Source organism: Pantherophis guttatus, chromosome 3 (assembly GCF_059756535.1).
Source record: "Pantherophis guttatus breed Tessera chromosome 3, ASM5975653v1, whole genome shotgun sequence".
Lineage (NCBI taxonomy): Eukaryota > Metazoa > Chordata > Lepidosauria > Squamata > Colubridae > Pantherophis > Pantherophis guttatus.
Window position 1 is genome coordinate 52,506,602 of NC_142065.1, and position 144,179 is coordinate 52,650,780.

General features: G+C 39.7%; 3 protein-coding genes and 3 long non-coding RNA genes across 23 annotated transcripts in view; 3 read left to right on the forward strand and 3 right to left on the reverse strand.

Annotated features, from left to right (window-relative positions):
* The first annotated feature begins 13,263 nt into the window (after positions 1–13,263).
* On the forward strand, positions 13,264–45,850 carry LOC117664009 (chemokine-like protein TAFA-5). 2 transcript variants are annotated; one of them, XM_034414702.3, is made up of 4 exons: positions 13,264–19,333; positions 29,455–29,607; positions 32,231–32,358; positions 44,484–45,850. In XM_034414702.3, exons 1-4 carry the CDS (start codon positions 19,237–19,239, stop codon positions 44,490–44,492), a joined length of 387 nt encoding a protein of 128 aa, XP_034270593.1. In that variant the 5' UTR covers positions 13,264–19,236; the 3' UTR covers positions 44,493–45,850. The 2 variants fall into 2 exon arrangements, with proteins under 2 accessions (XP_034270593.1, XP_034270594.1); XM_034414703.3 differs by lacking the exon at positions 32,231–32,358.
* Positions 44,141–48,164, reverse strand: LOC148114579 (uncharacterized). Its single transcript, XR_015733057.1, has 2 exons — positions 46,210–48,164; positions 44,141–45,047 (listed from the first exon to the last, which is right to left on the reverse strand). It is a non-coding gene; the product is annotated as an uncharacterized LOC148114579 (long non-coding RNA).
* A 2,078-nt stretch (positions 48,165–50,242) lies between these two features.
* On the reverse strand, positions 50,243–70,353 carry LOC148114580 (uncharacterized). 2 transcript variants are annotated; one of them, XR_015733058.1, is made up of 3 exons: positions 70,211–70,353; positions 53,537–53,618; positions 50,243–50,339 (listed from the first exon to the last, which is right to left on the reverse strand). It is a non-coding gene; the product is annotated as an uncharacterized LOC148114580 (long non-coding RNA). The 2 variants fall into 2 exon arrangements; XR_015733059.1 differs by lacking the exon at positions 50,243–50,339 and adding an exon at positions 51,898–52,071.
* A 10,956-nt stretch (positions 70,354–81,309) lies between these two features.
* On the forward strand, positions 81,310–101,227 carry LOC148114581 (uncharacterized). The gene is made up of 2 exons (XR_015733060.1): positions 81,310–81,434; positions 100,714–101,227. It is a non-coding gene; the product is annotated as an uncharacterized LOC148114581 (long non-coding RNA).
* Positions 101,228–112,713: 11,486 nt separating this feature from the next.
* On the forward strand, positions 112,714–120,426 carry LOC117664008 (armadillo repeat-containing protein 12-like). Its single transcript, XM_034414701.3, has 6 exons — positions 112,714–112,972; positions 114,660–114,808; positions 115,437–115,571; positions 118,732–118,905; positions 119,548–119,619; positions 120,014–120,426. The coding sequence occupies exons 1-6, from the start codon at positions 112,834–112,836 to the stop codon at positions 120,380–120,382; spliced, it is 1,038 nt and encodes a 345-aa protein (XP_034270592.1). The 5' UTR covers positions 112,714–112,833; the 3' UTR covers positions 120,383–120,426.
* A 5,014-nt stretch (positions 120,427–125,440) lies between these two features.
* BRPF3 (bromodomain and PHD finger containing 3) overlaps positions 125,441–144,179 on the reverse strand; it is a 46,632-nt gene continuing 27,893 nt past the window's right edge. For 3 of the 16 annotated variants that reach the window (XM_034414690.3, XM_034414689.3, XM_087889561.1), the window contains exons 8-13: positions 140,100–140,606; positions 135,488–135,584; positions 133,696–133,793; positions 132,047–132,144; positions 128,295–128,449; positions 125,441–127,884 (exon numbers count right to left, since the gene is read on the reverse strand). In XM_034414690.3, coding sequence (XP_034270581.1) covers positions 127,701–127,884; positions 128,295–128,449; positions 132,047–132,144; positions 133,696–133,793; positions 135,488–135,584; positions 140,100–140,606 — 1,139 coding nt within the window. In that variant the 3' untranslated portion in view covers positions 125,441–127,700. The remainder of the gene's footprint in view (positions 127,885–128,294; positions 128,450–132,046; positions 132,145–133,695; positions 133,794–135,487; positions 135,585–140,099; positions 140,607–144,179) is intronic. The other 13 variants (XM_087889565.1, XM_034414698.3, XM_087889564.1 and 10 more) reach the window with 10 other exon arrangements.

A 144,179-nucleotide genomic window follows, 5' to 3' on the forward strand; every position in this document is an offset into this window, starting at 1 on the left:
GTGAGAAATTATGACTTTAAACTTGCCAGTTCAGGGGAGACAGCACCTCAAGGAGAAAAGTCCAGCTCCCATATTTCTCTATGATAAAAATGTCCTTGGAGGCCATTTAAGGCACAGCTGTTCGGATCAAAGACTATAGAATATGTATGCATTACCTACTTTGCATAGAATGCTCCCATTTTTAAGAAACATCATTTCAATTTTAAATGGATTGGATCCTGATGGAGTCAGGCTTACCACTACCAATCAATTTAACTTAAATGTCTCTAAAGTTCCAATGATTTAAATAGGGCTTCTTTAAGTAGGACTTTATCTGCATCTAATCCTACCTTGTTCAATAAACTGTGATTATCTTATTCACACTGATGACAAAAGTCCTTGTTCATAGCATGATTTGTATAATAGACCTTGGGCAATATAAAAGGAATTAGGCTGTCAATAAGAGTAACACAAAAAGGATCTTTTGCTGCCCTTTAACATTACCACACACACACATTTCATTTTGTAGCAGCTACCACTGATATTGGAAGCTACACCTGCCAACCAAAACAGTTTTGAAAAGTGTATTACCACTCAAAGCTTCTGCTGCTCACCTTTATACGTATATTATCTATCCTCCCTATTGAGTTAAGGCAGACTTTCTAATCTGCTCCTCTTCAGAAGCATTGGTCTACAGTTCCCAACTTCCAGGGTCAACATACCCACCATTTTGAGAGGGATGGTGGAAACTATAGTAAAGCACATTTGGAAGGCAGCAGAGTGAATAAATGAATGAGAACTGGCAGATTCTCAGGTCCCTCAAACTGTTGCTTGTCCTCTTTAGGAAATGAGCAATTACAGAAAAGCAAGCATCTTCCAGCTCAGTATCAGCTCCATTTCAGAAAACAGAATTGTGGTAGCCACTTTGGGATCCCACTATGATCTGTTTCTTCTTCTGGGTATTGCCATGGGATTAAAAAAAAAAAAAAACTCCCCTTAATTTCTTCTGAAGCTTATATCTTACTTCCTTAAGTAGTTGACCCTGCACATGATAAAGATATATTCTTGTTCTTTAGTCAAACATGATATCATGGGTAGCTATAGCTCAATTACATATAAGCAGACCCCCTCAGTCATTCCTCTGAGTCTTACCAACAAGATCCTTCTCAGAGAAAACATATTCATTAAATAGTATGAAATGTATGTCAGCTGAAAGCAAAAGGACCAGTTTGGTCATGGAACAAAAACCATACCATTACAGGATTGCCATCGCTGAGTCAGTCTTTCTCACTTTGCCTTGAAACAATATTGGATCATTGTTGGCTTTTGAACAAAAAAGTGACATAGTTCAGAATGATTGTTTGACACAGACTAAGCTTAAAATACAGTATATATATATACACTGAACTTGGCTAAAGTGGGTGTGAGTAGTTTATTGTTCAGTTGCTAATAGAAACTAAGCATTGTCCTACCAGTCATCAGATAAGGCTATATTATGCTTCCTTGCTTGTGAATTATGTATTATGTAAATATAACTAATGCTTTTGGAATATTTGTTACATCAGTAATTTCCAGATAATGCAGCAATAGAATAGGCTCTACGTTATCTGAAACTCTTGATATCAATATGTGTAACTGTTTAATATGCTGAAGTGGACATAATTTATCTATGGATGCAAGATAGGCATCATAGATGGTGTTGTGTTCTGGTATTCCAGTATTCCTTGTGGACTCCTTCTCAGAGCAAATTACTGAGATCAATTATGACAAGACCAAGAAAATAATTTTTGCAAAGTGCCCTAAAATCCAAAGATGGATACTAAATGGGCATTAACTGCAATTGAACAAATTATTTAAGTATGTGGGAGTAATATTTTGCACCACAGGAAGCCATAATGTATATAGAAGGCAACTTACAAAATGTGAAATGTGAAATCAACTTTGGATGCCCAAGGTTTTTTTTATATATCTTGGGGAGCATTATATATTTCAGCTTGAACTATAACAAGGTATTCATGTATCTTAGAATAAACACTAGTTTTAACATGCGCAGTTAAAAAACCTTTTAGGTTTTGCTATTTAGTCATATTGATTTTATAGACTTATATTTTATATCACTGTACTTAACAGTTGTATAAATATACCTTATTTGAACCCCACTACATTTTATGGTGTTATTTATTGGTCATTAGTTAAATGATGTCATTAAAACATCTAGTTTTATCCAGTGGTGAAATCCAAATTTTTAAACTATTGGTTCTGTGGACATGGCTTCGTGGGTGTGGTGTGGCTTGGTGGGCGTGGCAGGGGAAGGATACTGCAAAATCCCCATTCCCTCCCCGCTCCTGGGGGAAAGTTATTGCAAAATCTCCATTTCCACCCCACTCTGAGGCCTGACAGAGGTGGTGTTTGCTGGTTCTCCAAACTACTCAAAATTTCCGCTACTGGTTCTCCAAAACCTGTCAGAACCTGCTGACAGGTTTCATCCCTGGTTTTATCCTTCTCAGCAGTGAGAACAGTTGGCAAGGCTAAGTGATACAGCTTTCTAGTTGTTTTATGTCTATGTCTAACAGAATAAAATACACCCAGCCATTATATTAGGCAACCTCAACTTCTGCCGTTTCTGAGGGTCCAGTTTTTGAGTGAGAGTGCACAGTTTTTGTTTTGGAAGCATGCTCAAGGGTCAAATGCTATGAGGAATAAATCCAATCTTGCCTAATTCTAAACAAAGGCTACTGGTTGATATAATAGAAAATGGAATATCTATCTAGACGGAAAGACAACTTAAGAACTTCACTCACAATGCTTTCCTGGTGGCAATTGTCAGAGTTCTTAGCCAGTGTGTATTTTAAGTGCGATGACTTGAAATTCTAGAAGCTGCTGTCCCCAAACATCTGGAATGGGGGATACAGGTTGGGGAAGTTTGCAAGAAAGAGTGATGATGCTTGGAGTTAAGGACATTCAGACCCTGCAGGATGGATGAAAACAACCAACACAGGAAAGGACAGAAAAAGGACCCCTCAGTCAAAGCCTTTTTCAAGCCACTAGTAGCAAAACAGCTAAGATATTAGAATTTGATGCAGTTCAGAGCCTTGAGGTTAACTGGGATCAATTTAATCCTTCCCCACAGTGCATGGTTGTAATTGTTGATCTATTAGGATCTTAATTGTACTGGGAGAATGCCAGCCCTAAGAAGCAATTAATGTATTCACCACATTTGAAAGAATGAATATAGCTTTGGGACGTCTACCTTCGTCAGTACATCTGCCTTCGGGAAATGTATACTGAACTACACAGTCCAAAATATTTGGCCTTCCAAGCACACATTTAACATTTTAGATTACCTAGCCAAAAATTAAGTGTTACAAGGTTTCTTAAATCACACCTATCAGAGCTCACCATGGTATGGTGAACTATTTAACCAATAAATAGAAACAAGGGCTATCGGGCACACAAAAATGTCCATTAAGTCCATATTTTGCACATTTCTATGCCAGCCCAGAACATGTATTTTATGTATTTATGCATATAAAAGATGGGACTGGGATATTATGCATGCTATTTTATGCATTTTTTGTACAGGTAACATGGTAAGTGGAGTTCTATGCAGGTTCAAAAACATACTGTGTGCCAATTTTGCCCTGAAACCAAAGCTTCCTAAACCCAGGTCCATTACATTGGGGATATTATAATGATAAGATAAAGCTATTACGAAACAGCTTTCAATGTGACAGAGTTATTCCTTCAGGCTCAGCATGGAAATCAGGCTCTCTAATTGCTACTGCAGCCATTTCATGGTCTTTCCCCTTTGACTTTTTTTTTCAAAAAAAAATTATCCCATTGTATTTTGCACATGCATGACTCTATGTATTTACTCTAGTCTAATTCAAAAAATTATACGGCACAACAAAACCAAAAACAAATATAGCCTTTAAGTTCCCATTTTGTTTCTGCTGTAAGGAAGCTATTATCAACCACTTCCAGGTTGATTCTCTCAGCCTCTTTCCTTTCCCTGGTTGCAGACAAGAGATCCCAAACAAGGTAGCTTTTAGTGGGATGATGGGGAAAAATAATCTTTCTTCTACTGAGATAATGATGATGCCCCTTATTTTCTGCCAGGCTATGTTTTTCAGAGCTTGTAAAATGTAATTCAACATCTCAGGTGGAATCAGTGATGAGTGCTAAAGCATAATTTCCCTGAAATGCGGTGCAAAGTTGTAACATAAGCTTTCTGAATTCTCCTTTTCTCTGGGAAAAAGTACTTATTTTTAAATATATGCTTTGCTTTGCATGCTGTTCAAAATCTCAGAATTAAAACTGTCAGAAATACATGAATAATTCAGTAAGTTAATCAAATTCAAAAACTACAAAAACAATACAGGTACCCCTCGACTTACGACCACAATTGAGTCCAACCTTTCTGTTGTTAAGTGAGATATTTGTTAAATGAGTTTTGCCCCATTTTACAACCTTTCTTGTCACAGTTGTTAAGTGAATCACCACAGTTGTTAAATTAGTAACCAAGTTGTTAAGTGAATCTGGCTTCCCCATCGACTGTGCTTGTCAGAAGGTCAAAAAAGGTGATCACATGACCACGGGATATTGCAACTGTCACAAATATAAACCAGGTGCCAAGGATCTGAATTTTGATTACGTGGACCATGGGGATGCTGTAATGGTTGTAAGTGAGAAAAGTGGTTGTAAGTCACTTTTTTCAGTGCCGTTGTAACTTTGAACGGTCATTAAATGAATTTTTATAAGTCGAGGATTACCTGTACTATCCTCCATGAGGCAATTCGTTGGTCAAGGATAATGGGTAAATGTGCAGTTGATGGTGAAACTCTTCATGCTGAAATCTCATGTCTTACCAAAAAGTTCATTTCATAGAGTAGGTGAAACTACTTAGACCAGGGGTCAGCAACCTTAAACACTCAAAGAACCACAAAGGTCCTATCTGGAAGCCCCCTATTCAATTCTGGAGCTGACTGGAAGTCCCGTTCCTCCACCATAGAGTCTCCTCCTAGCACGGTGTCCATTTTCCTCTACCTGTCCTAACCGAAAGCCCTATCAATTGTGGAGCCGACCAGCAACAGGGAGCCACAGCAGAGGGATGTGGCTCCGGAGCTGTGGGTTGCCGACCCTTGACTTAGACTAACCTTCTCCATGAAGGATATGGAGCATCAGGAAGCCATTGAAAAGTCAGCAAGACATCCTCAGTAGAACACCAGTTGAGCAGACAGCTTCTCAGGTCCTGAACTGGTGCCTGTTATTTCTGTCTTATAAACCTAAAGAAATTTCTGTAACATGGCTTGAAAGATAGGCATGGAAAGCCTTCAACTTTCTCTTAAATATATGCAGTAAGAGTCCCTACCAGACCAGTAACTTTTACACTTGCTATAACTTTTGATTCCTTCTTGAAGGAAACCTTTCATAAATAAAATAAAATCTGCCTCTGGGAACAGCTAGTTAGACACTTCCAAAAGGTTCAGGAAAAGGACATGTCAAACCTAGCAGACAGGATTGTCATAAAGGGTCAAATCACTTTCTTTCTCTCCCAACCCAGTGTTCGGGGTGCTGTTGCTTCTGGTTTATTTTAATAAATCTTAAGACATGGACTCCCATATAGGAGTCCCATGGGACTTGTTGGGACTCCTTCCCAACAAGGAAGTAAAATTTCGTAAAACTGAAATCAAGTGTCCTCTTCTTTGTTCTACCTTCTATGCGTGGGTCCTTCTGTAGGGGAATTAAAGGTAAAGGTTTCCCCTATCCAGTCATCTCTAACTCTAGGGGTGGTGCTCATCACCATTTCTTAGCCAAGGGAATCAGCATTGTCCAAAGATGCTTCCGTTGTCATGTGGCCAGCATGACTACACACCAAGGCATAGGGAACGCTGTTGCCTTCCCACAAAGCGGTACCTATTTATTTACTCTCCTTTGCATACTTTCGAATTGCTACATTGGCAGGGGAACTAGGCACTTGCTAACAGTTGCCACTCTAGGCCAGGGGTTGGCAACCTTAAACATTCAAAGAGCCACAAAGGCCCTAACCGGAAGCCCCCCATTCAATTCTGGAGCCGACCGGAAGTCCAGTTCCCCCACCATAGAATCTCCTCCTAGTGCGGCATCCTTTTCCTCTACCTGTCCTAACTGAAAGCTCTATAAATTGTGGAGCCAACCGGCATCAGGGAGCCGAGGGATGAAAGAGCCACATGCGGCTCCAGAGCCGCGGGTTGCTGACCCCTGCTCTAGGCAAACAGAATGATTGGGAGATTGGTGGTCTTTGTTTTGCTAAACCAAAGGATAAATCATATGCATACTGCATGCCACCTATCTTAACCAGTTTCTTTTTTCAGGTTATGACAAAGCTAAAAAGGCAAGCACCTCTTCCAATGATCAACAAAGCAGTTCTGGTTTTTTCACAGCAGAGGGCAGTGATATACATGATTTGAACTGCAGTTTACTACTCATTTTGACTCAAAATGTAACATTGGTCTTTTTTACAACAATTTTATGAGGCATCTCCTTAATATTGTCATTTTGCAGCTAAGGCAAGTTTCAAATGAGATCACATCAAGGACTTGAACATTATTCACCCAAGTTCAAAATTTCTAATAAATCTTAGAGAAATGTGCAATAGTTTTCAGGGTTTAGGAGAGATCAAGGGAAGCTCCAGTTATATTTAAATCAGTGTTTTTCAAAGTTGGCAACTTTTAGATGTGTGACTGGAAAATTCTGGGAGTTGAAGTCAACACATATTAAAGTTGTTAAATTTGAAAAACACTGATTTAAAGCAAAGTCTCTTTCAGGTTGAATTTAGATTTTCATGATTTCATGGCCATGTTTACAGCTTTTCTGGGCAACAATACAGAAATGCATTCTACTGCCATTTTGTAGGACTCTCCCAGCCAAGACCACCCAAGCTCAATTCTGCTCAGCCACAAAGATCAGCCAGCTGCTTCCATATGCTGAGACATACAGCTACATTTACTGTACCTGCTTTCTAATGTTACTTTTCCAGATGAGCCAAATTGCTAGCTATGCCACATAAAATATGCTTCTTAGTTTAGTCTCTGTTCCATAACAGCAGCAACAACTACCTTCTTCTTTTTCTAACTGAGAAGCCTCTGTATACAAAGCATTCTTTGTAGGCAGATGCTATTGCTAGGGTGCTGCAAATCTGAGGTCTATTAATAGCAGCAATGAGCCAGAATCTTATGCATCCTGCCACCTTAGTACCCATGTAGACATTTGCAGTCCAGATGAAGCATGCCTAACTATGCACTCAACTAAGGCTGAGGAAAGAGTTGTTTGCCAAATTGTTAGATTAGTTTTTACTTTTCCTTCAGGATCTCAAAACAGTGTACATCTAGTATTATTTTTGCATATTCATAAATCTCATGTAGTAGGTTGAATTAAGAGACAAAGTCACCTAGTGAGATTCCCTGGCTGATGGTGGACTTGAATCCATGGTCTGTACCTAATACCAATTTCTGTACCTAATATAGCCCTATGACTGCCACCCCACTATACCCTGCACTATACTCTATCAAGTTTCATATTTAGACTTAGGATCAAGATCTGCTTGTGAAGAATGCCTTCCATTGATTCACATTTGTCTCATTATATGTGCATTACAGCTGTATTCCTTGATCTGTGCCTCTATATATGTTAGAGGTGGACTATGGGTTATTGTTTATAGTAATCTTCAGTTTTTTATTTACTTTCTGAAGTTGGTTGTTGTTTTTTTTGTTTTTCCACTCTGCAGGTAAAGTTTTGTGGAATACATATTTTATCACAATAAACTGCTTTCAGTTATTTTTTTAGAGGGAAAACAGGAATGAACAAATGACTGAATGAAGAACAAAATTAATAGCCGGGGAATTTGTAGCTCAGATAATGATGGAATCAAGGCTCATATTCCTAACTACTATAGAATATCACTTGAAGGATATTGCAGTTCAGGTTTTAATACATACTGACGAAGAGGAGGGAGGCAGCTCGCAACTGTGAATTAAATAAATGGTAGTCTGAAACACCATTCTCCTAGGAACAATATTTTTCAAAGGCAGGAATATGTTTAGGACAGAAGAAGAAGTCTCAGGCCCTGCTCAGCAAAAGCATAATAGATATTTCCATCTAACAAGTTCTCCCTCACCAACACAAAATTAGGAACCAGGTTTTAAATTATATAACTACAAGAGTGTTGAGAGATCATGCTTCTATGTTTGATGGAGATTTGATTGCTCAGCTAGTATTCTGTGCAATAAAATCCTAGTTAAAAACACTCCATAGGTGCTCTTTAATAAGCCATTTCATTGCCCCAAAATTGTCACTCATGTCATTTTAGCATGTTTATTGTCAGCTAGACAACTCAACTCATCCCCAGGTAGAACTTGGTACTTTGTATAATTTATCTCTTCTATTTTTTTACTTCTTCAGATATCAGCACAAGGCTATTCTACATCTTATCAACTGAAGTTGATAATCCCTTTTTTAAGAGGGATTGGAATATCTACAATTGATTGTAAGTCATACACAGACATATATACTAAATACCAAGCTCAAATGTATTAAAATATTTAACACTGAAAACAGCCTAATAAATTTAGCTCGCTTGTTCTGTTAAGTAGATGTTAATACTTCTATTTTGTATTTGCTCGCAGTTCAAATGTGCATAATATGCTTCCATTTCTTAATATTTTTAACTGCAAATTCCTATTCAAATTTATATCTAAATCTCCTTCTTTGTCTTAGTACAAGGAAGGCTTCTATTATGCCTTCCTTGTACTAAGACTGCCTTCTATTATGAGAGAAATCTCCACCTGATTACCCCAGAATTCTGACTGAGCCAGTTCTAAGAGTTATAGGTCTCAATATGTTCAACTGGGAAAGACTGGCAATCAGCCTTTTCTAAATATGGTCCAATACATGATTATAATGAAAGGAAACAGGTATAATTTATATACAAATGTTTGCCAGGATGCTTTTAAGTTCAGGGGGGAAAAGAGGGCGTCTGAAAGTGGATTAGATTTACATGGACTTTGGGTTCTATTTGTTGAATACAATAGCACCAAATCAAAGTTCAGTGTTGTTATGTAGTACTTTCTTTTTTGGTGCCTTCAAGTCAGTCTTGATTACTGATTACTGCCTGGACTACTCCTTGCATTTTTCTTAGCTAGGTTTTCAGAAGTACTTTGGCCTTGCCTTCTTTTTCCCAGGTCTGAAAGATCCAAAATCACCCAGCTGTCTATGTCTCTAAGGTCTATGTCACCTGGCTTCTAGCCTGATACCTTAATTACTACACCCAAAAGTGCTTTTTTCCAAAAGGCAACTGGAGTTCCTTGGTTTTATTTCTTTGAAAACCTTTCACTTCTCATGCAAGAAGTTTCTTCAGTTCAGAACATTTTGTCTTTTGGAAAAAGCACCTTTGGGTGTTTTTGGATGATTGAGCAACTCCATAGAAACTTTACTACACCAAATTTCTTCTCCAGGTAGCATTGCATAAAACGTATTTTGTTATGATAATCGCTTCATCATTTGTGCCAGTTGCAACTAATAATAGAAGGAAAGTAAGGAAACATGCAGAGATACCAAGACATGAATTAAACTGAATTTTATGTTATAGATGGGTAGGAAAGGAGCTTGTGCTGCTCTTTGAGGACTGCACTGACTAACACAGAGATATCTGCCCAGACAATTCTTGCTAATATGGTGCTGAGTGCTTAATTAATTGCTATGTGAAGCAAATTTGGAGACAAGATTCACGAGACAATTCTATCCGATCTTGGAAACAAATTAGGTTCCCTAATTAGATTGACCCAAATCAACCCTTCGATTTGATCATCTGAACTAAATCAACAATTTGAATGGGATCAAAGCTAATCTACCCTCATTTATCAATTGATTATCAAGCCCCCCTCAATTTCTTAGGCTGATTTCTAAGACCTTACAGAAGGATCAAGTTCCCAGAGGGATGCCTATGAATCCTTTGGGCTTTGAATTCAGCAGATGTCTTGATCGTGCCTTAGCCTGGTGATGCTGGGTCAGTAGGAATATAGGAAGAAATCTTCCATTTTGGTCCTTGATTTTTTAGTTTTTTTAAATTACAAAATGGGTTATAAGTCCATTTATGTTGATCTGATTAAAATGAGTAATTTTGATATTATCTTTTGTTCACTAAATTGCACATACTTACACTGTTATTTGAAACAATGATTGCATGTCATATTGATGTCATAATAGCAATAGCACTTAGACTTATATACCGCTTCACAGTGCTTTACGGCCCTCTCTAAGCGGTTTACAGAGTCAGCTTCTTGCCCCCAACAATTTGGGTCCTCATTTTACCCACCTCGGAAGGATGGAAGGCTGAGTCAACCTTGAGCCTGGTGAGATTTGAACTGCTAAATTGCAGGCAGCTGGCAGTGAGCAGAAATAGCCTGCAGTACTGTATTCTAACCACTGTGCCACCATGGTTCATTTATTTATTATATTATTAATATACTTGTGATTTGACTATAAATCACTTGGAGGTATCTGACAAACGTGTGTGTTATTTAATGTCTCCTATTTTTCAGTGAAGCTTCCTTCACTGGGGGTTACCATACTTTATACGTGACATTGCATAAGTTTGGAAAGGAGAACATGAAAAAAACCCCACCAGCAACCATATCTTGGATTCAACACACATCATTAATTTCCAAAGGAATTATGTGGCTTAATTGAAAATCCATGGAAATTGCAAAAATAAAGAAACGGAGAAGCAATGTACAGGCTACAGTATGTTAAGCCATAAAGCTGGTTTATTACTGAATGTACCACAAACTGCAGCAGAGGTGAGCAGGCAAGCCATCATTGACATGCTTTGCTAAACGTAGTTTAACATGTAGATGTGAGAGTCTGGCTTTGTTTCCTGGGAAAGAAAGTTTAGAGGGTGATGCCATGGTAAAATGAATTCATGCTCACATATTATGCTGAGTTTGGCTAACAAAGCCACAAATGGCTCCAGTGACCACTCAATGTTAATACATTGACTATCAAGCCAGTATTATGAGCAGTGGTGGCACAGTGGTTAGAGTGCAGTACTGCAGGCTACTTCTGCAATTTGCCAGTTTGAATCTCACCAGGCTCAAGGTTGACTCAGCCTTCCATCCTTCCGAGGTGGGTAAAACGAGGACCCAAATTTTGGGGGGCCAAGAAGCTGACTCTGTAAACTGCTTAGAGGGCTATAAAGCACTGTGAAATGGTATATAAGTCTAAGTGCTATTGCTATCACGACGTCAATATGACATGCAATCATCTGTTTCAAATAACAGTGCAAGAATGTGCAATTTAGTGTACAAAAGATAACATCAAAATTACTCATTTTAATCAGATCAACATAAATGGACTTATAACCCACAATATTAAAAAACTAAAATATATTAAGTAATATTATTATTATTATATAATTATTATGAGCCACAGTGGCACAGTAGTTAGAGTGCAGTACTGCAGGCTACATCTGCTGCCTCCCATTTGGAAGTTCAAATCCTACCAGGCTCAAGGTTGACTCAGCCTTCCATCCTTCCGAGGTAGGTAAAATGAGGACCCAGATTGTTGGGGGCAATATGCTGACTCTGTAAAACCGCTAAGAGAGGGCTGTAAAGCACTGTAAATCAGTATATAAGTCTAAGTGCTATTGCTATTAAATTAAGTAATATTAATAAAATATTAAAATATATGACCTGTAAAAACTGTTGTAAAAAGATTTATAGAGCACTGTTTGAAGCAGGCTACTTTTAATTACATTTTTCATCTTTTGAGATCTGTCCTTAATCTCCTTTCCTTACTATTTTGTACTGCCTTCCTTTTTATTGTTCTAAGGCTGCAAACAAAAATGGGAGTTTCTCTATACTCCACATACTCTTGCTAGAGATGGGCTATGGTTCAATGGAGCACCAGTTGTCATCTTTATATAAGGATGGGGAAAAAATCTGTCCGAAACTCTGGAAAACTGCTAGTAATTGTAGATCAGTCTTCCGAAATCTGGATAGATCTCCAAATGTTTAGAATAATTCCTATCACTTCTGACTATTGGCAATATTGTCAAGATTCTAATGGGACTTGTAGCAAAAAGAAATGTAAAAATATTGTTTATGGACAACAGGGACAGCTAGAGCCGAATTATCTGGGCCAACTGATTTAGCTGTTTTATTTATGTTCCCTATTCTGGTAGCTTTGTATTCACTTTCTTGTTAAAACAAGATACTAGATACATGAAGGATATAAAGGAAAATGTAGGAAAAATACTTCTACTTTTCATTACAGATTGTCCTCGCTTAATGACCATTCATTTAGTGACTGATTGAAGTTATGATAGTGCTTTAAAAAGTGGCCCTTGCTGGTTTTAGTGTCCAGCATATTCACTTTTCCATTTTGGAAGGCCCAGATTCTGTTTCTTTCAGCAGACATCTCAGAAAGCGACAAAGGGATGGGAAGAAGAGCCTGAGTGGCGCAGCAGACTAATGCTACTGTTAAAAGGTAGTATTTAGCTTTCAGCTGCCTGCAATTACTGTGAGTTCAATTCTCACCAGGCTCAAGGTTGACTCAGCCTTCCATCCTTTCTAAGGTAGGTAAAATGAGGACCCGGTTCTGGGGGCAATAAGCTGACTTTGTATAAAATATACAAAAGTATGAAGGCTTGTAAGCCGCCCTGAGTCTCCGGAGAAGGGCGGCATATAAATAATTTTTTTTTTAAAAAAAGGGTACTGAAAAATCTTGTTTTCTCAAATGCTGCATTTCCCTGGAAAATGCATTGTAACAAAAAAAATGTCAAATGACCACTGCCAACATCTTGGGAATTTAAGAGATATTTATATTATTCCACTGCTGCAAGATTATATCTGTTCTTGTCAATCGCATCTTACGTCTTGCACAAGCCTAGCTAGTATCGCTTAAGAGACTTCATCTCTTAAATTTGGTGTAAAATATGCCAAGTGAAATAAAGACTGCTACAGACTTGTTTTCCCTCTGGTGCAGTTAAGTGGCAACCAGCCATTCACACATGAAAAGGTTCCCAAGGCAGAGCAGTTTAATGTATAAATAAATTTGGCCCTTACCACAAAAATACACCGCAACACTCTACCAACTTGGGAACATTCCCATCTTACAAAGCAAGCATGTTGTTAGATAATATAGTGGGGGGAGAGGGATCAGTATTTTTTTCAACACATTAATCTGAGATAAACCCATGCAATTTACTCAGATTATATAATATTATATGTAGATACTATATGAGGAAACTATGAGACGATTACCCACTCTCATAAATGTCTGCAACGCTCCCATGTCTGCATTTTAAGCCCAGTCCTGTGAAGTTCTGGCATTCTTCTCACTTGATGAAAAAATCAATAGAAATCTAATGGATCTTGGTGCATTGCCCCCTGGAAAAAAAAATGTTGGCCCTGACAGCATTCAGCAATTACTCTTTAAGCAGGACTAATAATGCTGACTTCTGCTCCGGCTTCTTTTCAACTCTGATATGGTTGCCTGCCTTATTAATACAGTATTATCAGGTGCTTTATGAAGACAGAGACTCCCAGCTTTCTGATGCTAATAATAGCCCCAGCACTACTGGACAAGACAGTCAATAATTGTAAACTGGAGAGCTTATCAGAGGTGAACTTCTCTGCATACAAATCTTCTTTAAAGAACGCCTAGTGTCAGTAAACAATTTTATTACTGACTATTTATATTGGTTTCCCTTTATCCCCACAGATCTGATGGTAAATTACCCACCTGAGTGCTATTCATTCAGGGTCTCTCATAGTTAACAAACCAGTCACAGGCACTCCTGTAGTGGAACATGTGTATTGATTTCCCCCAAATCAAAGGAGAGGGTCAGGACTGAAGGTATGGGCTTGTCATTATAGGAGAAGCAGACAATAGGAGAAGGAGAGGCTCTTTTTGCTGCATTTGAATGAAGGAAAGTCAATCTAGTGCAAAAGACCTTGGAGGAATGTCTTCCCGCCTAGGAAGGATGCAAAACCAAAAAGAGTGTGAACTCCAAAGCAAACTTACTTAATATCGGAGCAAGACAGGCTAAGAAGGGGAGGCCAGTGTCCCAAGAGACTATCACCGTCCTGCAGCTGAACCAATATATCCCATTTTGCACCTTCCAATTCTGCCACTGAACTGCACAAAAGTGACTATTGCTGACCACATTCACCAGATGTCCCAGAGGCAACTGGACTTTCTGGTTTTTCTTTGAAGATGTTTTGCTTCTCATCCAAGAAGCTTCTTCCGCTCTGACTGGATGATGGAGAATGGAAGGGTTTATACTTCTTGCAGATAGCTGGTCATTTGTATTCTTTTAGAGAGTCACTGAGACCACCTAGAGATTTATCTGTGACATCAGGGTCACCCGAGTAATGTAAATGGGTGTGGAGCCTTCTTGGAACTGTTGAAAGCTGAAGAAATTTCTTGGATGAGAAGATGAAACGTTTTCAAAGAAAAACCAGAAAGTTCAGTTGCCTCTTGAAAAAGCATCTTTGGGACAACCATGACCTGAATGAATTAGAATCTCCATTCACCAGATACTGATATTTACAAACAGCTCAGGATTCATCAGCATCCTGAATAAAATTAGGAGTATGAATGTCTCATTCGGACTCCAGAAATTTAGATTCAAATACAGCTGAGTTATAAAGTTTACTGGATGATCTGGAACAAGACACCATCTCTCAGCCTAACCTACTTCAGAGGATTGTTGGGATAATATGGCATAGGGCTTTATGGAAATTATTGAAAAAGAATTTTGGAATGGGGGCTCAAGCTAAAAGCCCCTAACTCAATAAAACATTCCCAGGGAAACTAAAACTGTCAGCTCAGCCATAAAACATATAGAAGGCCAAGGAATGCTGATAAGCTAAGAAAAGGTACAGGGAAAGAAGCAAAACTTTGGAAAACCAAGCAAGTGAATCCCTCAAAAGAAACTGTGCTAATGGGAAACTGCCTCTTTGTTCTTTCAAAGCCTCCTTGTCTTTGTAGTCCTGTCTCATTACCACAGCTTTACATCTGATTGCCTCACTAGGCACATGATGCATTATAGCCAATCAAATACTTGCTTTTGTTCACATCCAGCCACACTCCTTGCTGCGGTATCCAATTACATCTATAATCTAATTTGCATAAATCTATAAAAAAAGTAAGTCTTTTCCCCCAGAGCTTTCAATAAATTTGTGCTTCAACATAATGCATCCTAGTATTCAGTTCAAACAGAGTTTGGGAAAATTCTTTTATCACGATCAAAAATCTCTTTAGAAGAAAGGTAAAAAGATAAAGGAGTCCCTACGGATTTTACTTCGCTAGTCATTGCTGACCATAGAGGGGTGGTGCTCATTTTCGTTTCAAGGCCATTGAGACAACACTGTCCAAAGACATTTCCATGGTCATGTGGCCAACATGATGTCAATCATGCTGTAACCTTCCCACCGAAGTGGTACTTATTAATCTACTCGTATTTGCATGCTTTCAAACTGCTAGGTTGGCAGGAGCTGCGAACTTCCAGCCAACAAGCCAAGCATCTTAAACCGCTGAGCCACTATACTGCCCCTTTCTTCTCCTTTCAAAGAAAAGCAGGATATAAATGTAACTGTTACAAATCTGTATGTAAGTTTGAAAATAATGCAGCATCTGACAGATTACAGAAAGGCAGATTTTCCAAAAGACCAGGATCTGAGGAGCATTTCAAAGGATGAGAAAATATTTTGTGTTGTTCTCTTGGTATGAAAAAGATGCAAATGAAACTAGGTCATACACATAATAACCTAGTTGTGTGTTAATCTGTGTAATTTATAGGGCACAAGTGTGTTATATTTATATGTATCTGTATTATGTATGCAGTTGGATAGCGTATTGTCTCTTTATTCAGGAATATATAAACTGCTCTTCATCTAATCAAATGTATAATATTATACACCCTCCAGATACGTTGGGACTTCAAGAATTATCCACCAGCACAGGCATGCTAATTTTCCATCTACTCTGTTTTAAATTCAAAATGTCCTGTTTTGAGTTCCAAATATTTCCTTTGCGTTCAAAATGGGCTGTTTTAAAAATTCTGAAAGCATTTCCAACTCAAAACAAAGTGCTTTAAACTCTGCTTAGAGCTGTGTTGAGTTCAAACATTTCAAAACTCATTTCAAATGCAAATCAAAAATTACAACCTGAAATATCTTGAATTCAAAATATGTTTGCTCTCTGATTACCAGCCAGCAACAGGATGCTGTGATGAAAATGGTTGCATGAGTTTATTCTGCCCATTGAAGATTTGAGTTTCCAAAGGAGCTGGGAGCAAGTCCACATAGAAATACTGCAGCAGTCAAGGCCAGCGCAACAGACATGGCCAAATGTCTGGTCCAAGGCTGGAATAGATGAGGCATCCAAAGCAGGTAAAAGGCACTCTAGACTGTTAATGCCACCTTATCTCCTAGTGACAAACTGAGTTTTAGGATTCAGCTGTGAAACTTCAGGGGAAACACAATTCAATGGGGAGCAGATTCCAATTTCTTATTCTTAAAAAAAGGACCCACTCAATTCACTGAATTGACATACATAATCCAGATCTAAAATTTACCTGTAACTCAAGAACTCCTTCCAGGTCATAAGTAAAAATCCCTTCTCTTTTTCTCTTAGGATATATTGTTTGGCCGCCCCTCCCCCCCTCCAGGGCAAAACCCTCTAAAACTGTCCTTATTCCATTGTTCAATCTACGGAAACAGGACCTTCTTTGGCAAAGCAGACACCTACAATCTGTACTGCAATAAGAGTTGGCCGAAAGATTCTAAGCTAACAAGCAGCGGTGCGTGGAACCGCAGCTCCCCACCGTCCCCAGTCTCTACGGCGCAGAGTCCTTGCTGGCTGGCTGGCTCGATCGACCGGGGTCGCGTCTGGAGGGCACCAGGTTGGGGAAGACTGGAAGGGCGTCCCAGGCGATCTGAGAAATGAACGGAGAGGAGAAGAACCCTTTGGCGTAGGAAAGCACCCTCCTTCGGGGGAGGTCCCTAGATCGGGGCGTACAAGCCATCGATCGCACCCCGGCTTCAGCAGGAAACATCGTTCCCCCCACCCACCCCAGACGGACCCCCTGCCCTACCCGCTCCCCTTGCGCGCCACAGCTTTACTCCTCGCTCCCGGTGGCCTCGGCTTGCAAAGCCGCCCCACCGAGGCCGCCGTCCCTGTCCCACAGAAGGAAGGGGGGGGGAGCCTTGTGCCGTATCCAGCCGAGCATCCCCTCCACGCCCCCCCCCTCTCCCGCTCGCAAACCCCGCAGTTGACGCCGTCCTTCAGCCACCAAGCAGGTCCGGCGTGAAAAACTGAATCCTCAGCCAACCCCCAGCAAGAGGCGTGCTGCTCCTTCCGGGGTTTCCGCTGCCAGGCTGAACCAACAAGCCCGGAATGCTGCATTCCTCGGCCCACCCATGCCCTGCGGCTTTCACCTTTGCTAGGGGAGGAGGACGCGAAGCCCACTCCTAGCAGGACTCTTGCCGCCTGAAGGAAAAGCAGCGGCGGGCAGGGAATGCGGCAGCAGACCAGGAGCTCGGAGCGGATCGGGCAGCAGCCGGCAGTGGCTGCAGCGCGGAAAGAGTTAAGCGGAGGGAGACATTCCGCCAAGGAGAATTCAGAGCGGGGGGGGGTCTCAGTCTGGGGAGGCGACCGACCGGCGGAGAACGGGAGAGGCCGGCGCTGCTGCTTCGGAACGCCGAGTGGGGAGAAAGAGCCGCTCGCGGGCAAAGAGCGAGCAAGCAAGCAAGCAAGCGAGAAACTTTCCCCGGATCTTTCGTCGGCGCGACCTGGAGGAGAAGATACCCTGCACCCGCCGGGTTGGGGGCGGGGAGTGGGGGGAAGGCTGCAGGGCTAGCGCGGGGCCGCTTGGAGCAGGGATGCCGCTGCCCCCCTTGCAGAGGCGCGAAGCTGGCCAGACGTCTCCGAGGGGAGCGCTGAACTAAGGAAGCTGGCGACGCTTCGGCTGGAATTGCTCCCTGCTCCTTCCGTGGCTTTTCTTTACAATCCGGAATCGCCGACGGAGCGGCGGTCACCGCAGCGGCTTTGCTTGGGGCTTCTCGGCCGCGGAGAACGGGCCAAGCTTCTCCCGCTGCGGAGAGCCCGAAAGTATGGGAGGGAGGGGCGAGACTCTGTTTCTGAGGGGAAAGGGGGCCGTGAGCCCCCCGTTTGAGCTCCTGACACTTCCCCGCCTCTCTATTTAGCACGCGCGCAACCCCCCCCCCCCTAATACTTCGCCTTCCTCCCTGATAAAACCAGGATCGAAGAAATCCTCTCGCCGCCCCGGCAGATCGCTGTTTGTTGCTGGGCGCCCGATCGGATCCAAGAGGAGAAGCGCTTGCCACAGGTAGCCAAAGTCAGAGGCGCGACGCGACACGCGCGGCCGGGAGGCGCTGGAGAGATCGTGTGTGGCCCAAAGGGTGCGCGGGGTGGGAGCTTGTTGCTGGCAGGCTCCGCTCCTCTGCCCTCCCCCCTCCTCCCCAGGCTTCCCCCGCAGCCGAGGATGAAAGCTTTCCCCTGCGGCCGAGGAAGGCCGGCCGAGCAGGCAGCAGTGCAGCAGGCGGGGAGTCGAGCTCTCGGGTGGGCTCTGGCGGGGGAGACCGTGGTGTCGAAGATTGCGCCTGGCAAACCGCGTCAGACGGCGAAGGGAAAAAGCAGCAGCGGCACAAACGGCATCTGCGGTTGTTGAAAAGCTATAGATAAGTCAAGAATCGAACTGCGCACGGCCGGGACTTTGGCTGGTCCCAAGGAAAGGGGCGGGGTCCCGCAAAGCTGCAACCCCACGGTTACTTTTCAAGCAATTAACTGGTGCAAATCGGGATTTCAAGAACATCCTTCTCGGCTACAGCGAGGGCGGAGCTTGATGTCCAGGATAAGATGTAAAAGGGAGGGATCCTCTTCCTTGTTAAGAAATAAGACTTCTGGTACCCCTGGACTCTAGATCGAGAAGCGCCCGATCCTAAACAACCCAGCCGGGCTACTCTAGGAAGTTGCAGTTGGACCTGCACATTCTCTCTTGAAAGCCTAATGCTGCTACCTACAGCTTTGCTCTGCCAGAAAGGGAATGCAGCTGTGCTCCAGTCACAGCAGAATCTCCTCTGTGCCAGGCAGACACCCCCTTATAGCTGGATTTAGAAAAAGCCTGAACTTGGTAGTGGGGGGCATCCTCCTTTGGCCCCTGCTGGTGGCCCATCTGGGGAAACCTCTATAAGAATGCTGGCCAGTTGGAGAGAGCTGTCTACCAGGATAAGTGCTATACTTGGCTGTCTCCTTTTCTTCTGGCTCTTGTACTGCCATCTACCCAAGGAAGGTAAGTTCAGAGCTGTTCGGTACAGCAACTGTTGTGATCCTGTCTTGTGCATTTGCAGAAATGAGCTTTCCACCTGTTTTCCCTCCAAGGCCTGCACAGAGAGCTTTACGTGGAACTGCCCAGGATGAGGCCAGGATCTTATCATGGAGCAAACTCTCTCCCTCTCCCCTGAGTCACGGTTTGCCTACCAGAGGACAGGCACTCTTAAAGTATAACTAAAGAATCTATATATTGAGGCCTTTTATATTTAAAAATCAAGAGTGAGACCCAAAAAATCATATGTGGCTATAGATTTTATGGATCTGTTCTCTTTCTTGGGGCAAAATATCATCCCATTCCTCTAGTTTTACAAAGGCACTGTGTATATTTAATATCAATAGTACTTGACTCTGGGAAGACAGAAGTCGTATTTAGCTCCCACCCCAGGCAAAATGTCAGGGATATGATATTTTTACCAAGGCAGCAGAAGTAAAGAAGGATAGAAAATAAAATTCAGCTAATACAAACTAGCTACAATATTAACACTTTGGCACAATGACATTAGGACTATCTTAAGGTAAACAGCTTGGGCAACCATTAAGACCCCATTTCACCAAATCAAAACAAAAATACAGATTCTAAGATGAGCCAAAGCAACCTGCCCAACTTCAGAAAACTGCTTGGGTTGTTTTGGCCAATGACATTCCATTGCATTCAAAGTTTGTTTTAGGGAGTCAAGGAGCAACAGTCTGGTGACATCACCTTCCAGTGATCCCAGACCTTTTACTGGGCCATTTTACCATTTAAATTTCAAAGGAAAATCAATTATTTTATTTCCCACAGGTTTTTCCTATTGGTATTGGGATAAAGAAAATGATGGCAGTAGATATATGGATATTGGGGCTTCCAACTAAATACTCATGGACTCAGTTTATCTGTGGCCTGGCAGAAGATCTAAGGAACATAGATTTTAGATCTAGAAAGGCTTTGAACTTGAAGGAGCAATAAGCAAGGGAGAGGTGAAAATAACTGTTCTAGCTTCGAAAAACCAAAAATAGCTCAATCAGATACACAATCATAAAAAGGGAAACTTTCAAGGGGCACAGAAAGGGAAGCTCCTATGATTGAAGGCCAAAGTTGAGGCATGTCTAATCTAAATTTGTGGATTTGCATTTCCCCTGAATCAGACTAAATTTCCTGCCACCATTTTTGCAGTAAATTCATGGTGCTTTTATTGCTTACAACATTTCAGGCTATCATATTTATGTGTATGATGCTGTAGAAATATAAAAAGTGGGTTTCTCTTTAGGCTCTTTTGAATCCCTTGACATTTAGACAAACTTTACAGTTTGAATCGCTTGATGCTTAGCTCTCACAGAAATAAAGGTTATCCTCAGAGACCTTGCTTGTGCTTGATCAAGGTTTAGTGTCTATGGAAGGGTTTTACTCCCAACAGTGTTGGTTTATGGATGATGTGGCCAGGATTATATATCTAAGGACCATGTGACTAGTTGAGTTTGGGAATCTGCAAATTAGAAATCTTAAAAATTAGACCAGGCTTTACTATCATAGCAGACAGGCAGCCATGAGTAAAAAAAACCCCATCTCTGTCTAGCCAAAATGGTTTTCTCATTGTTTTGGCTTTGAGAGTTGCCAATTTCTCTTCCTGACTCCTTCTACTTTCTTTCTGCTTCAAATTTAGCATGCCCCGAACCATGGTATTTTTTATTTATTCATTTATTTTGCCAGGAAACATCTCTGTGCAGTTGAAAATTGTGATGTAAGGTTCTGTGACCCCCAGGTCCTGCTATGTGTTAAGCCATGAATCCCACCTCCATTGATATTTCAATTGTAGGGTCAAAGTAGGCTTGGCTCAAATGATGGGAAATGGATGGGGAAACATCTCTGCTTGATAAGCTGCTGTTAATTAATATCAGCAATTTTCATGTGATGAATAATGGTCTAAGCTAGTATAAGGTAGTTTCTTACATTCCAAGGTAAGGGTCTAATTCTGTTTACAAGTTTGAGATTGTAAGTTTGAAATTATCATTTTATTAGTATCTCTATTTGTTACTGCAGTGCATATGTAACTCCCTCCAAGTCACTGTATGAGATTTAATATGAGACTCAATGTTATAAATTTGAATTCTGTTTCACAATAGGGTAGTCCGCTCTTTTGTAACCTGGCCCTTGGATGCCTTGAGACTACACTTCCCAGAATACTTAGCCAGCACAATCTGGCTGGAATTCTTGGCCCTTGAAGTCTCAACCCATCCAGAAGAGGCAGATTGGGAAGGGTGCAATAAACAAAGGGTTGACTTTACATTTAAGTTTAAAGTGTCTAGTTTAAAATACCCATATGCACGTATCCCATTAATATGTGGAGAAGGGATTTTTTGTTCTCCGACAAAGTCTTCATCTTTCAGTGTTTACTCTTTTTTCACAAACATACTGACATACTTCACCCTAATGTGGTGTCCTCCATTTGCTCTTGAACAGTAAGATTCATCCACTCCAACTACAAATGGCCAAAATTGGAGGTCATTGAGTTGGAGAAAGCCAGTATAATGCATTCAGTCCTCTGATCTATCCTTTGTCTAGTGACTGGCTGCAGAGAATTTCTAGCATATGACGTTATGGGGAAAGGAGCAGATAATCAGAACAAGTCAGGAATATGATAGTAACCAGCTTTTCTATTTTTTATTTCTTATATGTATGTATGAGGGGCAGAGAGAAGAAGAAAAACCCTATTGGGTAGCAAGCACAAGCCCTGTTAAGCAATTGATTTGTTTCTGGGCTTCCTTCTTTCTTTCTCCCAGCTCTACACTGTGTAACAGTCCTGCCAGCCTCAGCAACTGCAGAAGAAATCTTGAGCTGATGTTTACTTCCCCAGAAACCTATAAAGATTGCAGTCAGCATAAATGTCCCATTGAGAGCCCAGAAACGGGGGGCCTCTTGCAAACAAGGATGTGGGAGATTTGCAAATCTGTGTTGATCCATTAATTATGTCACAGTTTAACAACTGTAGCTAAATATTTATGCAATGATTCAAAAGATGAGAGCTTATCCAATCAAACCATAGTTATGAGTTCAAAGCTAGCCTCGGGCATGCAAGATTCAAGGCAGTGCCAACTTGCTTGCCACTTTGCCAGAACCCCTAAATCACTTATAAGTCACAAGGCTGTTTGCTGTATAGCTTCCTTCACTGGGCAATCTGCAAGGCAGCCAAGGTGCAAATTACTTGCACTTCATTGTTATAGTTTTGTGGCAGGGAAAAGTCAATGCTATATTGTTCAATAACAACATAGCTCCAACACTCTGCAAAGCCAAACATTTTAAATCTGTGACATTTACTGTCTCATGGATATATAGATAATGAATATGTGAGTATACTATGCTGGTTGCTAAGAAAAGCCTAACAATTTGAGCATAGTAGGTCTGATGCTGTGATTTTTAAAAAACTTACTAATAGCCTTTTTAAAAAAAACCAATAGAGATGAAATTTTAACCACAGACAGCCTTGTGGCATTCTAAAGAGCACAACACATTTATTATAATACTGCAGCACCTTAATGAGTAACTTTGTTACGGCTTGGCCTCTACGTTTGCTTAATTAAAAGCTAATTTAGCCATTAAGATTCCACAGAAATTCTCTACCTTGCTTCTAATTGTTTCTCCTCTCCTGCAGGAGTTCTGATCAGCTTTCTCTTAAAACGATAATATTTTGTCCAGTTAAATACAACACCTTTTTGTATTTCACCTGTACTATAATCACCTCACCCCTCATTTTTATCAATTTGAATAAGTTCAGAGTTTGAAATCTGTCAGATTTTTAAATAAAACCTTTAAGTTTGCGTTAATTGCACTACAAAATGTACATTGACTTCAGATTCAGATTTTAGTAATGTGAAATGTACATAAATTTGTACATGCAAAAAAAAGGCTGATACTTTTGTTCTACATAACAACCTACGTAGATATTTCATGTTAATGTAATATAATCATATATAATATAATAATATATATTAAGCCTTCAATATTAAGCAAAAGTAGAAATTATGATAACATGAGGAGAAATATTTGAATTAAATCTGAAATATATATAAGTCCAAAACTGTATTTGACTGTCTGCTTTTGTCAAAATATTTAAAAGGTATTATAATTGTTCCAGAGTTAATAGGATGAGAATTTGCCATGTTAGTACAAAATTCAGCAGGTGAAAGTATTGGAAGCTGTTGATTACCTTGATAATTTGAAAAATGGAGAGAGTGGTATGGTAGAGGAAGAGATAGATCACTTACAAAAAGAAAACTAAATCCTAGCAGAGAACAGAAAAATGATAGAATTCAAAAAATAATATTTGTCAGAAAACATATCCCTCCCTTCTTTAGCCTTTGCAAAGTGGAGCACTGTTGTTACTCCTTTATTAGATTTGTGGGGCGTTCTGAGACCAAAACAGCTAACTACTTTTGGGAACACTTTATGACTCTGCAGGTATGAGACATGAACTGCAGACATGCAAAATTTTAATGTCTGTTCTAAATGAGAAACAAATTATCCTTGGAATTATACAAGTTGGGCTCACTTGAAGTGTCTAGTCTCTTCCAATGCTCTGGCTTGATTAGATCAGATGCAGCAGAGGAAAGGCTTCAGTTTTGTAGGGTATGCTTTATCTTTTTACTAGTATCTTGGGGCATAGACCAACCAGAGCCAGGAGCATAATATTGGCGAGGCCAAGCAAATTGCAAAACGATCGTTCAGCAGGCAGGCGGAGCCTGATATCTTCTGGCTCACATTGGGATGATGTTTATATACAAGTCAGCATCTGAAAGGCTATAATTATAGATGCTTGTAATCTAATTTAGGGGTAACAGGTTTGGGTATACGTGTGTGCCTTTAAGTCAGTGTTGACTCCTGGTGGCTACCTGGAAAAGTTATTGCAGTTTCCTTGCAAAGTTTTTGGAAATTGATTGCTATTGCCTCCTACCTGTGGTTGATAAAAAGTGACTCTCCCAAAGTCACCCAGTTGGCTTTGTGCCTAAAGTGGGAGTAGAACTCCCAATCTCTAGCCCAGTGTCTTAACCATTACTCCAAACTGTCTCTGTTTGGGTTTCTGTTGATTAAATAATTGTAAATCAAAAACATCATTGCAAATTATCCATTAATTTGATTTTACTTAAACTTCAGCCCATCTCATGTTTACAAGAACTGTTAATCTTTTAAGTCTGCCTGCCTGTTCCACTCAGAAGCAGTCCTTGTAACAATATTGAGCAATAGCGCCCATCATTAAAAAAATATTGTATAAGGATGGTAGACTTTGTAGACCAACACTTCTGAAGGATATCAGGTGGTGGAAGATCTTTCTAAATGGGTTTGCTTGGTGTGGTTTGGGACTACTGTATCTTGGTTGCAAATATCCAGTTGATGGCAGGAAAGAGTTACAGCTCAATGCATCTCTTTGCTGCCTTCTAGAGGTCATCCTGATTGTTACAGCCCAAATCAGGTGGTCATCGGTTAAAAATTGCGCATGAATGTAGTTATCCCTTAATATGGTGTACTTTGTTCATTCTTTAGATAGTCAATTAAAGTAATGGAAGCATTTACCTTTTTTAATCAATATTTTTCAAAATTTTCTATTTGTTCTCAGTTCTTCATTCTGTGTTCATTTTGATTTAGCCTCATCCCTCTCTGCTTTCTGAATTGCTTCAAATGGTACAACTCTTCTATAATATCTACTTATAGGCAAGGAGTAGGTAGAAAGGTGTAATCACAAATGCATTTTTCTTCAGGTACTTTACATGGCCTTTAGTGAACTAGAATGAAGTAGTGTTCCTTGAAGTGTCTGCACAAGCATTGTAGAAAATGGTGTTAGGGGAAAAACCACTCAACCGAGTGTTTGTACGCAGCCCAGAAATAAACTGCTGGATACATTTCTTTTTTTAAAAAAAATAAAAACATTGAGAAGAGCAGTTCATACTTTTTCTGTTCAGTATTTTTAAGAATATTGAAAACACGATTTTTGGTGTTGGCTGGCTATGGTTCTTTAAGGCTTTGGGATAGCAATGTTTTCTCAACCTAGCCTGCACATCTCCACCACTGAAATAGAATGTTTGCAGTTTTCTCCCAACTTTGGTTTCAACAGTGTTCTTGTTGAAGAAATTAGCCCATATAGATATGTTTTCTTGCTAAGCTTTTGCAGAGTAGCTCTTTCCAGTCTACTGCGCTATACAAATATATCTCAAGCCCTTAGAACATGGGCAGATCATGAAGAGTTAGGGGCTTATTTTCCATTTGTTGAATGATATTTGATCCATGAATTGGGCATTTTATAGCATTCCTTAAAAAGCTGTCACAGTGAACAACTGCTATGTACGGATACAATATTTTTCAGCATTCCTGTCCGTCTAAAACATCTGGAGGAATTCTTGCTAGTAAGGTTATTGTTGTGAAGGTCATTAAAGATCTGGTAGTCATAAGTTAAATCATAATTTGGAAACTTGAAGTTGGCAAGCTGTACAGAGGTCAAAGTGGCTCTTGAAATGGACTGTAAAGCCCCAGGAAGCAGCCCCACCTGTTTTTGCCCATAATCCAGCTAATCAGTTATCAGCTGGAAGAAGGAGAATATGATGAAGAGCAGAATTAAAACTTCTCCAGTCAGCATTGACAGAGGATGGCTTTTGCCTGTTGCGCACAGCATGGGAAAGAAATTACACAAGAGACAAAATGCATGAGGATGGTTGAAGGAGGAGGGTTGAGGGTGAAGTTGTTAGCCCCACGCGCTGTTATCGTCCTGAACTGAACATTCCTCTCTACCTGTATAGCCCCCAACACATTGCTTTGCCCTTAAAAGATTCCTCTCCCCTGACCTAAGTTAGAACTATTAATCAGTTGAACAACTTGCCTCTAGAAGTTGTAAATGCTTCAACACTGGATGTTTTAAAGAAGAGATTGGATAACCATTTGTCTGAAATGCTATAGGGCAGTGATGGTGAACCTTTTCGGCGCCAAGTGCCGAAAAGGGAGTGCGCACACGCTCGTCAGGGCCGAGACCAGGAATAGGAGTTGCCCAGGGGCATGCATGCACTGGAGAATGTACTTGCGGTTTCTTCAGGTTACTGCCGGCAAGTCTTCAGGTTATTGCTGTGCATGTGCATGCCGATTAGCTGGCGAGCGCACAGTGGAAAATGTACTTCCTGTTTCTGATGCACACATGTGCACCGGCTCGCAAGTCTTCAGGTTACTGCTGCACATGCGCCGATCAGCTGGCCAGCATACATGCTTACACTGGAAAATGGAAGACCAGCTCTTCTGGTTTCCGGCATTGATGCAAGCACAAAGGCCAGGTGATCGTCGCATGTACATGCGCGCCAGAAACCCCAAAGAAGAACGGGCAACACTGCACATGCCAGGCGACATAGCTCCACATGCCACTTCAGGCATGCATGCCATAGGTTCACCATCACAGCTATAGGGTTTCCTACCTAAGCATGGGTGTGGACTAGAAGACCTCCAAGGTCCCTTCCAACTATCCTATCCTATCCTATCCTATCCTACCCTACCCTACCCTACCCTACCCTACCCTACCCTACCCTACTCTATTCTAAATGGCCATGTGTCTGACTTCAGATACAAAACCAGAAAGATATAGAGAAAGCTGTGTGTGCCTGCACCATATTCAAATTGCCTGCAAGTTAGTAGATAGCACCCAAATCTGATTCACCCTTCACATATAGCCCTTTAAAACCAGGTTTTTGAAGGTTTTGCAAGAAGAGCACTAGGGTCTGATGGGCTAAAGTCCCTGAGCACAGGCTCCATTGCACAATTACATGCAACCGAGGTTCACCCCATAGCCATCCCCTCATTCTCTTTACAAGACTGGATTACAGGAATTCCCTCACAAGAACAACCCAGGCAGGCAGTTCAACAGGCTGATGCTGGAGGGTATGGATCCTTGTTGCATGGGAAAGCCCAAGAGATGATGAATATATGCCTTTATGACACCAGTAGCGCAAAACAGTCGGAAAGGATCAGGACCTAAGTCATCACATGTAGCAAAAATAATAAAAGAACGGGTAGCACGGTAAATCACATCCAGCAAATGTAGTTCTAATAGAAATGCCTTAGCCTCTCTGATCTACTTATTCAGATAACAAATAACTCGCTCTAGGAGAGTGAGCAAGCCAGAGATTGAACATGTATATTACAATTCAAAAAAATATGGAAAGGCTGCCGTATATGCCTGTATAAATAGAAGTGATCCCATTGAAGAAGAAGAACTGAAGAAATGAGAAACTGTTGCTACTCACCTAAATAAGGGAAGCAAGGAAACAGATAAGGGGTTGAACCTATTTAAAATGGTAGGATTATAAATACAGTATGCATATACTTCAAATATTTTATATTTAGAGCATGCTAAAGAGAGGTGGTATTCAGCTGGTTCGGACCGATTCAGGCGAACCAGTAGCGCCAACTGCGAGCACACACCCAGGCCCGCCCACCTGCCCGGATGTAATACCGTCCTATTTAGCCACGTTTTTGAGGCCAGGCGCATGCACGTGTGAGCAAAGCACATGCGCGTAAGGCCGGGCGCATGTGTGGATGGCGCGCAAACTGGTAGTAAGAATATTGGAAACCCACCACTTATGCCAAAATATGGCAGGAATTCAGACAGATTACCAAAATAGTCCAGAATAGATTATTAGTCAAATTGGGTAACGTTTGCAGGAAGGAGAACTCCGTGTTTGTGCCTAAACAGCAGTTAATAGCAGGCCATTAGCAAGAATGCCTATAGTTGTTGAACAAATCCATGTGATTTTTTTCTTCTTTTTTTAATCCAGAAGGCGAGTCTAGGGAGTCAATAATTTAAGAAGCAATATCTGGCCAACCTGTTATACAAGGAAGAAATCAATATGGAAAAATATGAATATTAACACAAGGTAGCTTTGTCATTGCCCAGTTCTATCATGGACTTTCTTGGGTGGAGAAAGGAAAGAAAGATAAAAGGTCATTATGCTGAAAGTGGTTTTCTAACTGAAGATCTGGATTCTAGTCTGTTTCTCATATCACACACTTAAGTTGCAAAATGTTTCTTTAGTTTTGGTATAACGAATGGTGTGATCCCACTGTTATGGTGTGCAAAGCATACCGTAACTTATGATTTAATTAGTTGTGTGAATACAACCTTTTTTGGGTTATTTGGCAAGCAAACCATAACTTGGATTTATGAATGCTTAAACAGAATGTGGGCTGTGCAATGATGGTAAACTAATATTTCTTTAAAATTCAGTCTCTGTGGCTCTAAGACAAGAGGTGGAAAATGTTTCAGTATTCTCTGTCATATCCAAAGATGATGATACAGCTAGGGTATTAAACTAAGATTGAAATGCTTCAATTTTTATATGGCAACTATCACCTAGACTTTTTAAAATGAGGATAAAATTGGAAGAGGGAGTATCTATGTTGCCTTGACCTTGCAAAGGAAGACCAAAGACATGATCTTAATATATAAATAAATAAAGCTTGCAGCATGAATCATAACACTGTAGTGTAGATTAATGGCTTTGGAATTTCCTTGTTTGGCTAGGAGAGTTTATTAGGTTAGCCAGCAAGCCAAGCTTGAATGGGCTCACGTTTTCCAGTATGGGAAACCCCCAGCACCTTAGAAATAATCATATCCTCCCAGCCAATAAAAGAAATGCAGCACAGCAGTTCTGTTGGTAATATTGCAAGAGTTATCCGTAGGCATATCTGGATGCCAATGTGTTACAGGAGAAGGGGCTGAATTTGTACGCCCATGTGTGGTCTGTGAATTTGTATGAATGTACACAACATTATCCTTTAGCAGAAGTTACATAGAAGATGTTGATACAGTTTTTCATAGTCAATTAGCGTACTTGCTCATCATGTCTGCAAAACTGATTTTGTTGGACTCCCATCTGTTAGATTCAAAAACTATTTGCTTCTACTCAATTGAATTGATTGCCTGCCATCTTTTTCTGAGGCACCTGTACAAATTAGAGCTGTTGCCACCACAGGGACTCTCTTTAGCTTAGGACCCAGGGTCCAAGCTCCTGATCTCCTTTTCTGATAAATAGGCTGCATTATTTTCCTGCTTTTTTTGTGTGTGTCTTTTATCCCAATAGGAAAGGAGCTGGAGGTGGGGACATGTGAGATCACAGCCCTGGATAGAGATATGAGCCATCCCAAAAGGATGATTGCCCGACAGACAGCACGGTGTGCCTGTCGAAGAGGACAAGTTGCTGGAACAACAAAAGCGAAACCTGCCTGTGTAGATGGTAAGAAAGCAAGGCTGCCTTCACTCTTGTTTGATTGCACCAAAGATCCATCAATCTGGCCCATGACGACCAGCGGTTTCATACAAATGGCTGAGAAACATTGCAGGGACCCATGAGGGTAATGACTTTTCCATTCCAGTGGCTGCATTGTGAGCTAAAGCTAAAGGGGCGTTCTCAGAAATTTAAAGTTTAGAAAATTATTGAGTTTTGTTGGTGTAACTCAAGGGAAAAACAACAACAACAAAAAATCCGGGTGGGGGGTTGTTTTGTCATCACTAATCAACACAAGAGATGAGGCATTTGTCTTCTGTGACCTTTTGAAGGAATTGGTACCCTGCCTTTGGATTTGATCAAGGCACTTACTAAAATGGACCCGTAAAAACTCCTCCTTTGCCAGTGTTTGGACATGTTTGGAACCAAACGATTGCCCTTAATCATTTATAACACTGTTACTATTTGTCCAACAATAGACAAATTGGTGTTGGCAGAGACAGATTTCTGTTTGTGTTATTAGATCATTCTATTAAAAAAAGAAATCAGGCAGTGTTTAACGAGATTTAACAGCAAACTCCCAGACTAAGTGCATGCAAAAAAAAAAAAAAAAAGATTCCCCCCCCCTCCCCTGGAATTACATTACAATTCAAGAAAATCAACTGGCATGTAACACTGTTCATTTATGAGATTTTTGCCTGATTCAGAGTTACTTTACATTCTTGTTGCAATACCTCTCTCTCCCACTGAGGAGATCCATCAGAACTTATTTTTGATCAGTCCATCACTGTAGGCAGTTCACTAATGCCTGTTTAGGGGTTGGTGTTCATCTGAAGGGGGATTCCTGATTTTTGAAACACTACCAATGTGTTCAGAATAGGGACCTCCAGCCTCATGATATCTGGTGTTGGTGGGCACTGGGAAATCTCTGTGTGTCCCATGTGAGCAAGAGTTAGGGCTTCCGGGTGTGGACAGTAGTGTATTTGTAAGCACACCCATATAGGTTTCCCCCTGCAGATCTGTCTGTTTTATCTGTGAAAATCTTCAGCAGGTCAACCTCCTCTGAGTGAGGTCAAAGGGGGCAGCTCTTATTGGTAGTTCTCACACAGTTCTCTCTATTTTTGGATGCACAAACAAGACTGGAATATGTGTGGGTGTAAATGTGGATATGTGAGAGAGTATAGATTCTGTGCTATGACTATGACCATAACAGCTGAACGGAGCAGCTGGATTGTGATTTCCAGTAGCTTTTCCATGAGTGGAAGGGGTCCTGTTTCTGATAGGAAGGCAACCTCGGTTTGGTCCCCTTTCCCCTGAGGTCCCCTCCATTTCCCCTCTTACTAATCTGGAGAATTCCCAGGGAATATTTTTCAGATGGCTGTAGAGCACTTTCTCCCTCCTTCCTTCCTGAACAAGCAGAACTCTGCTTCTTCTGAATCAACGTGTTGTGGAGCATTAAAGAAATACATGTGATTGCAGAAGACCCAGCCACTGCCTAAATCAAAAGTCAACAACCTGAGCTGCTAAAGCCACATGTGGCTCTTGACTTACTATCGAGTCCCTTGCAGCTTAATTTCCAAAGCCTTTGGCCCACCCTGACTTTGGACCAAAAACATCTACTCTGCCTTCTTCCACTCATCAGAGATAAAAGAAGCAGTGAAAGAATTAGCCAATCTAACTCGTAAATCTGCTTGCTTTGGCTTCCTCGGCCATTGGCACACAGCCCCTCTCCCCAATTTTTTATTCCTGGAAGATGTAGCCCTGGAGAGATCAAAAGTTGCTCACTGCTGGTGGGTAGCCAGCATTACTGACTTGAATGTGTGATGGCAAAAAGCTCTTTTCCAGGCCTTGCTTTCCTGAGGTTTTGGAATACAGGCATCTGTTATCTTGTGTTGCTACGTGCTGTGGTTGTGCAACAGTAACATGCTCCCTAGTGTTGCTATGTGGGGAGGGGGGGAGAAATATACGGGGCCTGTGAGTGGGTGAATATGTATGGTGAACGTGAGGCTATTCTGAGCCTACAGGTGGTGGTTATTTCATTTTTGAAGGAGTTGCAGCAGAAAGCACCATAGATGTAATCCCTGTTCTGCAGCTCTGCATTTAACCCCTTACAGTGCTCCTCCACACTGCTTTTTTCTCATTTCACAGCTTCTGTTTTTTCTCAGTACAGTTGGCCTCTCTTTTGAAACATTTTTCTCAATGGCAAAAAAATAAATAAATCCACAGCAGAATTCCAAGTGATTTAACACAAATCCATTCTGTTCTGGAGAGTTGGTGCTCAGAGCCCTGCAGTCTTAACTCTCTGTTCATTCTAGCTCCATCCTAGGAGATCCCTTCTCAGAAGTGGAGGGGGGGAGGGCAGCTTACTGCAGGGACCAGAGAGTCTCATTTGGAAGGATGAGAGCTTCCCCAAATTTGAGGTCATCCAAATGTTTTCAGACTACAATTCCTAGACATCTCAGTTTGGCTTAACTGGAAGTTTGCACTGTAAAATGAATGACAAGGCTTTAAGTCTCATGCTTTTATTGATAATTCTGTTAAATGTGTGCCTAATTTTCTTTCCTCTCTTTTCTTTCCCTTCCTCACCTTCAATGTTTCCTTCTTCTTTGACTTCTCTGCTGGTGTCCGGCAGCCCAGATCATTGTTAATAAACAGTGGTGTGGGATGGAGCCCTGTGCTGAAGGGGAGCAATGCACTTTATTAATCAATCGTTCTGGCTGGAGTTGTACTAGGCAACTGGGACGAATAAAAACAGTCACGGTAAGTAACCTGCCCTGACTTCCTTCATCCCAGCCAGCAAATAGCCAAAGAAGGGCAGAAAATTATGTGCTGCAGGTAGATGGAAATATGTTGTGTGTGCCTTATAGAGTGAAGAAACAAATTTGTTTAGGGATTGTTTTAGGCTAAGGCTCCCAGATACGTGCTACAAAATTTTGGGCAGCTACTAGATGACAAAGAGTAAGAGGTTATCCAGGCCCATGACAGTGTAAGTGTAATACTAGCACTGGACAAATATCAGAAGAATACATTCCCTGACATGCATTGGCACAGAAGTCTAAATCGCACCTAAGGCACCAGGCTAGAAACCAGGAGATGGTGAGTTCTAGTACCACCTTAGACCTGAGAGCTGCCTGGGTGACTTTGGGACAATCACTCTCTCTCAACCCACCTTACAGGATTGCTATTGTGGGGAAAATAGGGGGAGGAGGGGATACAGTATGTTTGACACCTTAAGTTACTTATCAATTAAAAAGGTGGGATAAAAAATCTAATAAATAAATAAATTCATGCAAGAATCTGCATTTGTACTATTAGGAACTGAATCTGCATTATGTGCAGATCTTAGAAACCCCTAAGGCAAATCTCAGAAAGTCTGGGGGGAAGACAGAGATGACTCTTTAGCCCTTTCTATGTTGAGTGAGGGAGAGGGGAGGTCAAGCTTTCACAGATGTTCCCTGGCCTAGAAATGAATGATCCACTTCTCTGGGAGGGGGGTACCTATCTCGACTTGGAGTTATTCCTCAGCATAGTTTGAGGTACATTGTGAATAAGAAGAGATTCCATTTTCTCAGTTGCTTAACAATTAAATACATTCCTTCTCCCGCTGAAGCCATTGAAAAAGAGTGCTTGGTGGGAATCCAGAAATGGATTATTGTGTAAATAGTTGCCCAATTGGCTGTTAGTGATCACAAAATGCTATCCTCAGAGGTCCCCTTTTTCTTAATTCTCTATGCAGATTTTTTTAAAAATTTGTGCCACTATTTGCTCCTATTCCTGATTAGTGAATCTAGAAATAAATACTTGTTGCTGGCTTTTGTTGATCTTCCAAAAGCTAAGCAAAGTAGGAAATAGGGAATCCTAGGCTAGTAATATTGTCAAGAAAACAACTTGGACATGCCCAAATAGATACCAAGGAGGAAGGGTTTTTTGATTTGAAAGAGTTTTTTCTTCTATAAGTAGTCTTCAGTTAAGAAGGGCAAAGAGGATCAGAATTGCTTTCACTGAGCAACATGATTGTAAATGTAATGCCACATGACTGAACCACTTAGCACTGGAAATTCCAGAAGTCCTAGTTGCCATCATTAAGTGAATCACTGAGGGTCACTAAGTGAGGGTGTCACATGGTCGCCATTTGTAGCCTCCTGCCAGCTTCTCCATTGATTTTGCTTGTTGGAAGCTGGCAAAGAAGGTCACAAATGGCAACTACATAACTACGAGACACTGCAACATCGTAATTATGAGTCGGGTGCCAAGCCCCCAGGCCATAATCGCATGGCCACAGGAATACTGTAACAGCCGGAACTCCAAAGACTACTCATAAGTACCATTTGTTTAGCATACTGGCAAGTCTGAACCTTGCCAGTGGCTAAATTGGATGAGTGGTCATTAAGCAAGGGCCACCTGTATTTTAGATGCCCTAGGGCAGATATCGGCATGCCTTGGTATTGAACAGTGCAAGTTCAGATTCCACAGTCCAAAAGCAAAATATCAGCAACGGATTCTGTTTGGCCATGTGTCTCTGTCTCTGTCTCTCTCTCTTTTTCTTTCCAGTTCAGTTTTTAAGATTCATATAATTCACAGGAGAATGCCGGAAAGAATGCAAATGGAGATAGACTTGGATGGAAATGTGACTGAATATTATCAGCATGCATTCAGCATGCAGAACATTTGGGAGGGGTTGCTTCCTGTCCCCTCAGAGTTGGGGAGGGGAAGAGGCATGCCACAAAGCAAAGCAAGCCTGACACGAAATTTCAGCAGGTATTTTCTCCAGTTTATCTGGGCATGCAGGGAGGCATTGGCCTACCCCTGCTGCCTGAGGGGAATTAGTCTTGTTAATAGAGTTTGCACATGAACCATCCAGGACTTTGCCAGCTATTAATCTCACACCCATGCAGGGACCTACATTTTTGTGGTGTTCGCTGCAAGCACATCAGGGACTGCATCCTCTAAGGGCCCTCCTAAAAGGGGCTGGTGCTGAGACAGGTAGAACGGGATTTGGATGAATCTTAAGCAGAGCTCTGTGGTGCAGAGGGAATGAGAAAGCTTGCCCACCCTGGCACTGGGCCTGTCTTTGCAACATGAGAGGAAAATAGTGCAATTGAATGTCCTGGATTATTGCCTTGGGTCTCTGCTAAGCAGCACTGAGAATGCTGCAGCCCAGTGTTGGCATAAATAAGGATGCCTCATTATTGACTCCAGTCACCTTCAGTGCAAGTAGTGATGGCTTTATCTGGAGCAAATAACAGCACTTTTTTTGAAGTCCTAAGGAAAATGTCTTCCTCACAGTCTGGCACTGTTGTATCCATGTTTGCAAATGTTTTAAAGCACTTCCCTCTACACTGTGCTGTTACTCTTTCCTGCCAAGCTCTTCTCAAGGCATTTTACAATCCCAACCACCTCAGGACATTCGTTTGGCCTGAAATAGAGTGACTCATCAGGAAGCTGACCATCAGCCCCAGGATAAAAAGCCAAATGGTTGCTTGAGTTGCTGGGGAAAGGGAGGGAGGGGACACAGATGGGGGCAAACAAAGTGTAGGAACAGGAGGGAGGAAAAGAAGAAGCAACTGAAAGAGAAAGGAAGGAAGGAAGCCATAGGTGGAGAGAAGGGAAGGGAATGGATGGATAGTCCAATAAAAAAAAGTCACATTTAGACTGTTCCATAGAAATGAATCAATTATCTGTGGGAAGCCCACTGAAGGAGGACTACAGCAATCGCCCACCCCCATACAGTGGTTCCCTAACAACCGAGTTTGTGGATATGTCTTTATCTCCATGCACTTTTAGATTCAGCTACCCTGTCTGATCTTACAGATGGTGGGGACTGGGGAGGCTTTCCATTCCTAAAATGAAAATTGTCTATCTGCCTCAAATTCACAGCTTTTAAAAATAGGCTGACTCTACCTGGGAAATTTCTTAAGAGGTGCGGCTTGTATTTTCTCAGCAGGTGTAAACATCTGGTCAACCTTTTGTAGGATTAGAAGTGAAGCAGGGTCAAGCTTGGTTAATAAATGGATGGGGTATTCCCAAGAAATACAAGGACCATGCAATAGCCTGGGAATATGAAGAGCACTCCAGAAGAAGGCAAGAGATTGCTTTCTCTGTCACTGCCAAGAAAATTACCGGTACATGGATGATGTGTCCATGAAATCACCCAGTGTTGAGCTTGGCTTGAAGGCAACTTACCTTTGTATCCTATTTAAGTAGCTAGAAGCCCTGTTGAAATTTAGAGTTGAATGGGAAGTATAATACAGAAAGGCTGCAGAAAATCAAATCCTTAGAAATCTGGGGAATTATGGTAGTGGCACTATTACCGTTTTAATACAAACTAAGATTATTATCACTATTCATATCCTGCCTACCCTCCAAGGAGATGAAGCTTATATAAGCAGTTTCTACCTCCTTCTATGAAATATTAAACTGAATGACAGTGAGTAGCCCAAAATCCCCTAGCAAGCTTAACGTCTGAATGAGGTCTTAGATCCCTGGAAATCTTGTCCAATACTTTCATTATTCTCTATGGTTCAGCGTGTGCTGACAACCGCACCTTCACACAATTTCATTTATAGTTGTGACATGTTGTGATGTGTGGTGTGGTATGATGTGGTGTGATATGGTGTGATGTTACATTATGTTATGTTATATGTTATGTTACTTTTATATTATGGTACACCATAAATGTGATAAAGAAGAAAAGTTGGGCTCATTTTCTTTTCAAGTAAACGTTGGGTGGGGCTATTTCCAGAGCAGCAATATTTGTTCTAGGTGCATTGGACTACAGGTTCTATCATCTCCAGCTAGCAGCGTTAGAAACCTGCGGGAAATGGGATTTGTAATTCAGTCCTTTTTTGGAGAATGCCAGATTGACAAAGACTGTTTTAAAATAAGCCTAAACTGAAATTAGCCATTACAATCAGGAGTGAACCAAGGAAGAAGAAAAGGAGAGGAAGAAAGTGCCAGTTAGAAGCCCTGAAGCTGAACATCTCCCCATCTGATTGCTCAGTCCAGGAACAGCTGGTAGACTATAGAGTGAGTGAGACTTGTGGGGCGCTGGAGTTCCAGAAATTATCTTCTGAAAGAAAGATGTACTAAGAGCTATAACTAGAGGAGAATAAATGATGTTTCTGGGGGGGGGGAGTGTTGACGACCATCATTAAGTCCAAGAGGCTCGTGCTGCTCACTCATGCATTGCATTAGACATTGGGTTGCCAAGACTAGTTGCCAAAGAGCTCCTGTGCCTGTAATAGCTGCACTGAAATACATTCCACCAGGTGCAAATTTTCTCAACATTGTCATACTCCGTATTCCTGTGCAACTTGTTCAAAGTATTTTGGGGATCTCATTTGACACAGAACTGCCAATGAACATGGAAGCCCCTGCTGAAATAGATTTTCTTCTTCCATATGTATTATATGGTTGCATACAATGGCATGGGTGGAAAAATGGAAAGATGCACAACTGAATGGCCTTGCTGAATGCTTCGGTGTATAAGAAACATTTGGGGACCTCCAGTGCTATATTTTTTGCTAAAGCCTAAATGTATGTAATTGAAATAATAATACATTATTGATTTTAAATTGACATAACAACACATAACACATAACCTAGAACTAAGGAGAAATTTCCTGACAGAACAATTAATCAGTGCAATAGCTTGCTTCCAGAGGTGTGGTTACTCCAACACTGGAGATTTTGTAAGAAGACATTAGGCACCCATTTGTCTGAAATGGTATAGGGCCGTGATGGCAAACCTATGGTGCACGTGCCACAGTTGGCACACAGTGCCCTCTCTGATGGCACATCACCCCAGTTCAGCTCTACTGCACATGCGCCTCCGGCCGGCCAGCTACTCTTCAGGTCTCTGCCGCGCATTCACGGGAGGGAGGGTGCATGTGGGGGGGGGCACACACCAATGGTGGGTTCCTCCTGGTTCGGCCCGGTTCTCCCGAGCCGGTAGTGGTGACGATATGACGTTACCAAACCAGTTCTGCGCCCCCTGCGCCCCCCCCCGCGCGCCCCCACCTCCCGCATTATTCTTACCTTTTATTTGGCCCCACCCCCAATCTATTGCTACCTCCTGAGTCCCAGCTGATGGCTAGAGGGAAAAAAACTGTTTAAACTCTTGCGCGGGGCTTCAAAGGGCTGCCCTACAGCTGATCAGTGTTAAAAGAAAACAAATGAGTAGACCGGTGCCTGCAAAAATACATGAGTAGATCAGTGCCTGCAAAAATAAATGGGTAGACCAGTGCCTGCAAAAATACATGAGTAGATTAATGCCTGCAAAAATACATGAGTAGACCAGTGCCTGCAAAAGTACATGAGTAGATCAGTGCCTGCAAAAATAAATGGGTAGATCGGTACAGCTCTGCAAGCAGTTAAAAGCCTGGTAGACCAGTACCTCTGCTAAATCCTAAATAATTGTCACATGACCATCAAGCCACGCCCACAAAATAAGCCATGCCCACAGAACCGGTAGTAAAAAAAATTTAGAACCCACCCCGGCACACACATGGGCAGGGGGCAGGGCACATGCCCTTGGGCGTGCATGCATTGCATTTTGGGGGTTCGGGTGCGCGCTTTGGGCACTTGGTCCGGAAAAGGTTAGCCATCACTGGTATAGGGCTTCCTGCTTGAGTGGGGCGTTGGAATAGAAGACCGCCAAAGTCCCTTCCAACTCTCTTATTTTCTTACACATTATTACATTATTATATAAGAATAACTTCTGTTTCTCTTCCCCTCCTCCTCATTCGTTTCTTTGTGTTACTACTTAGATGGTAGGTTCCTTGAATTTGGGACTTGACCAATCTTTGTGAACATATTATTGCTGTTAAAATGATTTGAAAAATGTAATTTGGATGCACATACCTGGTTTTTAACAGTTGGCTCTAGTTCTGACCATCAGCTGTAGTCACTTCTTTTTGACTTAGTTCTTTAAAAACTCTGCCTCAAAAATGGCTCAAAAAAATCTCTATCCAACACCTGTCATGAAGCCTTAATAGCAAAGCCATTTAGCTTCTCTGCAATCTCTCCATCCTCCAGTAAACCTTCTCAGACAGCTCATCTGGCCTCCCAATCCTTCTTAGAGTCTCCCTTGTTGTTGAATAATTTTGTGTTTTGTTTTACTGATTTTATACCCAACTTAAATTTGTTTTTCCTGGTGTTTTTTTTCCCTTTCTTTAATTGGATAAGGTTTATTTTTAAGGGAAACGGTATCGTCCTTCAGAGTTGACTTGACTGTGCTCATCAATTATGTTGGCATTGTCATGGATTTGTTAATCCCTGTCACTTTTTCTATTAGCCACCTTTCCCTTTTGTGGAAATAGTTTGTATTATCACAGTTTTAAGCAACTTCTTGTTGAAATTACCTCTCTTCTTCAACTTAATTTTAGTCCTCTTATTTTTAAGCTGTTTGTCAAATTCAGTCACCTGACCTCAGGCATTTCCATGGGTAACTCTTTTAAGGCATAGTTACTTATTCTGTCTAGGAATGTCACAGTTTGAATGAATACCTATACCTTTTGAGTCAGGTTTAACATTACATTTTTATCTTTTACCTAACTTCATTTTCTTTTGTTTGGTTTTATCATTTCATGCCCCCCTTCGATTTTTAATCAGGGAAATTACAGTAATAATATACAAGTATATTTTTTTAACAGAACATTTCTATCAATTGAGATTATGTAGAACAATTTAGGAAACTTTGTGAAGCATTTGATGCCCATATGTTTTACCAATAAAGGAGAATATTTGTAGCTCAAGGTTGAAATGAGGGGTCCTTGCTCAGTGAGCAAGGTTGTTTGTTTGTTTGTTTTGCAGTTGTTTCATTACCCAAACTAGGTAACATCATTAGTACTGATGATATTACTAGTTTGGGTAATGAAACATCTGCAAGAAAACAACCAAACTCAAGGAGCACCTCATGAAGAAACATTTCCCAACCAAAACATTTCCCAACCAAAAGAACCTTGGTGGCACAGCAGACTAAAGTGCTGTTAAGTAACACCAGCTGCCTGCAATTACTGCAAGTTCAAATCTCACCAGGCTCAAGGTTGACTCAGCCTTCCATCCTTTCGAGGTAGGTAAAATGAGGACCCGGATTGTGGGGGCAATAAGCTGACTTTGTATAAAAAAGAACACCGCTTGGGGGGGGGCGAAAGCACAATGTAAACTGCCCTGAATCTCCAGAGAAGGGCGGCATATAAATTGAACCAATAAATAAATAAATAAATAAAACTTCTCGAGATTTTTTGCAATACCAACACATCTGCAGGGCATCAGGATAAAGAAGACAGCTCTTAGCTTGGTAGGTTTTGAAAAGTAAAGTAGGCTTGGACCCAAATAGTACCTGGATGAGAAATAAGCAGGAAATCTTAGGCCTCTAGGCCAGTAGGTATCCAGAGGAAGGGAAGAACATGAAATGTAATCAGGTCATCATATAACCCCATAACTTATATATTTTGGTTTACACTATTTAGATGACAATCCATCCCAAAGCAGTGACTTTTGTGACATGCAAAGGGATGCAAATACATAATGGCAGTATTTATATTCTAAGACTATTTATTATATAGGTCTCATTTTTTGTCATTATGACAATGCTGTGGCCTGGCCTGGGAAATCCAAATAAATCCAAGAAGAATCCAGTGTCAAGTCATCTTCATATTATTGCCAAGATTATTGTGTGGTTGTGTCTGTGATGTCATCGAGAATTGAGTACAACTCAGGAGAGATCTGACTTTATCCTTCATAAAAATAGATATTTTTCCAGATCTAGCATTCTTTAGAAATGTTGCACTACAATTTTAATGTCCCTTTAAATGGTTGCTATTTTATTCCGCCTGTATACTCATTGTCAAGTTCTGTTTGTTTGCAATTCAAGCCTTGAAATATCCCCAGTATTAGTCTTCAGAAAAATCACACCCTAAATGAGGTTCTGCTGAATTCTTACATAAATCAAATATGTAACATGTAGCTGCCCATCTGTTTGCTTGTTTATAATGCTGCAAGAATTTGGGGGCTCAGTCCTAATAGCATATGGAGTGGGAGCTGCAGTCTGTCCATCCACCCATTTGTTTTGTAGTTCCTCCCTGGAGCTAGTTTTTTAAAAAAAATAAACCATTCTTTCTCCATTGGCATCAATTGGAGCTGGGTTTTTAATATGTATTTTAATAGAGAGATTGCAGTTGTAAAATGGGAAGGCTGAAATCTCTTTCTATTTGTGCAAATCTCAAACAGAATTGAGCCCCTGGACACTTCATACTAACATAAACAAATGGAAGGGCAGCTGCACATGATGGATTTACTGTGTCATACTGTTTTGTCCTCTGCTCACTCTCTCTCTCTCCAAAATCGGTTTGAAAACCACGCTACTATTTTCTTGTCTCACTGTAGTTCAAGTGGCACTTGTCCCATTTGTGCTGGCTCAGCTTATTCCAAGGTTCCCTAGTGCCTAACAAATCTAAGCCTTTCTTCCCAATACCACTGTCACATCCACGCATTGAGACTTCTCTGCATGCAATTTTCTGACTGTTTCTGGAAGATAAATCCACTTTGGGCATTGGAGGTGGGGGTGGGGAACGGGTTGATGGGAAAGAAAGAAGATTCATCCATATTTATCAAACTCCATCACAGATTTGGCAAATCTGCCTGATCACCCCAGCTATATTTTGCATTATTAAATATTCATACAAGCTAGTTGACAGTGTGGAGTTTGTACATTTTTTGCTCCTGAATCATTTATGTACAATCAGCAGAGGCAGGGGCAGCATTTTTCCTTAGCATCTCGTCTCTCCCACCCAGTATCATGGTAACAATGCAGTCTTTGGACACCATCATTGTTATTAACTGAATTTGTAAAGCAGAACATTTAATAGAGAATGGCTTTGAAAAGTTTTCAAAATGGAACTGTTGAAAGGCTGAAGAACCTTTCAGTAGTGGAGAATTTTCTGGTAAACTCTAAAATGAACCAACCAACCTTCCTTCCTTCCTTCCTTCCTTCCTTCCTTCCTTCCTTCCTTCCTCCCTCCCTCCCTCCCTCCCTCCCTCCCTCCCTCCTTTCTTTTTCATACAGCTGGTCCTTGACTTATGACCACAATTGAGCCCAAAATTTCTGTTGCTCATTTGTTGAGTTTTGCCCCATTTTACGACTTTTCTTCCCCCAGTTGTAAAGTGAATCACTGCAGTTGTTAAATTAGTAACACAGTTAGTAAATGAATCTGGCTTCTCCATTGACTTTATTTGTCAGAAGGTTGCAAAAGGAGGCCACATGACCCCGAGACTCTGCAACCATCATAAATATGAGTCAGTTGCCAAGTATCTCAATTTTGATTATGTGACCATGGGGATGCTGCAATGGTCATAAGTATGAAAAATAGTCATAAGTCACTTTTTTCAGTGCAGTTGTAACTTTGAATGGTCGCTAAATGAACTGTTATAAGTCAAGGACTTGCTGTACTTATTTTAAGAACTACCTGCTACAGGAATAGAACTATTATCATTCCCATTGTAGACCTCCCAGCTCATATGTTCTCCAGTCCCAAAGAGAACGTAGACAGACAAATTTTAAAGGATTATAATTCCAATTTGAATAATCCATCCCTTGACAGGGGAGTGCCTGTTGGCGAGCTTTAGACAGAGAACTGCAAGCTAATTAGGTAAAGATGGAATAAGTGTATTCCCATTCTGCACCTTTTCTTTCTGAGTATAAAGGGCAAAAAGTATAAAGGGACACGGTGGCTCAGTGGCTAAGATGCTGAGCTTGTCAATCAAAAGGTCGGCAGTTCAGCGGTTCAAATCCCTAGTGCCACGTAACCAGATGAGGTCCCATTACTTGTTCCAGCTTCTGCCAACCTAGCAGTTCGAAAGCACGTAAAAAATGCAAGTAGAAAAATAGGGACCACATTTGGTGGGAAGGTAACAGCGTTCCGTGCGCCTTTGGCATTTAGTCATGCCGGCCACATGACCACAGAGACATCTTCGGACAGTGCTGACTGTTCGGGTTTGAAATGGAGATGAGCACCACCCCCTAGAGTCGGGAACGACTAGCACATATGTGCGAGGGGAACCTTTAGCTTTATAAAGGGCAAATTCCAATTCTTTCATAAACAATATTTTCTCAAATTTATGGATGGGAATCTGAATTCTCTCCTTTTGTCCATTTTTGAAGTAGGGTTGACAGAGTGGCTATCAAGCTTCAGCATCTATTGTGGGGCAATGTGCCTATAATTATAAATGAGCCTCAGTGGCGCAGTGGTTAGAGGGCAGTACTGCAGGCTACTTCTGCTGACTGCCGGCTGCCTGCAATTTGGCAGTTCGAATCTCACTAGGCTCACGGTTGATTCAGCCTTCCATCCTTCCAAGGTTGGTAAAATGAGGACCCAGATTGTTGGGGGCAATATGCTGACTCTGTAAACCGCTTAGAGAGGGCTATAAAGCACTGTGAAGCGGTGTATAAGTCTAAGTGCTATTGCTATTACACCGTTCCACTTCTGTATGTATCTATTCTATATCATGGCCAAATAATGCTTTTTCCTCCCGGGGAGAACGTATATTTTCACTCTTAAACATTTTTTTTTCTTTTGCTGCCCTCCCAGGTGTGTAGGGGCAGAACCAGGCTCCATTAGACACACTGAAATAGGGACAGGGGGATTGGGACCTTGGAGAGATGGGGGCTCAGTGCGAAGTAGGCATATTAAACCCAGAAGAAACTTAATACACCAAGAGTCCAGCTTCAGAATTGTGTAAATCAGTGTTTCTCAAACTTGGCAACTTGAAGATGTCTGGACTTCAAGTTGCCACGGTTAAGAAACAGTGGTATAAATAGTATACCTTTCACAAGCTGTCACATCATAGACATGGATATTATATATGTCATGCCCTCGGGTATGAATTTCCCCCCCTTAGAAAGTGAGGAAATTTTCTGTTTTACACCATGGCATTCTGCATGGCATTTTTGCTTACATATTCAAATTAAGGTGCCTTATTTTTATCGTTATTTCTAACAGCGAGAGGGTCAGAATAAGAACATATTTAGATGACAGGGACAGTGACCGCATACGTATAACTAATATGCCCTATTTTTTTCACTGCTTATTATCACATAGAACACATTTTAAGTGCACTAAGTAATCATACAGTGAAAGGTATTTCATATCACCCCATTCATAACATTTGAGATTTACTGGCATAGGAGATTTTGCTTGTTGTAAATCTCCCTATTTGTCTTTCACTTCCATGTTAGGAAGCCTCACAATTCCCTTAAGAAAGCTTGAGATGCAAAAAACATAAAGATGGATCAGATAAGTCTTTGAAGAAAAAGTTTGGTAAAACTTTGACCGTGGATGAAAGTGGACAAGGAAGAAAAACCTAATAATTTTTTAAAGGCAGAGTAGGTCTAAGCAACATTTATCTGTCTAAGTTCAGTGTAATGCTGCACTACTGGGATTCATAAGCAAAAGATGTTTTATGTTTCTGATGGACCTGTTAGACTTTGCAAAGCGCCAGAGTAGTAAAAACCAGCAAGGAATGCCACAGGAAGTCAGAAGTAGGTTTCTGTTGTAACACATTTATTGCCAGCATCATTTTGGTACAGTCCATTCCTGCATATCTTGCTGATCCTGGGATAACAGAACCTTGGTCTACCAAATAAACCTTTGAGCTAAAATTGGACACTGCCCTGGGTTGAAAGACTAATCTTTTACAAAACCATGTATGTGATGTGCTTACTTAGCAGAAAATATCCATGTAGATCAAGATATCTTTTTTTCAATTTAAAGTGCTGAAAACATTTTCAGGTTTGAAAATCATTGTCATTCTCAGTTTTGGTATCTTTTCCTCAGTTCCAATTATGATATATAACTATCCATCCTCTGTATGGTTTCTTCCCCCAGGTTTCTTGACATCAACAGAATACTGTAAGAGCACCTCCTCCACTTCCTGTGTGCTGATGGGCAAAAGTTCAGAGGTCACCTCATCATGAAAAATGGGACAATCCACTTTCTCAGTATGGGTTCATCCCTACAAATCAGGGCCCATCTCATCTGTATTTCCTCTTGTGCCGGCACATTGGATGCAGAGGCTACTGAAACAAGCATCTTTGTGTTGTATGTATGAAATTAACTTTTCTTCCCTCTGCCCAAAGCAAATATATCTATTTATAGTTTATGTTGTGTATTTTTGACTTGAAATGCACTTTTCGGTAGACTTTATTTCCTCCCATGTCAACAGAAGATTTGCATCTTGGTACCCAGGAATCAACAGGCCTTTCAGCTCTGGAGGAATGATGGCCTCTTTGAGACATATGGGTGTAACAGACTGAGATACTTGCTAAATGTCTGGGATGCTACGCTATATAAAAAAACATTCTCTTGGACCTCTTCCTTTCCGTTGTTTCTCCTCCTCTGATCCCAAGAAGATGAGATGGTGCTAAACGATTTACAATTGGATCTTCACTGCTGTGGGTATAGAGGGAAGTATTCATTAAAAGGACTGGCCATATTCCATACAAGGCACTCTTCATAAAGGAGTAAAATGAAATAACCAGGTTAAAAAAGCCTGGACAAAAATGTATCGAATCGCAATCTCCCCCATTTGTGTCTTAGCATCTTAATTAAGTCCTCTTTCTCATGGTATCAGCCCCATCCCCGATTGAGAATTTCTGAGCCACTTGTTTTTGTAAGTCATAGACTGAAAAAAGGCACCTAAAGTAGATTTCTTCTTGATTATGGTATTTCATGGAACATTGATCCCTTAAAGACATATTACTGTATATAGGGATCAAAATCAAAATTGTACCCAAGTAGCAATTTCTCCCACTATAAATTTAGTATCATTATGAACAAGAACTATAGATTAATGGCTGTCATAATCTACCATTATCAGCATGGATATTGGTAAAGCCCAGTTGTGATTGACAGTTCAGAGAAAAATACACAGATCCAAGTAGAACTTTTTCTTCCAGGCTCAGCCCCATCCCTCAACCCCTGGGTCCTAAAAATAATTAAAAGACTCTGGAGACTACTAGATCATAGTGATCAATGACTTGAAAATTAGTTCTATAAAAACAACTCCGCATTGCTTGTGCACGCCCATATGTAAATATGAAAAGTCTTGGATTCATTCTCATGCCAATCTTATTTTTCGTTACAGTGTAAATTGAATCTTTTGTTTCAAGAACTTTTTCCTGTGTAATAAATTTCCACAATTTGTGATGTCAAAAAAAATGTAAGGAAATAAAATTCTAACTTTATTAATCAAAGTGGTCTCTAACCTTCCTGTTTTCACAGTTGCACAGCTTCTTTTGCAAAGATGCTGAGTGGCAATAACTACTATACCCGGAGATCTATTTAGTAGGAGGTTTAAGGAGGTGCGAACATTCAGCAGATCTTCAAAAATTATCAAAGCAAAATATGCAATTCCTGGAGGAGGAATCCCATATGTATGGAAATATGCAAAGATTTGTTCTGAGACACAAACATAAAAATAAAATGGAACACAACAAGATTCCAGGATTATATTTCAAGGAATTGCCTAAAAGGTTTTGGATATAATACGCTAGCAGCAAAATACAATTGTTTAGGATAATTCAATGGACATCTTTGTGATAACTATGCAGACCTTTGAAAAAGTGGATGCTCCAATGGGGTATTCATAGATTCCTGGTCACCAGTATGAGGAATGGGTTCAAATCTGTTCTGCTTCTAGACAGGCAACCGTCTCCGGGATGGGTCTGTGCTGAGATGAACCTAGTCTGGGGGTGCTTTTCCCCTCCCTCAAAAGCAACTGGCCTGATTTTCTTTTCCTTGAGGAAAAAGAACAAAACATTTCATTTCTCATCCAAGAAACTTCATCAGTTATTTGGGTGGGGGGGGGAATGGAAGGATAGATACTGACAGTTGAGACTGGATGTTGGGGGAATGGAAGATAGGCTTTGATTAGATGGTGGTGGTGGGGGGAGATGGAAGGATTGTATTTCTTTGCATTCATCTGGTCGTTAGTACACTCTTGCCTTCAGGGTCACCAGTGTCAAAGTGCAAATGGAAGTGAAATCTTGGAACTACTGCAAGGGGTATAGACTGGATATAGTCTATGCTGAGGGCTGCTCAGCATTAACATAATTGACTTTTAACCCTCTTTCAAATCATGATCCTCTCTATCTGAAATGTGTTTGGGAATGATGAAAGTGGCCCAATACTTGGATGGTATCAAATTGGCAAAAACTCTTCTAATTCCTATCTTGATAGTAAAATGGAAAAATCCCACCCCACCCCACCCCCAACAGCATACTAAAATAAAAAAAGAGAAATGATTCCTGATCTCAAACAAGAAGAATGGGGCCAGTCAAGTTACCTTATTAAAAATACACCGTTGATTTATTACAAGTGCTTCCAACCTACTGCCTCCATATGGATCTCACTGCAATTCACATCAGTCAATGAAGATTATGTCTTTTAATGTATTTCTAGACTAGCCTAAGGTATCCTATGTAAGTGGATGCAAAGCAAGATAATGACAAGTTTGGGAACCTTTATTGCTCTGTTGTAAATATTTCTGACAAGGTATGTCTTTAGACAGAGAGCCATTAAGGCCTGGGAAGTGCAGAGAGTTTTTAGCTCTCTTAACATGAGTAGTTATCAAGCTGATAGCAGGAACTATTCAGAGGCAGAAACATGAAAGTAGTTCAAAGCAGTCCAAAGATCTAGAATGAGTCAGTTCTACAAACCAGTCTAAGAGTCAAATTGAAGGTCTGAACAAGCAGGCAATGGAGCAAAGGGGACTTGAAAAAGGCTGCCACAAGAACATGGGTCCGAAGCAGGATAGTGTGTTAAAACCAAAATTGGAATGCTGCATCCAATTTTGGTTGCCACAATGTAAAAAACCTGGGAACATACAAAGATCCAGGTCTATAGAGCCTGTGTCCTGAGCACACTCTTGTACTGCAGTGAGTCTTAGACCCTTTATGCACGGCATGAGAGAAAGTTGAACACCTTTCATATGCGCTGTCTCCAATGTATTCTTGGCATTACCTAGCATAACAAAGTTCCAAATAGCGTAGTCTTGGAACGTGCTGGAATTTCTAGCATGTATACACTATTCAATACACTATTGAAACAGGCTTGGGCATGTCGTGAGAATGGCTGATGGTAGGATTCTGAAAGATCTCCTGTATCGAGAATTAGTGCAGGGAAAGCGCCTTAGAGGGAGACTACAGCTGTGATATAAGGATATTTGCAAGAGGGATCTAAAGGCCTTGGGAATAGACATTAACAACTGGGAAACCTTGATCTCTGATCGTTCAGCTTGGAGGCTAAAGACGCAGCATGGCCTTCTCCAATTCGAAGAGACACTTGTTCGGCAGGCTGAGGCAAAGAGGCAGTCCCGGAACCAGCGAAATCTGGGGGCTGGGCAGGGGACAGAATGTATCTGCCCTCAGTGTGGAAGGAATTGCCACTCTCGAATTGGCCTTTTTAGTCACACCAGATGCTGTTTTAGGACCTCTTTCCAGAGCATGATACCATAGTCTCTTGAGACTGAAGGTTGCCAATGATGAATGTAACAAAGATGTTGAGAGTCTAGAAAGAATACAGAGAAGATCATCAAAGATGATTAGGGGACTGGAGACTAAAACATATAAAGGACAGTTGTTGGAATTGGGTACGCCTAGTTTAATGAAAAAAAGAACTAGGAGTGACATGATAGCAGTGTTCCAATATCTAAGGGGTTGCCATAAAGAAGAGCTATTCTTCAACCTATTCTCCAAAGCACCAGAAAGCAGGACAAGAAGCAATGGATGGAAACTAATCAAGGAGAGAAGCATCCTAAAACTAAGGAGAAATTTCCTGACAGAAGAATCAATAGAACGACTTATCTCCAAAAGTTACGTGTGCTCCAACACTGGAAGTTTTTAAGAAGAGATTGGACAACCATTTGTCTGAAATGGTATAGGGTTGCCTGAGCAGGGAATTGGACTAGAAGACCTCCAAAGTCCCTTCCAACTCTGTTATTTTGCTCTTATTCTGTTATTCAGTTGTTTAGAATGGATGGGCAGAGGGCTAGATGGTGCTCATGTGCAGCCCCAGTTACGAGCATAGCTTCAGTCAGAAGCTATTTTTTTCTCAAGGAGAAAAGCTGACTGCTTCTGCTCTGCCCTCCATAGCTGTTGGCTTGTTCTTGGGTGAGGCACCCTGCCAGAATCTGACCCCTCTGAGTCATCCCCCACCTGCTCAGTCTCATTGCTTCTTGAGCTGCCTCAGGTGTCTGTGCGCCTGCCAGCACCTCAGGCTCACAGTCCGTCTGGCCTGTCTCTCAGCCTCTGACTCAGAAGAGACTGTCATAAAAGGGCAACACCGTCCAAGGCAGTTCCCATAAAAGGCATAAAACATTGATAAACCCAAACATTGCAAAGTTAAAACGCTTCTCCAAAATGCTAAAATCTCATTTACAAACAAAACCCCAGACAGACCTTTTCAGATGCATTCAGGGGAAAGCTTGAGAGAGGAGCTGAACATTTTGTGCTTTCTTAAAAAGTTGGCATTTACAGCTTAAGAATGGACTCACAGTGGAGGAAATGTTCTCTTTTCCTTTAACAAATGTAATCGTATTCAAGTGAGGACAAGGGGAAAGGGCTCCCGTTCCCAAAGGGAGCTGCTATTTGAGTCCTCACTGCTTGTTTTGGGAAAATACTGAGAACAAAGCTATTTCAGAGGATATTCTTGTAATTTAAGCATGGTGCCTTCATTTTACCCCTTCTCTATTTTTCAATTGTTTGTGTGTGTTTCCATCAGGAGTTAAAATACAGGAGTTGTTAAACAGTTATTATTTATTGTTTTTAACTATACTGTGGATAATGTAATGTTGTCATTTATTTAATTTTTTATTCTTCCCAACTACCAGCAGCCCAGGGTGATTATACTTACTATATCAGTCAATGACAACTATTGATTGGAACAGAATATAAATTAAATTTATTTATTTATTTATTTATTAGTTCGATTTATATGCCGCCCTTCTCCGGAGACTCAGGGCGGCTTACAATGGGTTAAGCAATAGCCTTCATACTTTTGTATATACCTGCTTAGTAGGGCTTTCGGCCACCCCTAGGCGGTGTTCTTTTTTATACAAAGTCAGCTTATTGCCCCCACAATCCGGGTCCTCATTTTACCTACCTCGAAAGGATGGAAGGCTGAGTCAACCTTGAGCCTGGTGAGATGTGAACTTGCAGTAATTGCAGGCAGCTGGCAACTAAGTGCTACTTTAACGGCACTTAGTCCATTGCGCCACCAGGCTCGGGTGAATATATGGCATCTAACCAGAGGAGACAAAATCTAGACAATTTATCATTTTGAGCAGCATTCACTCCTATGTGCAACAGGTAAATTATTGACAGATTCTGGTATTTATCCAGACTGAGAGTGTACTAATTTTTAAAAATAGAAGAGTCAGTGTCAGATAACTCTTTGTATGGTTCTGTGATGTGAAGAAAGGCATTGAACCCAACTGTGTTTTTTCACCTTAGTCACTTTAACATATATGGATCTCAGGTCTCAGGGTATGCTGGCTGGGGAATTCTGGGACAACAAGCCCATTTTAACATGAGTGAAGTTGAGAAACACTGCAGTAGAGAATGTGATGAAGCAATTTAATGCTCACTCTGTTGAGGCATGCCAAATGTCAAAAGGTATCCCACCGTTTGTACTAGGCGAGCCTTTGCTTCTGCACCAATTGTGAACATTACAAGCAACTTTTTTCTATGAGAAAAACACATGTCAATCAAATAACACTTTTAATAGGATTCAGCACATGCACATTTAAGTCATGATAAAGGTATTGCTCCATAGTTTCTTATGTAGTGTTTACTTCTGACTTCTAAAAGCATCAGGAATGCTAGCAGCATAATATAAGAATAGAGAGATATATCCCAACTGCTATTGAAGCAAAGGTGAGACCTCAAGCTACTTGTTTACGTGCAAGGTTTCTAGAAAAAAAATAAGATTATTTATAGAAGTATCCAGCAATCTGCTCACTACTGACCACAAAATAAGACAGGCCTTCTATGTCTTTTTTCTAATGCCCTGGACTTACACTTGTGCAGTCTCAACATGGTGTGCTAAAATCAGAGGTGAGGATTGTTAAGGATATTCTTGGCTCATAACCAATGTTGTGGGTTATTGAGCAGAGTCCCCTTTGAGTAAACGCGTGAAAAGCGACTGGGAGTGGTTGTGAACAATCACAGTTAACAAACAAACACACTGTGTTGTGGTAGTCATTTACTTTTAGAAAAAGTAAAGCAAAGTCCAAAAACAATCCAAATCATACACAGATAAGACGAGAGGTAAAAGATCAATCCAGGGATATTTCAAGTACAAAGTCTTCTTACCAGTTGTAGTCATACACAATAAAACAGTTCTTCTTGAGTTTCAAAACAGGAACAAGTTCAATATAAAACATTCAATAAATAGTAGAAAGCAACATGTAGCTATGATCAAACAATGATCATGCAGAGAGATCAGGTAGAGAGTTACAGCATATAAGCAGGTAAAAATGGTGTAGTATCCACACAAGCCATGTTCCTGACTTCCCTTAAGTACATTGGCTACAGAGCTTAGTCAATTAAAGCTTAAAGCAATAAAATACCTTTCTGACTGCAAACATACATTGTTGGTTTATATATTGCCTGACCAACTAGTTAGACAAATAACCATTTCCTAACAAGGACTTCCTCAAATTACAGTAAATTACAGGTTATGGAGAGTAATGATTTGCAATAACACCAGCAAGCATCAACATTTCAGAATGGAAAAGCAGTTAAATAACAAGGGTAGAAGCAACCTGCTTTTGTTAATACTGAAACAAAAAATTCTAACACAATATATTAACCTGGACAAAGGTCCAAAGAAATGTACAGTAATACATATGAACAATAGTTAAATAACTGGCCATTCTGCTGTCTGTATGTTCAGGTGAGACCTGATTCAATATATGAAGCCAACAGAATGGTTTTTAACTTTCCATGACTTTGGCTATCTCTGAACAATCTTTGCTTTTAAATTTTGTTTTAATTAATCAACTTTTTCTAGCCTGATAGCTGCAATTTGGAATAGAGTTCCAAAAAATTACTATGTGAATGGAGAAGCTTGCTACGCATATCTGCCAATCATAAAGTCCATCATCCAATCTTTATGTAAGCCTTTATAAGGATGTAATGGCAATGTTATTTTCTCTGAGAAAACATTTGGCTTTTTATAGAACTATACTATTCTATTCCAAAGTGTGCATCATATGACATCCACATGAAAGGTGAAATAATTGCTTGTAAGAAGCCATCATTTTATTTACCAGCTGCAATGAAAACTCCAAGGTGTTATTTCCAGAACGATGAAAGTCATGCAAGTAAAAATGCTGCAAAAATGAATTTGCACAAAATCTTACATCTTGGTACTGAGTTCATGGTCTATCAGAGCTCTTCTTTTTAAGATGAAGCTAGGATTTCAAAAACAAATGTTCTTCTAAGTAAATAAGACACGTGTGCAGGTTTTTAAAATATTGTCAACATGGATTGGCGATCTATTACTAAAGTGTATTTTGCCTTAGTTTGTCAATCAACAGTGCTACCCTTTTCTACAGCTGTAAAGTGGTGGATATGTTAACAAGGGAAATGCTACATAAGCACCTGTGAAGTTAGCTATGAGAACCATGGTTTCCACTGACCCTTATTTCTCAAATTGGTTCCTCCGAGCGTTCTCCTCTTGAATATGTAAACCAAGGAAAAGAGGGAGCAACTTTCTAGTTGTAAATTTGTTGAAATAATAAGGAATTATTTAACGAGTTTTCACGCATAAAGAAATACTGAAAAGACAGACTCTTCTGTGACAACATTAATAGCTGCACAACTATCATTACCAGTCCTGGCTGCAAAGCCCTGGGTCACCCTTAGATGGCAGAGAAAAAATTGAGTTTTCTGCATCTCTTTACTGCCATCTAGTGGTCACCCAGAGTTTGCAACACCAGCATAATATTAACATACAGTAGTAGGCATCCTCTTTCTCACTGAAATCAAAATGGTCAAATCAAATATTTATTAAGGTGACGAATCAGCATATTAAAATGGAAAGACATTTGCCAGGTTGTCACATTCAACTCTTAACATTTAGCAAAGACCTGTACTTAATGCAATACCTAAGACCTAGAGGAAGAATTTTTTAGACAGAGCTGGGGAGAGTTAAACTGCTCTCCTTATGTGCTGTGATGGTCCCAATAAAAATATTCATGCAGCACATACCTACTATTACATTACCATCTAATTGCCACTCAAATATATAACTCCTCCCAAGGTCAGTGTAGCCTGAAGGTTTAAATAGCTGTGGTGCTACCTTTGTTGCTCCAGAGTCAGTCTTTATAATTTTATGTTCTCTCCCTAGTAGCACTTGAATGTCTTTGGTAGTGCCAAGTGGTTACAGACAGGATTCTTGGGAGAGAAAGACTTCACGTTGAGGAATTCTCTTCCTGTGGACAAGCCTGGTTCTTGAAAGGCTTGCACTTGGGTTTCTATCTTCACCTTTGTACTTCGGCTTTCAGCCACATTTTCTACTTGCCTTCCTTTTTTTTAATATTCTTACTGTGGTTCTGAGGGTTATTTTCATATACCACATTTTCTCTTCTTTGCCTGAAAGTGGATTGCTATTTTGTGACACACACACACACACACATCCAAGCTTTCTCTGATTTCACCAATGAGATTCTTATTGCTACAATTTGGCACATTGGTTGCCAAAATGTGGCATTAGTTTTCCAGTGAAATTAGATGGCGAACCACTGTTCAATAGCTGGAAAGCCAATTTAAGCCTAACTTTTGTTGTTGTTGTTGTTGTTTGGAAATTGGTGAGGTGTGGGTGTGTTCAACTCTTTTGCCCAGAATTAAACTATTCTGCTCACAATTCATCATTACCTGCATGTGGTCCTGCCCACAGTGGCTCTCACCAAAAAATTCAGCAGAGAGGACTTCTTCGAATCTTGAAGTGATCTGTGTACTATGAGAGAGACATGGTAATCAATGCAAAATGGAATTGGAATCTAAAGCATTCTTCCCCAGATGCTTTCCATTCTGGCTTGGTATGATGGGATCAGTAATGTGTGGTGGACATAAACTGAAGAAGGCTGGACTAGACAGATTTTTTGTTCTGTTGTGCAGATTTTTTTCCCCTTAATTTTTAATGTTCTTAATTTTTTCCCTCCAAAAGAAAACCTCAGACAGTAACTTATGGTCTTCCATTGAGTCATGGAATTCATTCTTCAGCAACCTCGAACAGCCAGGATATTAATAACTAAGCAATTGAGAGTTCAGTGAGGTGTAGTTAGCAATCAAGGGGTTGGATTTGGACTGGGGAAAGCCAAGTTCAACTCCAGCCTTAGCCTGGAAGTTCACTGAGTGACTCTGGGCTACCCACTCTCACAGCTCAACCTACCTCACAAGGACAACAAGGTTGCTATTGGGGAGAAAATTTGGAGCAGGGAGTTCTGTGTCTGCCACCTTAAGCTCCTGGAGAAAAGACTGGATATAAATGTATCAAATAGTTAATAAGAATGAATATCACGAGAGTTGGAGTCCAATCGCAGCTCTAGGCTACAGTTTTCTTACTCCTGCACTAAAGGGTACCCTGATCCCCCTCCATTTCCAGCATATGCTTAGAACGTGGGAACATGGAGTAGAAGCAAATGGAAAGGAAGGGATGGGTGTCGGGCAATAAGTTGTAATTTAAATCTTCTTGGAAGACACAAATAATAATAATAATAATTTGCTTTGTGCTAACCAAAAATGAGAAATGAAAGTTCACGCTTCGCTAGATGCATCTGCCTGTGAAAATTTATTTTATTTAGCAATTCTAATGGGTCAATTAAAATATATTAGCATGACAATTTCATTTCTTTTCTGATCAGTTACAAAGTAAACAGACAAATTTAAACCCTTAAGCTGTGAAACAACCTTCAAAATACCTTAAAAAGAATGTCAAGAGGGAACGAGCTTATTAGTGTTACTGCTATGCATCTCATAAGGTGGCCCTTGGGTCTCTCCAGACAAAAGGTCCTAGTATTGATAATGCTTGATCTTTACCTGGAAACTAAAAATCAAAATTCCCATTTGCTATCCACACATCAGGAGTCTAACTAAGCCTAATCTAATATGTAGCGATAATGTTGGCCTTGGGCTGAGCAAAGCCAGACTCAAATCCCATTGACCACAATGCTCACCAAGACTCACTTGAGCTTAGTTAGTATCTCTCAGCTCAACTTACTTCACAGCAGTGGTGGGTTGTCCTCGGTTCGGACCGGTTTGCAAGAACTGGTAGTAAAACTGGTGGGAGGCCCCACCCACCGCCCCGGATGTCATCATCGGCAATCTGCGTGTGCGCGAGCGATCCTGGTGTGAACCAGTAGTAAAGGTAAGTAGAACCCACCCCTGCTTCACCCGGTTTCAGTGGAGATAAAACTAGGTGAAAGACCACTGTGAGGTTTCACAGGACAATTAAAATATAAATGCCATACAAGCAGAGCTTCCCCTGGACACTTCTCACTAAGCACCGTCTACAGAATGGCATGATACAGCCAAACCAGCAGTGGGTTTCAAATTTTTTTACTACTGGTTCTGTGGGCGTGGCTTGGTGGACGTGGCATGGCATGGCTTGGTGAGTGTGGCTTGGTGGGTGTGGCTGGGGAAGGATACTGTAAAATCTCCATTACCTCCTCAATCCAGGGGAAGCTTACTGCAAAATCTCCATTTTCTCCCGATCAGCTGGGACTCGGGAGGCAGAGAATAGACGGGGGCAGGGCCAGTAAGAATTTTTACTACCGGTTCTCCAAACTACTCAAAATTTTTGCTACCGGTTCTCCAGAACTGGTCAGAACCTGCTGAAACCCACCTCTGAGCCAAACAGACATTGCTGGACTCTTAGGTTCCTGAACACTCATGGTCCCGACATGTTCCTTCTCAGCACCATTTGAAGCCAGTATTCTCACCCCGTTTTCTATTCCATTTTTGTTTTTGAAAAAGGAGGCAGCTGAAGCAGACAGCCAGTGATTTGCCGTGCTTCTGCAACATGCCTAAAATCACCTTTAGTTCCCGTCATCTTCTCAATCTGGATAGAAATCTCACTGCTCTTACTCTTATCCATTTTAAGAGTGCCCCTCTGAACCACCCTTTAAATTATGGCAACTGCTGTATTTGCAGTTGGTCGCTTCCAACTGGACTGGACTACAGCAACTCTGGGATCTATCTTACTCTTCCTCGCCCCCTCCACCAATCTGCTTCAAGCACCTCTCCCTTGCTATTTTTAAAATATAAAACTGTGTTGCTCTTTTGAATTGCAAAACTGTTGTAATCATTAAGAAGAATGCAGACCTTCGCAGAAGGAGTCTCTCTGTGTTCCAGGGAGCCTCTCTGCTTTAGAAGCTCAGAGGAACCTTGAAAGAAAGGAAGAAGTTGCTCAGGGCAGCACAAAACTCTGTTACTGGAACAAATGCTGTGGCACACAACAAAGGAGGGTTATTTCTGCCATGCCATTCATGCGTCCCACAGGACAACTTTTCCTATTGTGTCTGAATTGCAAATTGTCCTGTCTGTACCCGCTAAAAATTATGCTGCTACTCTGTTGTGTCCTTTCACAGGGGCCTATTTTATCCTTAGTGGGGGAAATGGATTCAACAGCTCAAAAAGGCCAGACCGACAACACTTTGATCATCGTCATCTGGAGCCCTCCATAACATTCTGGAAAGGAGGCAGGCTTATTGCACTGTAATAGGAAGCTTATTGCTTCCTAGATCTCTCTTTATCTAAAATGTACTTTGTTTTCTGATGCCTTCAAGTCAATCCTGGTTTGCTACTGTCTTCTTCCTAGGGCTGAGAGAGAGTGACTATCTTCGTGACTAAGATGTGTCTAGTATTTGCAGCCTCTTGGTTTCTAGTTAGATGACTTAACCATTACTCTGAACTGGCTTGTATGTGTCTGTGTATACCAATGTTTCCCAAACTTGGGAACTTCAAGATGTATGGACTTCAATTCCCAAAATCCCACAACCAGCCATGCTGGATGGGGAATTCTGGGAATTGAAGTCCACACTTCTTAAAGTTCCCAAGTTTGGGAAACACTGGTGTATACAAACACACACACACACATACACACACACACACACACACACACACACACACACATATTTTATATACCATGCAGGTCAAAGGGATTTCCCCCACTTTCTCTCACATTATACAAATGGGAGGTCATCCATTGAAACCAAATCCAGAGACCATCAGGACTGACCAAAGACAAACTTTTTCATGCAATGGGTGGACAAATTCTGGACCTTCCTGCCAGTCCATGTGGTAATGGCAGCCAATTTGGATGGCTTTCAAAGGGAGCCAGAAATTATCAGGGAGGACCCAGATGGTGATGTTTATCAGGCACTGAGCTTTAGTAATCAGATGAAGTAATAGACACACTCCAGGTCCCTTCCCTTAAACATTGCCATATTGTGAGACATAGGAAGTTTACCTTTTCTACTCCAGCCCCTGCCATGGGGAATACCAACTCTTATAACCTTTCAGAAAGTTACCCCAAGCATTGGGCTAGGCCAGGGATCAGCAACTCATGGCTCTGGAGCCTCATGTGGCTCTTTCATCCCCCTTCTGCAACTCCCTGTCACCGGTCAGCTCCACAATTGATAAGACTTTCGGTTAGGACAGGTAGAGGAAAAAGGACGCCGCGCTAGGAGGAGACTCTATGGTAGGGAAACCGGACTTCCGGTCGGCTCCAGAATTGAATGGGGAGCTTCTGGTTAGGACCTTTGTGGCTCTTTGAGTGTTTAAGGTTGCCGACCCCTGGGTTAGGCTGAGGAGAGCTTGGTTGTGGCACCAGTTTTTTCTGGTTTTATTGTGCCTTGTTTTTTATACTTTGTGCAATATTATTTTATGTTATGGTTGTAAGATAGACAGCCGTATAAATATTTTAAATAAATAATAACTCTGGGAAATAGCCGTGGAAGTGCCTCCCCATATACCTCAAACCCAGGCTAGGCAGAGTTGCTCAGAATCCTTTTTTCTTGTTTAATATACTACTACTCCAAACTCTAAAACACCAGTTGGCAGGATATGACCATTGAATTTATTAGTTCCTTGGACAAGAAGATGGAGAACCCTGTAGAAAGAATTTTTTTATTTTTTTTCTATACTACATGAGAGGGTAGAACATAGATATTCAGTATTTTGCTGCTCAAACATGATAATCATATTTACAACACATTTGCTTCCTGATTCCCCCATGGCCTTTTCATTTTCAATTGTGAACTGTGCTTTATGTTTTAAACTCCTATGTATTTTGATTATGATATGTACTTATCTGCTCTTTTGCTGTCATATTCCTTGCCTTATAGTTATTCACAGTTTTGCTTACCTTGTTGTATGCAGTCCTAGGCAGTTTAATTGAAAGGAATAAAATGTTTAATAAATAATCATGCTAATCATTTGAATTAATAACTTCTTTCTGTTCCCTCCCTCCTCTAAGTTTGATACAAAAGTTCTGAGACCAGAAAAACTGTATAAATTGCAGTATATTTTTTATTGAAAAACGATAATTGTTTCACCCTGAAAATTCATGCAATGTTCTCCCAAGCAAACACTATTCATAACTGAGCTCAGGATGGCTACATGTTCTAATTAATGAAGAGCATCCCCGTATCTGAAGCTACTTTATTGAAGTTAGCATGGTGGCGCAGTGGTTAGAGTGCAGTACCGCAGGCTACTTCTGTTGACTGCCGGCTGCCAGCAATTTGGCAGTTTGAGTCTCAAGGTTGATTCAGCCTTCCATCCTTCCGAGGTGGGTAAAATGAGAACCCAAATTGTTGGAGACAATATACTGATTCTGTAAACCATTTAGAGAGGACTGAAAAAGCACCGTGAAGCAGTATGTAAGTCTTAGTGCTATTGCTATTTTCTCCTTGCAAAACCATCCGGTTTAACCATCCTGGGGCCTCAAAGATGCTTTTCAAAACCCACTATGGACAGAAATCCATATTAGCACATAGGCCATCTGATCACACTTTCCTTCATTGTGATGAGATGTACAACTATTTAAATCACAGCAATTGCTGTATTTGCATCTGTACATACAAATGGCACACAAACCTGCATATTCTTTTGTCCTTGGTCTATGATGAGTAAATGGCTACTCTTAATTGATATCCCTGAATGTATTATTGTACTATTCCTTGTATTCCTAAATATCCTTAAACTAATTTTCTCCAACCTGATGCCTACCAATTGTATTGGACATGCATGCTGGCTGAGAATCAAAACATCAGAAGGCATACTGGGGAAGATCACCTTAGTTTGAGGGTTAATTTTTATTTTACACAGTTTAAATGGAGGATGTACCTATTGAATTTACACTGGATTCCCTCCACCCCCTTTTATAAGTCTCCCTCAAGGATCAGTGTGAAATTCTGGGAAATGCAGAAGTACTATTGCACAGGTTTCGTTTGGTTTAAACTGCAATTGATGGAAGGGTGGAGCCTTGCTTGAGATTCTACAGACCAACTTTAGACCCGCAAGCCAGTTCTTCCTCCCCATTTTATGCATCCTTTGGGAAATATAGGGTTTGCATAAAGTTGCTGCAAAGAACAGAAATCAGTCCTCACCTCAATTATCAGTGAGTTCATATTACCTGAGTAAATGTATTGGAAAAAAAAATGGACTATCAGTGTCCATTATAAAAAAAAATCTGCACGATATGTAATTCAGACAATTATTTCTGGGCTTTTCATTTACTAAAGCTTAAATAAGGTTAATTGTCACAGCTACATTCAGACTGTGCGACAATTTAGAAAAGGAAACCCTAGAGTTTCTTCTATGGAAACAGCTGTAGAAACAGCACAATAATATGGAACTAAAACCAACACTTTTGTTTTTAAAGGTGCTTGAAAACCAGATGTGGATTTCAAGAAAAAGGGTGAACGAGTTTTCCAACTAATTCAAAATCTGAAATCCACACAAAGATCACCAAATTATACAGTTGGAAAGGAACAAAAGGCTCAATTGAGCTGCTTTCCCTGCTCAGTGCAAGATCCATTAGAGCAGTGTTTCTCAACCTCAACATCTTTAAAACAGGTAGACCTCAGTTCCCAGAATCCCCCAGCCAGTTGCTGAGGTTGAGAAACATTGCACTGGAGCATCTGATAAATGATCCATCCAGCCTCTCTTTGAAGACCTCTGTGCTTCCTCTTTGACTTTAGAAAAGATTCTTTTGCAGGTGCTTATATGCTGCTTAACTATTTTCATGTTTCACAACCAGCCTTACCCCATTTTTGCCCATAGATCTCTCCTCAGACCATTAGGGCAGGGGTGAAATCCAGCAGGTTCTGACAGGAGAACTGGTAGTGGAAATTTTGAGCAGTTTGGAGAACCAGCAAATACCACCTCTGGCTGGCCTCAGGAGTGGGAGGGAATGGAGATTTTGCAATATCCTTCCCCTGGAATAGGGTGGGAATGGGGATTTTGTAGTATCCTTCCCCTGCCATGCCCACCAAGCCACACCACGCCCACCAAGCCATGCCCACAGAACCAGTAGTAAAAAAAAATGGATTTCACCATTGCATTAGGATGATGCCTGCCCATATTGCAAAATTCTTAAAAACGGCAGTAAATGACATGAGGCTCTTGGATCCAATGGCCTCAGAGGAGCTACCCATAGCACCTTCCCAAAACTGATTCCAGGAGTCCTTTCAGCAAACCATTACAGATGGAGAACTCAGGTTGTTCAAATTTACAATAAAGAGGCTGCTTGAATTCTGGTCATGTACAGTGACCTCCCATCAGCCGCTTTTATTTCTGAAATTGTTGGTTTTAGCTTCATCATCCCGTGCCAGGGGTCACTGCACGTGAGCGAGCTGAGCCCTCCTCTAAGGCAGCTTGCCACATGGACAGCGTTGCATCTCTTCTAATCACGAATCTTGATCTATGAATACTGACAGCTAACTGATTGGAGGACATTTCTGGTTGGCTATGTGGGTGCTCCATACTATAATGAGTATTAGGGAGGTATTAAGAGGTAATGCCAGAAGAACAGAACAGCGTCTCATACTAATACCTTCTTTTCAGCAGCATAAATTCTAAGCAGAACCAACACATTTCCCATTTTATCATATAGTATTACAATCCCTTTATTCCAACTGTACCTAATGATAGATGATCATTGCATCTGACAGATGCTGGTGCAGCAGAGTGACAGCTGCTCACTGCCCTTTGATTAAGGAGCTGCTTTCAGGCTATCCATAGAGCTGTTGGAGTCAGCCCAACAGATGGAAACTATACCCATGCTTCACTGTAAAAGAAAACATGCCCAAGAATGGATCCCTTGAAAAAAAAATTATTTTCTTCTTAAATCTACTGCAGTATTTGGTTTGAATATCCTTCTGTGAGAAGGGGGGGAGCACAACTAATGTAAAACATTCCAATATAATAGGCATTTATATAAAAATGTTTAGAATCATCAAGAGCCAGGAGTAGCATCTGATTAGGCAGTGCAAGCAGCAAGATTTCAGAGGTTCTTTGGCAAAGGAAACACATCACACGATTCCTATACTCCCAATTGTCTTGTACATCCTGAAGAAAATAAAAATAGTGACCCACTTGAGCAAAGATGTCAGTAGGATATAGCCAAGAACAGCAAGATGGCAGCTGTGAGGGTGAGATTGAAGCGCCATTTTGGTGTGTCTATATCACCTGTGTGTGTCACACATAAAATCAGATAGTACTTCAATTGTGTTGTCACAGCCACCATCTTGACTTTCTTGACCATGGACTGCAGAAACCCTGGCCCTGAGATTGGGAAGGCACACTGTCAGCCTTGCATTTCCATGAAATGTTAATTCTCCGGGCCGGATGCCATGGATTTCTTATGTATCCATTTTTCTACTTCTCTTTATGCACTTGAAACTCAGCCAATTCACAGAACCATAGAGTTTAAAAGGACCTCAGAGGTCATCACTGGCCCAGTCATCTGCACATTGCAGGTTTCGCTACATTATTCCCTATGGATGACTATCCAGCCTCTGTTGGAAATCCTCTAGTGAAGGGGGGAAAACATTCTACATGGTAGTCAATTCCACTGATTTATTTACTTATTTATTATTTATTATTCATATTTCTATGCCGCTCACTCTCTGAGGACTCTGGGCGGTTTACACCAAAGACAGTATACTAAACAGCATATTGCCCCCAACAATCTGGGTCCTCATTTTACCCACCTCGGAAGGATGGAAGGCTGAGTCAACCTTCAGCCTGGTGAGATTTGATCCGCTGATCTGCTGAACTAGCAGTCAGCTGAAGTAGCTGCAGTACTGCAGCCTAACCACTGCACCACCTCAGCTCTTCTGATTGACAGCTCTTAGTGACTAGAAATTTTTTTCTAACATCAAAACTGCATCTCCACCCTTGAAGTTTCATTCTATTAAGTCTAGCCTTATTCTCTAGAAAAGTGAGAATTAGTCCAAAACCTCTACAAAGTGTCAGCCCTTTAGATATTTGAAAAGAGCTATCACGTTAAACTGGGTTGTGCAGATCTAAATCCAAGCAAGGCCTGGCGAAGGCAGAGTAGAGCAGGATAATCCAGATTCTGTGCTTTTCAAGACATTGTTGGTCTTCTTTGCAACTATACTACACTATTGAGATGTGTTGAGCTTGTGATCCCCTTGCACCAGATCTTCTCCATTCTGTACATGTGTCTTTTGTTTTACCTATTATCCTCTATAATTACAAGCACATCCCTTGAAAGCTATTTGTCTCTTTGTGACAGGACTAGACGGATGTCAAAAATGAAGGTGGCAGAAATACAATCATTACAGAAGAAACAAGTTTCTCCAGAGTGAGGACAGAAAGCTGGTGTGTGGCACAGAGCTTGTTTGTGAATGGGGGAGTAGGGGGAGGTTCGTTTCTAATCTTCTTTTTCTCCTTCCATGGAACTCAAGTGGACATACCTATAATTGTCATTCATTCAGGCTCTGACCTATTTAGTTTTATGATATATGTCTTCTATGGGTAAAACCTATAAACTTTTTTCTGTTTACAATCTTCATATTAATGTTCTGTAAATTAGGTCAGCAGATAATACTAATTCATTCATGAAGACTGCAGTTTTTAAGAACAATGTTTTCATTCTCTATTGTCTCAGACCAGGTAAGGGCAATTTGGAAACTTGGGGATTAAACTGCCCCATTATATTTTATGCAAAGAAATTCCCTAATACTAATCACAAGTATAGGGACACGGTGGCTCAGTGGCTTAAGACTATTTTGAGCTTGTCAGTCAAAAGGTCGGCAGGTCAACAGTTCAAATCCCTAGTGCCACGTAACGGGGTGAGCTCCCGTTACTTGTCCCAGCTTCTGCCAACCTAGCAGTTCGAAAACACGTAAAAAATGCAAGTAGAAAAATAGGGACCACCTTTGATGGGAAGGTAACAGCGTTCCTTGCGCCTTTGGTGTTTAGTCATGCCGGCCACATGACCACGGAGATGTCTTCGAACAGCGCTGGCTTTTCCGCTTTGAAACAGAGATGAGGACTGCCCCCTAGAGCCAGGAACAACTAGCACATATGTGCGAGGGGAACAGTTACCATTACCTTAATCACAAGTATACCTAGACATAATTGTGAGACTGCAACAAAGGGCATCTAATTCACAAATGCCTTCAGAAGCAGTCATCTTGATATTTGTACTTCTCACAAACAGACTACAAATAGTGTAGATTTTTAGCAAGTAATCTGCAGTTTAGGAGATGACATATAGCTCTTGATTATAAGAGGTTCAGTTCTAAAGCCATGTCCACAAATACAAATTGTATAGACAAGCATGATGACCTGATTCACAAAAGGCAGGAGAGGAAAAATGACTGGATCCCCACAATACACTGAACCACCAACTACCCAATCCCATTTTAGCCTAGTTTAGCATGTGAAGTACAATGTGGCTGGGTCACAAATCATGTTCAGAAAAGATCTCGCATTCAATCAACAAGTTAGGACAGGATGGCTGGTTGGATTTAATGCTCAGTTCCTCGACTGACAGGAATTCATTAGACAACTTTCTAAAGAGTCATTTGAACCTTTTCTATTTTCAATGAACATAACCAATCCCTCACTGATTCACAGAAAAGCTATAAGAAACTCAAAAAGTCTCCATCCTATCATATTAAAGATAAATTGGTTAAAAGCTGGAAATAATTTAAGTTGCTGAAATTCTTATAAGCCTATCTTGTTAAGGAAGACAGTGAGCATTTACCTGGAAGAAATATTTTGTTTCCTTGAGGCAACTACCAAAAACCTGGCATCCAGGGGCATCTCATCCAATAACCCAGCCATTTTCTACACATATGGCACAAAGTACCACAGAATAATTCATTTGGCATGGAAGATTTCATAGGATTAGAAAGTTCAATTGGATGGGCAGAGAATCCCTCCATGCATGAAACCAGAGTAAGATTATTGACAATATGTATGAAACCAGTGGCAGATTATTCACAGTTTGTAGGGAAGGATGGCCCATGTTAGTATATACACATTAACCGAATGATTTTGCCTTGCTCTTCACAGAGCTCCTGGGAGATGGATAGAGGATTGTTTCATTGATACCACTGGCTAGACTGCAATAGAATCAGCTTAAACATATGCTGTTCTTGGGGGGGGGGAGGACAAATTTGCATTATAAAGATTTCACAAATTACATGCAATGGAATCAGAGAGATTTGAACTCCTCACCCCCTCCTCTTGGTAAGCTTATGCACAATTTTAGGGTAATTCTGTCGAATAGATTGGCATCAAATTCAAAACAAGCAAAAGGGTATCTTTCTAACCACAGCATTTAATTTACTTATGGAATTCATTAGTGTAAGATGTAATAATGTCAAGAGATTAAATGGCTTTTTAAAAGTAGTATTAGGCAACTCCAGGCAAGAACAGTCTCCCTCAGAATAGCAATAGCCATAGCACTTAGACTTATATACCGCTTCACAGTGTTTTTACAGCCCTCTCTAAGCGGTTTACAGAGTCAGCATATTACCCCCAACAATCTGGGTCCTCATTTTACCCACCTCAGAAGGATGGAAGGCTGAGTCAACCTTGAGCCGGTGAGATTTGAACTGCTGAACTGCAGCTAGCAGTCAGCTGAAGTAGCCTGCAGTACTGCACTTTAACCAGTGGTGGGATTCAAGTAATTTAACAACCGGTTCTCTGCCCTGATGATTTCTTCCAACAACCAGTTTGCCAAACTGTTCAGAAAGTTAACAACCAGTTCTCCCGAAGTGGTGCGAACTGGCTGAATCCCACCACTGACTCTAACCTATGCGCCACCTTAGCTCTTTTTGCTATGCCATGAAACAATAGGCCCATCTTTGCAGCCAAGATACCCCAATTCACAGTGCCCTCCTTCTCCACATGATCGTATCTGTTGATCCTTCTCCAACCTGATACTCTTTAAATGTGTGTGGCGTTTGCAATTCCCACCTTCCACAGCCAGGTGGCTGAAGAATGAATTCCAAAAATGCAAGTTGCAATACATAAGGGTGAGGGTAGTTTTAAGAGGGGTAATCAGATACAGAGGCCATCTTCATACAATGTTCACTTGCACATTTAAGCTTGGTTAGCTTTAACTTTCATTTTTTAAAAAATACTCTGGTGTGCAAATCCAAGCTATATGATTAGTTCCTAATACAATGAATAGCGCGAATCCAGAATAAGGGCTAAATCAGCAACCAGGATAAATACATTTCAAAACACAGTCAGGAAAAAAAGAAGAACCAGATGATTGGCTCATGCATAAAATAAGGTGGTACAGTTGTGCAGTTGTGAATTTGCCTGCATTTTAGCAGCTATAAAAATGGATTTGGTACATGGCCTGGCCAACTTGCTGTATCTAAAAAATCATTCACCCTACCGGCTGTTATCTATATATTTACATACCATATGCAGAAAGTAAGGAATGCCAAACAGCTTCCCTATCTCTGCTGGATTGAATAGAAGATAGGCTAGATCAATGATGGCTAACCTTTTTGCCATTGGGTGCCAAAAGCGGGGGGAGTGCAGGGGGGGTCGCATGCACGCATGCCACACCCATAATTCTATGCACTCCACCCCCCGCACATGCGCGTGTGACCCCCGAGCTCCCCCGCTTTTGGTATGTGATGGCCCGGTGGGCCCGGTAGGCCTGTTTTTTGCTCTCCCCAGGCTCGAGAGCCTTTCTAGGAGTCTGGGGAAGGCGAAAACGGCCTTTCCCACCCACCCCCAGAGGCCCTCTGGAGGACAGAAACAGCCTGTTTCCTGACTTCCAGTGGGCCCGGAAGGCCCAAAATCAGCTGGTTGGCATGCTGGAGCTGAGCTCGCGTGCCCACCGATATGGCTCTGTGTGCCACCTGTGGCACGCGTGCCATAGGTTCGCCATCATGGGGCTAGATAGTCCTTGACTTACAACTATAATGGAGCTTCCCATTACAGGCAGATTTACAACCTTCTTTGTGGTGTCCCAAAGGTGCTTTTTTCAGGAGACAACCGGACTTTCTTGTTTTTTCTTTTGAAGACTTTTTGCTTCTCATCCAAGAAACTTCTTCAGCTCTGACAGGACAGCGAGGAATGGAAGGATTTATATTTCTTGCAGACAACGGGTAAGCTGCATCCTTTTAGTAGGTCATTGAAGCACATGGAGGTTTATCTGTGCCCTCAGTAGTGCTGCTGGTTCATGTAGTCTGCAATTTTTCCTCTGGAAATCCATTCCTAGAATGGAAATCCATTCCTAGTCCCACACCATTCAAAGGGTGTTTATCCCAAATTGTATAGCTAAAGGTCTGTACTGATTCTCACTCATCCAGGTCACGGTTATCCCAAAGGTGCTTTTTCAAGAGGCAACTGGACTTCCTTGTTTTTTTCTTTTAAAGACCTTTTGCTTCTCATCCAAGAAGCTTCTTCAGCTCTGACAGGATAGTGGGGAATGGAAGGATTTATATTGCTTGCAGACAATGAGTAATCTGCATCTTTTTAGTGGATCATTGAAGCACTTCTTTGTGGTTGTTGTTAAGCAAATGCTGTGTTCCTAAAGTGATCTAATTCTTCACCATAGGCCAGTTTGCCCAAAATCCAGAAGTAGCAATAGCAATAGCACTTAGATTTATATACTGCTTCATAGTGTTTTTACAGCCCTCTCTAAGTGGTTTACAGAATCAGCCTATTGCCACCCAACAATCTGGGTTCTCATTTTACCAACCTCAGAAGAATGTAAGGCAGAGTCAACCTTCAGCCTGGTGAGATTCGATCTGCCAAATTGCAGGCAGCCAGCAGGCAGCAGAAGTAACCTGCAGTACTGCATTCTATCCAACCACTGCGGCTCTAGTAAATGCTAGTTTTGGGTAAAAACTTGTAAAATGCAGTCACATGACCATGGGATGCTCCAATTGATTGTAAAAGTGGGTCAGTTGCTGAGCACCTGACCTGCAGTCATGAGGTCATCATAACTTTAGAGCTGGGTCATAAGTACCCTTGATGAAGTCCATCATAACTTCAAGTGGTCAGTAAGTGACCTATCATAAGTCAAGGGCTACCTGTACTACTACACTACAGAATATTCTAGCACTAGATTTCCTGCCTCAAGCATAAAATTAGACTAGTTTGCTTATAAAACACCGCACAATTTTATCATTTCATTGGATAAACAGCGATTTATCAATTGCTTCCCAGAATAATGACTATTAAATTCACCAAAACAGGAGAGGCATGGTGGCCTAGAGGTGAAGATGCTTTCCTTCCATTTGGAAGGTTGAGAGTTCAATCCTAGGCAGCAACAGATGTTTCTCTTATCAGGGCACAAAGAGAAAATATCTGCTGTGAACTCTGCATAGGCATCAGGAAGGGCATCCAGTGAGTAAACTTCAGTCACCCCCAACTCCACCCTGATAAAAAGGGATTATTAAAACAATAAACAGTAATAAAGGATTATTGATATTAGGGTCTGCCCTCCAACTCTGTTCTTTAACTATTGGCCAGCTTGAGAATTGGAAAGCCACCTCTTATACCTTTAAGATGTAAATACTTTTACACAGGTAAACTGACAGACATGTCAGACTCACACATATATTTCTCTCTCTGCAAACATTCTATAGCAGATTAGGGCCATCTGAAGCATTGGAAAAAGTAGCACCCTATATAGAAAGCAAAGCACCACTCAGGCATAAAAGTAGCTGCCTCTTTCGGAAGGGCTCCCATTTTTGCTTCAGAAGCTGTCCTTCCTGTGGGACTGCAAGTGAATTAAAGAAGCCATGAATGCATTCACCATATGCAGACAAAAGGGGACATCCTTTGACACAGCTGTATGAGCTCTCCAAAGAATGTGGCTGCTTTCATGTTTCAGTAACTACTTTGTTCCTATTGAAAACCCAAACAAAGAATATAGTCGCTTTTTTCTTTGGCTTCTCTATGCAAAGCAATTATTTCCAATGCTTTTACAATTTTACTACAGATTCATGAGTGTCTAGTGGTCATTGAGAAACAAAAAAAAAAGCAATCTTAATAGTCATGTGATCAGCTGAATGGATGGAACAGATTGCTCAGTTTCTGATCATTAGTATCAAGAAGGAAATGGATAGGTTACTTCCTGCCAGCCAGTAAGTTAGGTGAGCACAGCAAATGTGAATGAGACTTATTCTAAATCAGGGGTCTCCAACCTTGGCAACTTTAAGACTTGTGGACTGCAGAGTTCCTCAGCCAGCTCTGGGAGTTGAAGTCTACAAGTCTTAAAGTTGCTAAGGTTGGAGACCCCTGTTCTAAATAGACAAAGATAGGGTTGATCAACTAGTTTTTAATAGTATACTTAGGATTTTTTTTAAAAAAAGCAATGATATGGCAAAAGATATACATTCCCCTTTCAATTCGTATAGAATTTATTTAGGCATCAGAAATTACTTTCACTTATATTATCTAATTGTCCAATTTCCTTGTATCCTTGCAATTAACAGTGCTCGAGACTCTTGTTCTCCTTGATATCTCTTGAAGAACACGGTAAGCTATGCTATTTGACTCTCAAATGATCCAAGACGCTGGCAGAGGAACAATCATCTTTCCTCTCATCCATAAAAAAAAGTTCCAAGGTCACAAATCCTTTGACTGTCCTACTTGAATGTATGGTTTTGGTAGAAGGAAGTCCAACCACTACAATTTTACCAGTAGACATTTGTTGAAACACTGCAGTTCTAATTTCCTAATATCTCACCCTGGTAAATAATGGCTCATTTTTCTTTTCGCTTCTTGTTAAAGAAGAGTTATCATGCTTCAGAGCTCGCACTCTAGAAGCTAATCCTTTGGGGAGCTTTCTAGCACATAAAGAACACTGATCACAAAACATTGGGATACCATTTGATATATAGCAGGCAGAATTGCGTCCCCTATAATTTGGAATAGCACTAGTTAAGTGGGGACATAGAGTGCAATACCTGTGACATAAGAACTGAAGTGTTAAAAGATCATTTTCATTTGTCATCATGAAACAGTGACGAGTGTGTTGCAGACAGTATAAGCACCTGAAAATTGCTGCCCAGAATAATGGCTACTAGACTCACCAATGAATTACCTCTAGATGTATCAGGCTACTGTTCCTATAATTTCTCCTTACCTTCTCTTCGTTTTCAGGCTTAATTTGCGTGATTTGTTCAGTCTTTCTCTACAGAAAACTTCATTGCATCTGACTATCACCACCATTATAGATTCATAGCAGCTATTCCTTCCATACAGAGCAAAGTCTGAGACCCTCTATGCAACCCCCCCAGCTCTCCCAAATAGTACTGCTTGACTACAATTCTTAATGTAACTGAAGAAAAAAAATCACATGTGAAGATCAATACCATTATTTAATTTTCTTAATTTTCAACCCAAGACTAAACTTTGACTTTCATTCAAGGTTCATTGAACCTCCTTGTCACTGTTCTGGTCCAACTTACTTGTCACTCAAAAGGCAAATGCCACCTCAGCTGGCAGAAGGTCATGTACCCCTAGCTTATCTTACTCTCAAACAGTAAAATAAGCTAGGGGGCCCTCAGACCTCTAAAGAAGCTCAAACAACAAGGCCAATCTTCTGCATTTCTCCAGATGCGTTTTAATTCCCATGCCATTTCCCAGTAATGAAACACACCACAGGCACCTATTTAAGCCATAAAAAGACAAGCTTCTGACTTGTACTGTTCAGAGGAAGAAAATGAACTTTTATTGTTCTGGTGTCTTCAGATGAACCCTGTGTAGCTACTTGGAGACTTCCCAGCCCTTCCTCCAGCTTCCCTTGGCAAACTTAATTGAAGAGCCAGTTCTGCTAAAGAGCAAGGCTTCCTGGACCTTCAAGGTCATTCTAATTGCTCCCTTGTGTCTTAAACAGCCTCTGTTTCAACCCATTTTTGCAAGAATGATAGAATTTCTCAGTTCACTGGTTCAGATAATCCCTCTGGTCTCAGAAACAAACAGCAGTAATAAGAGACTGTAATGCCCTAGGAACTTATTTCAGATTTCTCAAACTTTCAGCAGGTTTCTCATTTCAGGGAGCCAAAATGAGAAGCAACTAACCTTGAAGGACATTCTTGCGGCACCATCCCTTGTTGCTTGGGAGGAGAGTGGCGATTTCCAGCATGCCTCCTGGTTAGTGCTGAAGCGGGCATATAGTGGCATCCATCACAATCGCTCCTTTGGGCAGCAGCCAGTCCCCCCCCCCCAGCTGAAGTGCAAGACAAAGGGAAATGGATCAGAATCAGGTGAGCAGGGATGACAGGGAAGCAAGCCATGGAAAGAGAAGTCAGCCAAAGTTTTTCCCTTTGGCCCTGCAATGTTGGCTTTAAGCCAGTTTGCCCAGCTGCCGTAAATCAACCACCCCAGCAAAATGAAGCTAATATTAGGAAAGCTCATTCTCATTTTAATGTAAGCTTACCTCATTCCACGCCTCCGGATGAGCATAAGAACTGAAACCATTATTTCTACTAGCTTGTTTCACAGTGATGGTGCCAATTCTTTTTGTTATTTGTAGTAGTTTTCTTGAACTTAGTTGAAATGGAATTGTTGTTACCAATAATGTAGTTGTTGTGATATGTTAATTGTACCATGACTGTTTTAGTTGATGGAATTAAGATTCGTTTCATAAACTGCAGAGTTTTGTTGGTATCTGCCAATCAGTAATTCAAAAGCAGGACTACTGTATATGGACTGAAAAAACCTGGACAACAACTAGATGGCAGAGAAGAGGTGTGTTATATACCCTTTATTACAGGGGTGAAATCTACTTACCTTCCCTACTGGTTCAAAAGTGCATGCGCACGTCATGTGTGATTTTGGACTCTCTGTGCATGCGCAAAGGGTAAAAAACAGGTTACTTCCTGGTTAAAACCAGGAAGTAACAACATCTGGGCAGGTGCGTGGAGCCTTGCGCTGCCACTGCCACCGGTTCTCCGAACCACCCGCCACCACCGCTACCGGTTTACCTGAACCAGTGTGAACTGGTAGCATTTTACCCCTGCTTTACTACCATCTAGTGGTCATCTGGAATTCTGAGTCTAGGATTGCTCTATAATTCATTGTTGTTTAATATACATGGGTCATCACAGGTTTGATCCTAATTCAAGTAATATATGTAACAATGTTAAGGATGTTTTTTCATTGTGGCTTGAGTATATCTTCTGAAAAAGAAACTTCTGTTTCTCAGAACAATTGTAAAATCAGACCAAATGTGGACCATTCATTTCACATATATTCAGAAAGATGTACAATGGACAAACAATAAACAATCAGGCTGAATGAGAGCTCTAGACTGTGACTGTTATGAAATATTTCTTTTCTCATCATGTAAGAATTATCCCAGATCTGAGATACCAAATTGGAGAAAAGTTACTATTCCTGACCCAGGAATAGAACTTACCTCATGAGAAATAGGTTTTTTTTTCTTATCAGAATTATAGTTGCTATAGTCCTAGATTTGGATGTGTAAACCATTGTTTATTACATTTATGGCCATTAAGCCTCTGCAGACTTCAGAAGTGACATTAAAACAGCTGAACCTTGTTCAAACTCCTGCAGAAGCCTGGGAAAAGCTGCTGCTGCCGCTGCTGCTTTAAGAAATCCACTCATTAAGCCTGAAAAGGGTCTAGCTGCTCTAATGAGTAGCAGAGATCTTGTCCTTGCATATGGTTCAAAGCATATCCTTCTGAATCATTTTCAAAACAGCCGTAATGGCCACCATTTTCTAGGACACTGGCATAAAGAATACAGAATTCTGGGCTTTTGTTTTGTTTTTGTTTTGTTTTGTACACCAGTGAGTTTTGTTCACCAATTGATTATATCCACCTATTTCAACTGTCTCACTCTTTTTTTTATTGATAGATGATTGACAATTGCTGCTGCGATTTTATGCAGCCACACCATAATCACCAGGATTTTGCATCAATTGATTATCTCCACAGCACTCCAAAACTTTTTGGACATGAGTTTTTAACACTAGCATTGGGCAAAAAAAAAAAAAAGCAGAAGCCCAGATGTTTTTCTACCTTTTATCCTTATGACAATCCTGTGAAGTAAGTAAGATGGAGGAACGGAGAACAACATGTTCTCTGTGAATGACATGGAGATAAAACTGAGATCTGAGCCTAACTTCTACTTAGCAGGTTCTAAATCAAGGATTAAATATTGTGGAAAGAGGTTCATCCTTTCTGGATGTTGCTTATTGTTCCATCTTCAGCTTTGTTTAGACCACAATCTCTATTCAGCTAGACACTACAGTACAGCTTTAGTTGAGAACTGATGGCTCATGTGATGAGCAGACTTCTCCAGTAACTGCATTTCATGGATAGGACTGTAAATAATGGAGAAACCCCGTTCTTCTCCGAATATATTCTTTGTTAAAGAATCTTTGTAGGGAGATGTTCTTCTATTCAAGAGGGAATGTAAGGAAACGATATTGCACATGAGTACATATGTCCTGGAAGGCTGTCAGAAGATGATCAGACTCTATTGCCTACTAGTGATGATATCTGGGTCAAGCTACAGCTGGTGCTGCTGACAAGTTTGGAAGACAAGCAAGTCCCTCTACCCCATAGCTGCCTCAACCTACTGGACAGGAATCCAAAGCTTCCTATGATATCATCACAAAAAGCAGCCTTAGGGTTGCCTTGCCCCTTCCTCCCCATGTGATGGGTACAAATTGCGTAGGAAATGGCACATGCAGATCAGGGGTGGGTTCTAAAATTTTTTATTACCGGTTCTGGGGGTGTGGCTTATTTTGTTGGTGTGGCTTATTTTGTGGACGTGGCTTGTGGGGGTAATGTGACTGGGTGGGCGTGGCCAACTTCTTTTTTTTTAACTTTTAAAAGTATTTTTTCTACAACCTTAAGAGGTTGCAGAAAAAAATGCTTTTAGAAGCCTCTGATGATCAGGCAAGTCAGCTGGGATCGCCAGAGGCTTTTAAAGGCATTTTTTTTCCTACAACCTTTTCGGCTGAAGAGGCTGCAGAAAAAAATGCTTTTAGAAGCCTCTGAGATCCCAGCTGAGCCGCGCGATCATCAGAGGCTTTTTAAAAAACTTTTAAAAGCATTTTTTCAGCTGAAGAGGTTGTAGAAAAAATGCTTTTAAAAGTTAAAAAAAAGCCTCTGATGAGGTGGGTGGGGTAAGCGAGCGGCAACTGGCCGGGGACCGATTCGGGGGCGTGGCCAGCCAATGTTATTACCGGTTCTCTGAACTACTAAAAAATTTTACTACCAGTTCTTGCAAACCGGTGCGAACCGGGAGCAACCCACCACTGATGCAGATCAAATATTTCTGTACTTCTATATGCATTGTACCAGTGGGAATTGTTCAGACAGGAGAGTCACATCTGAGGGTTGAAGCAATGCCTGGAGGCCCATCTGTCTGGCATCTTACTGTCATGTGTGTTCGGGCAACATGCAGCATGGGAGTGAGTGCCAGGAAAAGTTGAATGTTTTCTTTGATCCATTAATCAGCAAATTTAATTGGCAATAACAAATTTTAATCTTCAAGAAAGTTTAAAGACACACTGATTGATATTAAAACTATTTTAATTTGTAGTCCACCATGGTACTATAATAGCAAAATGAAAAAATAAATTATAACAAGGCCTTTTAACAATGAGGAGTAGCCTTTCTTTATTAAATGGTTACTTTATCTTAACATTTTTTCCAGCATGCTAAAAGGTTTAGATGACATGAAGATTCATTTAAATTTAATTGATTACTTTAAAGGCAGGGATTAATAAGCAAAACCTTCTTTGATATTGGCTTTGTTATAAACATTCAGTGACTGAATTGTGATTATTGGGGGTAGTACTATTTCTGAATATCGTAGAGAAAAAAAACATACTACCTTTTTAATTAGCTGCAGATTGAACATATCTCACTGATATCTCTGAGGTTTACCTCTAAAAAGTTTCAAACTGCATTTGGAATTCATTTACGAGGGAAGGTCCATTGAATACAATAGGACTGATTTTTTTTTTATTAAATATGCATAAAATTGCAATCACCCTAAAATGGGGATAGAGGAATGGAATGATGGATTGTCTTAATGCTGCATTTGAATAGCATCCAGGCTCTAAGATCTGTTTTTAATGCCTAGTTTCAACTAGGTAACATGTTAAATAATATATTTTTGAGCCCATGAAAACTGCCTGTCTCAGTGAGACATTTTGATTAGTTAAAACGGTTTAATAGGTAAGGTGTGACATTCAGACAGGTGAAGGTCACTCTGCTCTTCATTGTGTAAGTACATCCCTTAATGTCAGTGCCTGGCATGGGTTTGTTCTGTTTTGTTTTCTATAAGTACAGTAATCCCCTCTTAATGACAGTAATTGAGGCTGGAATTTTCATCACTATGCAATGCTGTTCTAAAGCACAATGTCACATGACCATATGCAGCTTAGTGATGGAGATTCCAGCAGTCGCCAGTTATAATCATTAAGCAAATCACTGTGGGTCTTAAAGGAAGAGCCTTATGTGACTGCAACTTCCAACTGGCTTCCTCATTGAGTTCGTTGTGGGAAACCAGCAGGGAAACTTGCAAATTATGAACATGGTGATGGTCAGAAATCTGGCCCAGTTACTGAGTGCCTGGATCACAATAATGTGACTGCAAGAGTGCAGTGATGTCCAGAACATCAAGATTGGTTGTAAGTACCACTTGTTCAGAAACAAGTCTAAAACAGTGGTGGGTTCCTCCCAGTTCCGCCCGGTTCTGCCGAGCCGGTAGCAGTGATGATATGACATCACCGAACATCACCTTTTATTTGGCCCCACCCCCAATCTACTGCTGCCTCCTGAGTCCCAGCTGATGGCTAGAGGGAAAAAAACCTGTTTAAACTCTTGCCACGGGGCTTCAAAGGGCCACCCTACAGCTGATCAGTGTTAAAAGAAAACAAATGAGTAGACCGGTGCCTGCAAAAATACATGAGTAGACTGGTGCCTGCAAAGATAAATGGGTAGACCAGTGCCTGCAAAAAATACATGAGTAGATCAGTGCCTGCAAAAATAAATGGGTAGATCGGTACAGCTCTGCAAGCAGTTAAAAGCCTGGTAGACCAGTACCTCTGCTAAATCCTAAATAATTGTCACATGACCATCAAGCCACGCCCACAAAATCAGCCATGCCCACAGAACCAGTAGTAAAAAATTTTACAACCCACCCCTGGTCTAAATGGTCACTGAATGAATGGTCATCAATGAAGAACCACTTGTATTTTCTTTTCATTGGTTTCACATTTGGTTTTCCTGCATAATTTCTTCTCTGCCCAAAGAAAAGGGTGAATATTTCACCAATTGCCAATGGATAACAGAGCCATAATTATCTCCTAGGGCTTTTAAACCAATTTCCCCCAGTAATCCTGCCAGTAATCCTTGCTAACAAGACTCAGGTAGCATCACCGACAAGCAATGACATATACAGTAACTTATCAAAGTATTTTAAATGGCCCTGCTATTCCTGGTGCCTTTAAAATACACAGAAGGATGCTAGACCTTCAAAAGTTCAATAATAGAAGACAACTATTCAAAGCCACTGCTCTCATTGTTATACACAATCCCACAATGATGAATCCTTAGAGCCCAAATATTATGACTGCAAATGCTACATTCAACTTTACTAGAAAAGTGAAGAGCTGGGGTTACATTATAACTGTGAGGTTGCTGTAATGTATGGGAAGATCAGCAGAAGAACAAGCGATACAGAGAAGATATGCTGCTAGCCATCAGTTACAGCAATGCTGGGTTGTGCCTTTGGAAATATTTATGTATATATTTATTTGTCAAATTTATACGGTCACCCATCTCCCCTACACTCACCCCTGCTCTTTTCTCTCTGCAGCTCAAAGAAAAACAAAGTCCAGTTGCCTCTTGAAAAAGCACTTTTGGGATGGCAGTTAAAGGGGTCTTTGGTTATTCTGCCCTTATTTACCTTGTTCCTGTTTTACAGCCAGCACAATAGCTAATTTAAAAAAAAGTTCTATATATCCATCCCAATTTGCGCAATGACAAAAGAAGCCTATTCACATTCAGGATCTTTCTATCCTTTTTCAATATAGCTGCTGTAAATGTAGAGTCTTAATTACTTGACAACATCTGCTTAGCAGTAAATCAATGCACCCATATAGTTGATTTAGTCAAAGTCTCTGGTCCTGGAGGAACAGTTTCAAGGCACACTTGCCAGAGCCACTTATGGGCCAAGCAGCATTAAAAGTCCTCCTGCTCATCCTGGGTTACCCAAAGGCGTCGCGTCGTAGAATAGGAATCAGTTCATGAGCTTGAAGTCAGCTTTCCCCATTAGAAATTCCAGATGTTTGTGCTGACAGATTCTTTTTATTACTTTTAATGGAGCCCAATTGAAAAAAAAAAACCCTCGCCTCCTTCAATAGATTTTTAAAAGAGATTGGAAGTCAAGCTGTTAAGCGAAAGTGCCCTTGGGTTCAGCACAGGAGAAGTTGGGAGAGGGGTATCTCAGACATCTGTCAAACGCAGACCTTCGATAGCTTTTATCTTTCACAATCAGGTGCTTTGCTATGAAATGCCGTTCGATCTTTCATTTTTCCTGCCTCATTAATTCACTACATACAGGCATGTGGCACTTTCCAATAACGGATCTTGAGAGATCTCTGCCCCGAAAGGTTTGCAGTTTGAAACAAATGCAGAAAATAATAAAAGAATGAAAATAGAGGCGTGGGGAATACTGTCTGATTGAGTCTTAGTTGATGATTGCTTAATTTTGGTTTGTTGTTTAACCAGGCAAAAGCCAACACTGACCTCCACATTTCAATGGTGTAATAACACAAAGACACAACTATCATCTCAAAGGGCCACAGATAATTGGAAGAAGCAAGAACAACTAACAATCACATTGCCCCTCTACAGGGAAATTGGAGCAACATTTCCTAAAAGAACACATTCTGAGCAAGTGCTTTTATATGAAAACAACTTTTTATCAACCTCAGATTAACAGAGTTGGAAGGGACCTTGTAGGTCATCTAGTCCAACCGTGCCACCCAAGCAGGAGACCTTACACCATTTCTGACAAATGGCAGTCCAGACTCTTCTTGAAAGCCTCCCATGATGAAGCTCCCACACCTTCGGAAGGCAAGCTATTCCATTGGTTAATTGATCTCACTGTCAGAAAATTTCTCCTTATTTCTAGGTTGAATCTCTCCTTGAGTCAAACTTCAAGCAAACTTTAAGCAAACATTATTGATGTCAAAATCTAAGCAAATTCAGACCAAATTGACCTCTGGATGGGAATCCAACAGGAAATACCAAGAAAATATGTATCTATGTAATCCTCAAGTCATCTAATTGGCTAGAGGAAGATTTCACCTTTTTCCTAAAAATGAAGGGACTGCAATCTTCTCTTAACAATTTATCCTCAAAATTAAGATCATTCTCAAGGAGCCTTACTTCAACATTTGTATAGTTAAGAGTGGGGCATTTTATCCCAATCATATAAAATACATTCAAATGGAATCTTTTTCTTGGCATATTCTGTTTTCTTGTTTACCTTCTCTATGGTAGATCAATTTCACTATTATAGAACTATTAACTGAAAATTGACAATACCTCCGCTTGGAATAGGTATGGGACACAGTTGTTTTTATACTGGTAATGATTATACATGCAATTATGTACTCTGTGATCTAGCCAATGTAATTACCATATTGTGTGCATATTGGGGACAGAGTAGATTTACATACATGTAGATGGCCACATGTGTGGTTTGCATTATTCTGATTGTCAGATAAAGAATAACTACCCATTTCCTTAGAGCTCTTGTGTGTCTGACCAGGACTGAAGGCTTTCATCTGATTGGATGCTGTGAACATTGATCATGGATTGATGAATCTGCACTGTCCCACTGAGTAATTACAGGCCATTCCACAGAGTAACATCATCCATCAATGTCCTGATACAGTAAAGAAAAAAAAAGCATGCTTGGAAAAAGCTTTTTCTTCCTTGTCCACATTTTTTCTCCTTCCTTACCCTGGCCAATCTAAATACATTTACTCTTCAATCATTTTATCCATGCAATTTGAATATATTTCTGAGTCTTTTAAAAATAGGTTGGTTCATGCAGTGATCCACCTAACTTTGAATTCTGTGGTAAGAATATAAAATGACCCCCATTGGATTATATCAAAGGCTCATTTAGACCAGGATTTTATTTCCATAATGGGCAACTAAACAGTAGCAGGAAGTCCACAAATCTAGGGCTTGAGGACAATGAGGCCTGTACTTCCTTAGTGATTATGACCTAGAGATATTGGCTATTTCCGGTAATGAACAGTTGTTATAAATAAAATCCATTGAATCTGTCCAAACTTTCCCAACTGATAACTATCATTATATTATAAAGAAGCAAATTTAATAGATTAATGAGGTACTATGCAATGCAGTCATTCCTTGATTCCTGAATCTTTCACCATTGTACTGGATGTTGGTATTATTATGTAGTAAAATTTGCTTCTATTCCCTTTTTCTACCATAATCCTGACTCTGTTCCCAGGCATATGATATTTTAATAACTTCAAAAACTTCAAGCCTTGATCATTCTGGCCAACCTTTTCTGAACCCTATCTTTTTTTTTCTAGCTCTAAATATATACTTTATGAGGTAGAAACTAGAGTTGTACTGAAAGCCATATATAATATTATACATACATACTTATGAATTTATAATATAAATATTATAAATACTATGAAGTTGCAAAGCTGGGAGTTTAATCTGTTAAACAATAGTTTCCAAACTTGTTGCCATCACACTTCCCTTTAGTATAATCTTAATATGCACCAAGGGTGAAATCCAAAATTTTTCCCTACCGGTTCTGTGGGCGTGGCTTGGTGGGCGTGGCAGGGGAAGGATATTGCAAAATCCCCATCCCTCCCCACTCCTGGGGGAAGGATATTGCAAAATCTCCATTCCCACCCCACTCTGGGGCCAGCCAGAGGGGGTATTTGCCAGTTCTCCACACTACTCAAAATTTCTGCTACCAGTTCTCCAGAACCTGTTGAACCTGCTGGATTTCACCTCTGATATACACACTTTTAAAAATCCAAACCAAATGCCAAAACAAATCAAATGAACAATGAAAACAATACAATGAAACTTTGGGAAAATAGGTTTATTGTGACAATCTAACATGAAATTTCTGCACATTTCCCCTGGACTCTTTTGACATCTATCCAAGGCAGGTATGTCCCACACTTTGAAAAACCCTGTGTTAGTCCTTCTCTTGATGCTATTTTCAAACCAATTGCCTTTAGGCATTTCCCTTTCCTGGTCAGTCAGTGGGAACTCAGATCCAAACTGCATGTGTGTGAAATGGGGATTGTTGTTCCAAAGTGCCTGCTTTATTATGTAATTAAATGTTAAAAGTTATTCCACCAGTTGGTGAGATGAGAATTTTTCTAAAACGTATGTGAACCACTGTCAAAAAGGAATAAATAACCTTTTCAGCTAAGACTTTCCAGTCTTAGTTATTTCTATTAAGAACTTATAGAACATCAGAATTGGAAGGGACTTTGGAGGTCTTCTATTTCAACCCCACTCAAGCAGAAGACCCTATCATCTCAGACAAATAGCTGTCCAGTCTCTTCTTAAAAGCCTCCAGTAATGGAGTATCCACAACTTTTGAAGGCAAGCTGTTCCACTGGTTGATTATTCTCACTGTCAGGAAATTTCTCCTTAGTTCTAGGTTGCTTCTTTTCTTGGTTACTTTCCATCCATTGCTTATCTTACCTTCTGGCACTTTGGAAAATAAGTTGACTCCCTCTTCTTTGTGGCAGCCCCTCAAATATTGGAACACTGCTGTCATGTCATCCTTTGTCCTTCTTTTCATTAAACTAGACATACCCAATTCCTGCAACCTTTCTTCATATGTTTAGCCTCCAGCCCCCTAATCATCTTTGTTACTCTTCTCTGCACTCTTTCCAGAATCTCAGCATCTTTTTTATATTGTGGTGAGCAAAACTGGATGCAGTATTCTAAGTGTAGTCTTACCAAGGCCTTATAAAGCAGTACTAACACTTCATGTGATCTTGATTCTATCGCTCAGTTAATGCAGCCTAGAATTGCACTGCACACGGCTGATTCACATATAAGTGATTGTCTACTAGGACTCCAAGATCCCTCTCGCAGCTACTGTTATTGAGTCAAGTTTCACCTAATCTGTACTTGTACATTTGGTTTTCCTTGCCTAAGTGTAAAATCTTGCTTTTCTCTACACTGAATTTCATTTTGTTAGATAGGGCCCTGTGTTCAAATCTGTTGAGATCCATCTAGATCTTGACCCTCTCTTCTGGGGTGTTGGCAATTCCTGCCAGTTTGGTGTCATCTGCATATTTGATGAGTTCCCCTTCTATTCCCTTTGATGAGTTCCCCTTCTATTCCCTCATCTTATGAAGATATTGAAGAGTTCTTGGCCTAAAACAGAATCTTGGGGTACCCCACTGCTTACATCTCTCCATGTAGATCTACTTTCATTAAGACTTACACTTAATCACTGCTTTGGTATTCGGGTGTTCTTATTGTTTTAAATTAGTAGTTTCCCTAAGTGCCCTATTGGCATAAATGCAAGATATACATTGTAACACCATTTATTCATATATTCCATTTGTATGGCCCCACTGCTTGTGCATTGTGAATCTAGCAGCTAATATCAGGTTAAAACACAATTAAAAAATGTCTCCAGAAAAAAAATCACAGCATATCCAAAACCAATCCCATTCCAAGCAATATCCTTAAAAAAGGATCATCAAGTACCCTGACTCAATGTGTAGCATTTATTTATTTGTATTATTTCTTTATTTAACTGACTATATGTCTAACTATGAGATTTCTTAGTAGTTTACAATAAAAAACAAAACCACATTTTAAAGCAGACTTACCCAAAGCAATTAGAATAGCACTTTAGACACAGAAAGCCAACCATTAAACTCAGTGCTGAAAGACATGGTTTAAAAAAACATGTCAGGAGTCTTTTTAGTAGTGTGCACAAAATAAAAAATATGTTTTATTTTGAGCGTGGAATGAAACAGACAAATCAGAAGCATTGTCTTTAACTGAGCCCCATTGGAACAGGTCTCAGAATGTTTCCAATATTCTGGTCTTATGTAACAATGGAACTTGAAAAAGTTTAGCAGTAGATGAAGTGGAAATCCCTGCTGGCTCCTATCAGCCACTAATTGGCCAAAGGGATTATTTTTAAAAATATCAAGAAAATTCCCTAAAGAAAACAATAAGAATATAGCTCTGGTCTCATCAATGATGTCAGTGAGTTTTAATTAGCTCCTTTTTCCTGGTTCTTATTTCAGTAGAGGAGTATTTTCATTTTTTTTAAAAGCCTGGAGATATACAAAGTAGATAGTCATATAAAAAAGTAGTCTTTATTTCTATAGTATTTTGTTTTAATATTTTTTAAAATTGTACTACAATGCCGTTCTTAAAAAGAACAGTATAGCACTATTGCAAAAAGAAGCAAGACATGCTGCCAGATTTTAGCCCTAAATTTTGATTTTGCAGAAACTTATTTACAGCAAATGCTCAGAGGGATGGATGGACACAGCTAGAAAAGCACATACAATCTGCCTCTTGCAGAATCCCAAAATCAAGCTCTATTTGTCTACCTATGACCTATCTACTGTATCTTCTCCAGAGTATAAAGTCTAATTACTTTTATCCCATCACTTTGAGTAAATAGACATTTGGTCCTTCTCTTCCTGACCTTGAGAATGAGGAATACCTGTTCAATGTTTACATAATGGTTCAGTCTAGCCTGAAAATCACTAGATTCCACCTCATCAGTCCCAGCTTTTACAGAAATAAAAAAAAATATTGCCACATTCTTCAACTAATGAATAAATTTAAATATATCTAAAAGTCACGAGGATAAAATAATAATAAGAAACCTCAGCAACAATATATGCAACTCAAATAAAATCTTTACATTTATCAACTCACTTAGAACTCAATAAGGCACAAGCAACATGCATAGGATGCTTTGCCCGAAGCTCAACAAAGCATCCCAAAACATTTTAGGAAACTTTGTATTTTTAAACACACGTTGAAACTCAAGAGGCGAATAGAGCATGCACATTGTGCACATGAACACAAAAAGCACAACAAATCAACTCTGCATTAAATAATTTTTGCATTTTCACAAGTTTTTCATTGTGAACAATACTTGTCCATTATGCAAAGTACTACAGCTGTACAGACAAATCTTCACATCACTTGCTAACAAAATGAAAAAAAAAAAAAGATACATACTACCCATCCACATAAACTCTGATTTCCCCGTATCACAACTTCTTTTTCAATAGCCAGAACTTGTCAGGAAGGCAGCTAGCCATGCAGCTGCAAGTAACTTTCTGTGCTTAACTCAGGGGTGAAATCTACTTACCTTCCCAACCGAAAAGTGCACATGCACGGACCCTCTGCACATGCGCAAACCCTTCTGCACATGCGCAGAGGGTAAAAAATAGATTACTTCCTGTTTAAAACCAGGAAGTAACGACGACCGGGCGGGTGGGTGGAACCTCACGCCGCCATCGCTACCGGTTCTCTGAACCACCGGCAACTATCGCTACCAGTTCGGCCAAACCAGTCTGAACTGGGAGCATTTCACCCCTGGCTTAACTGCTTCTTTACCTTTAGTGAATCTTATATCACTCCATCCAGTCTAAACCTATACAATAGCAGCAGGAATAGAGCAGATTTTGTTGCTATATTGGTGAGGTTGGTAAAAAAAATGGGAAGAAAGTAGCCAGTCACAAGTCACAAGACATGAGCTCACCATGTCTAGAAGAGATGGAACAAATGAAATAAATATAGCTCAAAACAGCCCGGTTTGGTTCTTGGTTGAAATACAACAGATGTTTCATTCTGACCTTGAATTTTATTTTTATTTTTTTAAAACCCTTTCAAACATTCACTTTTTGATTCAAGCTTGAAACACTTGAGATGGTCATTTGAAGGACAGGAATGTTTTCATAGTGAAACATTTTGCATACCGCTTTGGTTTTTTTTTAAAAAAAAAAAAAGCAAATCAAGAGGCTAAACTCTTCCCCAAAAAATGTTCTCTTAGGAGTTCTGAAAGGAATGGCCTTCTTTAAACATTCTCCAGTATTCACAAACATATGAGCCTTCAGATTTCTTAAGTGCTGGAGCAGGTGTGTCAAACTCAAGGCCCTTGAGCCGGATCTGGCCCCTGGGGTGCTTAGATCTGGCCTGTGGGACCACTCTGAAAACAGTGAGGGACCCTCCCGCACTCTGTTTTCGCTGGCAGAAGATTGCAGGAGGCCATTTCAGCCAGAAATGGAGCTCGGGAGCCCGTTTTCACTGGTAGAGCACTCGGGCTGCCACAGGCGCCACTGACAAGAGTGACATCGAGTAGGCCATGCCCATTCTGGCCACACCCATCCTGGCTTCCTGAGGTCAAGCGCAACCCTGATGCGACCCTCAATGAAATTGAGTTTGACATCCCTTTGCTGGAGAATCTGATGAGGCAGCTTTTCTGGCTTTTGTAAGGGACAAATGTAAGAGACATGGGGAGCCTTGGCAGATTCAGTAGCGCAAAGCTTTGTAAAGGCTTCTGATCGCTCCACAGTGGCCGGCCAGCAGCCAAACCGAAGCATGGGATATCACTATCAGCCTCCTATTGCTAATCCATGGCAACATCCCCTTTTTCAATAGAGTTGGTCTTTGGATATTCAGTTTATAATTCCCAGTAAGTCTCTCCCTCCATGGATTTATGGGTCTATCTTTTCATGTCTTTTTCTAATCATTTGCCATGACAGTTGCTGTTCCAAATGTAGTCTTGAGGTTGGGTTGACTTTCAGCTGTACCTTAAGATAGTCTTTGAATCAAGCAAGATAATCGCATTGACAGGTTTCACAACAGGAGTAGATTGTGTCTGGAAAAAATACAGGGAGTACAAATCATAGGGGAAACCTCAGTTATCTCTTCTGCTGTTGCCACTGCATTTGGGGGAAAAAAAGTCTTTGGAAATATCCTACAAACATCTGACAGTAGAGTCCTTGGTCTCTTGAATAGTTTGTAAATGTTATTTATTTCTATGGATCAATTGATGGCTGATTTGCCTGAATGCTAAGCTTCCAGGAAATTCCTAGCGTTTTGGAGTTAGCTTGGTCTAAGGATGCTCACAGTTTCCCAGCTAAAACTATGGTTAGGATTAGTCTGTAGATGTGTTCCACAATTTTTATGGAGTTTTCATTCTGTCTTCTGATTGCTAGTTGGTATTCATGGAGGTGTTCTGCTAGTTTTCTATCTGTCTGTCCAACATGGTGTCTGTCCAACATGGTGTCTGTTACAGTGTCTGTATGTCGTGGATGACTTTTTTCTTTCTTTATTTTCTTTATTTTTTATTTATTTAGTTTGTCAAGCATGTATGAGAAAATAAGAATAAGTATGAACATAACATATATACATATATAAATATATACATAAGAAATGAGTACGAATAAATGGGAACAGTAGGACAGGGACGGAAGGCACACTGGTGCTCTTATGCACGTCCCTTACAGACCTCTAAGGAATGGGATGAGGTCCACGGTAGACAGTTTAAGGTTAAAGTTTTGGGAGTTTGAGGATGTAACAACAGAGTCAGGTAGTGCATTCCAGGCATTGACCACTCTGTTGCTGAAGTCGTATTTTCTGCAATCAACTTTGAGCTGTTTACTTTGAGTTTGTATCTATTGTTTGCCCATGTATTATTGCGGTTGAAGCTGAAGTAGTCATTGACAGGTAGGACATTGTAGCAGACAATTTTGTGTACTAAGCTTAGGTCAGACCGCAGGCGGCGTAGTTCTAGGTTGATCAGGTCCAAAATTTCAAGCCTGGTTGCATAAGGTATTCTATTACGAGCAGAGGAGTGGAGTACTCTTCTCGTGAAATATCTTGCTCAATTGTATTAATGTCCATTATACAGTGTGGATTCCAGGCAGATGAGCTGTATTCGAGAATTGGTCTGGCAAAGGTTTTGTATGCCCTGGTTTGCAATACAATAATACCGGAGAAGAAGCTTCACAAAATTAGGTTAACACTCTTAATACCTTTTTGGCAATGCTGTTACAGTGAGCTCTGGGGCTTAGATCTTTTGAAATGAGTACTCCTAGGTCCTTGACAGAGTGAGTGTCATCTACGAGGTCATATCCACCCAGTTTGTATTTGGTGTTCTGATTTTTGTTGCCAGTGTGTAAGACAGAGCATTTGTTTGTTGAGATTTGAAGTTGCTAATTGTTTGACCATTCTGACACATAGTCAAGGTCGCTTTGTAGGGCAGCTGTATTGTTAGTGGTGTTAAATAGTTTTATGTCTTCAGCAATTTCTTCAGCTACTGGATCATTTGGTTTAGTTAAGATGTTTTGGAGGGCTTTAGTTTATTTGTGTGCTCTGATGATGCCATGTGGTTGTAATAGTCTGTTCAGATGTTTATGCATCACACATTTACACACTATTCAAACAAGAAAATAAAATCCTAAGAAGGAAACAAAGAGACCAGAACACATCTCCTCCAGCATTCAACATCCAAATAAGCAGATTAAGAACAGGCAAACAATCAAACAGAAAACAATACAAAACAATATCAAGAAACTACCATGGAGAAAACCATACTACCAACACTAGCAGGACAAGCTACTATATATAAGGTATATACTTATACCTTATATATACTATATACTTATGTACCTTCCGCCGGGCCCTCAAGACGCTTTTATTTCAACAAGCCGGGCTGGCCTAATTTTAATTTTTTAATCGTTAATTCTTAATTTTAAATGTCTAAATTGGGTAGTTTTATTTTAATTAGATATGGGCCAAACTATTTAATATTTTTTAACTGTTTTTAAATTTTATATTTGTGTGTTTTATGCTGGCTGTACACTGCCCTGAGTCCCTTTGGGAGAAGTAAGTAAATAAATAAATAAATAAATAAATAAATAAATAAATAAATAAATAAATAAATAAGGGAGCAAACTCCACACTCACTATCACTGATGATGTTATCTAGTTCAGGGGTCTCCAACCTTGGCAACTTTAAGACTTGTGGACTTCAACTCCCAGAATTCCTCAGCCAGCTTTGCTTTGCTGGCTGAGGAATTCTGAGAGTTGAAGTCCACAAGTCTTAAAGTTGCCAAGGTTGGAGACCCCTGATCTAGTTGGTTAATGAAATGTCTGCAGGCAAACTGCTCAGAGAGCAGCAAAGACTCCACAGTTCAATCCTGGGTTACTTTTCTATTGAAATATCTGACAGCCTTTCAAAAGATAATTTCTACTTAAATGAGCATTTGTGTGCCTTTTTAAATGCTATTCTTTCCCCTGGTCTACAAAACAGCGTTAAACTATCTTCAGTTTTTTAAAAAAAATCCTTAAGGAATTAAGTGAATTAAGCTATGTAAAGCAAGACAATAAAAACAGCAAAACAATGTTCATTTAAAATATTTGAAAATGTTCTGTGGATAATGTGGGAAGAAGAGCACTTTTCCATTAACACCATTCCTCTGCTGAACCTTTTGAAATTATGAAAGAAGTAGCACTTCTTTTTAAGAGCTTGTGCTATGACCTATGATGTTTAGAAAAACTTAAGAAAAAAGTGACTAAATCCATCAGCAACATTCTGATCTCATATTCCATGCCTACAACATTTATCCACATGGGATTATTCTGACTGCAGTCTGTAATTAATGCTTGTTTCCACGATCATGCAGAGGTATGTGATCCATGCCAGCTTCCAATCCTATTCCCACCTATCGTCATCCCTGGTGCATTCCTCCAAACTGCCCACATTTCCATTCCATCTGCCCCAAGCCAATTGCACTGGCTCTGGAGTGGAGTGACCCCCAGCTCCTGGCAGGAGTCCTGCAAATTAATTGTGCAGCCTTAATTAAAATTAAGTAATTTTTCATTTGTGGCTGAGCCGGTGCTTTCCTGATGATTTATTAAAGCAAGCCACGGGTAAATTAGTCACACTCTGACTGTCGTTTCTGTTTGATGGATGGGGTGGAACGAAGTGAGCACAGCAAAAGAGGGATGCAGGCCACCAGGACATAGCACAGCTGATCTTTCCCCTTCAAACAGGCATCTCTTTCTCTCCTGCCTCTTGCATATAATTGGATGGGACCTGCTTCTAAGGTTGTCTTCCACTACTCTGAGGCTCTGAGCAAGTGAGCTAAAATTTCTTGAAGGGTTGATACTCTGGTTGTTGCATCCCACTTTGGATGCTACTAAGGAAAAGGTTATTTCAGCTCTGAAAGAAAAGACAGTTGTGGGCTGCTCTTCCTCTAGGATAAAAATTCCTACTTCTCAGCAAAGCTGACTTTTTAATAGAATAGAAGTTTTTATTGGCCAAGTGTGATTGGACACACAAGGAATTTGTCTTGGTGCCTATGCTCTCAGTGTACATAAAAGAAAAGATGCGTTCATCAAGAATCATAAGGTACAACACTTAATGATAGTCATAGGGTACAAATAAGCAATCAGGAAACTATACCAATATGAATCGTAAGGATAAAAGCAACAAAATTACAATACAAGCAAGAGTCCTGGTGGCGCAGCAGACTAAAGCACTGTTATTAACACCAGCTGCCTGCAGTTACTGCAAGTTCAAATCTCACCAGGCTCAAGGTTGACTCAGCCTTCCATCCTTTCTAAAGTAGGTAAAATCAGGACTCAGATTGTGGGGGCAATAAACTGACTTTGTATAAATATACAAAAGTATGAAGGCTATTGCTTAATGCATTGTAAGCCGCCCTGAGACTCTGGAGAAGGGCGGCATATAAATCAAATTTTTTTAAAAAAATTACAATCATACAGTCATAAGTGGACAGAGATGGGTGGTAGGAACGATGAGGAGATTAATAGTAGTGCAGACTTAGTAAATAGTTTGACAGTGTTGAGGGAATTATTTGATTAGCAGAATGATGGCATTTGGGAAAAAACTAATACTTTTACAATGCTCTTTGAATACAGTATATTTCATATGCTGGATTATTTTTCCCTTGCATTAATTATACTTCATGTGGGTGACGATTCAGGAAATGCATACCTTTCATAAATAATAAATTACATGACATCAGACAGATTTGTAATAGCAGCATTCAAGTCCTGACTTGAATACACAATTGACCTGGACAATAGATCTAAAAGAATTCACATAAATATCTTGTATACATCTATTCTTTATTGGTTTCAGCATTACTCAAGACACAACTAGATTGAGCAATCATGTGCTATCACATCAGTGTTAATTCTTAGCGACCAAATAAATATACCTTCTCTAGGACCATCTATACTCAACTTGTCCCTTTAGGTCTTCTAGTGACACACTCATTATCACTCTGACTGGATCTATTCACCTTGCTGTTAATCAGCCTTATTTTCCTCTTTCCTTCCATCTTTCTCAGTATTATAGACATTTTCAGACAGCTAGGTCTGCATATAATGTGTCCAAAATATATCTGAGCCTGGTTTGTGCTTCAAGTGAGAATCCTGGATTGATTGGTTCTGTAATCTGTTTTGTTTGTTTACTTAGCTATCCCTGGTATTTTCAGGAGTTGTCTCCAATACCAAAGTTCAAAATTGTCAATATGCTTTCTATCCTGCTTCTTCAAAGTCCAGCTTTCATTTCCATAGAATGTCACAGATCCTGATCTTTGAGGATATACTGTAGACATGTCACAGTAGATGAACATATATTTTTTCAAACCCTTCATTGCTACTTGATCAAGTGCTAATCTGCTGTGCATTTTTTGACTGCTGGTTGTTTGACTGTTCATAGCTGAATTTAAAAGGCAGAAACTATCTACGGCTTCAATATGTTCATTGTCAGTTCTGTATTATTTGCTATACTTGTGATTAGTTCTGCTTCTTGATATTTACACCAGGGGTGGGTTCCACTTACCTTTACTACCAGTTCACAACAGGAGTGCACATACACACTCGCTTAGCTCACTCACGCGCATACGCATGCATGCACTTATGGGCATGTGCAGATCGTCTATGATGACGTCGAGGCGGGTGGCCGGAGCCTCCCACCGGTTTTACTACCAGTTCTATAGAACCGGACCGAACTGGGAGCAACCCACCACTGATTTATACTTGTAGTTAATCTAGACCTTGCAGATCAATGACTGTGCTGTCATCAGCATCAATGTTTCTTTCTCCAGTTTTAAAATCATGATAATTTTTTCCAGCCCATGAATAAGGAGAGAGAATGCTTCATTTACTCCTTTGCAACTGGAGTGAATCTGTTTCGCCGTGTTCCATCTAATTTTTTTTTTTAATTTGATTTATATGCCGCCCTTCTCCGGAGACTCAGGGCATCTTACAATGCATTAAGCAATAGCCTTCATACTTTTGTATTTTTATTTGTATTTATTGCCCCCACAAACTGGGTCCTCATTTCACCTACCTTTGAAAGGATGGAAGGCTGAGTCAACCTTGAGCCTGGTGAGATTCGAACTTACAGTAATTGCAGACAGCTGGTGTTAATCACAATGCTTTTAGTCTGCTGAGCCACCAGGCCCAGTGTCTAGCAGTGGTCCCCAACCTTTTGGGCACCAGGGACCGGTTCTATGGAGAAAGGTTTTTCCATGAACCAGACTGGGCATGGTTTTGCTTGCTGCTTGCATTCCATGGATGGATCTTTGCTTGTTTGTATGGACCATTTGTTGGCCTGCTGCAGCCCGCTACTGGTCCATGGACCAGGGCTTGGGGATCCCTGGTGTATAGCATCACAGCAGGTCAACCAGCATTTCTGCAATTCCCATTTCCCTAGGAGTATTCTACACCTTGATATGGTGAACTCAGTCAAAGTCTTTCTATCATCAATGAAGAATATATTAACATTTGAGGGATTATGCTTTGGCTTTCTCAATTATGCAGTTGCTATCAGCAATAATGCTTCTGATACTTTGCCTTGTCTAAAACCAGCATTTCCCTTTCCAGCATCTCCCTTTCATCATCTACATTGAACGATTCTAAACATTATCTTGCTATTATTTGAAAGCTTGCTCACTTTGTTAAATCTTATTTCTATTTCTAGATTTGCTGGCATAATTTTGTTAGAACCTTTGCTGATTCTTCTGCTGCTTGCCATATTTCTGTAGATATTCCATCAACCCTTCCAACCAGTAGTGAGTGGTGTGCTGATCTAACTTCATCTTCTAGTACTTGAGGTTTTTATAAATAGAGTATATCTTCTAAGGTTTCTTGAATGTTAACATCTCTATTGTACAGAATTTTAATGTACTCCTTCCAAGTATTTGTTTGATACTTGGATCAATTACTATTAGTCCATTGGCATCTTTTAGCTTATCAATGAAAGGTTGCAACCTCCCTCTGAGTTTAGAGATCTTTTGAAAGACTTTCCTTGTTTTTTTGTATCTGTTTCCATCTTCAGTGTCCTTACAGAAGTTGTAATGCTGACTCCTGTTCTTAAATCCTTTGTTAAGTTCCTTCCTGATACTTGTTTTTCTTTCTGGTTTTTGGCTTCTCTTCTCCTCTTGGCAATTTTTACTCTTTGTTCTAACATCCAGCAATTTTCTTTTGTTTCCTGGTCTGTGGCAGTCCCTTTTCAAATTCATCCTAATAAATCCTTCTTTGATTTCATTCCACAGTTCTCTGGCTCCCTATCCGTGTGATTCAGAACTTCAATATGATTTCTGACTCTCTCTTTGCAAATAGTAAATATATGCTAAATATCATACTACGGAAACTGGTTAGCTTCATTCTTTCGCTGTAGCTTGACTTGAAGTTGCACATGAGCAGTTTGTGAATTATTCCATAATCAGCCTCTGGCCACTGTCATAATTGAGCTCTCCCATCTTCTTATGCCAACAATATAGTCAATTTTTTTTAAAAAAAATCCACATATTCCATCTGGTCATGTCCATATATATAGGCATTGTTTTGGTTGTTTGAAGAGCATTAACAATGAAGAAATAATTAGACTGGCAGAAATTGATAAATCATTCTCCTATTTCATTTCTGTTTCCTAGGCCATACAACTATCTTTCCTACTTCCTTCTTCCAACTTAAGAAATTCAGCCTCGGGGACTTCCTGTTTGCTGCTGGCCGCCGCCAGACGTTCCTTAGGGATCGTCAGCTTCCACTGCCTGTCAGAGCCGCCTTCACAACGGAACGGCGGCTCGAAAAAACTCCGTTCCCATGAGGAAACGGAGATAGAGCCGGCAGGGGTGGGTAGAACTCTCTGCAGAGTCCCAAAAGTTTTTCTTTTACTTTTGGGATGGAGCGGATGAGATGCCCCATATCCCCAGCCGTTGCTCCGGGCTTTGGGAGACCTCTGCTAATGCAGAGCCAGGCGTCAAAAGCAAGCTTGCGAATTTGACAGATTACTCAAAGAAAATGTGAGCTGGACCTGTAATACTGAAGCGCAAGTATTTTACTTATCTTTTAAAAATTACTTAAGAGAATAGAGGAAGAGAAAGAGGAAAAAAGTTTCTTTTTAAAATGGCGTCTGCCGCGGCTGGAGAAGAGTTTGAGAGGGAAAGTTCTTCCGTTTTTTATTATTACAATGTAGCGGAATAAATACCACTGGCTACATTTGTAGACAAAACTCCGCTCCTGTTTTTGTTTTTCTCTTTTTTCCCTGGAGGCTTGAGTGTTGCTGGCTGGAAGTCTTTTGTCTTGTTTTTTTTTTTTCTTCTTCTAACAAAGCCTGCTTAGGCGGAAACATGGCACTGAGGCTTGTGAAGTCAGACAAACAAATAGGTGGGGGGGATTCCCCCACCAAGAATTTAAAGCAATATGTTTTAACTCTTCAGTCCCAGAAACCTGATTTTAATATAATAGAATTTCTCTTAGAGGAGATTGAAAGAAGGGATGAGATTGTGAATCAGCAACTTGAAAAATTTAAGCAGGAAACTAAGGAATTGGTGAAATCCAAGTTTGATTTTTTGCAGCAAAAAATTTTAAAATTGCCAGAATTCATGATTCGGTTGGATACAAATACTAATTTACTAGAGTCAAAAATGGATGAAATTCAAGATAAATTGGACAATAGAATTCAAAAAATTGAAAATGATTTGTTAAATATTCAGGATTATAGTTCAGAAGAAAAATTTAAAATGGATGCTGACCAAAAGTCTGGTAATGTAGAATATCTGGAACAGAGGATTCAAAAAGAGGTTCTAAAGATACAATATAATTTCACAGAATATGCAATAAGACTTAGAGGTTTGCAGGAAAATAACAGAGATGACTTAAGGAAAATATCTTCTGAATTTCTAGCTGGGATTTTAAAGATTCAACCTGAGGAAGTGTTTTGTAGGATTGACAGAGCTTATCGAATAAACTCTTGGACTGCCAAGCAAAGGCAATTGCCTAGAGATGTGGTAATCTATTTTTCAGATAAAGAAATTAGGAATAAAATTGTGCAAAATTCCTTCAATTCTAATTTGCAATTGTATGGAAGAAAGATTTGGATTTACAAGGAACTCCCACCTAAGATATTAATGGAAAGGAAGAAATTTGGCTTTCTGGTGTCTGAGTTAAAAAGGAGAAATATTCAATTCCGGTGGGACGTCCCAGTTGGTATTATATTGAGATATCAAGGAGAAAGATACCAGTTAAATACTGTTGAAAGGGCGGAAGAATTTTATCAAAATAGGTTGAAAATGAATTTAACGTCTTCAGATATAATACAGGATAAGCAGAAGGAGCTGGAACTAAAGACAGAGACTGTACCAGATAAATTGCCTTTGGATTTATCGGATACCCCAGCTGGATTATCTACAAATTTGAGAGAAGTGCCATCTGATTTTAATGTGATGACTTATCAAGGCAAGGACAAGCATGGAAACCAATTAGAGGATATACAAGGGATAAAAAAGAAATGCGAGACACAAAAAATTAGGATGGAGGTCAAACCCACAAAAAGAAAACAAAAAAAGAAATAGGTTGTACAAAAATAGAAATTTCTAACCCAAGCAACAGTGAAGCCAGTGATTTTAAAATATGAATGATTATGTGAAAACATAGAGGAGGCGACATATTGGTCAATATCATCCTGAGGATAGTGGCAGATCTCTGCATTGCCGTAATTTTGGGACATGGAAAGAGCCTCAAATTGATGGTTTTGAATTATCTATTTTGAAACTTCTTTTTGTGTTGATAAATATATTATAATTATCTTGAATTATAAGGCAAGAGAATCACATTGGGACATGCAGAAGATCGGGTTGTTACCCAATACGATGATGGAAATTAATAATCCTGATGAAACCCACAATTATTATTATATGGAATACAATTATAATGTCACTCGGGTGGTTGTTTTTACTTTTATATATATAAGAAGATGTTTACTACTGATGGGGGCAGATATGATTGGAGATCTTGAATAAACTGTTGCATCCGCAAGCTATGTCACCCTATTATGGATGTTGGTTTTAACAATCCAGTGGAAAGACTTCAAGAAGATATTATATGGACTATAAATTTAAAGTTATTGTCTTTTCTTTTTTTTATTTAGATATAATGGAATATATATATATATATATTTTTAAGTAGTGTGGGCAGTGAATTAAAGATATCAAGAATTGTTGTGTATGGTAAATTTGTAAGACAGTGGGTGAATAAGCTAGCTACAGACTGATTAGTTTAAGAAAAGGGATTTTTAAGTGATACATTTAGGGGAGTGGAGGAAATGGATAGAGTGGAATAAATGTTAAATTAGATTTTATGGGGAGCCCGCTTTGAAATGTTATTAAAGTAGGACTTATTGTATAGTTTTAAAGTGGAAGGTGGTTTTGAATTGTTGCAATAATGCATAGATATAAAACACTATTATGCTAAATTAGAGTTATTTTATAATAGTTATAGTATAATGTGTTTGTTTTTTTTTTGTTTTGTTTTTTTTTCTCTTCTTCTTTTCTGAAATGTATGGATAAAGGGGGATTTATAATACTTTTAGTAAGTAAAGGTCAGTATTTTGAGGAGGGAGTAAGTAATCTGTTATGAATTAGGGTTTTTTTTTTGTTACGAAGAAGTCACAGGGGGGGAAGGGTGGGGAGGGGGGGTTAGGGAGGGGGGGAGGGGGGGAAAAAGGGGGAAAAATTTGTATTTGAAAACTTTTTCAATAAAAAAAAAAAAAAAGAAAGAAATTCAGCCTCTAGTCATGCACACGGCATGTTTTCTGAATATGTTCTGTCACTTTCAGATTGAAGTTGACCATAAAAACCTGCCAGTTTCTTCTATTTTTGTATCAATAGATGGAACGTTAATTTAGGTAGTCATCATATTAAAGGATTTCCTAATTGGTATGATGTGGTCACTGAATGCATTTGTTCCCAAGTACTGTCTTTGCTATTTCTTTTCTGATTATAAACACAATCCCATTCTTGTTTGGCCTTTGTTTTGTTTGGGTTCTGGCTAGTAAACAATATGATCTTCTGACTGAAAGGGTTAAAAATCCAATCCATTTTAATTCATGGATACTAAGATGTTAATGTGTGGTTGATTCATGCAATCTTTCATTCTGTTGAGCTTTCTGTGTTCCTACTGTTTCCATCCCATTTTCCCTGTATAATTCTGCCTTTGTAGCTTTGGATTGTCTTTTCCTACCTGTCAATAGCAGGAACTAGATATCCTAAAGGCTTTAATCTCAGTTACCCCATAAACACCATGATTTTAAATATTTGTTTGCATTTAATGTGTAAAAAAAAAAAAGCACATAAAACCACGACCTTGTAAGCCAAAAAAAAAAAAAAGTATTGGAATTGCCATGCATGGAAGAACTATTTAACCCTCTCTGCCATAAGTAAGGACTTAAGGTGAATTCCTGCTCTTCTGCAATTTAGGATGGTATTTTAAAGTCATTTCTGGACAGGGGTGACTTAGCTACAATACAGGGGTGAAATGCTCCCGGTTCAGACCGGCTCGGGCGAGTAGGTAGCCATGGCGGTGGGCAGTTCGGAGAACCGGTAGCAAAAATCCCTGCCCCTGCCCCCCATGCCCAGCTGAGCCGTGCGATTATCAGAGCCCTTTTTTTCTTTTAAATGGCTCTGACGAGCCAAGCTCTGACAATCCAAGCTCTGACGATCCCAGCTGAGTTGCTTGCCGATCAGGCAACTCAGCTGGGATCGTCAGAGCCTTTTGAAAGCATTTTTTTACATGTTTTTACATGTAAAAAATGGTTTTAAAAGTATAAAAAAAAATTGGCCACGCCCACCCAGTCACATTATTCCCCCCCCCCACCAAGCCATGCCTCAGAACTGGTAGTAACACATTTTAGATTTCACCCCTGCTACAATAGTTTATGTACTGGTAATCTTACAGCTTAAATATGTAATGCATAGTAGGTAATGCTGATTTTATACATGGTACAAGTACAGTAGCTATTGCAAGATATATCTGCTAGGTTTGCTGTGTGTTCAGTCTAACCTCAGCTTTGTTACAGTTCTGCACTGGCTGCTGATCAATTGTATAAGATTTTATATTAACTAAATATACCATAAAGCAGATAATGTCTTACCCAAAGAGTAACTTTCAACCTAACTAACAACCCTGACTCCTGCAAACCTTGCAACCTCCTATTCATGTTTGCACCTTTTTGTATATTCACTGGGCTTCATTATTGGGAAATCCAGAATGCAAAATACTTCTCTCAAAAGGAGAAAGCAGATAGCCACCTTATTTCTACCCTGTTTCCCTGAAAAGAAGACCTTTCCCCCCAGAATAAATCCTCCCCTAAAAATAAGCCCTTCCTGAAAATATTTAAATGCATTTACAGCTGGTCCCCACCATTCCCTATGGTTAGAGTTAGGGAGACAGAGCTGGAAATCAGTTAAGATGGCAAGAGGAACCCCTTTTTGCTCCACACGCCCCAAAATGATAAGACCTCCCCAAAAATAAGGCCTAGCGCTTATTTCAGGGATCAAAAAGAAAAAAGAAAGGGTCTTATTTGCGGGGAAAGACGGTATTTAGGTGCATGTTTTTATTTACCTAGATGGATGACATTTCCTTATAGTCCTGTCTTATTCATGGCCAACTGATTTGTTTGTTTTGTATCAATATAATAAATAGTAAGATTTAAATGAGCTTTATTTCAACTTATGTAATAGTTACTTTAATATTGTACATTGTCTAGTGCTGCAGTGTTTGAAAAGCAGTGTAGAAAGATTTCAGATAATTAAGTTATGCCATGGATATGAATGGAGAACTTTTTCAAAATATACCACTCTGGAGAATGAAATTTTCTCAGCTGCATGTCAGTGGATGAAAATGGTGTATTTTCACTCTGCAGTTGCTATGAGCCTTAGCCCACCACAAGTGCAACTGCCATTAAAAGACTATTTAGCAACATGCATGGTTAGGTCTTCACTTCTCCCAGGCTTTGAGGCCACAGCAGGAGTGATAGCAATCTCACTGTTGGCAGAATGGTCTACTCTACATAGCACAGAGTTTTTGCATCTTAGCGTGAGATTTTTTTCTCTACATCCCACACTTCTGCCTTTGTGTTGTTCATGCAATGAATATTTAGTGTGGGAAGAGTCTGAGCAGATGCATTGTCAGGGCACTTTAATTTTTTTAAAAGGAAAAAAATAATCAGTCTGCAGAATAGATGTAAAAACTGATCTGGGCTAGAAGTAAGCTCTACTACACTAACAGAGACAGACAGCATAAACAGTGCAAAGGAGGCTCATGATTAGCACATAATAGGTAGGAAATAGAGTGGCTGGCTTTTCAGTCCTCTGTCTGAAAGCTATCAAAAGATCCTTCCACTGTTGAGTTACTTTCTTCCAGTTCTTGAAGGGGGAGTTCTAAAACAAGGAAGGGATGGAGGGCTCTCAAAACTACCCATTGAATAATACCACCTGGACAGACTGAATAGGCAAGTGTCCAAGCCACAGTGCTAATCCTCACAGCCAAACCCCAGTCTGAGTCAACAAAAAACTAAATCAAGTTTTGCTGGCCCTACTGGCATGAGGTACAGTAAGTATACAGGCCACATCTATAAATTAGTGGATGTCCTCAACTTTATTTCCTTTATTTATACACCCCATCAAATATCACCAGACAGCCAAAAAACATCCACCAATCACTTTCTTTAAGTGGGATGGGGCTGGGGAAGAAATGAGTTTTATCACATGGCTACAGAGGCAGATTTAACACACCCTTTAGGATCAAAAATCACTTTGAGTTTGCACAAGTGTTTTGCTTGCATGCATTCCAAGGGTTTAGTGCTATTCCAGAAAAACAATAAACCCATGTTCCAAAGCAGCCCAAACAACAGGTCACAGGCATGGAGGAGATGTGCTATGATGAAATAAACATATTTTCTATCTTTAACTTAACTGTGCAGCCTCCCTCAAGCTGCTGTTAGGCTGATCCAGGTCTCTAATGTGGGATTTGGCTCAGGGAATGATGGGTACAAAGGGGAACTCCAACTCTTACTGCCCAAACCAGAAAGGTCCTGGAGGATGGTCCCCAGGATATGCTGCACCAACCTAAAATAACCCATAGGATCTGGGCCAATTCTTATTATAGGAGTAATCTGCCTGTATCAGCATCAGAATGGTTTATAAAGCATGCAAGATTGTATTGGGTAAGAAAGACAATATTACTTTAAGACTGAAGCAGCTAAGCATGACTTACAATTGCCTCTGGTATGGATGAGGACACAATGAGGGCAACCCCAAGAGGTCACAGCACCAAAAAAAGAGCTTTCTGGGAAATGCCCATGTCATGTTTAGGTACGTTAAGAAAAACTCCCAGTTTCCCACATCAACAGCAAAAGTATTGAATTTCTACCAAAATCATAGCCATTCTTTCAAAATGTTTATCTATAAATGTAAATAAACATGTAAACTGTTGGTTCATTTTCTCCTCCTTGGCTTGAATATTTCTGGCATTTGCAATGTGGTATTGTTTGCTAGTCCTAGTCCTTGCTTAACAATCATTCCCTTAATCACAATGTTCAAAATCACAACCGCCTTGGAAAAGTGCTTTACAATCTGTAAAGCACTTCTGATCATTGCAAAACATCACACCATATTTCCATGGTCACGTATTCCATCTGGATGCTTGGGACTGATTCGCATTTACGACCAGTTGGCAAGCACCTTGTGTTTATCTGATCACCATTTGCAATTTTCTCTGTCAGCTTTCCCAGAAAGTCAATAGGGAAGTTGGCAGGGAAGGTTGCAAGCTGCTGCCGCCTACTGAAAGAATTCCTTCTCATGTTTGGGGCTTGGCTAAAAGAACTCCGTCAAAGGATTACAGCTCCATGCAAGCAGACACACAGTTGAAATCATTTTCTTCCTGCCTCTTCATGCCCTTGGAGATGTAGGAAGAGAAGGATTTTGTGTCTGCTTGGATATCAGCTGCCAGAGAAAGTACGTGAGTCACATACTTTCGGGGGGGTGGGGGTAGTGAACAGGGCAAGCAGGCCGAAGCCTTTCTGGGCCTAATAGGGTGAGGAACAGGCTGGAGCCTCTCAGACTTGGTGGGTTAGGAACAGGCTGAAGCTCCTGAGCCTGGCTGGGGGAGGGGGGGAGGGCTGGCGGTGCAGGGATGGGTTGAAGAGTCCTGGGTTGCAGCAGTATCGCCCCAGCTCACATGTGGTCTGCACCAGGTCTTCCTGAACTCCCTTTCCCCCCTGTACCACTTAACTTCTCTTAACCACCACACAATCATTTAATGACCATAATTGGGAGAGTCAGGATTGCAGTCATTGAGCGAAGCTGTCACGTGATACCTTGCTTCATGACTGCTTCACTCAGCAACCAAGATTATGGTCCCAATTGTGGTCATTTAAAGGAGGACTATCTGTAGTAGGAAAGCAGCCTTTTAAATTTGAGACGATACGCTGAATTTGCAGATTTTAGGTGACGTAAAAAACTCAGCAGTTCAAAAGCATGCAAATGCAAGTAGATTTATAAGTACCACTTTGGTGAGAAGGTAACAACATTCTGTGCACCTTTGTCCAGAGGTGGGTTTCAGCAGGTTCTGACCAGTTCTGGAGAACCGATAGCGTAAATTTGGAGTAGTTTGGAGAACCGGTAAATACCACTTCTGACTGGTCCCGCCCCCATCTATTCTCTGCCTCCCAAATCCCAGCTGATCAGGAGGAAATGGGGATTTTGCAGTAACCTTCCCCTTGAGTGGGGTGGGAATGGAGATTTTACAGTATCCTTCCCTTGCCATGCCCACCAAGCCACACCCATAGAAGTGGTAGTAAAAAAATTTGAAACCCACCACTGCCTTTGTCGTATAGCTATACTGGCCACATGACCATGGAAATTGTCTTCGGACAACGTTGTCTCCCTTGGCCAAGAAACGGAGATGAGCACTGTGCCTAGAGCTGGACACAACTGACAGGGCAACCTTTACCTCTTTTTTTTTAAAACCATTATATATAAAGACATCCTAAACCCAGTGAAATAATGAGCTTCATTCATGGTGGGAAGCATCACAGAATTTCATTTGTTGTTGCAGAAGGTTGCAAGATCCATGGTATTTGAGAACCCTAAATAAGACATTATTCCTATTCCTAACAGTTGTCCAAGGTGGCTGTTTAAGAAGAAAGCTATGTGAATGTTCATATATGGAGAGGGAATATTTTGCCTTTAGATGAGAGGAGACTAAAGCGGCTGGCCACCGCTCGCTTTCCCAAAAACCTCCTGCCTACTCTGTGTGTTGTGCTGCCTGGAACCTTTCCCATTCCCCACCTGTTTTGATTATCATTCTGCCACTGTAAGCAATGCTGATGAGAGCACAGCACTGTCAGTTGTGAAATATGGCATTAGACAGCTTAATGGCACAGAACTCCTGCAGCACTACTGTTTGAGAAACCCCATTAGCTGACTGATAGAAATGTAAGATTATAAAATAACTATTTATTTTGAGCCCAGTGACACAATTGCAGAGGCAGAGATAGCAGAGGGAAAGGTTGGCCCTTTGAGGAATAGCACTGGGCAGGCAAACAGATGGACCAGAGTGAAACATTCCTGTCGGAAGACACCACTGTGCCTCCTAATGCTGCCTCTAAAATGCACTGGATTTCAACAAGTGTTGCAGCGTGTGCAGATATTGCCTAGTTCAACACATATCTTCAGTAAAATTACTATTTTCTGGGCCACAGGTTTCTGGACTAAAATCAGTGCTGAGCAACATTTAGGTGACTGAAAATTTGAACAGATTTAGACAGAATAAGAGCCATGGATAGCAAAGGGGGTGATCTTACATGCATACAATTTCCCCTTTTTCTATCTTGGGGCCATACACTGAAGGCTTTCCTTTTTTCTTAGTTTTATTTATCCCACCCTAGATCTTACTATAACTGTTTTATTATGATTCCCACCTACAAACAATGGGAAATCAGTTATTTTTAGCAAACATAGCACCAAAATCTGTCCCTGAGACAGAAGCAAGCCATGTGTGTACTTCCATAGCTATGAGGAATTAATACTTAGTCCAAAAATAACAACACTAGATTTTGTCACAAGATATCAATCCATCGGCAATGAGCTCACTTCATAAACCGGTCTCTTGTTTTATCATTGACAGATGAACTTAAGGACAGCCCTTCCCAATGGACCATGGCTGAGAATCATATTGTGGAATTCCCTTTGACTGATGCTCAACAGAGACCTTGGGGTAAAAAAGAGACAGGAGAATCTATGGCTAGTAAATCAATGTTGTATGACAAAGGACTGGAAGCAGCCTGCTCAGACAGGTGCTACAAGAATAGTAATGAGTGAAGTGCAGTCACTAGAGAATGAGAGTAATTATCTGTGTTTTACTGTTCACACATTGCTGCTAGGTTAAAGTCGTGGTATGGCTGTCTGTCTTCTGTGAAGTTAATCAGCTGCCATGTGGCCTTATTTCTCTAACTTACCGAAATTCTCTCTCTCTCACACACACACACACACACACAGCTCAATCTTCACATTCTCTTGTTGTTTTGAGTGATGGAAATTGTATTCCAAATATAAGTAATATATTTCAAATATAATCCAAACGGGCAAAAGGCCACAGTAGCTGAGTGCAATCCTATGAAAATAAATACGCTTTTTTTGGATTTTCTGTATGTTTGCAAATCTTTGCTAGTTAATATTATGGGCACTTCAAGTGTGTGCATCAGTGTAGGTATGTCCATATGTCCTTTGATTATCAGAAGTTGTTAAAATTTATTTTTATTTATTTATTTGTCAAACATGTATAAGATAACAGATATAAGTATAAACATGATTATGAATACAGGAAATGGATACGAGTAAATGGGGACAGTAAATTTGACAGAGTCAAATTTAGGGATGAGAAGTATAGTTTGAACAAAGCAGTCAAGTCTAAATAGAAATTAAGTAGAACCAACTCAAGGGCATCAGGCATAGCACACTAAATTAAAGTGGAAACCCACTAAAGAACAATCAGGACCAAGGATAGCTCCAATACCACTCCCTGCATGGTAAAAGACAGCTGAAATCATACAGTGAAAGCTACTGTTTGAATGAAGTGAGCGTCCCCAGGGAGAAGCCAGTTGGATTGCTGAAGGGCCCTCACCTAATATCCAATTTCCGTGAGACTGGAGAGATATGATATCTACCATAATTTCATTCTAAAAATCAGAAGATAATGGCAAGTCTGCATCATCTAAGCCAGAGGGACTGTCCATTCCCCAAGGAAGCAATCTCAGCAATATTGCTGTCAGAGTTTTCTGCTACCTGATGAAATGTCTAAAAGCCTTGAATCATGGCAGTGAAAGACAGTTGTGAATCATTTGATCAGACATTGCTTCTCTTCGAAACTCAAAGTAACACTCAAATAGGCATCACAGATCATGTCGCTGAATGTGTAATTGTAACCCTCAGAATGATAAGATATAGGATAAAGAGAAACTTGTTTGCATTATATGTGAGAATGTTCTGCTATATTAATGGCATCAGAAGAAAAAATATATTGGGAGGGACAAAATATTAGTTAGATTGGCAGTTGTATATTTCTTGAATATGGATATTAGAACAAATATCTGTACCACTAACTCTGAGGACAGCAAGCTGGCTAGTGGGCAAGTGATATTTTGATTGTCATACAACTGCAACTTCAGAAACTTCCATCTCCCAGAATCAACAATCTAGGACAGTGGGCTGGTTGGGGAATTCTAGGAGTTGAAGTCCACATACCTTAAAGTGGTCAAACATTGATCTAAAGTAACTATTTCTTTAAACTAAGATGAATATTATACCGTAATCTTTCTGTGCATCACTGGAATGAACCCTTTCCATGCATTACTATTGGTTTATGGATTACAGTTGATTCACTTCTGCTTCTGCTTTGCATCATATAACATAGGCTGTGCTCATTAAAGGTTCATGTGATTTAACAAATATTAGCCAGAGGGATGTGCAAGTATTTTTTTTTTTGCAAAAAAATTAATTTTTTTTAAACAAATAGATAAAAAACAAATAAAAAAACATCTTCAAGGTAAATACAAACAGTGTGTCAGTTGGTTATAAGTCTTTTATGCATCTTCACTCTATTCACATATATCCATATATTAGTATCCTCATTAATTGTATGGTTATTTCTTCCCTCAATTCATACAGAATAATCTAAGATTTAAGTTAATTTGTATTGTGCCCTTCATTCTCCTAAATCATTCCAATAACAATACATCTTTATATTGTATTTTATATAATTCTACATTTCTTGCATTGGAAAAATCTCTATCATATTTCATTTCCATGACTTTTTATCTAACCATTGGTAAAATAGATCCCATATCTCATAATATTGTTTATCTTCTTGTTCTCTAATTTCAAATGTCAATTTACTCATTTCTGCAAGGGATGTGCAAGTATTGTGGGTTCCTTGTGGAAGATTGTAGGCAAGAATAACACACAAACTGATCACCGTGACAATTTCTTTGATCATATTATCAGTGAGTATAAAAAAATTAGTAAAGTAAGAGGATGACAACAAGGAAAATTATTAAGAGAGAAGACTTTTTCACATATAAATGTGATGTAAATAGGAGGCACGATCTGAGTAGAGTACTGCTTCATATCGTTTAGTGTCATCCAGACTTTTACACAGCATAAATGGCACCATAACTGGAAGGATGGTTTAGTTCCATTTTCAAATCATACTGCAAATTCCTCCAGTGTTAGAAAAACCAGCTATCCCAATGAAATCCTGTCATACTAGAATAGAATAGAATTCTTTATTGGCCAAGTGTGATTGGACACACAAGGAATTTGTCTTGGTGCATCTGGTGTCAGTGTACATAAAAGAAAAGATACTAGGTAGTTTGATTTGCGGTGCTCTCAGAGCCATGTCAAATAAAACATTTTTTTTTAATATAGGGTAGTAGAATTATTCTCATGTGGTATAAAAAAAAAATACATGCCTTGAGTGGACCCAGTAATGTATCATGAACACACACCCTTCTATAAGTTTGAGGCACTTTCCATAAAGAAATAGATTCACTAATTACTCGCTACAAATCAAACAGAAATGAAACCCATATTGTATGAAGTAGATCTTAATTCTATTTGAATCAAACAGAACAAGAAAGAAGGAAGGCAGGCGTTGCAGGAAAAACAAATCACAGGAGGTCAAGACATCTTTGCTTCCCTAAACTAATTTCCACCATCATCTGGTGGTTGGTCTATAGCTATTTGTGGTGTGCCTTTTCCATGACAGAAAGCCTGGGGAAAGTGATGAGCGTATCTGAAACATTTGACAGCAGAGGGCAAGTTGTAACAAGTAATTAAAGGGAAATTAAAGTTTTACTTAGGATATTTCAAACTAATTATTGCCTTTCTCCAAAGATATTGTAACTCCAATGACAGACACAATAGAGAATATCCTGTTATTCTGTTAGCTCTATAGGCAGTGACATGAGCTGAATGCTACAAAGATGGTTGAACCGGTCAGGCAAATGCTTCACTTCAGCAACATGTGCAATGGAAGTACAACCCCGTATGCTGTTCTGTCTGCCACTTAATCAAAGCCACCCATCTTAGAGAAATATCAGTGATGATGTCACTGATACATAAGGTAAAAGTAAAGGTTCCCCTCGCACATATGTGTTAGTCATTCTGAACTCTAGGGGGCAGTGCTCATCTCCGTTTCAAAGCTGAAGAGCCAGCACTGTCTGAAGACGTCTCCGTGGTCATGTGGCCAGCATGACTAAATGCCAAAGGTGCACAGAACACTTTTACCTTCCCACCAAATGTGGTCCCTATTTTTCTACTCGCAATTTTTACGTGCTTTCAAACTGCTAGGTTGGCAGAAGCTGGGACAAGTCACAGGAGCTCACCCCGTTACACGGCACTAGGGATTTGAACCGCTGAACTGCCAACCTTTTGATCGACAAGCTCAGTGTCTTAGCCACTGAGCCACCATGTCCCTATCACAGATACATACAGCTGCCCAAATGATGAGAGCCAGTAGAAAAAAATAGACTTGTAATGGTGGATTAAACCACTTTTGGATTAATATACAACAGACTTATAATAAAATCAATGGGGAAGGCTAGCAAAGGGATGATACAGCACTTCCTTTTTGAAATGTTAAATGCTTGTAACTATACTGGGGTTTTGTAACTAGACAGGGCTCTCCAACCCCGGGTATATGGACCAATACCAGTCCATGGCCTGTTGGGAACTGGCCTGCACAAGTGGTGGCCAACTAGCCAAGCATGTAGAACTCCATTTGCACATGCACCGGATTAGATTGCATGGATGAAACCATCCCCTCCCTCCCCTGCCATCTGCAGGTGGTCCTCAGACCTGGAAAGATTGAGAACCACTGTTGTAAGATAGAAGCTGGCTTCTAGTTCAGGAGTCTCCAACCTTGGCAATTTTAAGGCTTGTAGACTTCAGCTCCCAGAATTCCTCAGCCAAGCAAAGCTGAAGTCCACAAGTCTTAACATTGCCAAGGTTGGAGTTCTAGTTGGCTCAGCTGGTGGAAGTTCAAACATTGCACTTGGGCTCAGTTCTGAGCTACAACTTCACCCTGTATGGTTTCTCCATTGACTATAATGCAAATTTTTCAAATGCTTATATAGTCTGGGGAGAGAGAAATTTGCATGCAATTTTTGGGCTTGATAATCTCTTCTGGAGAATGAAGCCTGCCAAATGTCCAATTGTTGTAAAAGCGGTGTGGGTTGATATATCTTTTCAGGGTGTTTTATTTTAGGTTTTTTAAAAAGAAAGTTAATGAATGCCTTTGGGGATGCTTTGGAATATGAGGCAAGACAAAATTCACCTTCAGAATGGAAAAATATTTTAATATCATCTGAGCAAAATCATCCCACTGTTTGCACCCCCAGTAAAGTTTCAAAATAATTAACGAATGACTGAGCAATGTATTTGAATATCTACGATTGAATTCCCATCACATTCACTTTGTAACTATTCTTTTTCCCATTTGCCTGACAACATGTGAATAAAATGTGCCTTATCAGTGGAACAGAAACAAGTACTTCTGTTTCGATCTGCCTGTTGAATTTTTCATACCCGCCTTGTAAGGACAGCCATGGTAATCTCTTGTAGCAGAACATCAGGATTGTTCTAAGTCAGCCAACATCTTCATGGCTGGCCTAGAACAATGCTTTCTCAACTCTTGTGCCCAAAGCCCTCTCTTGCACAGTACTTGAGATTCATTGATGACATTTTCATCTGGACCCAAGGGAAGAAAGCTCTCATCAAACTATATCATGACTTCAACCATTTTCATCCCACAATCAACCTCAGACTATTGTAGACCTTTAGAACAAGTCTACTTTCTTGAAGTAAAGCTACACAAAAAATAGACACAAACATCATGTTATACAGAGAACCTATAGATTGCCAGGCATCCCCATATGTTTCAGCTTCCACCCAGAACATACCACTAAATCTGTCACTTATAGTCAGGTTCTGTGTTAAAACCACATTTATTCTGACCCACATGGTAGAGATGCTAAACTGAATGAATAAAACCAGACATTCAGGATACTCACCCAATAAGATCAATAGAAAATTAACAGAGCCAGGCGGATTATCAGAGAGGACCTATTAAAAGAGGACCCCAAAAGCAACACAACAGAACACCGCTAATTATCACTTACAACTCGAATCACTCATATTATTAATAAACTACAGCCCATATTGGACAATGACCTTGTTCTTTCTTTCTTTTTTTTTTTTAATAAAATAATCTTTATTAAATATTTACAATAAAATTAACACACAATAATGGTTGAAAAGCAATATAGGAAGTGAAATATAGAAACACATAAACACAGGACTAAAACCAAACAAAAACATGACTAACCGAGAGTTAAGCTCACTCTCCAATTAATATTAACTAATATCATCCTAGCCAAACATTTAAATGCAATCAAGTTCTTTTTACTAACTACAAAACAATTGGTCTGTTTTTATCAAAATTATAAAGAGTTATAAAGCCTAGTAAATATCTAGTTAATCTAATTAGACAATCTTATCACCCTTCTCCTAAGTTTAACCTTCTTTGGCATTTGCTCAACTGTGGAAAGAATCAGATACGCCCCCTGACCATCTGATAATAAACAAGATTCTTCGATGTGCTGAGATGGACAGGCTAACGTATATCTTAAAAGACAAGAAAGATTCAGTATATAATAGAAGTTGGGACAGATGTTTTGTTTGGACCTTGTTCTTTCTTAGACATTGGGTAGCAGGCTTATACGTGTAGGCAGACAACCATTCAGCTTGAAGCAAATTCTCACAAGCAGGACAAGGACAGGACAAGCCTTTCAGCATTCCAAGATAGTCTTTTGCAGCTATGTAAATGACTGGAAAAACAAGACTTTAAGAGCATCACTGAGCAAGAGATTGCTGAACATCTAAAAACAGCCGTTTTGATGCTGATACACCAAAAGGTTTCAGGCTATCTCAAAAGTCTCAACAAAATAGGTTTTTAGTATGTTAACAATGTTAATTGAGAAGGTACTTATGATCTATCTGACATGTAATCTGCATTTGCACAACTCAGCTGTCTCCCCTTCTCCCATCTCCCAACTATAAATCCTACGAACCACTCTATACCAGTGGTGGGTTGCCCCCCGGTTCAGACCAGTTTGTAAGAACCAGTAGTAAAACCGGCAGGAGGCCCCACCCATCACCCCGGATGTCATCATCGGTGATCTGCGCATGTGCAGAAGCAAGCACATGCGCGCGATCCCGTTGCGAACCGGTAGTAAAGATAAGTAGAACCCACCCCTGCTCTATACATCTAATGAATTCAGCTGCAGTTGATGAAAGTTATGCTTTTTAATAAAATGTGTTAGTTGAAAAAAGCACTATTTGACTCCTGATTTTGGACGCCCACCTAGGCCAATATCTCTAAGTCTTGCCACGCAACCCATGACATTTGTCCAGGACTTCACAAGCAACGAATCATGGATGAAGGCAGTCTTAAATTGTGGCAAGGCTGAGCTAATCCATAGGAATTCATACTCACTGTAAAGTCTCCCATTTCGATCCTTTAAAACAAAATATGTATCATGTTCTCAAAATGAGTTTAAATGTATTAAGCAATACATTTAAAACCCCACCAGCCTAAGAGAGTTATAAATATATTTCCTTTGAAAGGCATTTCAAGGGAAGCATTTCCTGGGTGGTGTTATACCCTCATCTTTAGCTATAGAAAAAAAAAACTTTTTTCTTTTGAAAATAATATATGCAAAGTGATCTTCAGGGTGCTGAATATGAAACATGCTGATGTCAGGTTTTGATGCCGCAAGTCGTAAAGGCAAGGGGATTGTTCAGAGTCTTTGAAATGAACACACTGAAAAGCTTCAGCAGCATCATGTCTGTCTTAGGGGTGGGTTCTACTTACCTTTACTACCAGTTCGCAACGGGGCCGCATGCGCAGAAGCTTCCTGATGATGTCAGGGTCGGTGGGCAGAGCCTCCCACCGGTTTTACTACCGGTTCTATAGAACCGTTCAGAAACGGGGGCAACCCACCACTGGTCTGTCTAGAAAAATAAGTGTTGCTTTTCCTTCATGTAAAATAAAATAGTATAGTTGCTCTGGAAGAGAATTTTTAACTTGTACAATGATATGCAAAAGGCAGCTTGAAAACAGTCCACTCATCTTGGATTGTGATAGCTGATCACTGCGTGTCTCACGGCATTCTGGCTTTAGCTCTGTTCTGTTTGTATCAACTATTATTATTCCATCAATAAGAACTGAGGAATGCTGCTTACAGAGATGATTGGCTGGGCTGGAAGACAGAGAAAGCAATTTAACACTGAAATTAATCAAACTCCACACAGGAGATCGTCTTTAAGACAGAGCATTACTTCCTTCTCTTCCAAAAGGTGAAATGAAAAAGCAGTATGTCTTTCCCAGTCCAAGTTCTTTCATCAGTGAAAGCAGATCGATCCTTGCAAGAAGAAGCCCTTGCCTCCCACTCCCACTTAAATCTATTAGGAGGAACAAGAATTTAATTACAGAGTACTTTATCAGGAGTTTGAGTTGTGGCCTATGAAACACAACAGAAGAGTCATTGAGTAAGAGAGAGTTATAGAAATTTCTTGGTTTCTTTCTCTAAAAAAGAAGCTGAGAAGACAGCAAAAGAACAGGATGAAGAGAGGAAAATGGCTTTTTCAGATTTGGGAGTAGAAGTTGGCCACCATATGCCAGGACTGCTTAGAATAACATGAAGAGCACAGCCTGATCAGACTGCCTGCATGTAGTTCAGCATTGTACAACAAATATTCTCAAAGATATGCATGAAGTCTTCATCATATACAGGCAAGACAGATTTTTGCTGGGGATGCTCCAGCCCACAATTCCTATAATGAGTGGGAAATTTTCTAGGTAGTCCAGACAATAAGCACACACAAATGAACTAATCCTACTGTATTGTAAGATTACAGTAATAGAATTTTGCAAAACTTCCCTCCTTTATTTTTTTTTCAGAAAACTAGGGGGAGGTGTCTTTTCTGAAATACTTCCTACACCCCTTTTCCTTCTGTGGATCGGGATACCTTTGGCATGATGTTTGTCTAGACTACTACTCTTTCTCCTGTCTCCCAGGGTCATTCCTGCAAATGATTACAGGACTTTCATCTCTGTATTTCAGTGGTTAGTTTTCTTTTTATGGTACTCAAATGCCAGGTGATTTAAACTAAGAAGTAATCTGTAAAGGGGGAAAAACCTGCACTGGATTAAATAAAGCATGTTTCCAATTGGTCTGGCATGCAAATAATTGCCTCTTTGTCTTCCATTCATTTTCATACAATCCATTTTCCATATCACTTCTAAGTTTTGTTAAAGAGCAACTGAGTTGACTTAAGTTGGAATGCTTTGTTTTATTTATTTTTTTAAATCTCTTTTTTGACTGTTTAGTGCAAAAAATGTGCAGGTGACCACATGAGTTTTTGTATCTGGGTTGCTTCAATCCAGATGGTCAATGATGATGAGAATGACGATGACGGTGATTAATTAAATCCATGGCTTAGGACCTAGGTACTTACGGGACCGCCTTCTGCAGCCGACAGCCTCCCACCGGCCAGTACGCTCCCATAGGGCGGGGCTCTCCCCCGGGGAGAGCCTTCTCAGTGGGGGCTCCTGCCCTCTGGAACAAGCTGCCCCCAGAGGTACAGAGGATCCTGGATTTGCGCACCTTCCGCCGTGCCCTGAAGACTTTGTTATTCCAGCAAGCTGGGCTAGCCTAATTTTAACGGTTTAAATTTTAAATTGGATTTTAATGGGATGTTTTTAATTGTGGGCCAAAGTATTTAATCTGGTTTTAAATTGTTTTTAACTTTTATGTTTATGTATTTGATCTTGGCTGTTCACCGCCTGAGTCCTTCGGGAGAAGGATGTATATAAATATAATTAATAAAATAAATAAAATAATAAAATAATAAATAAATAAATAAATAAATAATTGACACTCAGCTCTCAAGGACTCCAGGAAACTCACAATAATCAAACAAAGAAATTTCAATCAAATCAATAAAATATAAAGATGGCAAGCGCAACAGACCAGATAGAATGAAGTGAGGGGCTTCACTCTCCCTTGCCAAAGACATGGGTGAAGATGCCAGGGGCATTGCTACAGGGAACTACACTTCAGGCATCCTAATACATGATATTGTTTAAATTACCAATGTGTACCAATCCTGGAGTATCAAACTGGCTGCGCAGATGCTGTAGGAGACAGGGAGTTGTTTAAGTAACCACTCTGTATCATGTATAGGCTGGTCCAGGGGTCTCCAACCTTGGCAACTTTACGACTTGTGGACTTCAACTCCCAGAATTCCTCAGCCAGCATTCCTTAGTCAGAGAATTCCTCAGCCAGAATTCCAACTCCCATCAATTCTGGGAGTTGAAGTTCAAGAATTGATGGGAGTTGGAATTCTGGCTGAGGAATTCTCTGGCTGAGGAATGCTGGCTGAGGAATTCTGGGAGTTGAAGTCCACAAGTCGTAAAGTTGCCAAGGTTGGAGACCCCTGTGCTGGTCAATAGAAGGCCTGAACTACCATTGTTCAATTTAACATACTCGCATCAAAGAGGACTTGAGCCTCCCTTGTGATATAGATGCCACCCGGGATGAAAAAAACTTGCTGAAAAGAAAAGTAAAATAGATCACACAGATGATATTGCAACTTTACAATTTAGGCAAGATAATCTTTTATGCTGGCATTACAGAAAAGATAAGTAGTTTTAGGCTCAAAGCCTAAAGCTTTGGCGGATGGGGGTCATGTATATATTACAACTGTCATGTTCTACAAATACAAACATATGGAGCTCTCCTCCCAAAAAGGCATCTGGAAATGTTTGGCACCATTTTCCACAGCCAGGTCTACATATCTTCTAGCCCTGGTGCCAGCAAGCCAGATGGTCTGAACAGAGCACCGCTAGAGGCACATGCTACATTAATGCTGCGGTGTCTGCATTATTTTTCATATTCCTTCAGTAACAGTTTGTGGTACTTCTTGATTGATAGAGCCCACAGCAACCAAACCTATCTAGCAGCCGCCTCTGTAAATTTACTCTCATTTCTAACTCTGAACAAGTGCGCCCTCTTGAGGCTAAATGCATGACGTTAAGGGATCATCCGTAGCAAGTAAGGCAATGTTTCTGGTAGCTAAATGAGTAGACAACCATGGGCTTTGGGGCTCCCTTTTCTAATTAGGCTTTGTTCAGTTGTAAGTTGTGTTAGCTGTTAGTCAGACATTTTCTCTCTGTATTGTGGAAACCCTCCCATTTGAGATTCTATGAGGTTATTCAACGGACTGAAAGAAAAGATTGTTACGAAGACCTAACCATCATTATGAACAGCTCCTGTTCCGTAAATGTACTGCTCAGCATTTCCGGGTTGGCATTATCTGAATATACTGTATTGGATTATGACTTCTCAGTCTGCAATCTAACATATTTGGAGGGACATCGTCTCAAGAAAGCAGCAGCTGTTTTTGAAAATACACACACTTTCCTTCTTTCTTTGAGCACTTGTTCAGGAAAACAGGCTACCTCAAAGTTAACTTTGCACAGAGTTGCCAGAGTTTTGTGCACTAACTCCAGAGAGAGCACAAAATACTTTGAAAGACTGTTGTATGATTTTAAAACTAACAGAGAGGTACAGAGAGAGAGGTACAGGATGGGGGGAAGAGAGAGAGATACAGAGAGAGGGGGAGGAGAGAGAGACATAGAGAGAGATACAGAGAAAGAGGGAAAGAGACAGAGAGATACAGAGAGAGGGAGAAAGGAGGAGAGAGAGACATAGAGAGATACAGCGAGAGGGGGGAAAGAGAGGGGGAGGGAGGGATGGAGGGAGAGAGAGAGTTGTCAAAGGGTTTTTGTGGTTCCCAGTGTTTTTTAACAACTGGTTCTCTGCCCTAATGACCGGCTGGGTAGGTCATGTGATTGAGTGGGAGTGAGTGACGTCAAATTGGCCATGCCCACCCAGGTTTTGTGGCTTCCGGTGTTTTCTTTTCTGTGGGAAACAGGTCCAAATGGCTCTTTGAGGTTGTTTAAGGTTGCAGACCCCTGGTGTAGGTTTATAAAATGGAAGTCAGAAAGTATGAAGCTGTGTCTTCCAAATTGTAGGTATGCCCTATAACTTAAACCCCACATACAGTATATTGCTATGGAAGTTATTTCTTTTCAATGGATTGCATCAGGAGCTGCACAAGTGCAATGAGATTTAAGGGACTTGTAGTCAAATCAATTAATTTTCCAAAAGTTTGTGCTGGCTAGAAGCTCTAGTTGACAATCTTACATTGGAGTTGCAATGTGTAATTTTATCACACTGACTGCCATAAGAAGGTTGTTATAAGTCATACCATTAATGTTAATTCAAAAGTTAACATTTCATGTCAAAAGCAAATCAAACAGTTTATGGAATGTACAGTATATGATTAATTTCTAACCAGTACAATTCTAAGTTTAGCATGGAAACCAGATGATAGACAATCCACATACTTCTTATTAGCTGTTCTTCCCAGTCTTATCCAATATCTGAAACTCAGGTCTCTCTTCCTTAAAAGATTGCTGTCATGATGTATTGTAGGTGTCATGATGGAATCTGGTGATGTCATAAACCACGCACAATCCATCTAACCTTTCCTATTTAAGGATCTGTGGAAGGCCAGGGCCTAGGCTGAATCTGGATCCCTGGGAATTCAAGAAGAGGAAATGAAGTATTTAGAGCTGGTAACAACAAGAAACATGGTATCTGCTGCTACAGGAGCTGGGGCTATTTTCCTGGTGGCCAAGACCATCATGGAAGGGATCAAGAGTCCTCCTCATAATCCAGAGCCTCTTCCCTTAGCCAGTGAGTAATATGGATTCAGGGAGATGTCAATGTATTTTGCTCCATTTCAGAAGTGCTTGTGATAAACAGTTATTTATCTATATGGCAGTTTCTCTGAAGACTTGGTTTAACAGTCAGCTACCAACCAATTGCACCTGTGACTGTGCTTCAAATAAATAGTATTAAACTTTGCCAAGCCATATGAGGTGTGATACCATGTTCTATGAATCTGATATAAAATTGTTTTTTGGATTATTTACCGAAAATTAACTCAATTTAGGCCTTTCCCTTTCCCTATACAGGTAGTTCTCGACTTACGACTACAACTGAGCCCAAAATTTGTGTTCTTAAAGTGAGACATTTGTTAAGTGAGTTTTGTCCCATTTCACGACCTTTCTTGTCACAGTTGTTAAGTGAATCACTGCAGTTGATACGTTAGTAACCCGGTTGTTAAGTGAATCTGGCTTCCCCATTGACTTTGCTTGTCAGAAGGTCACAAAAGATTATATTTGTGACCTTGGGACATAGCAACAGTCATAAATATGAACCAGTTGCCAAGAAACTGAATTTTGATCATACCATCATGGGGATGCTGCAAAGGTCATAACTGTGAAAAATGGCCATAAGTCGCTTTTTTCAGTGCCATTGTAACTTTGAACAGTCACTAAATGAACTGTTGTAAATCGAGGACTACCTGTACTGAAGCTGATGGTTTACTATCTGAATCACATCTATACCAGTTTTTCTCAATGTAATTCATCCCAGATGTTTTTAACTATAACCATCCCCAATAGCCCATGATCAATATCCATGTGTCAAGCACAAAAAATCAGGGACCAGGGATATTCAAATGAGTACAAGTTTCTTCCATGCTACCTCTAAATAAGAATCTGAACTATTAATGGTCAAGGCAAATTGGTGGCAGAGAAGAGTCAATGGAATTCAAGGAGGGCTGGACTTAGATCCCTTGTGGACGTGAAGGGACTCCAAACTCATGATGTATTTGACCCTTCCTCAAGCTCAGGCTGATCATCTCCTACACTTCTTTTTGGAATTGCAGTCCAATCCATTTGAATACTGCCAGATTGGACAGAGAACATTAATATATACAACCTCTAAAAGAGAGCAATGTGGTTTCTTTTATAGGGTGAAGAAACTGGCCTACCAGACCCACCGATAACTGTTTTGCCGTCGCGTGCTAAAAGCGGGGGGAACGTTGAATTATGGGTGTGGGCACGCATGCATGCAACCCCCCCCCGCACAACCCCCACTTTTGGCACGCGATGGCACAAAGGTTAGCCATCACTGGTCTAGTAGTTCCTCATATTCTGTTGCCTAAACAACACTAGTTCAGGTCATACACAGAGCAATGTTAGAATCATGGGTTAGAAACTATTCTTCATGACATGGAAACATAACTAATTGTTGTTTATTTAATAAACTCTGTTTAAGATGCTTCAGCATTTTGTGTGAACTCGGTGTTGATTTTATCTTAGTTCTGCCCATCACTCTAAATGAATCTGCTTTGTTCTGCTGCTTAGAAATTATGCAGTCCAACATGTTGGGAGACACCAGGTTGGAGAAAGCTGGTCAAAGTATATCACCAGTTTTACTGAGTCTCATCTATATTCCATTCAGTTCCACTTAAGTTCCCTGATCACTTCTCATTTTTGTCTTCCTCCTACTCTCCTCCCCTTTTCACTCTTAGAACTTGCTTTAGCTCACCAGAGTAAAGCTGAGGTGGATTCTGGAGAACTCAGAGGACTTTTGCTCTCTCTCAATCCAAAGCTAGATGCTTACTCCAAGAATATGATACTCCATGGAATCACCCGTTGTGTTTATCTATTGGAATCAGAGGTGAGAGTCCAGAATGATAAGGGTATAATACAATGATGGAAGACTGAGCCAATTGGTAGGGTTTTTTTTTAACTGACATAGTTAAGCATAATTAGGCAGAACATTATTTATTGTTTGCTGCATGAACTCCCTACTTCTTGAACTCCATACTTCAAGAAATTTATTTCACAGCTATCATACTATCATAATTAAAAAATAAATTTAGTTGGCAAGCTTCAGACTTCTGTTCCTTAATTTGTTTGACTCTTCTCATCTTTCCTATTACCTATCTCCTTATCTTTTTATGATTATAACTTGGTTGCTTATATCTTGCGATTTATAGTGTTTATTTAGTAGCCTAGTATGATTTATGTTGATTGCTTATTTAGTATCCTATGACTATCATGAAGTGTTGTATCTTAAGATTTACTATGAATGTTTGGAAACCAGAATAGCTGGTTAAATAAATAGGTAAGAAGAAATAAATAACTGGTTACTTCACATATTTTAAAATTTAAAAAAATCGGGTCATTATTTGAATGTGAAAAGTTACGAAGTATTAAATGGAATTGAATATACTTTCATACGCTTTGCTTTAACTTAGCAATACATGCATTTATACACACACTAATTCTGATTTTTTTCCCAGGCATCTGCATGTGCTTATGAGGATATTAAACTTGTGGCCTCATTCCTGGATGATTCGGATATGGGTGTCAAGATTCAGACAATGCATGCTCTCAAGGCTTTTGCTGGCATCTGGAAATTTAGAATCAGAATTCAGGTGATCATTTATATAGTACTGTATTTCCATGCTAGACACCTACATATATCAGTATCAATTCACATGTGAATGATTGTCATTTGATATTATGGTCATTGTCATCTATAAACTTAGAGCTACACCTGTGAATTTTCTTCAAAAATAAGCATATCGTATAGAAAATACAGAAGAGCTGTGAACATGCTGGCCACAAAATTTGATCGATGACGGTGTTTGCATTAAAAACAACTAAAATAATCACTATCTATTTATCAGTTCATTTGTAGGAAATGCAGGAAGCCAGCACTATTTGAAAGTTGTTGGCTTTCTGGTTGGAATACCTGTAAGAACCATTCCATAAAGAGAAAGAATCTCTTTCTCACTTCAATGGTATCAAAGTCATTTGTAATGGATATAACATCAAAGGCATCAAATTAGGAGACCCACAAGGTAGTTGTGAAAGAAACCATGAACATATTTGAAAATACTGGTTCTTCTCCCCCACATTTCTCTTCCATACCTGTAATATGATTGCTAACAGGGGTGAAATCCAGCAGGTTCTGCAGGTTCTGGAGAACTGGTAGCGGAAATTTTGAGTAGTCCAGAGAACCGGCAAATACCACTTCTGGCTGGCCCCAGAGTGGGGTGGGAATGGAGATTTTGCAGTATCCTTCCCTTGCCATGCCCATCAAGCCACACCACACCTACCAAACCACGCCCACAGAACAGGTAGTAAAAAAATTTGGATTTCACCACTGATTGCTAACCATAATGAATCAGAGTCTTTCCTTACTATGGAAGAAGATCCCACTTGCTATTCAGCCCCTGGTTAGATGTGTCTTCTATACCAAAGCTGTCAAACTCCCAGCGTGCGTCATGTGCTGGCCACGCCCACACCCAGTTTAGCAAAAGAGAAAAAAATTCCAATACATCATATGATGCCACCGTGACGACGTGAGTTTGACACCCCTGTTCTAGACTATATACTGTAATACTAGGGTGTACAGTTTGCAGTGGATTTAGTTTAAATGCATTAAAAATCAAAACAAAGCATTTAGCATACGAGTGACATAACTTTTTTTTTTACTAAATATGTCTAATACAAGAAACATTTAGAAAGAGACATTTCCAACTGTAATTAATCTGGCAACAAATAGGTTATGTACAGTATGGGAAGTTTGATTCTTTTTTTCAGCTACTAAATTATGTTTTGAACTCTCAGAAAAATACAGAGTTTTTTTCCCCCACAGCAAAAGCAGGACATGCAGGATATCCTTAGGAAATTGAAAATTGATCAATGTTCATAATATATTTGGAATACAAAGAAAATGTTCATGGGCCAATGACTTAGCAACAAATAAATTGCTGGGGGGTGGAAGGGAAGGGAGGGATGTTTGTTTATCTCCCGGAAAAAAACTATCCAAATTTTCCAAAGGGATAGGCTAGTTGCTGCATGAAGAATAAATTATAGAAAGCTGCATGATTTTAATCTGCATAATCAGTAGTTAGGCATAACATAAAGTACTCTATCACCAGAAATTAGTCCCAACGAGAAATGTCAATTTGGTTTTGATTTCAACCTTACAATTTGCAATTAATGAACCCTGCCCTTTATTAATTGAGCTCACAAGTACAACTAGAAAAATATTACATCAATAAATCATACACAAAACACTTCTCTAAATCTTGGAATCTCTTCCTCTTTCAACTGGATGGGACTGTTAGATTCATCATCTGGTCTGCTTAAGATTTATTCATGATAAATCCAGCTATGATCCTTCGTCACTAGAGCAATGACACTGAGAGATCTACCATAGCTTTCTTGGGGCAAGTTATAAGATGCTTTGTGTATGAATGTGCCAGAGTAATGCACTGGTTTAACCACTGGCTGATATTGGAATGAGAGCCCCATTTTTGTTGATCATCTGGTTTATAGGTGACAAATAATTTTTTTTTTGCCAAAACCTTAGTGTTTTTTTGTGTCCCACAAATATCAAACTTGGTGACAGCTAGAAAATGACAGCTGTAGGTGCACTGTGGTTTACCCTGCACAGCTATTGTCTTTGCAGCTTCTCTCAAGAACAGGAAGTCCTGTACCGTCCTAATACCCGGCATATTTTCAGAGTCTGCAAGAGTTTGTAAGTTGTTTACTAATGCCATTTATTTTACATGGTCTTGGCATTTGTGTTTCCTTTCTGGCTCAATGGAGACACTGGTGCTGCACTTAAGTTGTGGGAAAACACTGCTATTAATGTCTCTTCAAGGAGCTCTTGGGTTCTCCAAAGAAATCACTCCTTTCCTTTCATCACCCAACTATGAGGAGGAATAGATGATGTTGCAAGTTGAGTTGCTACATTCCTCCTGTGGGATTCCATCTCTTTTTCCCTTCTTTTTCTAAACTCAACTTCAGAAGCTGGTGTTAGAAGGATACTATTCTTCTCTAGAAGGTGAAACCAAGAGTGGAAAACATGTTTCCTCCCAAAGGGGCAAAAAATAAATTCCTTTTCTTGGCTTGTTTCTCACCTGAAATTAAACTATTCCTCTGATACTCTCTGGTGCTCAAGAATTGTTCTGTTTATATTTTATCTAACACTCATCTGGAATAGTAAATAATTATTAAGCAATGAAACAATTCCAAGAATAAGATTTATTATAGGACTGCACAGCTACTATAATGCACTCAAAATGAATCATCCAGTATGTTTATGCTTTTTTTGATTTTGGAAAAGAAAACTCTTTTTAAAAAAACAAAAACCATTATTTATAGTAAAATATTAGTGCTTTAATGATTTAACAAAAACTGAAAAAAACTGAAAGCATCAGTTCTTATACAAATGGTGTTTGCAATGATACATAGTAAGAAATATATAACCTGAGGCTCACTATCAGTGTATGCAGCATCCTCAGAGAGCTCTAAATGTTATCAAATTGTAATTATTAATCTGATTGAAGGGGGAAATTATGAAATGTATGACTTGAGGGTAATCATATTAACTGTATTTAATTAGAATGTAAGTGAAATGAATCCAGTTTTATTTTTTTGTTCTGATCTCGCTCACTACTTTTTGCAATGCAGCCTCTGGCTCAGCACTTAAAGGCTACTTGTAGCACACCTCTGAAACAAAGGATTTCTGCCCTATTACTCACAAATAAAAAAAAAATGCTGTTTTGTTCTTTGCAGGAATTCATGCCCAAGATTCTTGAAATGATCACTGAATTCTGGGACACCGATATACATGTTGCTGGACTGAGATTACTGAATGGATTGCCATGGCCAACTCACATGCAACCTCTCCTGAAAAAGCTCTTGCCCACTTTAATGGACATTTTGCAGATGGGGACCAATTTGGCTCAGGTACTTTGGTTCATGGACTGTCCAATATGCTCTACTCCAGGGATGTCAAATTTGATTTCATTGAGGGCCGCATCAGGGTTGTGTTTGACCTCGGGGGGAACGGGGGACGACTTGGGTAGGCGTGGCCAGGGTGGGCGTGGCCAGCTTGACATCACTCATGTGGGGGCATTTCTGCTGGCCCGAGCGCTCTGCCAGCAAAAACGGGCTCCATTATCAGCTGCGACGGCCTCCTGCTGCCCTCTGCCAGTAAAAATGGAGCTGGGGGGGGGCACGTGCAGCCCTCCGAGCTCCATTTTCACTGGCAGAGGGCGGTAGGAGACTGTTGCAGCTGATAACGGAGCCTGCCCTCGTGGAGCTGATAACGGAGCCTGCCATATGCGGCCCTCCCAAGCTCCATTTTTGCTGGCAGAGGCATGGGCCAGTCCTTTGCTATTTCTAGGGCGGCTCCATGGGCTAGATCTAAGCATCCCACAGGCCAGATCCAGCCCCTGGGCCTTGAGTTTGACATCCCTGCTCTACTCTAAGCCCAAACTCCTAATATCATCAGCTTTTGGGGGGCCATAATGAAGAAGCCATGGCGTACATAAGCACCCCTACCTTTACTGATTATATGGTCTGAAAGTTTTTGTGGTTTTTTTTCAGGTGCAGATTCTAAAATTCCTTAGCACATTAGCCCAGAAGGAGGAACTGTTATTTGATATCATGAATTGCCAGGTAAAGATTTCTTCCCTGCCTCCACAGGGATATTTGGGAGAGGAAGTAAAATACTCAAGATCAAAAGTAGATTTTAAGGAGTTATTTAATCAAACAGACAGAAATAAATATGTAAATGGAAGATACACTAATGTGTATCTTCCAAACATGCCGACATTGCAATTCCCATTGCAATCTGCACATTCTAGGGATTGCATCCCAACACGGAGTATGTCAGATGTCAGAAAACAAAATACATCTTTCCTGTCATGAGATAATTTCTTATAAAAGAATCCGAAGTCTGTTACCGTCAAAAGATGAAATCAATTAGCCAGCAGGACATGAAGAGTCTGTTAGATACTTATTTTATCTTTTTCTTTAAGGCTTACATTTCACGACGTTTCCTTTTTTTAAGGTGCATCCAGAATTCCTCAGCCTACTCCAACCTTCCCAGCTGGGAAGCCTGCTCTTTGAGCTGCTCGTGCTCGTGGAACGACTCTGTGAGGGTCGCCTGACTCCCCATTACCAATCAGGGCACTGGCAATACAATGAGTTGTCACTCCATGAGGTCCTTTTTGGAATCAATTCTCGGCTAGCTGATTGTCTTCTCTCCCTCATCATTCATCCCGAGGAAGAAGTGCAGATTCAAGCCTGCAGAGTTATTCTGAAACTGCAATTAAATGAGGAGGGGGAAATGGCTGGTATCCAGAGCACCAATTCTTCTTTAAGCAAATTCTTCTGTGAGATCAACATTGACGGCCCCAATGCTGAACCTATCTATTAGATCCTTGCAGAATTTAACACGGAATTAAATTATCTTTAGAAATATAGAATGAAAATAATTATTTTGAAAAGATAAAATCTTTTAAATTGGAAAGTGTATATAGGAGAAAAGCAGGTTGATATTCAGTCAAAGGGCCAAACAATCCTAGTGGCCTTGCACCAGTAAAAGCAGAAAAACTCTTCCTCAATAGTAATATCCCAGAACAGAGCAATATTGACAGCATCCCTTAAGGAGGTCCAACTGGTAGAACCAAGAAGGGCGTTCTCTGTGGTAGCTCTCTCCCTGTGGAACATCATCCTTGCAGAAATAAAATTGGTCCTCACCTTGACACTCTTTCAAAAGGCCCTGAAGACCTGGTTTTGCCATTGGGCCTGGAGACCTCATGGTGGTTGATTTAATTGTTCTTGCCAGGGGGATGAGGGTTCATTGGATGTTGCATTGGGGTTTTTGTAAGACCTGGAATCACTGTGAGTGAATTGGGTGGTTGCATAAATTGCCTTAATAAATAAATGAATATGACCTCCAGCATAAAAACATAATCAGCGTAAACCAATCACAGGCACGTATTCCTATGACTGAGAGTCAAAGAAAATGTAAAGCTACTCAAGATGCAAACATGGAATTTCCCTGTCCCATCATTTATATAACATATAGCATATAGCAGGGGTGTCAAACTCCTGCTATGTTATAGTCACGGCAATGTCACTTGATGTATCGGAACTTTTTCCCCCTTCGCTAAACCAGGCCTGGGTGTGGCCAGCACATGACGCATCCAGCTCATGGGCCACAAGTTTGATAGCCCTGCCATATAATATAATCCATCCAGGCGGAGGATGACCTGGTATTTTCACTGCATGAATTAATGAAGGACAAATAGGAATAAAGCAACTAGAAGTTCTCATACTTTTAACACTTAACACTTATATTCGTCCCAGCCCATGCATATTTCCTTTGGATTTGTAGGAAGTTAGCACCCACCCCTTTCCTGGAAGAGTGAAATATTTTAGGAAATATTAACATTAATATTTTTAAACATTAAACCATCTTTCCAAGCAGTCTCCATGTTTCCAGTGTCTGTTCTCCCCACTTGGAGCAGAACCCAGAAGGATGTTTCTTCCAACAATTGGCGACCCAGAGGGACTCCAAGCTAACCTAACCAATGGACCAGGCCCAGGTAAGCCTCCCTTGCTAGCAGCAGACCCATTGAGTCTGTGGGCATGTTTTCATGGACCTTGGCCATTTGGAACTAGGTTTTAAAGGGGTTTTGAGTTTGAGCTCAAAGGCTGCTTGGAAAGAAGGTGAGTACCTCTAAATTTTAATTTTAAAGTATGGAAAAGCATGGGGAATTTGTGTATGCCTGCATGTGTGTGAGTGAAGGCCCTTCTCCCAAGCACAGCTGGATCTTGCTTCCTCTGTGCATTTCCTAGCCGCAGAAAGACTAACAGTCTGGAGAGCATGGGGGTTTTGCCAGAGCACAGGACCTTCTGTTAGGGAAGGAGGAAGTGTGTGTGTGGGATTCCACCTGGAAAACAGTCTGATTTCACCTCTTTGAGTGACCTCTAGCCGCACCTCTGCCTACTGCTAGCTCCACCGAGCCATGACCAGTAGGATAGAGAAAGCAAGGGGGGGTTGCCAAATGTGGAACTTTGTGTTTAAAAGGAATGGAAGTCAAGCGAAAGCCAAGCGTGTGAAAAAGGGGGGGGTTAATAAATTGTGAAAGGGAAACCCGGTTTTGTCCAGCCCAGACACGGGGCGAGCGTGTGTGTGTGTAAGAGGAGGTGCCCACACCTGGCTGCAGGGGTCAGCAGGTCCTCGCGGATCCCCTTTTTGGATCCGAAAAGTTGTGGTGATTCCCTAGAGGAAGGGGCCCATACTTCGCAAGGGAATCGAAGTCCTTCCCAGAGCTTTTTCCTCTGAAAACTGAGAGCGTGCCACCCGGCTAAGTCGAAGTGATCCTTCCGGAGAAAAGGAAAGGGTCATGGGTAGCGATAGTTCACGGGTGGCGGGGACCCCAGTAGATGAAGTGCTCACGGCCTGGGACGCCAGGCGGGTGCCCATATTGAGGGGCATGGATAAAAGGAAATTAGGAAAATTGTGTCAAAAATGGGCTTTGCTAAGAGATAACACCGGGAGACAAATTTGGCTAAATAAAGGTACTTAAAAGAAAAGGGAAATATATAAATAGGAATGTTGGGGTTTTTGTTTTTTTGTTTGTTTGTTTTGTTTGTTTGTTTGTCTCTGTCTTCTATGCAACCACGTGGTATGTTTAAGATTTGTGCCTTCCCTAATTTAACTGAGATTTATGTGGGAATGATCAGTGTGTGTGAAATCTCAGAGTTCTGTTGTCTTCTCTTTGTCTTCCTTGTTTTATGTGTGTGTGTCTTAAGTCTTTGTGCACCCTCGAGGTAATTGTAACTATAAAATGTATCTGATCTCTAGAGACAAGAATTTTAAATTGTTAGAAAAGGAAAAAAAAAAAAAGGTTGAAGCAATGAAAATGGGGAGAGAGAAAAAAAAGAAAGAAAGAGCCTTTGCCCTGTGTTTGTCTGGCCAACAAACACAGATTAAAGAGAGCATTTCATTTCATTTCTGGTTTGTTTTTTTTTTTCTCCTCCTCCTCTCTCTGTATCTTAAAGTAACAACTCAAGTTTATAAGGAAACGTTTTAAGTTTGTTTACAAGGAAAAAAATCAGTCTTGCATTTACTGTATGTGTTTAAATGGGTTTACCTGTTCATCTCTTTCCTGAAGCATGTGAATCCAGTTTTTTCTTATCTGTTGTGTCTCCATTTTGATGAAACTGCATTATCTGTTTAGTAACTGCAATATTGTTGTGTTGTTTCTTTTCAAACTCTGCCTATCTACCCCCCCCATCTCTAATCCTGTTACAATGCCTTTCCTGGGAAGATTACCCACAAAGGGGGGAGGGGACCCTGTTCTCATGTCTTTCAGCCCTGCACAAAGGACTCTGCAACCTGTGGAACCAGAGCACATGGATCCAGATGCTGCCTCCAAAGGAGACCTTCTATCGGTTTGAACCAAAAATTGGGTTTGAATCCAGCCTCCACTGAAAGTCAGCACAGCAACCAGAGTGGAGCAGACCTTCCCAAGCCTGACTGACCAGCCCTACCACCAAGCATGCCACCCAGCAGACATGAAAGAAATGACTTTGAGATGTATAAGTAAAGACCAAAAGACTCTTTTCAATTCCCAGAAGACAGCTGGAAAGACTATGGGGGGAGGGTGGAAATTCATTGTAAGGTTTTCTTTCTTGTCTCATTTATATTGTAATCAGTTTATTGTAAGAATTGTATTTGGGAGTGATTGCCACAGCAAGTTATGTACACTCTAGATTTCTGTCTGGTGGAGAGGAGAAATATGCCCAAAATGTTTGTATTGCCTATATTGTAAAAGTAGCTGCATACACATGCACACACAGAGAGACACACTATTCAGAATTAGATTGAAACTATTTCCTTCACTTACCTCCACACAAAGCTTCTCCTAGGTTGATTTTTGCTCCGTGGCACTAAAAGCCCAAGGAGTCATATCTCCCTGCTAATTCCATGGGGAAGGGGACAATCCCCCCCCCTCAGGCAATTCCCTCACTTGAAGAGATAGCAGAAAAGTGATCTCCAAAACCCAAGCCCTGACTGTGACTCACAAATGATGCTGCCCAGTTGCCCAGTAAAGGAAGATATATTGCACTGGTGGTCTCATGAGTAGAAATCCCAGGGCTCATTATGTGTAACACCCAAAAAAAAAAAAAGAATGGATATTGTACACTGGCTAACCTCAATTTGGACTCACAAATCCTGGATGCACCACAGTAAGAGCTAGGGCAGGTTCAGTAACCAACCCTTGGAAATGGGCAGCCTGTAATTTAAAGGAAAACTATGGCTGTGAAAAATTTTGGGACATGTGCTTGCTTGAAACCTGACTGGAAGCTCACAGAAAGTAATATCTGAAGTCTGAAATTAATTGGCATGGAAAATTGGATACTGTAAAATTCTTACCAGAAATTTTTTCCTGGCTGCTAGACCTTCATGGTTGAAAGCTTTTGGAAGCCACTGAAGGAATCCTTTTCTGTTGCCTCTATCAATGCCTCCCCTTTACATTAGAAAATTAAAAGAACCCATTAAGCCTCCCTGATGTGATCAATTTTAATCTTTTGCCAAGAACTTGTTTCAAAACTCACGTTTTGAAAAAAAAAAAGTAGGGATTGTAGGAAGTTAGCACCCACCCCTTTCCTGGAAGAGTGAAATATTTTAGGAAATATTAACATTAATATTTTTAAACATTAAACCATCTTTCCAAGCAGTCTCCATGTTTCCAGTGTCTGTTCTCCCCACTTGGAGCAGAACCCAGAAGGATGTTTCTTCCAACAGATTGAAAAACAGAAATGGAAGAACAAGCAGCATAATACAAGATCTGAAAATTCCTGTAGTTGGAGGTTTGCATATAGAATACAGTAAAAACATGAACCTCCTGCTCAAAGGCCACCTCTTTCATAATCTTCCAAACTGATATGGACAGAAAGAATAAAGATTAGTCCTAAGCCAAGATTTTTAACAAGATACTTGTCTTTCCTCCCTAATATGTTCCATCTTGAAACAGTCCAATGTAGACCTTGTGTATTAACTTCTGATAAATTAAAATACTCATGGGGCAAAGTAAGTTCTTTGAGTTGACCTCTTCAGAAATCCGTATGCATTATGTTTATAAATTTGGCATATAACTGCCCTTTTTGTGCCTCAACTATCAGTGATGTTCCTATTTTTGGCTATTTCACTGGCAAAGTTGCTTTGACATGCAGATATTTTAGTGTGGAAGTGCATCAACATATCTATAGAGTTACACCAGTTTTGTTTGTGCTTGGGGGGGGTGTCACTTTTCCACACCCCTGTGGTTTTCTAGACAATGTATCTGGAAACAGGAAAGGCTTGTGGTGTTTTCAAGAGCAGCTATTCAGAAATCTTCTAAATACATTGACAAATCATTTCATTTCAGAGTCCATCTCAGGCAAGAAATTTCCTCTGCTAAAATAGTCCAATCAGATATTTTACATTAGAACATTTATTTCTCAGAGAGAAAATATAGTTTCAGACAGTCAGATTATAGTAGGTAAAATTAGCATTTTTCTTTACAAGCATAGATTTTATTACCTCTTATTTCATCTGATATAAACAGTTCTAGAAAGCAAATAAACTCACTTTCTACAATAAATAGAGCCATCTGTGCTTTACAGCAGACTGACAAGTCACGTTTAGGTCCCATAGCAACAGCAGGATATTAGCCAATTCAAAACCTTAAATTGTAATTTTTTTTAAAAAAAATGGAAGAAATTAAAATGCAAGATCTTAAAACAGTTAAACATAAACCACAAGTCCACAGCCAGGCTACAATCTGGGAAAATGTATGTTTCTTTAAATTAATTATATTGTATGCATACAAAAGACCCAGCAACACAACTGAGGACTTAAAGATTAATAATTGGCCTGAATAATTTAGAACAGTAGTTTACAATTATGTACAAAAGTTCCTTCTGTAACCACACTCTTGAGATATTAAGTATTTTTTTTAAAAAAGATTCCTATTCATGTTCTGTATATGTTACAGATATTTCCAATATCGTGTGGTTTTATGTCCCAATGTATTAAGATGTGGTTCTTGAAAAAAAGACCACATAGAAATGGCAGTGATTTTCTCACAATAACATTTGTCCCACAATCTCTTAATAAGAAAATAACAACAATAATAAAGTTAAAAAGGGAGGGGGGGGACAATGGTTTTCAAATTACAATCTTGCTCTGTACCTTTGGTTTGAAATTCTTAAAGAAAAAAAAAACTTCACAAAATCAAACGTTACCTATGAAATGCACTGTCAACTTGCAAGGTTCAGCTCTTCTTCTTTTTGTAGCATATGCAAGTTGGAAAAAAAAAATAAGTTTCTCCAAGGGGTTGTGCTCTATTTTTAACAGATCCCAATAACGGAAGCTCAGAGAGCATGAAAGCAAGCAAATACTGAAGTGTTTATGGGGTGGCCAAGAGTGACGGTAGGGAATTCCGGTGAATAAGATGACAAACACATTCCAATTTAATTCTCATTTCTTCGGGTAAAGGGGAACCATGGTTCTACATGATTGCCCTAGTCCAGAGCTACATATGTCAAAGTACATATGGCACTCTATATAAGCAGATACTTACTACTGAAAGCTGGAAAAAGCTCTAAATGTGCAATGTGATGCTTAATGGCCCAAACCTAAATAGGGTGATGCATATAAGGAAGAAATTTTTTATGCATGTTCCCTTGTAAATAAACAAGAGGCTGCTTTCATGCCTAGAAATCCTACAAAATGGACAGGATGCTGTGATTTTCTGAAGAACAGACATGACAAGTGGGACAAGGCTTCAATGTCATTGTTCATGAACAGGGGCAATGTGGGTGGGGGGGAAATGTTTTCGATACCATAAAGATTGCTTTTTCCTCATTTCACAATAAACCTTCATATCTAGCAACAACATTCTAGCAGCATAAGTATTTGTAAAATAACATTTAAAATATTAACTTTATCAATTTTCAGAAGTATACGAATCTGAAATTGAAATGTAAAAATCACAGAAAATATCTCCCAAGGGGTTTCTTCATATTTAAAGCTCTGTGAATGTGAGCATGAGGCAAAATCAGGAAAGGGGCATTACCCCAAAATATTCTATCTTTCTTTTTTTAATTGTAATCTCTAACATAAAAACATATACAAATTTAGAGACTTCTACACAGGGTTGCAAATATAATTGCATGGGGAAGGGGACCAGTGTTTTTCAAAAATAACTTGAAAATATATGGTGAATATTAGTGAACATTTGGCACCCGAGAGTCATCAAAAAGACCCTTAATTCATAACAGAAGCAATAAGCTCCACAGCTGCTTCAGGACTAGCTGAAGTTTAAAAACTCAAGAGTCTGGTAGGGCTTCTTGTCCAATCAGCAAATTATCTAAGATTCTGCCAGGGTTGCAGCATTAGAGTGTAGCTGCTCCTGACATCTTCTTACTAGGTCAGGCTGCTACATCACTTCTTTCCCTCCTGGATCCTTTGGGAAACATGTTCAGAAAGAAACCAGGCAGACTTTTTGGCACATATCAAGTATGTAACATGAACTTTTCCTACTGTTGGAAATACCCTGTCTCTACTAAGAATGCAAATGTGGCAATTACATCTTCTTGCAGGCAGGAAAATCCCACATTCCTCAGGTCATAGTTGATCTACTTTGCCTGTAGATGCAGACCTTACTTCCTACAGGATGGGAAGAGCAAATTTCCTACAGATAATTGGGTGTGACGAAAGGATGGTCTCCCCGAACACGGCTCATATGAATCATTGCACGATCATATGCAACCTGGACAGACTTGCGGATACTGGTTTTCCGTCCTTCCAGCATCTTGAGTTTATCCACAGTGTCATCTACTCCAAGAGGAAGAACTTTTTCTCGCGGAAGCCACTGCCTACAGGAGAGAGAAAGAGAGGGTGGGGGAGAGAGAGGGAGGGAGAGAGAGAGGTAGGGGGAGAGAGGGACAGAATGTTACTATGGAGACAATGAAGAAATCAAGACAATTAAAAATTGTACAAATCAACCCTTCTATGACTTTTAAATCTTCAAGTTGCACTAATGCCTGATAAAGTGTTAGTAAATGTAAATGCAAAAATAAGCTAGAGTGCTTAGTGGAGTTACAAACAGAAGACATACTTATGATTCACTAGAAGAAGAATGAGTTCTTGGCTTGCTACTCAGTTAAATAGACCGAAACCTCCCTCAATGATCAAACAAGCTTGCTACATTAATTAAAATAAATACTTGATAGTCGATTGTCCAAAGAAAGTAAGTTATTTGCCTTCATTGGCTTATTTTACTCACCATGTCCTCTTGTTGTCAAAGAAAAGGACAAGGAAAAGTTTTTCTCCAGCCTCCGCTTGCTTCTGCTCACCTAATTTTAGCACTTCCAGAGGGGGGACAGGGATTGGGACTCCATTGTGAAGGAGGCCCTCTTGCGGCATTTCAGGATCAATGATCTAAAAGCAAAGAGCAAAACACAGTGGTGATTTAACACAAGTCACAAAAATTTAGCACAAAGATATAATAGTCCTTTGTTGTAAAATCCCAGGATGCTTGAAACAAGAAGCTTAGATGGGCATCTAGGTTTTGGTGGTAACATGGGCATTTTGTTTTGGTGAGCAATTCTTAAATATTTTTGCACAAATTAGACCAGCCTTTGTTTACTGCTTACAGGGGCAGAATGTATTTCTCTAAGAACATATTTCAAAATTCTTGGCGCCAGCATAAAAAACAGATTCACCCTGATAATCCCTCTCTTGTACCATGAAAGCAATTTATTGAAATTGTTGTATAAAATATCATTCGTACACACATATATGAAGCGCTTATGTATATAAAATTTTGTTGTAATAATTTATTTTATATTTTCATTTTCACATGGAACAAGGCACACTTTTATATACCCTGAATCTAATATCTTAGATTTCTGAGATTAAATCATGGAATTTAACTGGATCTGGGAACTCACTTGAAAGTATTAGCATTTATTAAGTATTAGCATTAAAACATGGAATGAAGTTAAAAAAGACATATTAATATGGGAGAAACTACAATTGTTAGGGAGAATTTCTGTGATAAAAATGAATATCTTGTGTAGAATAATGTTTTTGTTTTAGATAATATCTGCTTTGACAACTAATGCACCATTTTAAACAATGGCTAAAGGATATACCGTATTTTTCCGAGTATAAGACGCACCTTTTTCCCCCCTAAAAGGGGGTGAAAATTTAGGTGCGTCTTATACACCGAATGTAGCCCTGCCTACCCACTGGCCCACACCCTTTGGCCTGTGCCTTGCAGCAGTTACCTCCTTGCAAGCAAATAGCAAGAAAAAACAGCTCCTTTCAGCTTTAGCATAGACTAATTAGCACAAGTTGATTAGATCAGCCTCCCAACTCTCAGCTGATTTGCTCTCAGCTGTTTTGCAGGGCTCTGCTGCTTGCTGCAAAGATTGCTGGAGCAGATTTTTTTTTCCTTGTGCTAATCAAGCTATGGTGAAAATGAAACTGAAAGTAAACCAGGCTGTTTGCTGCAAGAAGCAAAATTAGGCAGAGGCAGAGAGAGATTACTTTTTCTTCTTTTTCCTCACCAAAAAAGGTAGGTGCAAACAATGGGAAATTTAGGGTAAAAGAGGAGAGTTCAAGAATTTAAACACAAAAGAAAAAAAGGAGAAAGAAAAAGACAAAAATAAAAATGGGAAGGGAGAAAAAGAAATGAAAGAGAAAAATGTTATACATATTTAGAATTGAAATATGAATAGTAGTAAGAAATAAATGGGAAATCATGATTGTAAAAATGAAATGAATAATAATTGGAATATTTGTCTTTGTATTTTTGAAATCTAGACAATGATAGATTATTTTTTTTAGAAATATGAATAAGTATAAACTGTAACAATTGAAATACCTTTAATGGTATATGAAGGTGAAAGTAAAAAGGATTAAATTATAGCTTGGATAATAGCTAGAACATTTTTAAATTAGGGAAATTGTAATGATTGAAATATTTTTAATTATATATTGTGATGAAAGTAGAAATAATTAAGTTGTGATTTGAAGGATTATATGGGCAAAACTATGTGGGTTATTGGGAGAGTTTAACATATGAAAATGAGTAACAAGAGGGAAAATTATTTGGTTTATTATTATTGGTAAATATAATTAATTGATTTGTAAGAAATTCGATTGCATGGAAATAATTGGAATATTCATGTTCATATTGATTAATATACAAAAAAGATAGTTATATAACTAATTGATTTATATTAAAATGTTGAATTTGTATTAAACAATTGTAATATTACATAATTAACCAATGTGAAGATGGATATAAAAATAGATGACAATGGGAAGGGGTATACTATAGAATAGAAGGGAAAAATTGAATTTGATTAAGATTAGAGATGAGGATGAAGGGTAATATTGGTTTTTTTAAAAAAATAGAGGAATAAATATGGCAAAAAGGAAATATAGAAATTGTAATTTCTATATATTTCAATTTAATTGAAATGACTAAACACTGTTTAAATTTGTGAACAAGCCAAATACTCTGTTCAAAGAAAATACATTGTACGTTTGTATGTGTGTTTGTCTAAAAAATAAAAAACAACTTAAAAAAAAACAACCAAAAAAGGTAGGTGCGTCTTATACTCCGGTGCGTCTTATACTCCGAAAAATACGGTATTTAACTTTGTGTGGCAGGGGGGAAAACCAAATGTTAAATATATGGTATTAGAAGATGCAAAAGAGAGTATTGGATTTGTAATTGTATTTTGCAGCATGGCCGCAGCTGAGAAATAGAAGACTTTTGGAGTTAAGAAGGACATGACCTGAGATTTGTATTATTTGTTATTTGTAGTACAATAAAATCAAGACTAATGTGGATCTTAAAAATTGTTATGTTAGATATGCCCTGTTGAAAATAAGAAATAGAGTTAAACCCACAGGTTGTGTTCAAAAACACCTTTGTGAATCTGAAAAGCAGCATTTATAAATGAGAAATAATAGGCAAATACTAAAAATTCTTGATAGGCTTTTTGTGCAAAACAGAATAAAATGAATTTATGGTTTATGGTTTTGATGATAGGCAGGGCAGATTAGAGAAAGAGTATCATGATGTAACTTTAGAGAAGTTTACTTAGAGAAGACAGACATTTATAATTATATTTATAACCGCTATAAAGAAGATCAGAAGCCATTTCTTTGTATTCTTTCTTGAACTTTAGCTTTTTTATTTTTCTTTCTTTCTTATTTTATATTAGTTGTATTAGTTTTTATCTTTATCTTTTAAAACATTTAATAAAATTATTTTTTAAAATAAAAAGTATTAGCACTGTATGTTCTCTGTACTTCTTCTCATTTATGGTGTTGGAATTTATATAATGTTACATCATCATCCACTTTAAGGCAGATATTATTTCATATCTACTTTGTGAAAAGCAGAGTAAAATATTATAGAATAAATGAGTTAATCTGGCATTTTGCTGTCATGATCATCTATGTTTTAGAATAATATTTTAAAATTCTAGAGACTTAGAGAATGAACTATTTAGTAAACATAGAGAGAACTCTAACTCAGAAAAGTTAAAAACAGTAATACATCTTATAAATATTAACTCACAATATGATAAAATAATAAGAAACACAAGTTAATTATTAATAATTTAATTTACTATTTATTATTTAAACTCAATATATTTTGAACAGAAAAAACATTAGTTATATATATAAAATGGAGACTTAAGAATATTCAGCTACGTATATGATTTTTAAATTGAAGGAGAAAAATAAACAATTCATAAACACAAGTAATAGTTAAACTACCAAACTGAATTCTGAAAATTCAGATCTAGCCCAGATAATCTTAAAATATTTAGAGGCTGTTTGATGTTTCAAAGTAGGTGCACTATTTTGCCTTTTAGCATGAAGTAAATACAAAAATACTTAAAAATACTGAGTGAGACTGTTCTTATGCACAGTTCTTCAATAGAATTAAAAAGAAGTTAACTTCTTTTTCCAAGAAGAAGTACTGCTGGCTTAGCCTTAGATACATACCAGGGCTGGGTAAGAAGGATACCCACGACATTTTGCCCACACAAGCTCCAGAGGTTCTAGGTCAGTGTGTTCCTCAAATGACATCAGCAAGTTTCTTCCTAAGAAGTGATAGTAACAGACAATTTAGAATTATGTTGTGCTGTGCCAAATTCATCAATCGTAACACTGAAGATTCAGTGCTACTGCTATGGAAGCATAGACTGTACACAGACTAGACTGTTCTAGGTCTTACATACTAATTAAAAATAGATATAATAAAACAAAAATTGAACAAAACTAAAAATAGCATATTAGGGAAAGAAGGCAATAACTTATAAATTATCCTACCACTTTCTTCTTGTAAACTGATAAAAAGAGTCTATAATAATGGATTTGGTACAAAAGAAATATACTGCAAATTAGGCAGGACAATCCTATTATGTTATTAGGGCAAAACTCATGAATGTCCCTACAATGCCGGTGAAACAACTGCCCTATTCAAACCATCCTTAGTCTTCTAAAAGGAGAACAACACAAGATACAAATACTAGCACAGGAATGACTGATAAAAGAACTGTCTTATGTTCTTGTATATATAACCAACATTTTCACCTATAAATTTGGAACTGCAGTTGGTCACCAACTTACAACTGACCACTTAACAACAGACTCAAAATAAGTTACTTGCAACTTGTCCTCAAAGTTACAACTGCCATATCACTCCCACAATCAAATAATCACATTTTGGGCATCATGTTTTGCAACTTTTTTTCTGGCAAAAAACACCCATTGGATAAGCTGGGTTTGGATTTATGACCAGATAATTCACTTAATGACTAACTGTTTTTGCAAGGTCTTGCAAATTTCTAATTGTTTAGTATAGTAAAACATTTTGTACTGTGAATACATTGAATAAGATTTTAAATGTCTTTCTTCTGCATTCCTATATCCCTATTCTGTTCCCCAAAGTAACTATATACCACAATGTATTCTGATTATATAATGTGGAATACCTAAATGTATCAAGTAAGGGGATTTGGGAGCTGAAGCTATGTCTCCTGAGATCCTTCCTAATGATATCATAGGCCTCTGCTGGAGCAAAGGTAATTTCTCCCCATCCCCTGCTGTCCTTCTGAGATCACTCACATCTTCGCCTTCATAGCAATAGCAATAGCACTGAGACTTACCGCTTCACAGTGCTTTACAGCCTTCTCTAAGCAGTTTACAGAGTCAACATATTACCCCCAACAATCTGGGTCCTCATTTTACCAACCTCGGGAAGGCTGAGCCAAGCTTGAGCTGGTGAGGATCGAACCCCTGGCAGCGAACAGCGAGTTAGCCTGCAATACTGCATTCTAACCACTGTGCCACCAAGGCTCATGACAAATGGCTGAGAAGGGTAAGGAATTCAGAAATGAATTCTGGTACCTGTTCAGGGAAATAGACTTGCTTCATTTCAGAGGCTGCAAGTTCTGACATCGCTGGTTTAAAGAATCAATTGACAAACTGTTCTTATAACTTATAACTATTCAAAAGCAAGCACCGCTGAATTTGGTAGTCCTTAACGCCACAGCAGTATGCAGAGAACCTATTCTCCTGTGGTACAGTCAACATGAAAAATAGCACCCATATCTTACTCATATTAATTTCATGTGCAAATTTGATCTCACCTGAGTTGCTATATGCCAAATCTTTATTTACACCATCCAGAAAAGGAACCCGTATAAGAGCAGGCTTTCCTCGGCTACGTTTGTGTGGTGGCGGACTACTGTGAAAAAAGGAGGCATGACAAGAAAGTGAGATACTATAATACCATTTGATAGTTAGCTTCAGTTCAGTTCACATAATGTCATGAACTAAAGGAAACTAAGGAGCCAAGTCACAAAGGAGTGTTATTTTCTGGGATGGTCACCATGCTAGTGTGAAAGCCATTCCTCTGGGCTTGATATGCAATTTCAGCATCCTTCTCCAGCGGGCCACAAGACCTTTACATGAGATGGATATCTGCAGGGCAACTGAAACCACATGAAGGAAAATAAGGGCAAAATAATTGCCGATTGATTGAATATTTCCTATTTCTAAACTGCTCATTTCCCTCAGAGAGGGGCTCTGTTATGTCTTTAAAATAATGATTAGCTGCTTCCAGGAACTGCATAGGAGGAATGAGGAAGCAAGCAAATGCCAAGAAGGCTTCACATTGTTGGGAAAGATAAAGAAAGACGAATGACAAAAAAAGGATTTAGATGTCTGCTGGACGAGGCAAACCATTCTTTTTGTAGGGAACTTTCCTAACATTTGAATTTATTCTTGACCTTACAGTACCGATATATCTTGAAATCATCAGGTAAGTTAATTTTAAAATACTAGTGCAAAATGAAAAAAGGATCAGAAAATAAATATGCTAAATAGACAGGGCTTCCCCAACTTTCTGCCAACACACCTGCCATCACATTTCCCTTTAGTGTAATCTTATTTATTTTATTTATTTATTTTATTGAATTTGTATACCGCCCTACTCCCGAAGGACTCAGGGTGGTGAACAGCCATGGAATAATTAAATAAATTGGCTGAACAAATTTAAAACCCCAATAATTTAAAACCAGATTTAAAATTTCCATTTAAAAAGGGGAAAGACTTAGGTCAGGCCGGTTTGGTGAAATAGGAAGGTCTTAAGCGCGCGACGGAAGGCACGCAGATCCGGGATCCTCCGTATCTCCGGGGGGGAGCTCGTTCCAGATAGTAGGTGCCCCCACAGAAAAGGCTCTCCCCCTGGGGGCTGCCAGTCGACATTGTTTGGCCGACAGCACCCGGAGGAGCCCCTCTCTATGGGAGCGTACTGGTCGGTGGGAGGCTATTGGTGGTAGCAGGCGGTCCCGTAAATAACCAGGTCCTAAGCCATGGAGCGCTCTAAAGGTGATAACCAAAACCTTGAAGCGCACTCGGAAGACCACCGGGAGCCAGTGCAGCTCGCGCAGGAGAGGTGTTACATGGGAGCGCCACGTCGCTCCCGTCACCACCCGCGCGGCCGCACTCTGCGCCAATTGGAGCCTTCGAGTGCTCCTCAAGGGGAGCCCCATGTAGAGAGCGTAATCTTAATGTATATACACCTCTTATCAAAATCCAAACAGAAAAATGGACACAAATATACAATGAAAATAATACTATGAAACTTTGGAAAAGGTGAATTTGTTGCAACCATATATTGTAACTAAAGGGTTCTTCATTCCTCCCCTGGACTTCGTCTGTACCTTCCCAAGGAAGATATACCTTAGACTGGGAAACCCTACTATAAGGTAAAATGTATACTGCACATATGAGATCCAGCACTACTACTGAATTGTATGTTGCCCAAAACATAAGCCAGGAACAATCACCTTGAAATCTGCAAAACCTTCTACAGGAAATATATAAAATTAGTAGAATTCTAATTATTTGAATGCAACCACCCAAAAGGGGTCTTACCTGCAGATATCAAATGAAAGACCGCTGCCGCGTCCAGAGCTACATTCTGAGTCAGACCCACTTTCTATATGCTTCCTGAAGCCATTGGTCACAGCTGCTGAGAAGACAGATGAGAATAAGTCTAGTTACACATAATAGTCTTCTTCAAAAGATATTCAGAGATTCGTCAAGGAAAACTCAGAAACACAGTTAGACATTCCAGCTAGTGAGATTAGTTGAGCACGTTCAGAATGCATTTAAGATGTAAGGTGACAATTGGCATGACCTTCCGAACGTTTGTGCAGAGTGGCATCCCAGGAACATTTTCCATCTGGATATGTGCAACTATTTTTGATTCTAGAGAACTGGTTGTGCAGTAAAATGAACTTAATCTAGCTGTTTTGGCAGCCAGAGAAGTGTTTAGGAACATACACTACTACAACTTCATCATGCTTAAGGAGACTCCTGTGTGAGCGTAGGAGAACTTATAATGTTGCTTTAGCTTTTCAAATCTGAGCCAGATTCACCAGCATCCAGTGAGTTCTGAATTTCATGTATAATGCCATTGCATTGAACCCAATAAAGCTTAATGCAGTTAACATGTAGATTGTGTTAATCCAGATAGAGTAACTGTGGGGAAAAGTGAAATATACGTAAGAACCCATTTATTAAATGATGCACATTAGACTCTGGGGAAAATGTGAGCAATTTTAACTCCTTGTCCTAATTGCAATATAACATTTGAGTATGAAGCCTGATGGAGATATTTATCAAAGTAATTATTCTAGGGACAATCTGATTAATAGAATCCTACATTCCTTTGATCCTCTCAGATGGTATTTTTCCAAATTAAGTTAAGAGGATAACACTTTTAGTTTTATACGCACATTTTGCTTTTCGCTTTATTTCCCAAAAATAATAAAGAAGCCAATTAGTTCCAAGTTATCCCTTCAAACTAATAGAACTCATTCAAAATACATGTTCACTGCGTTTTCAATTGCATTTTTTTCCCCAGCATAAAAGTCACTTCAAGGTAATTTTGTCTTTCTTCATGTGCATTATTATAATAGAAGAAGTACAGTAGTAGAATAAAACAGATAATTCAATACAGTAGGATTATATTATCAAGGATTATATTCTGCAATTTTATGCAAGTGCCTGATCATTAGGGGAATCTTCCGTATACTGAACTAATGTTGAATCATTTGTATGTATATTAATATTTACTGTCTTTCTGTAAACATCTTTTAATTCATAGAAAATATGTAAACCATATTTTCTATGAATTAAAAGTTATTTTGGACCCAGATAACTAAAAGAGAATGAAAACATATAGCATGCAAACCTAACATTATATGGATTATAGGTAATCTCTAACACAAAATTTTGAGCATTAGTTTTCAGTATGATTATAAATATAAAGAAATATAAAGAAATACAGTTCATATTGAATTGTATACTTAATGTTCTACATATAGGTTTATTTTGGTTTTGCCTGAATATAATTATCCCATAAAAATAGTACTGTGTATCAGTAATTCTATCAGTCTCTCATAGAATTAATTTTGGAATGGTCTTCATTCCAGCCATTATCCCATGATTTTTCAACAGCTAAGTCTTTTATCCCTATCCTTTTAAATTGTTATATTAAATTTTGATTATTATATCCATTCACACAAGAATCCCTTAGGCACCTCATTACTTTTCTTCTGAGAATATGTATTTGTTTTAGTCTTTATTTAATCCCAATAGATTATTATGCATTTGTATTATAACAAAGGTGCTACTTTTCTCCCTACTGTCATTTCCTTTATTGTGACGATTCTAAAGGGGGGAAAAAAACTGTTTAGCTATCTTCTATAAATTCAGTAATACCTGTTATTATAAGTATTATAAGTATAAAGGTATAAAAAGTAGTAATATTCTTGGTTCTAGAAGAAGGAAGGCTGTACAGAGGAAGAGAAATTTTAACATGAAAAGGATATAATCATATCTTCACTTTTGAGCTTAGTTCTTATTGAATAATTCTTATCCAACTAAAGACACTGAAATTGGGAATAAAATTTACAATGATGCTACAAAAGGAAATCCCCCTACAAAAGCAGTTGTCTTGGGAGTGATTAATAATAGCATCACCACATTCTGTTTAACTGCCCTGCCTATGTAAAAGGGGTTTAAATGCTTTTAGAGATATCACTAATGCATTATCTGCCTGATCTGTTTGAGGTTTACATATGCTAAAAGTGTTCCAGACCTACTAAAATGACAATCTTTGCCGTTTTGTTTCAGGTTGTGTATGATCTACTATTTTTTATGATGATAATGAATTTTATTTAACTAGAAACAAGATTGAGCAGTAAAACTGCCAAAAAAATTGCCAACACCAAAATTATTCCTCTGATATAAAATGCTCCAAAAGGATATCTTTAGATGTGGTGAATTAGCGATTAAATGGCGAAAATGGTTCAAACCACCATAAACTGATTAAACATTAGATTGAACAGGAACGCAATCTCATGGTCATAGATAATTGTGGAGTAACAATCAGAGGGACAACCAGAAACTTGGCTCCCAAATAAAATGCATTCATTGAAATACATCAACCTCAAGAAGACTCCCTATGGATGTTATTTTTTAAAAGAAAGGTCCACATCACCCCCTCAAAATATAAGGATGAAATCATTCTATTTTGTAAAGGATTACCATTGACAGTAATAAACTATCTGATCTTATTTTCTGCCAATTAGTCTTCATTCTTTTTCTTAACAAATGTGTCCTTATAATTATTCATGAGAGGAAAAGCAGAAAACAGTTTTCAGCAGAATATTAGAATCTTGTGGTAATCACTGAGCTGTCACACAAATGCCTCAAATGGGAAAAATAACCGCTGCACTTACTAGTCAAACTAGAATATGAAACTACCCTGATAGTTTATTATTTTTAACAAGAGCTGCTATGTAATCCTAACACACACCAAGATGATTGCATCTGAACTCAAAAGCAAACAGGGTTAAGCTTAATTAATATTTGGACAGGAGACCTGCAGATGATATCAGAGCTATTGTGCATAAGCTTTTGAAATAAGACTACACAAATGTATAAAGCATGGATGCAGGCACATAACACACATCACTGATTATGTGACCACCATATATCATTGTTGACTCTACACAACCACGAAGGTATTCTCCATGACAATCTGTCCCTAATATGCTCCTTCAACTCTTCCAATGGCACCCTCATTGTTACACAACTGAACCCTCAACAACCCAAACACATAAAAATCAAAATACCTTGGGATATACCTAAGTGGGAGATTTCACCTGCTACTAGTTTCTCAAAATTGGATGTTCCCGAAATATGAGAATTCTCACAAAACGTAACTCTCTGGTACTAGGTTGAAGAAGACAGGCCCATGACTTTAACATGCTGCTACTTAAGAAAATGCTGCATGCAACAGTTATCAGAGATACTGTATGTACTACCAGTACTTAAGAAAACATGTCTTTGATCCTGCAATATATTAAAATTACTGATATATATTTTGTCTCTTTTAAACAGTTTTCAGGGGAAATTTTGTTATTCATAGGATCATTCTGTTGCTTTTTACTTGATTATTGTATGCCGCCTAGAGTCACATCTTGTGATATGGGCAGCCATATAAATTTGATAGACAAATAAATAAAAGTACTCTGTGGAGCACATAGATAAAAATATTGCTTTTGGAATGGTTAAGGATAATTTGATTCTCTCTCTTTTTAAATATTGAAATAATATAATGGATCACAGATCAATGTTCACTGTGTAATGATTGCAGCATCAAATGTTAACTGCCACATGTGAATAAACTATTAAACATAAGCATCATCGGCAGAACTTCAAATATGAAAATTTTCAAATATGTTTTTCAGGGAAGCCTGATCCCACAGTCACTTGTGAGTCATCACGTGAGCCTTGAATTCAAAGACACATTAAGAGAAATGTTAGAACCTGCTGTTAAATATTTCAGATCTTATAAATAAATGAAGCTTTAATACTATTGCATTCTTCCAGGCACCATCAAACTTGTGTCTGGCACATTATTTTGTTCTATTCTAAAAGCAGTAGAGAAGATTCTGGTGTTAAATGCTTACATCAAATGTTCACTAAAAAAAAAATCTCAATAGTATCAGGATTCATTCCAAAGAAAGAGTTATACAAAGTAATATACATAGTGACCCTCCCCCAAGCAAAAATATGAAAAGAGGTCTAGGCAAAGGGAAACATTTTTGGGGTGAAAAAAAAGAAACTTATACCCCTTTCTACTCTCAAACTCTCAAATGTTCCAAATCCTCCTAAAAACAGTCCTAGCAACAGAATAAATAATAATAAAAATAATCTAATCAATTACAAATCAAAAAGTCAGCATATCTTCCACAACTCAGGCTAATCTTCTGTTTGGCGCCCATAGCTTTCTCTCAGCCTGGTCTAAAGATTCCTATGATAGATACTGCACAAAAGCCAATTATCACTCAGGGAAATCTTGATGCTATGGAGATAAGGACATTTCTTGCCAGCCAGCAAGCAGATACCCTTACTCTAGAAATCTCTGACTTTCCAAAACATCAGAGGAATGAAAGCTCAGGGGAGTCACCTGTCACTCCTGCCTGCCTGGGGGATTTCTCGTCATCATTCTCGCTGAAGCTCCCACTCTGTGGCTGTTTCCAAGATGGCTGCTCACCCTCTATGCTGGAGGGGGAGAGCTGCCCACTTTGGCTGTGGTCCTCTCCATTCTCAAGGGGACAGTCCAGATCTCTTTGTAGTTTCACCCCGTTCTTGGCTTTTTTAAAAAGGACAGAAGTCCGCCTGCCCACGCCACTAAACGGGGGACTGGCAGAAGTGCCCGTAGCCTGAAGGGCCAATCCATTCAGGGTGTTGTCGCTGAGCAAGTGGTGGAAGGCGTGGTGGCTCTCCCTCTGCAGCGTCTTCTTATCAAAAAGCTCACCCTCGGACTTCAGCCGTTTATGCAGTCTGTTCAAGGACTTGCTTTCGCTAATGGGTTTGAGAGTTGGAGGGTCCTGCAGAGAGTCCAGCTCCGATAGGGAGGGTGCAGGTCCTGTGGGCTCCAGGGTAGGGGGAAGTGGGGGCTTGGTGTCATCTGCTAAAGAGAAAAAGAATCTGCTTGAACATTTTACAAAGTATTCCCCAAAGTAGGATCACAGCTTTCTGTTTCCTCCTATGATTGCAAGCCAATGGTACATCAGTTAATTAACTACTTTTTGTATTATGTATTTAAGGGAGGCATTCCAAGAATGGGAGAACAAGGCAGAGAGAATCTTATCTAAGACTTCAGAAGAAACTATTCTGATTCTCACAAGAGCCAGGAAATACATCATCATTTATCCTATGGCATTATTTAGGATGGAATAAATATGCAAAATTTCTTAATCCCCCACACATTACATTTAGAAGGATTTACTTCTGAGTCAATATGCTGAAAACACTGAGCTGCATGAAATTCATTTTCCTATCTTTCTTTACTCATTTTTTCAGATTCTAATACTTTTCAAATAATCTGACCTTCACACGATTCCCTACATATGAGAATCCAGACATTTGAAAGGTCTAGTCTAGAGATTAAAGAAGAATTTCAAATGCAGTCCAAGTCTCTTTAAAGGGATGAAATCCAGTTTCGTGCACACTAAATGCAGTCACTAATGTATTTTTTTTATTTCAAACAAAACAAAACTGTCACTGTTCCTTGCACAGTCACCAAAACATTCAGAACAGTCCTGATGTGACATATTTCTTGTTCTCTGACACGACTGTAGTATGCTTGAAACTCATAACAGAATGAAATCACACTTGCATTCTTCTCCCATTTAAGTTCTCTTTCCATCCAAACATTCAGTCTAAGCTAAATTATTCACTCCATGTCCTAAACCATATAGCTTTCAACATGGATGACCAGGGCAGAAAGTCAATACAACAGATGATGAAACATGCACGATGCCATCACACAAAAACAACATACAGAGTTGTGTCAGAGACTAGGACACAAGTAGGTAAGGACAACATTTGTTTGATGAAATCATTGGATTTATGCTGTCATTTTATCATCTTCCTCATGCTATTCACTGACCATTCTCACGGAAGAAGGAATGACTCAAGAATTTCCTAACTAAATTAGAGAGTGCTGACTGAAAAATACCATACCAAGTATTTTATTTCTCTATGAATAAGAATGAGAATAACACTTAAAACACTGCTAGAAGATAGGAACATTCTGTAGTTGCTTCACTAACAGTAATTTAGTCCTCCTTGGGGAACTGACCACAAGTGTGTAATTTCTGGGAAAAAGTATGTGGAGAAGACAACTCGAAAGTATCCCTGCAATAGAAATTAGAAAGGTGAAAGTCATTTCCAAGGTTTTCTGTGCTGCCTTATCTTTCTGCTGGTCTGCAGAACAGCTGCAGAAACAGCTGTTTCTGTTCTTAGACTTGGAGTGCTGTTTGAATAACAATAACTCTCTCTCCAGTTATTATTCCCTTGCAGAGAGCTACAGGAGTCTAAACATCTGATGTGTGACAAAATACTAAAAATCTTCACGTCTACATTTAGAAGAGTACACATATTTTTTATATTACAGGATTCTAGGAAAAAAATACATTTAGCAATTTATGAACCAAAAACTAGAAACAAAGACACATGGAATGAACTCACCCTTAAAAAATTAAATACCCTTCTCACTTCCAGACTAGTTTTTAGAAAGAGCAAGGAAAGATGTTTCTCTGTCATTTTTTCTTCCAGCATGTAGTAATACTTACAAATCAATTATAAACCTTGGAAGACACACGTTGTATTTTAAAAAAAAACCACATTATGCTACTAACCATGGACAAAATGGAAGTGGAAATGGCAAATGGACATAACATTCTGAGTAGATATGAATAGGACAGCAAAATCTCCATAATCCTAATCAAGTGGTGTTATTTTTTAATGCTATTTCTAAAAAGCAGGCATGCATTTGTCTCTCATGTCAGTCGTGAAAAATGTAGGAAAAGAGGTAGAAACTGATTGTGTAAATTTGGATTGGCTACACTCCCGAACTGTCAAAAATGCTGCATGGGAACACAAGTGTCACAATGCAGAAGGAAAATAAACTACAGACCAGCAGTATAAGCAGTCCTCATTGCTGAGATACAAGTTAGGGGAATACTGAAACTGCTATATAGGTAGTCCTTGACCGTAATAGAGCCAGGAATTATGATTGTAAATCATTTTGGTTGTTAAGCAAGTTATCCTGTAACCATGTCTGATTTGATGACTTTTGTGGTAGTCAAGTGAACATAGCAGTCATAATGGAATGTGAATGAAATAAACACTGGTTTCCAATAAAACATGTGATAAATGACAGTCATCTGACTGCGTGATGCTGCAAACGCCTATAAAATGTGGGCCATTGTTAAGTGCCCAAAATGCAATTATGTGACTGTGGAGGAGGAAAGCAGCCCTAGAAATGTTGAATCTGGGTCATAACTGTCGCTAAGTAAACAGTCATAAGTCAAGGACTACTTCTAATTGCTTCAGAATGTACACCAACTTATCCTGTTGCAAGTTTACAAAAAAGAGATGGGCAAAAGTTTGTCATGCTGTGGTTGGATAGCTGAAGAATTCTGTTCTGAAACCCTGGATGTGAAAAAAATTAGCTTTGCTAAATGGAACTTTATTCTGAGGAATACCAAAATGAACAGAGACAGGAAACTGTAATATGAATAAATCAGATCAGCGGTAGACAGCTACAAGGTTACTTTTGTGAATTAACAGATGCCCGAATATTTTTATTGCAGAAAGAGGACATAGAAAATATAGGTAGTCCTCGACTTATGACCATGCCCAAAATTTATGTTGCTAAGTGAAACATTTGTTAAGTGAGTTTTGCCCCATTTTCTGACCTTTCTTGCAAGAGATGTTAAGTAAATCCCTGCAATTATTAAGTTAGTAACACGGTTGTTAAGTGAATCTGGCTTCCCCATTGACTTTGAGTGTCAGGAGATCACAAAAAGGGGGTCATATGACCTCGGGACTCTGCATAAATATGAGCCAGTTGACAAGCATCTGAATTTTGATCACCTGACCATGGAGATGCTTCAACAGTTGTAAGTGTGAAAAGTGACTTTTTCAGTGCCATTGTAACTTTTAATGGTCACTAAATGAACTGTTGTAAGACGAGGACTTCCTGTACTCTAACTGAACAGTTAATAACCTACTATACTGTGCAGTTTAAGAGTAAACAAATATAGGAAGTCCTTGACTTACGACCATTTGTTTAGTGACCATTCAAAGTTACAATGGCACTAAAATAGTGACATGACTTATATTTTCACACTTATGGCCTCTGCAGCATCCCAGAGTAATGCGATCAAAATTTAGGCACTTGGCAAGTGGTAGATATTTATAACATACTGTCCTGGGATCATGTGATCACTATTTGTAACATTCCTGGCTGACTTGCACAAGCAAAATCAATGTTGGAAGTCATATTCACTTAATGACTGCATTGATTCGCTTAACAACTGTGGCAAAAAGGTTGTATAATGGGGCAGAACTCTCTTAACTCTCTCCCTTACTTAGCAATGCAAATTTTGGGCTTAACTGTGGTTATAAGTTTGAGTTCTATATATAACAACAACAACAAAATCCACTGAAGAAAATGTAAGCTATAAAATAAGTA

Excerpts from the sequence above, each read along its gene's own strand:
- LOC117664008 (XM_034414701.3), top strand. The coding sequence starts at position 112,834 with ATGAAGTATTTAGAGCTGGTAACAACAAGAAACATGGTATCTGCTGCT. Across the intron at positions 112,973-114,659 it reads AGAGCCTCTTCCCTTAGCCA|AACTTGCTTTAGCTCACCAG; the intron begins GTGAGTAATATG and ends TTTCACTCTTAG. Across the intron at positions 114,809-115,436 it reads TTTATCTATTGGAATCAGAG|GCATCTGCATGTGCTTATGA; the intron begins GTGAGAGTCCAG and ends TTTTTTTCCCAG.
- LOC117664009 (XM_034414702.3), top strand. The coding sequence starts at position 19,237 with ATGCTGGCCAGTTGGAGAGAGCTGTCTACCAGGATAAGTGCTATACTT. Across the intron at positions 19,334-29,454 it reads CTGCCATCTACCCAAGGAAG|GAAAGGAGCTGGAGGTGGGG; the intron begins GTAAGTTCAGAG and ends TTATCCCAATAG. Across the intron at positions 29,608-32,230 it reads GAAACCTGCCTGTGTAGATG|CCCAGATCATTGTTAATAAA; the intron begins GTAAGAAAGCAA and ends GGTGTCCGGCAG.